Source organism: Anastrepha obliqua, chromosome 3 (genome assembly GCF_027943255.1).
Source record: "Anastrepha obliqua isolate idAnaObli1 chromosome 3, idAnaObli1_1.0, whole genome shotgun sequence".
Lineage (NCBI taxonomy): Eukaryota > Metazoa > Arthropoda > Insecta > Diptera > Tephritidae > Anastrepha > Anastrepha obliqua.
In genome coordinates this window covers 4233493-4365684 of record NC_072894.1, presented here as the reverse complement: position 1 = coordinate 4365684, position 132192 = coordinate 4233493, and the positions used below count along the sequence as shown (strand labels likewise).

At 38.0% G+C, this 132192-nt stretch overlaps 3 protein-coding genes across 3 annotated transcripts; 2 read left to right on the top strand and 1 right to left on the bottom strand.

Moving 5' to 3' along the window:
• The first annotated feature begins 26021 nt into the window (after nucleotides 1–26021).
• On the top strand, nucleotides 26022–38372 carry LOC129242370 (uncharacterized). The gene is made up of 2 exons (XM_054878974.1): nucleotides 26022–26392; nucleotides 38262–38372. The coding sequence occupies exon 1, from the start codon at nucleotides 26290–26292 to the stop codon at nucleotides 26377–26379; it is 90 nt and encodes a 29-aa protein (XP_054734949.1). The 5' UTR covers nucleotides 26022–26289; the 3' UTR covers nucleotides 26380–26392; nucleotides 38262–38372.
• A 102-nt stretch (nucleotides 38373–38474) lies between these two features.
• LOC129242369 (sodium-coupled monocarboxylate transporter 1) lies at nucleotides 38475–41393 on the top strand. The gene is made up of 6 exons (XM_054878973.1): nucleotides 38475–39091; nucleotides 39159–39307; nucleotides 39393–39554; nucleotides 39624–39739; nucleotides 39806–40618; nucleotides 40684–41393. Exons 1-6 carry the CDS (start codon nucleotides 38485–38487, stop codon nucleotides 40958–40960), a joined length of 2124 nt encoding a protein of 707 aa, XP_054734948.1. The 5' UTR covers nucleotides 38475–38484; the 3' UTR covers nucleotides 40961–41393.
• A 6448-nt stretch (nucleotides 41394–47841) lies between these two features.
• Nucleotides 47842–118374, bottom strand: LOC129240280 (uncharacterized). Its single transcript, XM_054875979.1, has 5 exons — nucleotides 117828–118374; nucleotides 98962–99618; nucleotides 98450–98554; nucleotides 98232–98335; nucleotides 47842–48977 (listed from the first exon to the last, which is right to left on the bottom strand). The coding sequence occupies exons 1-5, from the start codon at nucleotides 118372–118374 to the stop codon at nucleotides 47982–47984; spliced, it is 2409 nt and encodes an 802-aa protein (XP_054731954.1). The 3' UTR covers nucleotides 47842–47981.
• Nucleotides 118375–132192: the final 13818 nt, after the last annotated feature.

The following is a 132192-nucleotide window of genomic DNA, read 5'->3' as shown; positions in this document are numbered from 1 at the left end:
TATTTCTAAATTTCACACTTTCAATGTTGAAAGTCGTACTTTTTTCATTATTTTCAAATTAAATGAAACTTTTGACGTGATAACGTCTTATAATTCGATTTAGCCGGCTGCACGCACGAAAAAATGTGTCGTTACCGTGCTCATTAGTGTTACCTTGCTCATTTGTCGTTACCTTGCTTATTTGCCGTTACCTTGCTCATTGTCGTTACCTTGAATGAACTGCAAGCGAATGCGCGGAGCGAACGACAAAGCAAACGAACGGCAACGTTCGACATCTTGCTCTCCCCTACTTAAGTGAGCGTATATATGTATGTATATGCGCATATGTACATATATAAATTCACGTATTTGTATTTGCATATGCCTTCTTATTGATTATTATTAATTTGATTTAGTTGAAGAATTTAAAATAAAACCAAGTTTGTTAATAATACCTGTTGTTTTAATGTTATTATTATTAATTTTTTTATTATATATGAAGGAAAAAATGTATGGTAATATTTACCACATACCTTATAAGATATCTTGTATACTAATATATGTATATAAACATGCATATACATATACAATTTCGCGCAATTTTCAAAAAGAACAAATCTATATGTAAAGATGCATACAAGTCATATGGACATATCAAATATACGAATCTATTCCGTATGCAAGCAAATGTAAGCTAATGTGCTTGAACTGCAAGCGAGAGCGCGGAACGAACGACAAAGAGCACAATCGGCCCCCGCGTTCGGCAACGTTCGACATCTAGCTCTGTCCTACTTGAGTGAGCATATATATGTATGTATATGCGCATTTGTATATAAATTCACATATTTGTATTTGCATATGCCTTCTTCCTGTGTGCATGGTAATGAACCATTTCTCTGTTGAGAATAGGACGATGATAGAAAAAGAAGGAAATGAAAGGGAGCGTTTCGAGTGTAAAGTGTCTTGAAAAAGGCAAATCGATGATGGTGCCTCTTAGTGTTGTTGACTTATTAACGTCTGATGCACAATCGAAATGGAAGATATCTTTCATGAATTTGATAAATGTTTCGTCATTTTTCACGTTTGTGTAAATGTAACTTGACCTAACAAACAAATAAAATTAAAATTTTGTTTTGAAAATTGTAACCATTCCATCAATATTTTCTTATGACGTTGTCACGTTAAATTATCGTCAGTAAACCGACTTTACAGACAACCTCTTTTTTTTCAAATTGAATGGAGCAAAATAATTTTAAAGCCCATAGCCTACTTAAATAAAAAGTTTTTGTATCATGGTGGACAGTAAAGGGGCCCATATACGACACAAGCAGACTGGCGGCATCAAGTGAATGTGGCATCAGACTCGACTCACATACCGCACCAGCTGGCTTGTACAACATTCATTTCTTTATAAAAAGTGCGAGTTGAAAATAGTCATGAATGAAGACAAAATTTGAGAAGGCAATTCTTATTGTCCTTACCTTGAAAAGAAAACAAAAAAGGGAGGCGTTTTCGGATACAGTGTCATGATTACTACTTGAAATTTTCTTTTGCTAAGAGCGAAATTTGAACCAGTATGCAAACCAGTAATACAATCATAACAATGTCAAACTTATACAATTACACATGCACGATCCATCGGCGGGCACAAGGATGATAGATTACCAGGATAGGCCACCTGAAGCAAAATTGTAAGAGTAACTTCGGCTGCCACGTCACCAGGTACTCGGCAGCAAATTTCTGCACTCTCAATTCACACACATTCACACACTCGTCCAGACAGTCATTCAGGCAGCAACGAAGTAAAATGGGGACTGGCTGTATTGATTGTTTTCGTACATCACCCATACACTCTTAGATTTTTCGTAAGCAAACAACTGTTACAAAAAATATAATAGTTTGCGTTGAGTTTATTTCAGCTCGATGTAAAGTAATTAAAATTAATTCAAATGTTGATTTGTGTTAATAAAAAAGTTTGTTTACATCCTTTTACAGTTTGCTTGAAATTGGTACTCTTTTCTAAATGGGGTACCCCGTTTTGTAAACATCAGATTTTCAATTGAGTACGTCATAATATCAAGGTTTTGTGGGAAGCGCTTTGCGAGGGATGTATTTCCAATTATAAATTGGGATCACTAAATGATTTTTGTGAATTTTACCAAAATAATCAAATCAACTCTAAACTTGAGCATCTCATCCAAGGGCAAAACACCCATATGGAAAGCGAACTAAAGGCGGACCAAAGAAAAGATGGGTAGATGCAGTTATCGACGATCTCAAAGAGATGCAAGTGAAAAAATGGTGGGGCTTAGTAGCAAATCGAGAAATCTGGAGGAAGATAGTTGCGGAAGCAGTGGTCCATCCAGGGTTGTCATGCTAAGGAAGAAGAAGAATCTAAACAAGTGCAGGAAGTGCTATATTTAGTCCGGACTGAACTTTATGTATTTACCTGCGCATATTTTAGGAAAATTTATATTTTGGAATCAAACAAACTCATCGGCAATGAGAGTTATAGCTTGAAGCATCAAACGGATGGCCGAAAATTCGGTCTTAACATATAATAAGGGGGCATGGTTTTTATTCGATCCCAATAATTATTACCATATGTCGGATTTCAATGAGAGGAGGGGGCAGTACGTATACTAAGTTTTGGCGGGTTTATTTTGCTGTTATCGAGATGCGCGCAGTTATGCAAAGCGGGTGTGACACCGCTTTTATTGACGTGATAACGTCTTATAATTCGATTTAACAGGCTGCACGCACGAAAAAATGTGTCGTTACCTTGCTCATTAGTGTTACCTTGTTCATTTGTCGTTACCTTGCTCATTGCCGTTACCTTGCTCATTTGTCGTTACCTTGAATGAACTGCAAGCGAAAGCGCGGAGCGAACGACAAAGCAAACAAAGCAAACGAACGGCAACGTTCGACATCTTGCTCTCTCCTACTTAAGTGAGCGTATATGTGTATGTATATGCGCATATGTGCATATATAAATTCACGTATTTGTATTTGCATATGCCTTCTTATTGATTATTATTAATTTGATTTACTTGAAGAATTTAAAATAAAACCAAGTTTGTTAATAATACCTGTTGTTTTAATGTTATTATTATTTTTTGACGTTATAACGTCTTATAATTCTATATAGCCGGCTGCACGCACCAAAAAATGCGTCGTTATCTTGCTCATGCGTCGTTACCTTGCTTGAACAGCATGTTATGTTATGTTATGTTATGTTATGTTATGTTATGTTATGTTATGTTATGTTATGTTATGTTATGTTATGTTATGTTAACTCATTCTCTATATCCATACAAAATATCTATCAAACAAATAAAATTAAAATTTTCTTTTGAAAAATGCAACCATTCAATTAGTATTTTCTTATGACGTTATCACGTTAAACTATCGTCAGTAAACCGACTTTACAGACAACCTCTTACTTCATATGGTATTCTGCATAAGCATAGAGATCGATGAATTAAAACTGGGATGTCGTTCATATTTTTAATATATTTGCTGCTGATTTATCTAAACTTAAAGTAACTCATTCATGCGTTATACTTCTAGTGTACATACGTAAGTTTGCATGTCTTGTAACACATTACTTGAGTTCCATTAATAAAAAAACGGCAGGGCTTTGAAAACACGCAATGCAAAAAATAACTTGGGCATGAATAAGTGAACTGAAGAAAGGAAGATTTAGCCGGTCTAAACCAGCCGGATCGATTTATGTTTATTATTAAGATCAGTGGCGGTTAAAGCGTGGGCCTGTGCATGTACGAGTGTATGTGTGCATACGAGTATTTACATATAGGCCTATGAAGTACATCAACAAAAAATATCTTCATTAATTGAGGAGAAAAAAAAAACAAGCAATTGGGGATCATAAATATGTATTCTTATATATTTACGATAATTTTATGTACCATAACTTCTTTTTATTTATGTCGCACACTATCCTTCCTATAACATAGGCTCAGTACATACATAGGTACATACAGATGTATAAGTGATCTGTACGAAATTGAGTAAAAGTGTTCACGCCTGTACTGTTTTCACATATCTTCCATTAATTTATTATCAATTAATTGGTGATACATTTATTGTTTCTACTATTTGTCATTAACTCAATAGATTTCCTTATTTGGGTAAATCGTTAAATTTACTACACCCGTTTGATTCATGAAATCAGCTAAGCTGTGCGAGATACCCATCTATTCCAGCCTCTTAATAATTTGTATACCCATATTTATAGCGATTCTCGTTTTTGCAATTTAGTAATTAAGTACTTTACGATCTGTAACGGCTTATCTTAATCATGTAACTGTAGTGTGTACAATTAATTTATATTACACTTTCTTTATTGACAAAAGTAGCGAGGGAATGTGTTCAGATATCTGGGAAAAATTGCGCTGTAAAATAATAATCTACAGAAAAAGTGTGTTCCTGTGTGTGTATGCAAGCTCTCTAAAACTGTATGTAAAAGTTTATATGTGAAAGTTTTTCTTTAAAAAGATCCGGAGGTAATTAAAATCATCCCTTTCAGAAAAATTTTTATATGCAAAGGGTCTTTCAATAGTTCCTAGACGGTACCTTTTCCCAATTTTATACAACAGAAAAATTGATTGATTTATCGATTTTTAACAACGCCATATCGCAAAATTCGTGATTGAAAGAAATAATCGTCCGTATAGTCGACAATTCAAAGTTGGTGAAAAACTTTCAAGAAACAGGTTCTGTCGAGGATAGAAAAAGGATTGGCAGACCAAAAACTTGACGTACTGTTGAGAATATCGCTGCTTTAGCGCAAAGTGTTTGCTGAACCACCTTCAGCATCGATAACTCGACGTTCTCAACAATTAGGCATTCACGAGTCGACTGTTTGCCAGATTTTACCTGTAGACGTTCTTCTGGTGGTCATTTAAACATTTCATAAATCATTTCACATATAATTCTTTGCTTCCAAAAAATAGTATACCTGTCTATATGTATTAACAATAATTAATTTGTTTTAAAGATGTTTGGATAGTTAAGTGATGCTGTAAGGCCATTGCACTTCAGGATCATTTAGGAATATGTAATTCATGTTTAAAATATTTACTATAAAAATTTAGACAATTATTATATTACAAAAGGTCTGTTGGGGTTTTTCTTTTAAGTCTCTTTTTATTGAATTTTTCTCCAGTAGGAAGCTTCCTTATCGTCGGGTTTGTGTGCGTCAGAAGTCTGCTTATGCGCTTTCTGCTCGCAGTTTGTATTGCTTCGTCAACTGTGTTGATGTTTAAGGGCCTGTAAACGGTCATATTTTCCGTGATTTTCATTAAAATTATTTAAAATGAAGAAGCCAATACATTTTTTTCAAAATCGGCATACAGTTTATTTATACATTAAAGTAATATAATTTTTTTTTTATTTTAATCATTTTAAATCAATTCTTCCAGGAAGGTGGCAGCGGGGCTTCTCAATCGGCGGAATACAAAAAACCAAAAATTGTTTTTTTATTAATGTAATAATTTCTATATAAATTAACAATAAATGAAAAAACAAAAAAAGTTCGAGGAATAAATTGCTTAAAAAAAATGAATTTTGGGGCGAATTTTCCTACAATTTTTGCTTCGAAAAAATTATTTTTTCGCAAAATTTTCGAATTGTAAATTCACATAGAAAGTAATATCATAAAAAAGATGTGTGCAAAATTTCAGGGAGATCGGTCAATAACTTTTCGAGTTATCATGTACGCCAATTCGAAAAATATAGTTTTGAGAAAAACGCCTCTTAAGTTTGAATACAACGTAACTATACCTCTCCCAGCGCTCGAACGCAAAGAATAGAGTAGTCACGGTTGACGATCTGTAAAATAAGAAATACTTAAATTTACGTACTAAAATTTTTTGGACATATGCTTAATGGATTATATTAACATTTTATGAAAAAAAATTGGTTTTTTTTCGAAATTTTACAGGTATCTGTCCCCTGAAGTCGCGGTGAATGTCAGCGTTTGGTATATATCATAGGTACCATGGTGTATTTGCTATTGTTCTAAGTATCTTCGACTGGGCTCGTTGCAGTATTGTCAAATTGGATCTAATTGAACTAAACTTCTATACCATACTTCCAAATTCATGCAATTGTCGTTTTGTAGATTAAGATTTTGTTTTGCACCGAGAGCTTTGACTGAGGCCCTAGCAGCCAGTACAGTTGCCGAAGGCGATTTTTAACTTAATTTCTTTTTTTTAATATATGGTCCTTCTAGTTTAGTTTAGAGTTAATTGTAATGCCCAAGTACTTAGCCTTCGTATCAGTATTCGCGTCAGAGTTTCCAGTCTTTAATGAGTCTATGGTTACCTTTCTGTTCGTGTAATGGACTTCAATTGTTTTATAGCCATTAATTTCTATATTCCATTTTTTGAACTAATCCAAAGTTTTGTTTAGGTCGTTTTGAAAGGTCTTTTATAAGCTTCTCTGCATATTTACATTGCCAATTCGTTTGAAACACTAAATTATAGATAGACAACAGAAGTTTAATTCGGGTCTTGAAGCTTTCCCTATTTTTATATGTTTAGTAACATCTGCACTAATTACCTCATTATTTGTAAAAACCAAGCATTTTTTAGGCTTTTCCAGTGTCGCTAGCCTGTATTTTTAAGAGTTTTAACCCTTGGTTGTTGTCGCACTATCACTCGAATAGGTATTCGCTAACATTCGGGAAAATGGGAAAGGTTCAAAGCCATTGAAGCATCGGCGAAGGTAACCATAAAAATAAAAATTGAGTTTTCTGTTGTCTGCCTGTAATTTCTTGTCTTAAAAGAGAAACTTTGTTTGTAGTTAATAGTAAATATTAATCACTTGATGTATTCCTGGAAATATCCAGCTTGTTTGTATCTACGCACTGTTGCTGCTTCCTCAATATTTAAATAAACAAATGTTGAAATAAAACACTGAAGCAGAAATATTCCTTTGTTAGCTGCTATGGGTAATTTCGGAACGAACGCTCCGGCCGATTCCAAGTTCTTTGCTACTACTTCAACTACAGGGAGCACTTAAATTTTTCCTTGACTACTGCTCTGAGCTACTAGCAGTAACGAAACGTAGCTTGGAGCGAAGCAAATCAGTTGAACCCGCGTTTTGCGCTCCCTGCTGCGCTACTCATCTCTTCAAGTTCAGAGCAGTAGTGAGAGCAGAGCAATGTTTTCGTTGATATTGCTGCTACGAAGTAGTTAGTGCAAATACTGCCAATAAACTTTTTTTTTGTGAAGCACTGTTAAGGGTAAATGTTACACCAATCATCCAGAGACTATACAGGAGTTGAAAAATGAGTGGAATCTCGTAAAAATGTACAAAAAGTACTGAGTTGACTAAACGAGCGGCCGCCGAATCGGTTGGTGCATGACTACATGGGTGCATGGATTAGATTACGTTTTTTCTAATAGTGGTCGCTCCTTGGTTCCCAATTTGCAAATTGAAGTCAAATCGCAAAGTTTTGTTTAACATAATCGCACTTTTTAAAAAAAATCAAAAATTGCGAACTCTCTTAACCGTTTTCTGTTGTCTCTGTCGCCTTCTCTCTCTAATGCATACTTATGTAAAGATGCAATATTTTACTTATTGGAAATACGCATATTTCGTCGAAGATTCTCGAAATCAAACAAACGCGACATTGTGAAACGAAAATTTCTTTTAAGTAATCTTCTTTTTACTTTTAATATTTCGCTCACATGAACTAGGAAATTAGATCATTTGTAAAAATTACATCACCGCAATACAAGGCATCGGTAGAGCCTCCAATATTTGTGGTATTTATTATTAGTTTACCAATATTACATAAAATAAAATAAATTTAAATAAAAATTAAATTCAAAATTGGCACGTAAGTTCTTATTACATAACGACTTTTTAAAAATCGAGCGCCTTTGCCGCCGTCTTCGTGTTTTTACACGCCTTCTTGCATCGTCGTTCTAGTCGTTGCGAGCTTTCTTCACTTCTTAGGGTTTAGAGTTAGGATCTCTATCCCACATATATATTAAGTCACCAATCGGAGGTTCTTGGCATGCCGCCACAAATTTGAAGATTTTAAACAAAAGTTTAGTTCGTCAGCGGCAGTTGCTTCACAGAATAGCAGGCGGAGGCTGACGAAAATCACATCAATCGTAGATTTCTTTCTAGCACAGCTGTTGCTGTTCCGGATGAAGGCGACTTCATCCTGCAATCGAATCGATGTCAAAAGCAATGAATTTTACAATATTTTTCCGGTCTTTCTTGTTTCGGGAAGATTTTGTAATTATGATACCTGTGACTAGTTCCATTACTTACACTTTTCAGAAAGAAAATGCCGTACGCAGGTTCTGATGATGCCAGGCTGTAACGCTTGCGAAACGTCTGCATAAGACGACGGTTTCGGTGGCAGAGAATTTTACTCGCGCGAATTCGCTCACATCGCTAAATTTTAACATTATAAAGTCAAATTATGACATGGGCCCCGCAACACTAATTTTATCTTAAACATTTAAGGTTATAAATAATATACACCTAATTCTGTTTTTACACGGTAAATTGGTTCCAGATCGTATGCAAAAATAGGTGATTGGTTACTAATCTCTAAAACCTATTAAAAGTAGTGAAAGTCATCAGTTACTCGCATTCGCTTGCTTCGAACTCATATACAATCACTATTATCGCTGGAATAAACTGAACTGGACTTTCTCTTGCTCGTTCAGCATCTACATTTTTAACAATGAACTCTGTTATGAGCCGTTGTTCGCAAATTCTTGCTACCTCTTTGTATAATTCTTTATAACGAGCCCTACAGCTCATGTTGGAATTGTGCAGCTCTTTAGACATTGGGATCATTTGTGATGAAATGGTGTCCTAATTTATTTGCAAGTTGAAGTCCTTCTTGAAGTTAATGCAGTTAATTTTACAGAATCTTCACTATCACTGTCATCATCAATGTCATCGAACACCAAGTCATCAAAACCCTCCGCATCAACTGCGTGTGCCAAATCAATTATGTGGATCGACAGGATTTTTACTTTTTACACATTCTGGCCAAATTGTTCTCCAACATTCGTTTAAGCTTGATGGTCGTAAATCTGCTAAATGCTTAAATGCTAAAGCAGCATGCTTAACGCAATCTTTAATATAAGCATCAATTACTGTAAGAGTTGTATCCTTATCCAAAGTGTCCAAAATGTACTGGAATATTCTTTTGATGTAGTAAGTTTTAAATGTTGCGATAATTCCTTGGTCCAGTGGTTGGATTAGGGATGTGGTATTCGGTGGCAGGAACAAAACTTGTACATTTTCGTGTTCCAACTGAGGATGCCCGGGTGCATTGTCTACCAACAGAAGAACTTTAAATTCTAAGCCTTTTTTATTCATATATTTTCTAGTTTCTGGTACAAAATATTTAATGAACCATTCTGTGAAAACTGTAGTTGCTTTTTATTGGCTATCCAATTAACCGGCAACGTACCAAAATCGACACCTTTCATTCCTAGAGGCTTAAGTGCACGATTGATAAGCAGGGGCTTTAATATCCGATATCCAGAAGCGTTACTGCAAAATAAAAATGTGACTCGATCTTTTTCACTTTAAAACCACCAGCGCTTTTTTGCGATTTGGCCTTATATGCTCTTCTCGGCATTTTTTCCAAAAAAGACCAGTTTCGTCGGCATTAAAAACCTGATCTGGACGGTATGCACCATCGGCTATTATTAGTTTAAGTTTTAGTGGAAATACGTTGGCGCCTTTCTGATCTCCAGAAGCAATCTCGCTCTTGATGTGATTTTATAAAACCTTAATGCTTGCTGTTTGATATTGTTTCCGTCTACGGGAATTTGTTTTTGTGCATTGTCCTCAAGCCATATTATGAGTGCTTTTTCCATTTTTTCTTTAGTAACATCTCTAGTGTATGATGAAGACTCAACAGATAGTTTCATTCCAGAAATCACCGATTGCCTAATTGAGATTTCATTTTTTCATAATCTTATTGTGGCTGCATTTAAGCCGAACATTTTGCCAAGAAATGTTGTCAATTTTGGCTTCCAAAGAAATTGCTTTACGTTTTAGTTTTGTATTTGACATTTTCTTTTAGGCATGCATAAAATATATAACAAAATTAAAAAATATAAATAACTGAATAAATATAAAATATTTTTGGCTTACCTTTTATCTTAATGCATTAAATTTAATGTAACGTTGGAAAGACAAGCAAAATAAAAAATTTCTTTACCAAACACGTCTGATTGCATTGATAATTCACAAAATATTAGTACATTTCAATTGCTCTGAGCAGTAAATTTGCTTGTATGCACACAAAGAGAATTTCTCTAAATTTGTGATATGAACATGTATCTCAAAAATTAAATTTAATAAAAAAAAAAAAAAATTAAGCACAAAAAATTTTAAATCGTGTTAAATGGAAAAAAATCGTGTAAAAAGATTAAAAATATTTTTTTTTCAAACAGTGTTATATCAAAAGTGTGTAAAAAAAAGTGTGTAAAAAATTACCGTGTAACAATCCATATAGATTATTCTTGAATGATTTCAGTCAAAGACTTCTGAGCCACCTGCAACACGTTAGCATTTTTTACATTTCTATTCGCTATACTACCTTCTTTGGGTTTTTTGTATGTCTGTTCCCAATCTTGTTCGCATTCACATTTGGGTTTTTATGTGAAATATTACGAAAAATATATGCAAACACTTGCAGGGTTCATGATTTTTTTCAAACATACGGCCGCTTATGCCGCAAAATATAAATTAGAAAAAAAGTTGTGGACACCAAATATTTAAATAATATTATATTTATATGTATGTGTGTACTAAGCAGCATCACTCGCATTTTTTAGAGTTTCACGTGCCATCATAATAACTAAGCCGTGACCAGATCTCTTTCTTTTGCATACCTAATTATCGTCTCGTGCCTGAGTTCATACGATTAATATTAATTTGATTGGTGTTATTTTCAAAACACTACTGAAACCGGTGTACAGAGTAGTGTGAGGGAAAGCAAAACAAAAAATCAGATTCCGAGGGCTTAGTTTAGTGAGTGTTGATTGGTGTAGTAAGTAAAATGTAAATTCCCTAAGCTACAAATAAATCCAGTTGCCGGTTCGGTTTGCGCTCCACGGTGCGTCACATCAGCTGGGTTGAGAATAATAGTAGAGAATGAAGCAGGTAGACGGTTAACTAGGCGAAAACAAAATTAACTAATGACGTCGATAAATTAGGGGAGCAGGTTATGAGTATAATACCAGTCAATGATTTGCATGTAATACTTAAGGTGGCGTTAGACGTGGCAATAAATGTGTTTTCAGCAAGCTTGGGAAACTGATGAATTTCGAAAAGTTATTGGCAGGTCCATTTGGCGACCGCCATAGGCGAATGGATTGGTAGGTGACTACCATTCGGGAGTACGTAGGCTCGAATCTCCGTACATGAAAGAGCAAAATGATGAACAAGTATTTTCTAATAGCGATTGCCCCTCGGCAGGCAATGACCAACTTTCGAGTGTATTTCTGTCACGTAAAAGCTCCTCACAAACTCATCTGCCGTTTGGAGTCGTAGATCATTTGTGGAACAATCTAAAGACGCACACCACAAATAGGAGGAGGAGCTCGGACAAGCATTTGAAATTAATATGCGAACGTTTGATTACCAGTTTATTATTCTTCATCAACGAAAGTTGTAAAGGGTGTTTTTTTAGAGGTTAGGTTTTCAAGTTGGCACTACTTTTTTCGTAGATGGTCTTTTTGACAGCTGTCACTTGATTTGTGCTCAGTTTGGTTTGCCATTTCATAATGAATAGACTTACACCTGAACAACGTTTGCGTGCAACATCGTGCAAATTTGGGCCCAAAACGAGATGGCCACCGATCCCGATTTTCACAAGAAAATTTTGTTCAGCGATGAAGCTCACTTTTGGTTGAATGGGTATGTCAATAAGCAAAATTGTCGCATTTGGAGTGAACATAATCCACAAGCCATTGCTGAGATGCCGTTACATCCTCAAAAAGTCACTGTTTGGTGTGCTCTATGGGCAGAGGGAATCATTGGTCCATATTTCTTTAAAAATGAAGCCGGCCATAATGTTACAGTCAATGGAGAGCGCTATAGTGCCATGATTAATGACTTTTTCGTGCCTGAATTGGACGATGTTGATGTGGACGACCTTTGGTTCCAACAAGACGGCGCTACATGCCATACAGCCAACGCAACAATCGATTTATTGAAGGAAACTTTTGGTGAGCGCATTATCTCGCGCCGTGGACCTGTGGCGTGGCCTCCAAGATCGTGCGATATAACACCGCTGGACTATTTCTTGTGGGGCTATGTGAAGTCGCTTGTCTACGCAGATAAGTCCGAGACGATTGACGTCTTGGAAGAGAATATTCGGCGCGTTATTGCTGACATACGGCCCCAATTGGTGCAAAAAGTGGTCGAAAATTGGGCCTCTCGGCTGGAATTTATTCGAGCCAGCCGCGGCGGCCACTTGCCCGAAATCATTTTTAAAACATAATGGCAAACCCTCATCTTTATAATAAAGCTAAATTCTTGGCCATAACATTAAATTATATACGTTTTATTTCATCTTGATAACCTAACCTCTAAAAAAAACACCCTTTATTAAGGAGCTGGGAATACATATACAATACAATATTCTACAATATATTTGATATTTTCCAGAAAAATGAAATTGCACGGTAAAATGATTCAACTTTCCTTGCAGCGTGCGATCTCACCTTTAGAAGCTGCTTTGAACCGCTTTGAGGCGGCTTGGAACCAGTATGGATTGCGAGTTCGTAGTAAAAGTGCTGTAACTGAATATTTATTTACACATTATCGTACTTTACTACGTTTACTTACATTTTTATATACGTACATATATATGCATAAGATATCACACTTAAGTGTGTTGAGTTAATTAATAAGTCAAAAGTTATGAGTGACCTTGAGTTTGAAGTCCCAAGCATAAATGAAAGACAACAATGGTAATTTGGGCGAGTGGATCCCCTTAGATAGTAAAAGAAATTGTTCACCTTATGTTTTTAGAAAAATATGCCGAAAATCTTGAAATACATAACACATGGGCTGAAAAGTCCCTGGCCTAAACTAGGCGCATCCAGTTATTCACCTCTTTTTGATATTCTATTCATTAGTTGGTGAGTTATTGTGCCCAGAGTGACGCTACTTCCTTTATTTTCAAAACAATGGATTAAAAAGAATGTCACGTTTTAATTTTATTTATTTTTTTCTGAAATCAATAAACAATTGTTCTTACTGACTGCTTCTAACAAAAGTATATTTAACAATAAGAAAAAAATATATTAAGCTATAATTATTCTTACTCACTACATATTACAAAAAATCGTTTTCGAAAAGTTAAATTACAATAAACGGTTTAATTAAGCAGAAAGTCATAGCTTAGATAAAGCAAAATCAAATTCAATAGCATTCGAGATCTCATTGAGTTCACGAAGAGAGTGAGCATTGCACGCATAATTTGTTCTGCACATATTCAAATGGAACGGATATTTAATACTTAAAGACCTGGTAGGTACCGAGAAGTTAATCCTTTTTGGAAGAGAAGAACAAGCAATCTTCCCCTGATAATATTAAATAGAAAAGACATCGACAAAATCAATCTTCTACTTTGTAGTTGTTTGATATTAATCAGAAGTAGGCGAGATTTACATAGGTACCTATATGACGGGACAGGATCACAGAGGGCTTACTTAAGAAAAACTTTTTGAAGTCGTTCAATTCTGTCGATAGAGAATCGGTGGTAAGTCCAAGTACGAGGTATGTTCAAAAAGTATCGCGAATTTTGAATTTTCGCAGGTTACGTATATTCGAATTTCGATTTTTTGGTGGCGATATGTTGGTACTCATGTCTCTCACTCATGCCGACGAGTGCGGTCATTTTGAATGTTCAGTTAATTTTTGACAGCTGCTTTGCTTGCACGTCTTTCGGCTCGTCTTCGATTTTTACCTATTCAAAAAGATAGATCAAAGAATCTGTATCAAATTTCGTGTGAAAAACGAAATTAAGTGCGCGGATGTATTCCGAATATTGACTGTGTCATACGGAGAAGTTACTTTGAACCAAAGCAACGTTTATCGGTGGTACGAAATGTTCTCAGAAGGCCGAGAAGATGTGAACGACGAAAAGCGTGCCGGACGCCCGATCACTTCAACAACAGACGAAAAAATTGATGAAGTGAAGAAAATGGTATTGGCCAATCGTCGAATCACCGTTAGAGAAGTTGCTGAGGACCTAGACATATTGATTGGCTTGTGCCATTTGATTTTTTTTCAAAACCAAAACTGCTCAAATTCGACCAAAAGCAGCATCGCATGAACATTGCTAATGAGATGTTGGACTCTGTTCGCGACGACCCAAATTTGCTCCAGAAGGTCATAACTGGTGACGAATCGTGGGTTTATGGTTATGAGTTGGAAACCAAAGCTCAATCATCTCAATGGAAGCTGATGCACGAACCAAGACCGAAAACAGCACGCCAAGTTCGGTCGAATGTAAAAGTTTTGTTTACCGTTTTCTTCGATTGCAGGGACGTTGTGCATTAAGAGTTCTTGCCACAGGGTAAAACAGTCAATAAGGAATATAACCTGCGAGTTATGCGTAATTTGCGTGAAGAAATCCGCCAGAAACGACCGGATTTGTGGAAGAACAAAAATTGGCTCACGGGCACGATAACGCCCCTGCTCACACATCGTTGCTTGTGCGCGTATTTTTGGCCAAAAACAACACACTAATGATCCCACAGCCACCGTATTCCCCAGATCTGGCCCCCTGTAACTTTTTCTTGTTCCCGATACTGAAGAGGCCCATGAAAGGACGACGCAACGCTACGATTGACAAGACAAAGACGGCATCGAAGGAGGAGCTGAACAAGATAAGTTTATGTACATCTGCCGAGTTTGAAATAATATTTTTAAATCATCCGCATACAGAAGGAAGGTGGCAAAATAAAAACAACTACTCACTTCATTGAAAAATAAAACAAAGAGCAAAGGTCCCAATATACTTCCTTGAGGTACACCAGAAAATGCAGAGAAATGTGCAGATGAAGCTCCATCAACGGAAACTATATAATGATGGGTCAAAATCTCGTTCAAGCGAAGCAATGGCTTGAAAAGCATTATGGGGACTCCGCTCCGCTCCATTAGAAACAACAACAAGACGATGGTTTGCTGACTTCAAACGTGGTCGTAGAGACACCGATGATGCACAACGCAGTAAACGTCCAAATGAGGCGGTAACACCAGAAAAACATAAAAGAAATACCCAAAATAGTTTTGAATGTTTGAAAAGTGAAGTTGCGTGAGTTAGCTGACATCGTACCAGATATCAAAAGACGTGTTGGACTTATATTGCATGATCATTACCATGGAAAAACTTTGTCCAAACTGGGTGCCGCGTTTGCTCACTGTTAAACAAACACAAGAACGTGTTGATGATGGCAAAACAATGGCAAAACTACATGAATTGAACTTCGAATTGCTCCCACATCGCCGGTAAGAAATTTCGCTCGAATGAAGAGTTTATCGCTGAAACAGAGGCCCAATTTGAGACAAAATATAAATCGTTCCACAAAAGTGGTATTGAAATGTTAAAGCGGTGTTGGAATGGTGCGTTGTTCTTGATGGAAATAACATTGGTGAGTAAAGCTAATTTTGAACAAAACAAAAACGTGTTTTCTTTGTTAGGCCCGGGACTTTCCAGTCCATGTGTTACTTAATACGGGCTTGTTTTTATTTATATCTTATTTTTACAGTAACAGCGATTTGCCGCTGAAAATCCTGAAAGTCAATTCATATCTCCGTGAAATGAAATTAAATGCTTAACGCTTGAACAACGTTGGGAAATATGATTTGGAAATTTATTCTAGACAGTAAAATAATTATCTAATAAATATTTATCTCCTATGTTTTCCTTTTTAGTTTATGATCTTATTACATTTTATAATTTTTTTTTTTTTCTTTTTCAAAATTACGTACGAACATATATCCTGTAACATTCACCGATACCATTATATAAATCAGATGTAGCCTTCTGCTTTCGCCAATGACTTAGCTATTAAGTACAACCATTCTTTAATAATTATTTTACTTCTAAATAAATAAGTACATAAATAAATGTATATACTTGGAAATAATGGAAAAATAAACAGGTAAGCAACACAGTTTTACAGGAAGCCCTGTGCAACTGATACAATTTGTTTTCTAATGGAAGCATTTCCTTCTACGCTCAGTTTGTCCAGCTATGCATTTGCATTTCTAACTACGCATTTCTTTCAATAAAGTTTCATGGTCGCAAACAGGCCGTCACAAAACAATTGAATATTTGGCTCTCTGCGAATGACAGTTTCTTTACATCAAATTAATTATGTCTCCTGTTGTTGAAGTTACTCGCATTTTAGGAAAAATGAATACAGATTTGCAAGAATTTCTTTTGAGAAAGTGCATTAAAAGTTTCTCAGCGAAAGGATATAACAGACGAAAAACGCATAATTATTGTCATTGATTTTGTAAAAAATTCCTATTGCTTTTAAGGGGTTATATACCTTGTGTTTTTCAAAAAAATCAAAATAAATTTTATTTCTTTATCGCAAAGTACAATCCCTTGAGAACATTTTCCAAAAATTTCATAGAGATCTGAGCAATAGATCGAAAGTTACAGCGTTTTAAATTGTGCGTCGTCACAACGTAACGTAACTAAACTTGAAACTTTAAACGCGATTATCTCAAAAACGTGTTTTTCCAAAAATGCTTTTGCGGTGGACGCGATTGCAAAAAAAGTATTCAACCGATTTTTATAATTTTTTTTTTAAATTGTTCGTAATTGATGTCGCCTCTTAGTGAACGATCAACTTTTTATGTATAAATTTTTATTTTGCAGATATGAATTTTTTAATGCCAATTTTAGGACTGTAGAAGTGGAGTTTTTTAAAAACATGTTCCTATTTTCACAAAAATCAAAATATTTAATATATTGATCGTTCACTAAGAAGATATAATCCTATACTAATGAAATCTTTTCGATTTTTTGATTTCAGTTGACTTGGTGGACTTGAATCGCGTCCACCGCAAGCCTCTTCCAAAAAAAGGGTCTTGGGGGAAAACGCCATAACTCCGCCATTTTTAAATATTTTTACACAAACAAAGCCTTTTTTTTCTTTAAACATTGTAATATCCAATAATAAAAACTTTTATACAATAAAATTATTGCTACATATCTTTAAAAAAACCCAACTTTCGCTAATTTCACCGGACCACAAGGTATATAACCCCTTAATATAGCTTTGCATCTTTTCTACGCAAGGGTTAAATATAGTTCTAAATAAGAATTAAAGTTTTTAAAAAGCAATTAATCAAAAATATTAAATTATATTATTATTAAATTTAAGTCCTGAAAGAAAAAGTCTGGTCATTAGTTTTTAGTTTAGAGGACCGAAGAAGGTCAAAAAAGTCATTACCCAATGTTTTTTGGTTTTTGTATGCCTATAATTGAAAAAAAATTCAAGCTCGCCTCAGAGAAGCCTTGTCGGTTTAGATCAATAAAAACAAACCAAAAAATAGCCATATGCACCCCTAAAACTGAAAAAAAGTACAGTGATTTCAAACAAATGCTTTTTTATTCCCATTGGTGGTAATTAAAAAAAAAAACAGTTTTTTTTTAAGAACAGCTTCTCCGATGCTAAACTAAAAGGTTTCCAATAAGAGGAGTTATTCCCGTAAAAGATCAATAGTTTCGTTGCGTGTGTGGCACCTAGCGCCGTCTTGTTGAAAATAAACGTTGCCCAGATCAATACCATCCAATTCCGGCCATAAAGAATCGTTATTCATCTCTCGATAGCGCAATCCATTCACCGTAACTGTTGCTCCAGCTTCATTTTCGAAAAAGTAAAGTCAAATGACTCCGCCCGACCATAAGTCGCACCAAACAATACGCTTGGATTTTCTGAGCCCCAGATCCGACGAAGTCATCGAGGTGGATGACGAAGCCACTCAACATGATTTTTCGAAGGAATTTCGGATCATTTTCATGCATTTCATCGACCCAACCAGCAAAGACACGACGTTATTGTGTTAATTGGACTTTATAAGCCTTAAGACCCAAATCTTTATGCAAAATACGGTGTAATGACGTTTGTGGAATGCCTAATTCCAAAGAAAGACGAGGCGAACGAGGCAAATCTAGGTTTTCTTCAACACTTTCGGCTACAACAGCAATATTTTCAGCAAGAACAGCAGTTCTTGAGCGACGTGCACGGGTTTTATTCTTCACATCGCTAACTTGTCACAACAGCTCGAATTTTTTCATCAATTTCTGTATTGTGGTCCGACAAGGTGACCCAAAAATGTTCGAGTTTAACGTACCGTCTCTGCCAAATTTTCACCATTTTTATAGTGAATTTTAATAATTTCAATGCGTTGTTTAAGCGGGTATCAAATATTAAAAAATTACAGCTTCAAAAGTAACATCTACCAAAATAGTGGGCTATTCAAAATAACAACTGCTATTGGAAAACCTTTAGATTGCACTTTTTTTGTCTTTTTTGCAGACAGGAAAATGGTCGTGCGAATTTCGAAAGGTACATCTGCAACTGGATGCTCAGCATTTTCCCCTCACTTAGGTGTTTTTCCATATGTGCTGATCATGGACAACCAGCTGGACGATCATTAGCAGAGGCCACAAATTAGCAGACCAGAACTCAGACAACTTCAATAATTTCTCTTCTCTCTCTTTTCCGAATGCAGTCCCCGATAGAAAATGTATGCATTTGCCGCAGCCATGTCAACAAAATGGTAAAGAGTCGTCTCATTCGGTTTGGAGTTTTAGCCTGAATATGTAAACACTTCATAAGACCATTCAATAAGTCCACTCCTCCGATATTACTGTAGTATTTCCGTACGATTCTTGGACAATCGACGTCTCTTTTACTTTTCGATCGTGGCGGCTTATTTAATAAAGTTGCTTGTTTTCGTTTGTTCTCTTAAATGCATGAACTGCAACATAAATGAATGGCAAACGATTGGTTTTACTGCTCTTCCACAACACAATGCTCACACTGCTCCTGTAAATCCACCAAAAGGAGGAACATCAGATGGACCAGCATTGAGAGAAAGACCCTTTGTTGGCTTTACTGCTGTGGAAGTAGATAGATGCTAGCACTAAATTAAATTAATATCTATGGACAAATCATTAATTTCTCTCAAGCATGCTGAGATTCTTTTTTCGTTGTCCAGAGAGATTTCTTCTGTGTAAAAACTTTTTTATCTTCATCTAAGTCAACTGATACCATTACGCGGATAGTAGTTCTACGAAAAAATACTGTGGATGGCGTAGCTGGAGTTGGACTGATGAGGGTTATTTTTTTGAAAGGTGGCCGTCCACGCGAAAAGGAGTTCTATGCAAAAACACCACGAGGACCCCTTTGTAAAGCCGCTTTTTTGTTTTTAAGTAGTTTACTATTTTTTCTGATACCTTTTATATTATTCTTTTTTAAGTTTTTATGAGTTATATATGTGTAAAGCATAATCCAGACAAACGCGCAGTTTTTATTCCGAATTTCTTAGTGCGACGCTTTTTCCCATAAAAAACAAAATTTATATTTTCAAAAATGTTTCGCTCTAAAGCAAAAAATACACAAAACAGATTTACAAATATCCTTCCAGTGAATGTGTCTGCAGACGAACTTCGTTCTTATGTAAGATTTCTGGCAACACCAACTTTTTGCTAAATTAGACAGCTTTAATAATAAATTTCTTAAAACTATAATGCGGGTGTGGGTTTCAGTTTTACGATGGGGATACATCCCTCTATCACCCCTTAAATTTTTTTTTTCAAGCTAAATATTTCCCATTCTCACTCTTAAAAAATGAAATGGCAATAAAAACAAAACGAAACGGGGCGGAACACTTGTTGCTTGTGCCGAAATGAATATGGATATATTTTCCAAAGTATCATTAAAAAATTTTGAAGGATTTGAAACTTTATTTTTCTTTGAAAGTATAGTCGAATATGTAAAGGCAGCCTCAGGACGGACTTGTCTGTTTGAGGGTTAATGTACACCGTTGGCTCGCAAATTGACCACCTTCGCTGGAATATAAAACACAACTCTACTCTGCTTGCGCTCGAAATCAGACTTTCATCTGATGGGCGATGTTACCATCCATGATTGCCAGGGCTGCGGGAGTGTGATTAGGGATTATACCAATCCCACATGAATTAGAATATTTTATTAATAAGAAAAGCTATTCCTGTCGGCCCAAAGTGAGTACAGATTCTCAAACCTCTCAAACCAATACCGATTGAAAATAAATGACAAAAGTTATGAATTAATATTTTTTGGTGGGTTTGGGAAATTCAAATAGAAGATACTTACCAGCGAGTAGTAGGAGTCAATATTTGATCAGTCTTACAATTTTGCAACAAAGTATTAATTAACACATCGATTATGCGGCATAATATGCGTAAATACGTATGTATGTACATAGTCGTATTATGCGTGCATTGCCTGTTTGCTTTGAGTTACATTAGATGGATATTTGTATGTTGTTCAAAATTGGAGGTTAAGAGCATCACGAACTGATGAAAAGGTGTTTCGTCAATTATTTAATGAAAATATTAATAAACCAAAAATAAAACATATATTAGCATTAGTGTAACAAAATCGAGATAAACTATAATCAAATTGTCATAGAATAAAGCAGATAATGAGGAAAACTAAAATGAACACAAATGTTGAAGAGCAAAAATTTTAAAAACTAATACAAGACGCATTATCAAGTAAATATGACTTTTCAAAAGAGGTCTTCTAATAAGACCAACTGTTGGCAAACATTTGCCCGCCAGAGGTTATGATAGTATTATATTTTTACTTAGACGAATAGAAGCGAAGTTGTTACCTTTCAAGTGACAGTTTGATTGAAACACAAAGCACAGTTGAACAGAAAGCTAATTTTAAAATTTATTTTTAACTTAATAAAAAATAATAAATTTTAATAAAAGCTTCATCGTAGCGTTTGAGTTGTGTAATCAACTCTATGGCAACCTCGTAATGGTAATCTGCTAATGATGTCGTGCGCCGGACCACATAGCGTATACGCTACTAAAAAAGGACATATAAATTACCAGCAACATGCTTGCCAATCAACATCCATCATTGCCATATAGCCCATCTAAACTATGGTGATTATAAAAGTTGACTGCGTTCGTCAAAGCTCACACAAAACCTTCATTGAATTTATCGCATTTTGATCCAACATTTGGATTATCGAAAATTGTGTGTCCGTGAAAGTTTGGTGTAAATCAGAGTTCAACATTTGAGTGGCACATTAAAGAGATCAAAAAACAATATTCTCTCAATCACCGCTGAAATACTGAGTGCAAGGCGCCAGACATACCGAAATTCAAATATTTTCGTTTGGTGATGTCGAAAAGAAAACCAGATTGATTTGTTTTTGCAATTAGAAGGGCACTGAAAACTTATAATTCTTTCCACCGGAACCAATCATTAATGAGAAATGCTATTTCGATATTTTGAAGCATTTGGGCACAGTATTCGTCGGACTCGACCGGAGTTAACCGCAGAAGAAAGTTTTGGGTATGTTGCACGAAATTATGTTGAGATTTTAGGCCAAACGTTGTTTTGAACTGTGTTTGTATTGAATTTCCACCGTGTGAAGGATGTAATGGTCGGGGATTTAAGCAACTAATTGGTTTGGTTTTAATTTGCAATATTTATTTATTGATGTCTCTTGGACACCTTTTAGAATGCGGAATTTAGATGTACCTATTAACCCACTTACGTATACGAGGTCTGTTAAAAAAATAAGTTAAATTTTCAAATTTCTTGGGCTACGCACATTTGACTTTCGGTTGCTATTATTTTTTATATTGGTACACTCATCTCGTGCATATGTTTGTGATAGGCATAAATAATCATAAGTGTTTTGCGCTTTCGGCGACTTTCTGCTATCGAAAAAAATGGATCAAAATTTTGTGTAAAAATGAAACTAAGTGCTCAAAAACACTTGAAATGTTGACAGTGGCATGAGGTGTGAGCCAAAAAAATGTTTACAAGTGGTACAAACTTTTCACAGAAGGTCGAGAAGATGTGAATGACGACTCCCGCTCTGAGCGCCCCAGCACATCAACAACCCATGACGTCAATGATGACCCAGATTTGCTTAAAAGGGTCATAACTAGTAACGAATCATGGGTATATGATTATGACAGCGAAACCAAAGCCCAACCGTCCCCAATGGAAGAGCCCAGGAGAGCCAAGAGTCGATAGCAGAAAATTGCCGAACACTCAAAACGCTTGTCACTGGAATACTATTTGAAGACTGATTTTCCGCAAGGTAAAAATAACTAAATTCCAGTAATAAACAAAGTTGGAACCAATAAAATTTTACTAAAAACACTAGACAATGTCAGTGCATGCTGTCAGGCTTCCGGAACTAGGCAAATAAGAATGAAGGTTCGTGGTAAAATTGTGGGCGCCTTCAATTCGCCACTTCTCTACTCGCATGTAAAAGCAAAAACAAAGTTTTCAAGCCCCTTTAGCCGCTAGCGAGCATATAAAGGGTGTTTTTTTTAAAGCTTCAGAATTTAAAATGATAATAAAATTAAATAAATAAATAATTGGCGCGTACACTTCTGTTAGATGTTTGGCCGAGCTCCTCCTCGTATTTGTGGTGTGCGTCTTGATGTTGTTCTACAAATGGAGAGACTTACAGTTTCAAGCCGACTCCGAATGGCTTTTTCGTGGCAGAAATACACTCGGAGGTTTGCCATCGCCCGATAAATCATAGTAAAAAACAGAAATTTTATTGGAATGAATGTTTAGAAATTATAATTTGGTAGATAATTTCATGGCATTTATTTTTTGAACATGCTATACGGCATGTGTCCATCGTGGCTACGAATTACATGGCCCATTCGATCAGTCCAATATTTTACTACTTTTCCAAATAAATCTCAATAACAAATCTAAATGCGCCCAATTAGTAAAAATGCGAAGCAAGCGATGGTCATTTGGCCTCAATTCTTGCAAGAACTGCATTTTATAGCCAAGATCATTACGCAAAATTTTCCACGTACTAGAATGGCAAAGATCATCAAGTTGAGGACGACGAATGATCGAGCTTTCAGTATTTTCTTCCACACTTCGCTCTATGAACTTCATAGAGATTCGAGTGTTGTTCTGGCGTTAAGCGGTTTATGATGGTTTGCCAAACCTTACTGAACAGAAATGCCAACACAATTTGCCATTCTCAATTGTCAAGCCATAGTTATCGATATCGATAGTTCTCATGCAGCCAGGCAAGTTCGAACTCTTGGCGAATCGAAGACGCCTTATTTCTCTTTAATACACTAGTAAAAGATGCAGCACAGCTTTTATATACGATTCGGAATTGAGTTCTAGAGAGCCTTCGCGATTCTTTTTTCATCGAGATCTGATCCTCTTATACATTGATGATTCCAAGATGGAGAAAGTTGAAACGAAAGTTTTCTCCTATTCTCTATAAAGTAAAATTATCCTTTCCGATTCTGCGAGTATTTTATAAACAGAAGAATTAATAGTTGTCAATGTAGCAAGTTACGGCACTTTCAAATTTAGGGCATGACTATTTTCTCAGCTAGTTTTGCTGCTATTTTGGCTCTGGGTTTTCACAACAAAACCAAGGATTTTTAAGCCAGCACTTAATAGACTTAATTAAAGTTCGGGGTTAACGAAATAATACCGGCAAGGGGACTGCCGATGAGTAAGTTCAGAGGGGTCCCTTAATGACCTCAAGCAAGAAAAGCATCCCAGCCCCACTATGCTACGAGCATCACAAGTAATGAGTTGAAACAGCAAAAGTTTTAGCAACGCAGTCTTACTAATACTCGTTAAACGCTTTCAAACAAATGTAATTTTTCGCAGTTCTTTTCCAATTCCACCAACATACGCTTAAGTATGCCAGTTGCTTCTTCTATTCGTCACTTGCTAACTCTTGGCGAATCGAAGGCGCCTTATTTCTCAAGCAGTCGGACCTTATCTAGCATATAACGTCAGGCCGCAGAGTTTCCAAGTAAATATGACATGAATATAGTCTAAAAAGCACATTTACCAGACGTTACACGGCTTCTTGTCGTCCTTACACATTTTCTTATTGGTGCGGCAAGAAGACTGAGAGTAGTGTACAACGTTCTAAATTATGTAATTATGATATATATAAACTATCATACATGAGCTGGTTCTAATACAGAGGGTTTTGTCGCCAACGTAATCTATCCTAAAAAAACTTTTATTGTTTGAGGTTGAAAGTAAATTTTCGCATTAGAAAGCACATTTGGATATCAGTATGAAAGCATCTCGTTGTTTTTGAAGATCTTGATGTCATGCAAATGGAAATTTGACCTTTCCCATGCAGCTTTAGCAGCTATGAATGAGGCTTGCACCTAAGCAAAATGGTTGCTTTATCTATCAAATTTGGTGTTTCCACATAGCTACTTGGTCGACTTTCTCCATTCAGTGAGTGTGCGTGCGTTCTACCATAAGATTTTCTTTTATATTAGTTGAGTTTCTAAGAATTTATAAACTATATGATTTCCTTTAATTGCACATTTCATACTGGCAACTCTTAATAATCAGCAAGCAGTTTCTCTTAATATCCCTAGGATTCAACCGGAATTTAGTTAATACAAGCACACTAAAGTAGCTCAGGTTGACTATTTATTACTTAACCCTCCTTTCCCGAGTTTATGGAGACGGCAAACTTTCTCTACCTCGATCGCAGTCACGAGTAGATAAAAATCGAAAACTTTCCTCAGTTATACATAATACACACGTGCCTATATATGTATGTGCATACTTGCATGTAAATCATAAAAGAGGCTACTTGAAAATATTTTTTATTGGGAGGAATAAACGGCATGTTTTTAATTGATTGCTCATTATTTCCCGTTCTCTTCATGCGTACGTGCACTGGACTTGTTTATGATCGTCGGTAGTGACTAAGGCCTTTCGAGACACTCACGCAAAATAATTGTAGATACTTCTGCAACCGTCTAGCTGCCGGATAATTTGTATCCACACAATTTATTCACACTCATGGATGGTATAAGTATGTAAATATCGCAAATTAATTGAAAAACGAAGGAGATGAGAAACTTTTAGCATAGCCCATAGAGTTTATTTATCATTCCGAGCCAGCGCTTAACGAAAGTGTGTATAACAAATTGATTAATTCATTTACTGATATTGTTTCTTTTTTGAGTATAAGGAGATGCAATACCCTTACAAAGGCGGATTTTTCTCTCAAAGTTATACAGTTTTCATGAAGACAGATTGAATAAAAATGTGTACTTTCATTAACATTTGCTCGATGAAAATGCCCGGTGCCAATGCGTATAAAATATGCTTACACATACATATATACAAATTTGCATATTTATTATTTGTACAATTAAGATAATCGGTCCTTTGCTTAAAGTTGCGTAAACCAAACTTGATTACTACAGAGGGAAAACCCCTCAAGCAACAAAAGCACACATATCAAATTATTCGTTCCTCCATTTTCACTTTTGACTAATATTCCGTGTTTTTGTTCGTTTGTATTCTAGCAAAAACTCTAATAGATTTAGAGCAACACAATCAAGCTTTAACAGCCTTCAGAGGTTTTATGGTCTTGGCCGTTTCAAACTCATACGCCGCACTGAGCCCGGCTTCAGCTGGAGCTACAAGTCTGATCAAACTCGTGAACGCGCGTGATATTTGCCTGTGTGCGTGCACAGACCCATACTCGTATGTAGTAGTTGAGAAAAGCTGTGTTGCCCTTCGTGGGCATTCTTCGCCAACAACAATGTGATTACATAGCAACACAACATTTCTATCGATCAAATTTGTTGTAACTGATCGATATATTGCGCAAAGCAGAAAGTAACTGTTGCTCTCAGCAGCCCAATAAAAAGCGAGCGGGCTTACAGGAAAATCTTCAATAGTTGTTCGTCAGTCTGTCGAAGCAATACGCTTTTAAATATCGCAGAAGTGTTAGTGTGTGCTAGAATTAAAATAAAATATAAGGCTATTGGCGGTGCAAGCGCAGAGTCCATCAAAGGATAGCAAATAAATACAAAGTGAATTCGCAAAGTTGATAATGTTGAAAAGTGAATGAATTTGTATTTAAAAACATATATTTGTGTGAATAACACCCACACATAAGAACAAATACATTTCGTAGTCGGAAGGACATTCTTGCTTGTGAAGTGCGGAAGGTGCTACGTTAATGAAATATAAAAATAATCGCGGCACAATACTACAGTTACAGTTTAGAACTTTTCTTATACGAAAAATTCTCAAGTCCTGCGGTGTATGAAAACTTCATAAAGGTATTTCTATAGACATTTGTTTCAGCGAACTTTTCCATTGATTTAGAATGCATCTGCTGTGAGATCCCGTAAAAAATGTAACGCAAGCGCTGGATATTAACACCGAATTCGAGTTGCCATTTGGGTGTTTTGGCTTTTGTAAATTTTACTTACGATCTGTTCTATCTAGAACTGGGCCAAATTATAAGTGCACTTTGCCGTTACTCGCTTTACCTTGCGCACATTTATTATGTAATCTCTCAGTTTCATATAGAAATATTTTCGAATATTTTTTTAGCTAAATTCCTTGTGAAACAGTTTGTGCAAATTGAAAATATACAAAAGTGCACACGCAGATATGTCTTGAACAATTAAAAGGGCGCCTATCGTTCGTAAAAATGATTTCAAGAAAGTGCCTCTAATTATCAGGGTTTGGGTCGAATTGGATGTCAGTTTCTCAGAATTCATGATGGTGGATGTAATTTTGCGTTAAAATTTCGAAAAAATATATCAAACTCGGCCGAAACTTGGTACTCGGCGGTTTTTGGAGACGTTGATTACGAGTCTGATGACTCCTGTTTTTAAATTCAAAAGAGCAAATCTAATGGCTGACAAACAAAATAGTTGAAAAATTTGTATTACATAATATTAAAATTGGTATCCTTAAATTGGACTACCATTCGGAAGAGCGCAGGCTCGAGTCGCCGTGCATGAAACACCAAAGGATAGAAAAAGCTTTTTTTCCAGCAGCGGTCGCTTCTCGGCAGGCAATGGCCAACCTTCGAGCGTATTTATGCCATGAAAAAACTCCTCATAAAAAATATCTGACTTTCGGAGTCGGCTTAAAACTCTAGGTCCCTCCATTTGTGGGACAACATTGAATTTGAATTATTTCAGGATTTCTTTAAGTTACTAATTTTAGACATCGTCTCGACTGATTTGTGTCAGTCATGTAAAAGAAGTGCGTATAAATTTATTCTGCAATCATTGATTCAAGTACAAATTTTAATTTCAAGTAGTTAAGAAATTAGAACTAGTGATACATTTTCAAATATTCGTCCGCCATTTTTAAATTATTATAGAAAATCTGACGCCAAATTCGTAATCAGTGACCACGAAAACCAGCTGAAATATATTTAAGAGAATTTGATCAGTTTTTGCACTTTTCTCTTGCATTAATTTTATTAAATTTTTTTTAAGCTAATTCTCACTTACTTTGAAATGCGATTGCAAGTAAAAAGAAAAAAAAAAATATGAAGCTAGAAATTTGCAATTCATTTCACTGAATATCAAATATGGTCTTTTTTCGGCCGATTGACCTCCTTGAACTATCCGAGGCACTTAGCCAAAAGCTCAATCAAATCACCAGAGAAAGGATAAAAGTGTTAAAGAAGGTTGCGGCAAGCTCTTTATGTGCCCCAAAATAGTTCACATTTGATAAAAATTGTATTCTATTTTTAATTTTGTACTAAAACAAAGCATAGGAAGGAAACGAAAATAATTATGATTACTTTGTTGCAAATAGAATAACAAAATATGTATGTATGTATCTGAAATAATGAAAACAATTCAAATGTATGTGCAGTACTGACACGCAATGTTATTGTTGTATACTTATTGCTCCACTGTGCATGCATATTAACAAATATGCATTTAAAATTTAAATGATTTGAATCTGCGATCTAAACCGCATTTGAATAAAAACAGTTTGTTTACTTGAAATAAATTTCAGGGTGCTGCTCTATTCCATTTCATTTACCTAATGAGCACTTGCACACACATACATACATTCACATCACGAACATTTGGCAGTATGACGAAATATTTTTATAGCTACTTAACTGAAAACATTTCTAGGGAATTTCAATTTTTTTTTCTATTTTCGAATAAGGAATAATTTTTACTCTTTTACTTCTGTGTGTGAGTTATAGTTTAAAAATAGTTTGGTAGAATGGATGGAAACCAAAAATCAAACACCTAAGCATTAGAGCCAAGGTATGTACTTACCATATAGGTAGATAGGTGGGTGGAAGTGACAATAATTCTTTAAAGCTTAAAGTTTCGTTGAGATACCGTAGTAACAGTTTACCTGCTAGTCCTCATTAAACCATTTTGTTTTAAGTGAAAATCCTTATACCACCAAGGTCGTCAGTATCATTGAAGAACGATGGGCCAAAGTGTTTAAATTTAATGGCGTCCCATTGAGGACAGTGACAGAGGAGATGTTTGATAGAATATTCCGCCTCCTCATTCTTGAAGCTTCTGCAATAGTCGAAATGAGGTACATGCACTCTTTTTTTGTTTTTTTTGGTGGGTGAAGTAGGGTTCAAAATGCCTTCGCACTTACAGCGACCGTCGTCTACTGCGTCGTGTGGTGTGGCCACTAAAACGATCCCTCCTCTCCTTCTGGGGAAATGCTTTCCATATTACTTCAGGAGGGCCCAGAACGGCATACATAAAGGACCAATCCTATTCACCCACGTCTGGGTCCACCATATTTGTAACACTCTTTGAGCATGCCAATCCAGGAGACAGTGGTCTCTGATCAAAGAAACTAAGATAGAGACGTTTTTCCTTGACCGATTAAGTATCGCCTTACGCCCCATTCTGGGCATATTATTTTTGTAGCATTGTGGGTCAGACTATTAACCCATCTCGTGTTGGCTGAAATGGCAATGCTGCTTGTACCTACAATCTCCAAAGCAAGAGAGAGGTGAGGGGTAGTGCCCTCTCTTGCTAATTTGTCTGCATACAGCTCCCTTGTATGTCACTGTGCTCTGGCATCCATATTATGTGGATGTGGAAATATTCCGTTAAGAGATGCCCGGCAATTGCGAGCAATGATGGAATTAGTGCCTGCCCCACCAAGATTTAATTGCCGCTTAGCTATCAGAATAAATATATTTTTAAAGACAGTCACATTTTTGCCTAAACAAACAGCTGCCTCATTAGCTGCCTCGGCGAGAATTTTAGCCTGAAAGGAAGGAAGACGAGCCGAAACGCTTAATTTTGGCTTCTTACAGAATCGACTTTATAGTCTAACTTCGTGCCATCAGTCAAGAATCGTAAGCAGTTTTTCCGACCAGGTATATTGCGAACCCACACACGTCTAGCTAGAATTCTAGTACTAAAGAACATATTAAAATATGGTTCATCCAAACAATAGTGAACAGGATTAGTTGGACCCAGATCGAGTATTATGGCCGAGTGTTCAACATCTAAATCGCGCTATTGACTAGTTGTGGCAGGTAGAGCAACACTGTTCCCTGCTTTCTGTGTATCAGCCAAGTCTAGGAGAGGTGTTCGGGGCATCAGAGGATGTGGTTCGGAGAGCGCTACTGATATGTACTTATATAAGCGCCATACGTTGAACTATTAGAATTGTGTAGTAATGGAACTTCTTCGCATTTCGGGATTACGGATGAAAAGTAAAATGAAAATGCAATGAAAAATGAATGGAGAAAGGCGTAAAAATAATCAGACAAATTCAAAAATCGACCCAATTTTCTTTGCTTTTTGGGTTGAAAATTTCCTTACGATATGCCTTTAATTATTTTTTAATTAACTATATTATATTTTTATATCAACTGTAGCTGTGTTATAAAACATTCTTCGTTCGTTGGTTCAAAACACCTTTTCCTCTGTTTCCTCAATTTTATATTAAAAATTATGTTACAGTCCAAATAAAGAAGTGGCAACTTTTGTGGAGGTTCCGGGTGTGGCATCTACCTTGAACATGAAATTTTAGAGAAGGTTTTTCTAACTGCTTTCGCATTTTTACAGACAATGGCAAAACGCGGGGTATATCTCTGCCAAAATTTGTGGGCTTCTGCATTTGTAGATTAACTTCAAGGCGTACATTGCAAATAAAAGGAAAAGCTCGGCAAAATACCTCGTAAAGGATGCACTATAAAATAATTCAATACGATTTCCATTAGCTGCAATAACCTCCTTGATCCGGACAATTGACTATAACGGTATTAACCATTCGGAATTCACAGAGAGGTCGTTGGTTCGAATCTCGGTGAAAGCAAAATTAATAAAAACATTGTTCTAATAGCGGTCGCCCCTTGGCAGGCAATGGCAAACCTCCGAGTGTGTTTCTGCCATGAAAAAGCTCCTCATAAAAATATCTGCCGTTCGGAGTCGGCTTGAAACTGTAGGTCCCTCCATTTATGGAACAACATCAAGACGCACACCACAAAGGAGGAGGAGCTCGACCAAACACCTAACAGAAGTGTACGCGCCAACGGTCTGGGAGTTGGGCGGCCATAAGTTCGGTGTTATGTGGTCATGGAAATTTTCAGCCATGCAATCTTGTGTGAAGAACGGAGTCTTGTTGAAAGAAGTAGGGACTGTTACCGCATACACTATCGATCCAGGTTTCACTACTGTGTCTAGAGCCTCGATATATGTAACAGAATGCACTCGAAATTGAGTGAAGTTTGTTGCTCATAATACACAAACCATAACTGTGGCTGTTCATGTGCATGACAACAGGAACCTCTTTAGGATTGGAACATAGCCATCTGTCATTTGGTCAATATATTTTTCTTGGTCAATATATTTTTCGTCAGAAAAAAGCATACCATCTAAGGCGCTTTAGGATGTTTAATTTTGATTCTACTCGGTGTTCTCGTTCCTTCGATCTAAACTGTCCTCTGCGCATAACGTATGATTTATTTATGAACAACTCGACAGAAAAGACTCTCAGAAACATTAAGTTCTCTCGCACGAGCCCTCATTGATTTGAAGGGCCCAAAATGAACGATCTCTAGCACTTGTTGAATAAATTCTGCAGAGCATTCCTCGTATTTTTTGGGTTTCGCTACATTCACGGCGAATCTTATGAATGAATGAACGGAGGCACTTAAGAAAATTAGAGATTTATAAATCGGTGTGATTTGCGTATATAGCGACGATAACTGCATGTCTCTTCATTTTTTGAGTTAAGTTGGAGTCCTCCACGTTTTATCTGAAAGAGAACAAAAAGGAAAATAATGGTTTCGGGGAGTTGTAGCCTTATAAATCATGCTCTCAAACACCACTCGCAAATGTGCGCGGGTATAAAAAAAACATAGGTGTATAACTTTTTTGGGCCGTAGAATAAATTTAGGGGCAGCATCAAGAAAAAATTGTAATTTTTTTTGGGCCATCCATATAAGCGTATATTAATCCAAATTATCATTTAAAATTTTCTTTCGTTCATTTTGTCCGGTTTCTTTTGTTTTTCTCCCTAAAAAGTGTATATACATTTTTAAATAGGGTATTTGTATTGCAGATCTGAAGACTTAATTTTTTATATGTTTACCCATTATTAATAATTTTCTATCCAACAAGAACATGTAGCGTTTTATATTTATAGAATTCATAAATTAATAAAGTTATTAGCAGCCTCAAATATTTGCAAAATTATTTGCTAATTGCTTTCATTATCGGTCAATTAGCGCCTTGTTATTTTCGATGGATAAACGTGAAGTTGAAAATTGTTGATCGTCGAATAATATTTACAAATTTACAAATAACCAGATTTGGCAGGATGACCGTGGGAATTTAGATTTTTTTTTAGATTTTTTATTATCAATTATTAACGCGGCTTAAGGTTTCAACATTTAAAGGAATATTTTGATTCTAAGATTAGTAACTTTCTTTTATTAAAAGAAATTGTTGTTGTTATATAAAGATTCAAATTGAAATTATAGTCTTTATTAAAAAGCGTTTATTTCTGCTTAAAATTCTTTGCTTATATAAAATATTTGAATTAGATTTTATTGCGCTAGTCAAGTTTGATTCGCTTTTCTGCTTCAGCGAAAGTGTTAATTACTATTTCTTGAGAAAAAACTCATGGGAGAATTATAGATAAATTATTTCGTTATTAACTGAATAGAATTTTTTTATTGTATTACAAATAAAAATTAAAAATTCAATAAATTTTATTTTAAATAAATTATACAATACTTCTTACACACACATATTTATAAATTAGTATTGGTTAATATGCATCATTCAAAAATCTAGTATTCGCAATATTAAAAGGTATAGGGTGGGCCAAATAAAATTTGCTTTTTGAATCGGCTATAAAAAAAAATCAATATTTTTTCAAACTTTTTTTTTTATTTTGAAGATTGAACATTGTCATTTATGAATAAAAAATAATATCGTTCAAATGACTGCCACGACTGGCTTAACAGTAGGCCATTCGATCAACCCAATTTTTAAGCACATTTTCGATTTTTTGGGCTCCAATTTCATGAATGGCAACTTCGGTTTCGTGTTTTAAAGCATCAAACGTCTCTGGATGGTTCGCATAGCATTTGTCCTTAACGGCTCCCCACAAAATATAGTCCAACGGGCTTAAATCACGGCTCCGAGGCGGCCAATTGATATCGGAATTTCGGCTGATTATTCGGTTTTCAAAAACGGTAACCAAAAGTTCGAGTGTAACTTTGGCAGTGTGACAAGTTGCACCGTCCTGTTGAAACCAAATATCGTCCATGTCACCCTCTTCAATTTTTGGAAACAAAAACTCGTTGAGCATGTCACGGTAACGCTCGCCATTTACTGTAACCGCGCAAGAAGAAGAAGACTCGCCACTTTGGAAATAGGTTTTCAATATTTTCCAATTTTGTTCAAGCGCATAGCGTCCCATTTCGTAAATGTCAAACCTTTAAGTAAATTATGAACACATTTGACATGTCATTTGTGTTACCATTCTCAAAAAAATAGGTGGTTCAAAAAGCAAACGTTATATGGCCCACCCTGTAAATGTGTATACAGAAGGCATCTATTAAGTTTCTTCAGGATGTCAAGTTTCTTCAGTATATTCAGTAATGATAAGAATATGAAATATGGTTGGACTAGTGGAACGCTACATAGTAGAGAGCAGTGAAGCAGAGTATGACGAATTTTTAAATTTGACAACAAAAGAGTAAAGTTTTACCAGATTAGTTCAGAAGAATACAAGGTGACCGCAATTGATATAAATCCATTAAGCCATAGTATTATACGTGTACGAAGATTTAAAGGCAGGCCAGACTACGTCGTTGCTCAAGGCAAATATGTAGAAAAAGTGGCTACAAATGACAAAAGAACAAGATGAATAAAACAAAGGATTTCGGAATCCTACAACATCTTCACAAATGGGTCTAAAGTGACTGAAGGGGTGTTAGTCGCTGCAATTTACTTTAGTCACCAGGTGACACTCTAAGTCAACTGATTTAAGTGTTTTTTTGTAAGGTTGCCACATCTGTCATTAACATTCCTACTAAAATTATTATTATATTCGTCATTGCTTGACATTTGTAAAAACTACGCCATATTGAGTATACCAACCTCTGCACGTGTTGTCGATTGATTACAGTTTTAAAAATGGATTTGAATTTGCAAAAAGGTGTTTGTATTAAATTTTGCATTAAAAATGCACTCAATGTTGCGAAAACCTTAGAAATGTTGGGATACTGTAATGATAATCTAAAGAAAACAACCGTTTACGAGTGGGATGAACGCTTCAGAAAGAATCGTGAATTCATCGAGGATGATGAACGTAGTGGTTGGCAGCCGACAGCGAAAACTGATGTAAACGGCAATAAACTGAAAGAAAAGTTGATCAATAAACGCAAATTAAGCATCAGAGAGCTGGCAGAAGATTTGAAAATTGCATATGAATGCATCCAGGACATTGTAGTTGGTGATTTTAGTTCGGTTTTGGAAAAAGCTCGTCGTTTTCAGTCAAAAAAGAAAACGATGCTCACGGTTTTTATGGGTTATAATGGCATCCTGCACCACGAATTTATACCAGAAGATCAGACAGTTAATAAGGACTATTATTTTCGCATTATGAGACGTTTACGTGAGGCGATTCTATAAAAAAGAGAGGATTTGTGGGAAAACAATTCACGGATTTTGCACTATGATAAAGCACCGTCGCACAGTGCTATCAGCAAGAACGAATACCATCCAACAGCCATCTCATCAATTTTTTTCTGTTTGATCGCGTCAAAAAACCCCTACGGGCATTGTAGTTGGTGGGGAGTACTTTGAAGGCGATAACATCACTTTTTAGGAATGAACTTGTACTATAAATTTTCTGAATATATTTCGAAAACTTATCGATCAAGGTGGTATTGCAAGGGAGGTAATAAAGTTAAGGGTACTCTGGAACAACTTTTATGCCACGGCCCAGCATTTGTCGATTGCATCTTAGATGGCTTAATTCTACGTTCTTGCGACCAAAAGGATGTGCAATTTACTGAAATTATTAGAGAAAGACTATCTAATCTAAAAACTATCTAAAGTCTACGCCTTCATATAATTCCTGGGTCACTTCAGGAACTAGTTCTGTGAAATCTTATAAAATAACTGATTCATTACTGGGTACCATTTTCTGTATTATTTTCTTCCATGAAAAGTCTTAAATGTGTGCAGTGCATAAGTGTAAATAAAGCACTAAAATTATACAACTAGGTTTAGTATTCTTTATCTAATATCTCGAAAATTTACAAACAGTTTATTTTTATTTTAAGTTCCATAATGCTACCTTTTATGTACGTACATATTATATATGGGCTCAATTGGTTAAGAAACATAAGTCTTGCATGTCTGCCCTATCATTTTAATTGCGCTTACCCGTTAAGTGATTAGTTACAATACTGATTAATTGTTTGAGATGCAAATTAATAAATAAGAAATTGCATTTCTCTCTCTCTCTCATTTAAACGCGACTCAATTAATAAGCAGACGCGCAGACGCTTCTCACAGCTTTGCGCTTGAATTAATATTACAACAACATCTTCATATCGCGCGAGCATCTTCAATGATAACAGCACCCACAGCAATTAAAATGTGTGTTATGCTCTTCATTCAACAACTGTACAGTTCTCTCACTCTTGTGCGTCTGATCAACATATGTGTTTACATTCTCACTAGTCTCACGATTGCGCCCTTCGTCTTGTCTAATTGGATCGATTGAGGTTTGATCGAGCAGAAGTACTCGTAAGCTTGTTTGGTCAGTGTCTTGCCTTTGCGGGAATCAAATGTGGATGCTATTGATTTTGCTTCTGCTTTGGGGGTGTTGGAGGCTGATTTCTGTTTGTGTATGTGTGCGCACGTGGTCGATAGTATTTGTTGTAGTTTTTGTTGATTTCTTGTTTTAACCAGTTTCCGCCGGTATGTCTGCCGGTATCCAGACATTAACCAGATAAATCTCCATTTGAGCATTTATTTCTGCGCAAAAGCCAGCCAGCCACTTTGAACAAACTGAAACACTTACACAATTATAATAGATATAGTCATGGCATTTACTGATGTAACGGGTGTGCATGCTGCATATGTAAATACAAGTAAAAAAGCTGTAAGCAATCACTTGAGGACTGTGTACATATGTGTGTGTGAAATGTTAACGCTCATAAGACGCGTATCGGAAATGCAGTAGAAATCATCGCAGGTTTTTGATGGAAAGAAATTGTGAGAGCAGATTTGCACCTATGTTAGGTTAGGTTGCGTTAATTGTTATTCTCTGCAAGGGTGTAGAGGCGAGCCTACTTAGGTCTACTCCACTAGCTTGGACTTAAATGCGTCCTCTAATTCCCAATGTGATGAAATGACAAAATACTCAGGTAATGGATGGCTGCCGATTCCAAGTCCGCTTGACATTTAAAGAAATAAGAGTTTCGACAGCGTTACCGCATTCTGACAAGAGTGGGAGAGTGGTAGAGGAAGTGTTTAACGCTCCCCACCTCCTTCTTGTTCTCGCACCTGCGATTGAAGTCATTTGAGGGAAACCCCTTACCTTCCCTATATGCTTCCAAGTGCAAAAACCAACTTTCCACGTCGGCCGTCCGTCATCGATCGTGGAACAAATGACTAAATGTGCTAAAGATTTGATGAATAAAAGCAAATTTAAATTTCACTTCTCTGAACTTTTTTTGGAGTTTAAGCTCTTTTAGCGATTTTCATTCAGCATTTTGGGGCTTGCTTTCTGGTTCCCTCATAGAAATACTGCGGGTCATCATGGGTCACTACTGTGGGCAAAAAGTAAAGTGAATTTATTTGTCAAACTTCGCGGGATTAAAATTTCGCTCTAGTTATTTTTTTATGAGTTGGCAGCACTGTTAATAACATCTGGGCCAACTTTCATGTGAATGTCATTATCAGTAATATATTTACGCTTGTGTTTACCAAACGACCAAGAGTGCATTTTTCGATTTTTACAATATCTGATTTGATTGAGCAGAGAAGTGCCATCAAATTTTGTTTGCGGAATGAAATTTCGGCTGCGGAAACGTTTAGCATGCAGAAGGTATTTGGTGATTCGACCATGTCGCAGAAAAATGTTTATAAGTGGTACAAAGACTTCAAAGAGGGTCGAGAACGTGTTGATGACTTGGAGCGCTCCGGACGACCATCGACGTCAATAGATGACCAACACGTCAATAAAGATAAGGAGTTAGTGCTCAAAAATCGTCGGTTGACTGTTAAAAACCTTATTGATATGATTGGAATATCAGAAGGATCTGTGAAAACCATTTTGAAAGACCATTTGGGCCTACGAAAAGTCAAATCTCGTTTGGTACCGAAAACTCTCAATTTCTTGGAAAAAAGTCGTCGCGTTGATGTGTGTGAAACAATGCTTTCAGACTATCAGGACAAGCTCAAATGCATCATTAGGGGAGATGAGACTTGGATTTATGCTTACGACCCTGAAACAACTGAATATCGTGCTAAAGGCGAGGCCAGACCGAAAAGAGCACGTCAAAGTCGTTCAAAAATAAAGGTCATGATGACAGTTTTTTTCGATTTTCGTGGTGTGGTGCACTATGAATTCCTTCCACCTGGCCAAACTGTTAATAAGGAATATTATTTGAGCGTTATGCGTCGTTTACGTGTAGCAATTCGTCTAAAAAGACCAGAATTATGGGCCAAAAACTCTTTTTCTTTTTTTGCATCACGATAATCCACCGTCTCACACTGCACTCGTCCTTCGTGACCATTTCGCCAAAAATTCCTCGCATATCGTTCCGCAACCACCGTATTCGCCTGATTTGGCTCCGTGTGACTTCTGGCTATTCCCAAAACTCAAGAGACCACTCCGGGGAACGCGTTTCGAGTCGATTGAGGAGATAAAAGCTGAATCGGAGAAGGTGCTGATGGCTATACCGGAAATGGACTATTTGGCATGATTCGGGGATTGGAAAAATCGTTGGCATAAGTGTATTTCATCGAGAGGGTATTATTTTGAAGGGGATGAAATTGATTTACACGAATAAATAAAGATTTTTCATTTTACAACTAAATTCACCTTACTCTTTGCCCATAATTATATTCTAATCCTCTGCTGATGAACTGATGGACTGATGATTACAGATTTCGATTGGACTCACCAGAATTATCTGCAACATTTTTTATGAAGTACAGCTAACTTTGTTATCCACCTTGTATGCTTGTTGGAAAAAATAACTAATGATTTTTTATTTTTGCTAAATAACATTTAGGCCACCTGCCCCTGCTGCCCCCAATATAAGATTTTCAAATCTGGAAATGTCTTCTCTAAAATAACCTTAAACTTAAAAAATATGTAATAAAAGTAGTTATTAATCCCACTCACGCTTTTCATTTCATGGTTGCATATACATACATACATACATACATACATACATATATATTGCCCACATTGTAAACAAAATGTCGGCATTGAACTTGATTGTTCTAAAGCTCAATTCTAACCAATTTCAATTGAAAGAAATCGTAGTGGACAAATACGGGAGCACATACATACATACATATCCACATCTATTTATTCACTTGTGTTTGCGTAGGAAAGCGAGCTTCGCTTTCACACTTCTGGCAATCGAATGTCGCTTTATTGATCTCATTCAATAATTTTTAATTGCAGGTTGTTAACTAATTGTAAAGTCATTAACACACAACAACGGAGATGTAAATAACTCGCCCCCGCCAATAAGCGAAATTTATTGAAAACGAAAAGTTCCAAATTAAACGAGTTACATACACACATACATACGTATCTGCATTTGGTGTATCGATTGCATTCATTCTGCATCCAAACGAGTTCCTGATTCTCAACGCAAAAAAAGTTGTACACAAATTTCAGCCAAATGTCTCCGCCAATGGCTACGCTCCTCAAATTGCTATTCCTTTGTGCGTTGGCGCATAGCTCCAATGCGTTGGCTGTGCCAGATAACAATGCTCGCAAGCATCTTCAAGTAGCTTCAACAGCACCACCAACGACGCAGCAGCTCCTCAAACAATCGCCACCGTATTTGCTGGTGCGCGGCGATGCCACATTTGCGTCGACAGACTCCGCGCCCGATTTGCTGGATGCAATAGACTCAGCTGAAAAACGCAACTTCGATGTGGCCGCGCAAATGTTGATGAAAATTTATAACGAACATCTGAGTGCCACTCGTGGTGAGAGCGATGTGGTGAGTGAGAAAGAGGAATGCAGCAACCCATCGCATAAAGCCGCTTTCTCCGCTTATGATTACGCGATACTGCTCTCCATGCTAATCATATCGCTGGGCATTGGCGTATTTTATGGTTTCTTCCACAAATCGGGCAGCTCATCAGAAGATTTCCTACTTGGCTCGGGCATGTCCATTTTTCCGGTAACGCTAAGTTTGACAACGAGTTTTATTACGGCTATCGAATTGCTGGGAAATCCATCGGAGATGTACTTGCAGGGCACACAATTCGTGCTAATTGGTGTGTAATTTCGGTGACACTTGTGGAAGAAGAACTCTAATTTATTTTATTTTTCTTACTTTTGTAGTGATTCCAATGGTTATGGTTATACCGGTGGCCGTTAAAATATTCTACCCGATATACTTCAAAATGGAATTGACGAGTTGTTATGAATACCTTGGAATACGCTTCGGTAAGGAGATACGGATTCTAGGCGCGGTTTTGTATGTTATACAGGTGAGATTTCTCGTTTTGGTGACCCAACTACTCGAACTACTAATATTCAACAATCATTCAACGAAATCTGCTTTGCTCACCACAGATGTGCTTCTACACAGCAGTGGCTGTGCTGGCGCCAGCGATCGCTCTCTCTAAAGCCACGGGCTTGAATACAAAAGTTGCTGTGATTTTAATTTATTTAGTTTGCGTTTTCTACTCCTCTCAGGGCGGCATGAAAGCAGTGGTTATTGCGGACACCTTTCAGGTGAGTTGACTGTTGCATTTCACGTACGCCTTCCAAGATCCTAAATAAATTACCGCACGTCTCATTCAGGCTGCCGTTTTAGCTCTATCCTTGGTGCTAGTCATTGCGCTGGGCAGCTTCTATAGCGGCAATGCCGTAGAGATATTCAGCACGGCGGCCGATCGTCATCGGCTGGAGTTCTTCAAGTAAGTCGTTTACACTTCACGCTCAGCTCGTGTTAAAAACCTTAATTCACTTTCTTTTCCATGCAGTTTTGATTTAGATCCTACCACACGTCACACAGTATGGTCCGTGGTAATCGGTGGTTTCTTCTATTGGACCTCATTGTTCTGCACCAACCAGGCGTCGGTACAGAAGTGCATGTCGCTGAAATCACTGAAATTGGCCAAGGTTGCTTTGGGTTTCGCGATACTCGGATTGGTTATAGTGTTCCTAATGAACTTCTACACGGGTTTAATGATTTTCAATCACTACGCTGATTGTGACCCAATCACAGCCGGGCGCATCACCGCTTCCGATCAACTGCTGCCCTTCTACATCATTAGCACCTACGAACACGTCTACACGATCGCTGGCATTTTTGTGGCGGGTATTTTCGCTGCCAGTTTGGGAACTGTGGCATCTGCATTGAACTCCTTATCCGCTGTAACGTGCGAGGACTTGCTGGTGAATGGCATGAATATCAAAATAACACCGGACAAAGGTGCACTCTATGCCAAGTGGATGTCTTTGGGCTACGGCATAGCGTCCTTTGGTTTGGTGTTCATTGTGGAGAAGCTGGGTGGTGTGCTACAAGCGACATTGACCCTGAATGGTTTGATTGGCGGCGTGACTTTGGGTCTGTTCGTGCTGGGTATAGCCTTTAAGCGCGCCAATACCAAAGGTGCCTTCTACGGTGGCTTACTATCACTAGCCATTGTGATATTTATCGGCGTTATGGCGCAAATTGTCAAGGTGGACCCTGTAGAATTGCCACTATCGGTGGAAAATTGTGATTGCAAACACAACGTGACTATGGAAGTTTTACCCTCAACATTTGAGGCTGTAGCAGAAAGTGGCTTCAGGTAAATAAATATTTATTAATGTAGGCTATGAATTATTAAATGATTTGCATTCATTATTCCATTAGTTCGTGGCCGATATTCAAGCTGAGCTATATGTGGTACTCCACGATAGGCACGTTGCTCACAATATTTTTAGGGCTAGCCATATCGCTTATTGTGTCCGCCGTGCAACGGCATAATGTGCTCAAAATTAGTTCTACGCGGGAGGAGCAGGAACGCAGCAAGCCAGGGGCGTCACCGCAGTTTAGTACTGAGATCAAAGTGATGGCTACGTCGGAGCCAGCCTCTATGGAAAAGGCAGAAGGGCATGTGAATCAAGCCATACGATTGGACGACGAATAGAAGTGGGCTGTGGAGGCGTAGAATTTAACAAAAGCAAAATGGAGGCTTAACAAGTTGTGAAAAGTAAAAAAAAAACTAAATAATTATACAAAAGATTTTGCCAAGCGGCGTGTTTTTGCTAGAGCCTATTGCTGTTTTAAATAATGTACAAATTAATTACTTTAGACTTCGTCTATAGAAACTAAGTACTTGTTAATAATTAATAATACTTTTATCGTTTGAATGCTTTCAATGCAAATTGTATCAGTCACGTGCATGCATATGTAAATTATTCCAGTCATTAATTTAGTATTTAAGCCTAATATATATGTATATATACTTTCTTATATTCGTAAGCAAATTTTGTAATCCAGTTTTAAATGCGGATGTAACTTAGAGAAAAGTGATAAGCTCAAATGTAAGATGCACAAAAGGAAATACATACTTATATTTATATACGTACATATTAAACATTTATTTCGATCTATGATACATAAGTGGACACCAAAGGTCTTTTAGGGCGAAGTGTCGGCCATTGGGCACACGACAAAAACTTAATTCTGATCCATAAGCACATACAGGGTCCGGCACTCGCAGTTTAATCAACTTCAGACAGCTTGCGCAGCTGATGCAGGGACATCAGCTGTCTGTTAGTTGACTAAATGACAGTCCAGATTGTTTACAAGCACGCGGAAGCATTTTGCCGTGAGTAAGCTCGAAAAAAGAAAATCAGTAATGGATTTCAAACAAAAAATGGTTACAAATTTAATCTTCAAAATAATAGCCATCGCTAGCGACACATTTTTCCCATCTCTCAGGTAATTTGTGGATGCCGCGCCAAAAAAATTGGCCGTCTTTGGCTGCAAACCAATCATCAAGCCATTTTTTGGCTTCTTCGTGAGATTTGAAGCGCTGCTCGGAAAGTGCGTGCCCCATCGATTTAAACAAATGATAATCGGAAGGCGGCAAGTTGGGGAGTAAGCCGCATGAACCAGCGGTTCCCAATCGTACGTCTCCACCAATTCCCGGGTCGCTCTTGTTCGATGTGGCAGTGCATTGTCATCAAGTTAGTTCATGCGGCACCCATCTTCCGACCTTTAAAATCATGCCCATGTCTTTCAAACGTTTGGAAATGGTTTTTTGGGTCACTCCCAACTGCTCTGCGTTTCTTGCGTTTGACCATCATCTTCATCCAACAATGCTTGCAATTCGGCGTCCTCAAACTTTTTCGGTGGCCGGCCACGGTCCTCGTTCTCCACACTAAAATCACCACTTCGGAATTTTTCAAACTACCTGAAGCACTGTGCTCTACTTAGAGCATGTCCACGATAAGATTCTATAAGCATTTGATGAGCTTGAGAAGCGTTTTTTCCAGTTGATAACAGAAAATCAACGTTGTCCGCAAATCGTGGTTTGAAGGCACGAAATTCGATAGGTGAAAGTCTCATTTCATAGGTATGTACCTGGTAGTGCGATTGCATTATATTTGGATGTAAAATCACAACCAGCGATTGTTCGTAAGCTCGAGCACCTTAAAGTTAATAAAGTTTTTGCTTATCGCACCATTACTCGTTGCAATGATATTGGTTGGATTGCGGAACGTCATGGAGATGGTCATCAACAGACTGCAACGTCACGTGAAATGAAAGCGAAAAAGTGGAGAAGCGACTTGAGCGAAATCCCCGACAAAGTGACAAGCAAATGGCAAAAGAACTGAAAATATCTGACCGTAAACTTCCGCCGCATACTGAAAAATGCTCTCAAAGTCAAGCCTTATAAGATCCAGAAGGCACTTGATCTCACACCAAAGCAGCAACGAGTCAGACTTGAGAGAGCGAAAGCAGTCAATTTCAGAACATTGTGTTTTCTGACGAGACAATTTTTCAAATTGAGCAATTCGCAAACTTCGAAAACGATAGGGTTTATTTGACCGGCCGTTCATACCAGAATTTGAGTTAACGATTGGTCACCAGAAGGCAGCATCCGCCACAGGCAATGGTTTGCGCCGCTGTAATCGCTGTGTTATCGGGAACTTATTCTAGAGGTTGCTTTGAAGTCGTGGGTAGACAAACATTTCGGTGGCAGACCATGGACGTTTCAATAGGACTCCGATCGAGTGAACCAAGAATGGCTAAAAAACAACGTTCCGAATTTCATAACGTTCCCACAATGGCTCTCAAATTCACCAAAACGCGAATCCGATGAATTATTCTCTTTAGTCCGAACTAAAAGATTCACCAGTCTACTTCGAGTGCCGGACCCTGTATATTTGATTTGTTTTTTGCTCGAGGTGTTTTTCTTGTAAGCAGTTAATAGTAATTGTCGTGAATCCCCAAAACACGACCAGCGACAGAAACTTCCGGAAAGAGCGGATTGCCATTCCGAGTGACAATCAGGGACACTCAAGGCGTTGTCACTCTTTGAGGTTAAGTCCTTATTGGTCCTTGAATATATCGAGACATTAAACTTGTTAGGATTGCACAATCGCATTCAGCTCATATGGGTCCCAGGACACAGGAGTATTGCTGAGAATGAAGAAATGGATGCATTGACTAGGGAAGCTATGGCAACATATCATCAAGGAGAAGCTTAGAAGTGAAGAGCTAAGGCTAAGGGAGGCGAGCTGGCTACGTAGGATCTGTCTTTGGTTTATTAAGAGAACTGTTAGGCTTTGAGGTTTATTAAGGTTACGTCCGTTAATAAAAACCATCAATAAAATGTTAACCAATTCCATAGTTAAAAATTACTGGCTGATAAAATTTAAATTTATGTTGTTTCCTTCTCCATATCATTTTGAAATAAATGTTGTATGTAAACTATTCTCCAAAGTATTTTAAAAACAAAAGTTATGCTGTTTAAATTAAGAATTGACCCGTAGGCGGATTGCGAGCTCAACAAGTGGAGAGTAAATTTCAAACGTAGGAAAAATTGCAAAAATACGTGACTAAAAAAAAAAAAAAATACCAGTCTAACGGTTAGACGCGATAGAAGTGAAACCTTCCGTAAAACAAACTGAGAGAGAATGAGGCGAAAGCAGCAGATTAGAAAATATTAAAGTACTTACGATGATCGTTTTCACTATTTTGCACAGTGGATGCATTGTTATGCACAATAGAACCACTAGGTTGCGCATTTCGTAATGTTTTTCGGCGTGCACTAAATTCACGTACACGTTCTGTTGAAGTCTTTGCGGTTTTTTTAGTTTTATTTTCTTTTTTTTTTCTGTCGATATTCACGACACTTTTCTGCATTATTTTTCGACATAATTGCGGTAAATATTTAAAAATGAAAATATTTACGAATATAAAAATACGGACGCAATACAGCACACGCGGTTGCTATTATGAGCGTCGTAACGCGTATATTACACAGACGTACTAACATACACACAAACATTCGTAGGACGCTTGGTCTAAGCAAGTATTAGGTAGTGTAGTATAGGTATACATAATGCCTTCTCGCTCACTGTGGCTCCGTAATACGTAGGCGCGCACACATACGTACTAGCATACATACAAACATACATACGTATGACGCTTGAACTAAACACCAAAGCAAGTAATAGGCAGTGTAGTATATGGTATATACTACAATACTCACTATACTAGCGTGGCTCAGCAGTACGCAGACACACACAATACGTATATTATATCAATATATAACGCTTCGTAGTGTCGCTTTTTCGTTTCATCGAGTCTCAAATCACTTCCAACGATTCTAAAGAAGTTTTCACTTCAAAAACTCAAGAGTTTAAACTCGTTTACTTTTATTCTATAATTCGTTCTCGACATATACATATAATTCGTTCTCGACAGTACACATTCTCATTCTTTTCCTTAAATTACTTTTCGAGATGCTGCCTCAATTCGTATTGTGTAAGAGGCGTTTCAGAAACGACCGAAAGGACATTGTTACCTTCAGCATCTGTGCTGTATTTCCCAGTAACTCTTTGTGCCCTACCAATAGGAAAAGCGTTTGCCTATTTAAGAAGTTACCTCTGAGGCAGTTCTAAACGTTAGGTGAAAGATAATCCATATTTTATAAAAGCAACTTACAATAATACCGCGTACTTAGCTTCTTATCGAGCGTAAGTAAGACAATTTGTGGGAAACCTCTAGGAGTGGCTTTCGGTAGTATCACCTAGGGTCAGCGTGGACGTAAGGTTTTCAGTTTTTCATGAACGAAGATGGTAAGAAAGTCATTACTTCTGCGATCAACTTCTGCACAGTTTTTTTTGCCATTTCCGTGAAAATAAATGCCAGCAAGTAAGCCTGTGGAGGCGGATAGCATTGATCACTTTCTCTGTGAGTGTCCTCCCTTTACTAGAAAACGGTTACGAGTTTTGGGTTCCGATGTCGTGAGAATGAGTAATATTCATTCTCTAAAACTGGAGGATATTTACAGATTTGCCAAAGAATCTGGAAAATTCTCATAGGACTAACTATCTCTATCTCCGTCTCTATTCTTTCCTATCTCTTCCTCTGATACTTTTCTCCTTCCCTCCTTGACTATCTACCCTCTTTCCAGAGCTGTAAATACAATGGGATTTTTGGGCTGAGTGTTTTCGCAGCCACCAAATTTCCTGGTGCCTCTTGGGTCGAGCTTTTCAAATTTCAAGCCTGTGGTAAGCTTAACGAAGCACAAAAATAATCTCTGACTTCAGTTAGAAACCCCAAATGGATTTTTAAAGCTCAAAGATGGCCTCTCTCAATTTGCCTTCACAAAATCAAATACTCGCAATTCTACAGTTCACGAGTATAGATACACTTGCATCCAATTATTCTTATAATTAAGGCACCTTTCTGGTCCAGAATTTCGAAAAAAATTGTTTTTTTTATTTTGTAAATCTGCTATTCACAATAACGACATATCTCCTGATTAATAATCGACCGAATTTTTTTTTCAGACGTACCTGAGCAGCCCAATGAGTTACGCCAGGGGAAGCAATGTTTTTTAGTATTGTCATTGAAAAAAAAAATTTTGTTTTTGTAAATAAAGAATGGATCTAATAAATAAAAACGACTTTCTATTGATACGGAATGTTTTTTTCGATTTTCAAGCTTTGAATTTTCACGTCCCTAGACCAGAAAGGTGCCTTAAGAGGTATGGTTTAAAAATAGTGCTAATCTTCCGCGAAAACTCAAAGAACTACCTCATTCAATTTTTCATCCTTAAAGACCTCTACGACGAGTACTAGGTGGAAAGGTGTATTTGTTTATAAATTTTATAATCTTTATTCTACCAACTACTACGTTCCATTAAAATCAATTTTCCACCGACAAAATACATTTATATGTGACGGTTTTCGGTTGACGCAGTGAACTTGAAATTTTGTTCCCGGAGTTAATTGATAATTCTTCTACTTCAGCTATACTAACAGTCAGGTACTCCCCAAGTAGCACTAAAGCGCCGTTTTGAGACCATTACGAGACCTCTAACGGGCAGAAATCGCAGACTGTAGAAGAAGAGAATCACCCAGTGAACTTAATCGTCCAGCTGCCAAATCCGGACATACTTAATTCCAATTTGTAATTACTATTCGCATCGCAATACAGAGTAGACCCCCAGAAGTTACACGAAGCTAACTAATTTGTTCACTATGGTGAGAAAGTTTTCGTTTCTAGCTGGACTAGCTGCTACATTTTTTCAACAGGAAAGTTTTGAAAATGGCTTTGTTGTGAAAAAGAGAGATGTGACTACAACTCGGAAAATACTTATATCTATTCAAATTGATTCGATTGGTCTCCAAAAACTTGCGTTTTCACCCCGTCAGATTTTTATTGTGGAGCTTTTACAAGTCATAGGCCTAAGGTCGATGCCCTCAAAGTTATCACAACCAAGTCTACTGCCCAAATACAGCCAGATCGACACAAGACAGTCATTGAAAATTTGATCTCTCTTATCCCTGTAGTAGGACGGGTCGATTTAAAAATCGCTCATTGCTCTGTGAAAATCGTATTCTAGGGATCAAAATAAGAAACTTTGCCGAAGGAACCATACCTCTAAAACGAATTCTGATGTTACTGGGAACAAAAATTTCATAATATTTTGCATCAAATTAACTGCCAACGCTATCCGATTTAATGCCTTTGGACTATTTTATGTAGGGACAGCTCTAAGGTAGAGTTTATGTGTATAAATTTGAAACAATTGAGGCTTTAAAAATAACAGTCGGCAGTAAATTGAAGATGTTGTTGAAATGGCGGAAATTTTGCTCAAATAATCAATATCTGTGAGGGACATTTAAAAAATAACATTTACGATTCATACCTATACATATAATGAATTGATATTTTATTTATTTTTCCAAAAACCAAAAAAAAAAGCATCAGCCAGTCAGCCAGTTAGATATTTTTGCTTACGGAGATGTGTGAAACTTTAGTAATCATTAAATGCCAATGAATGGCTGTGCACTCATTGTGAATGAAGTAGGAGTGGGGCAAATAATATGAAAAAGGTGCAGAACTTTTTGCTACTGGGTTGGCATAATTGCTATTTAAGGTATGCTGCATACTTCTAGGCGCAAATTGAAAAATTTGGCTGTGCGAAGCCAACTTACAGACTTATGAAAAAGTAAGCAGCGCACTATCAGATAAATTCATTTCATTAATATTCTCTCAGCATTTATATATAGGTTATCTCTACCATGAGGACAAATACCGTTTTGAAACGCTACAGTTATTTCAAATTTATTAGTTGCAATTTTGAATGATTTTAATCCTAAAAGTGCGAGGTTCATTACTGTTTTAATAAATTTCTTGTCGAATGCTTACCTCCTTTTTCTTGCATTTTCAATTAATTGATTACGTTTTAAGATTACGTTTATTTGAAATTTAAATTCGAAAAAATACTTAATTACAAACACTTTGGACTCCATAAACTCACAGTTGATAATACAAACTAACATTTTTTTTTTATTATTTAGTCCAAGTCATACATCATTACAATTATGAATAATTTACAATTTAGCGAAAACTTAGCCTTTTCATATAAATATTTGTATGTACAAGCACATGCAGAACGCGTTTCTCGTTTAATGCGGTCACGTTACACTGATTTCCTCGTCACTATCTGAATTCGAGTCGTCGTAGTCGTCGTAGTACATCTTCATGAACTCAGAATTTTGGAATGCTGGTATTGTGTGTGGATTCACGTGGGAATGCGCTGACGTTGGCGCGGGCGATGCTGGTAAATGCACGCCATTGCCGGCATGCTGATGATGGTTATGGTTCACCTGTAATGCCTCACTTATGAAAATGCCGCCGGAATGTGTTGAGTGCAGCTGCAGCGAATGTTGTTCACCACCACCGCCGCCAACAGCGCCTGCCAAGTTCAGCATATTCATGCGCCGCTGCTTCGCTTCGTTGATGGTTGACTCCAATTTGAATTTGAGATCGGCAGCGGCCAGATGCTTTTGCATTTCCGCGTTGATTTTCGCCTGGAACTCTGCGCTCGATAAGGGCGGCATGCCAATATTTGCGCCAGAGCCACCACCAACGCAACCGCCGCCGATAACTATGCCACCACCAGTATGCGGTGGCGATGACGCCGTCGACGAGGAGGCGTTTGATGATTGATCATTTAGATTGGCATTCAATTTGGTGGCGACGGTCAACAGTGGTGGCGGTGAACTCATTTGCATGCTCGACGCCGAACTGAAGGCGACGGCAGCGGTGGCGGCAGCAACCGCTACACTGTTGGGCATGTGTTGCATGAGAGGTGGCGATTGAAGGGTGGCCGATGCAGAGGGCGTTGATGCCGGCGATTGCACGGAATTTGGTGTGATGGCGCCGTTGTTGGTTGGTGTGTCGGCATTGGCACGCTCCTCTTTGGGGTGTGGCGAGAGGCTGTGTGAGGGTGGTGATGGAGGTGTTGGCGACAGTGGTGAGACGGGACGATCACATTTAGCGTCGGACAAATCGGGATTGGGATTGTTTTTGTTCGGCAATGTCTGATCACGTGAGCCACCGCTAGCCAGGAGTTCACGCTCTTTGGAGTTGCGCCATTTCATGCGGCGATTTTGAAACCAAATTTTCACCTGAAAAACAAAACAGGAAATACGAAAATTGTTAATTAACTGTTTAGTGAAAATAATGAAAGCGAAAGGTGAGCAAGAATTAACTCAATGAAAGTAGGAATGTGCTAGTAAAAGGGCAAAGGAGGCTTTATATGTATACAGGGTGAAGTGTTACCTATTCAAAACACCATGACCTTTTTTGTGTGAAATTAGTTTTTATTGATTTCAAAGACAAAATAGTTCAAAAATGATTACAATTTTAACATACATATAGGGTGGGCCATGTAAAATTTGCTTTTTGAATCGGCTATAAAAAAAACGAATCAATATTTTTTCAAATTTTTTTTTTTTTTTTAAGATTAAACATTGTCATTTATGAATGAAAAATAATATCGGCCAAATGACTGCCACGACTGGTTTTACAGTAGGCCATTCGATCAACCCAATTTTTAAGCACATTTTCGATTGTTTGGGCTCCAATTTCATGAATGGCAACTTCGATTTCGTGTTTTAAGGCATCAATCGTCTCTGGATGGTTCGCATAGCATTTGTCCTTAACGGCTCCCTGCAAAAAATAGTCCAACGGGCTTAAACCACAGCTCCGAGGCGGCCAATTGATATCGGAATTTTGGCTGATTATTCGGTTTTCAAAAACGGTAGCCGAGTGTTGAAACCAAATGTCGTCCATGTCATCCTCTTCAATTTTTGGAAACAACTCGTTGAGCATGTCACGGTAACGCTCGCCATTTACTGTAACCGCGGAAGAAGAAGAATACTCACCACTTTGGAAATAGGTTTTCAATATTTCGCAATTTTGTTCAAGCGTATAGCGTCCCATTTCGTAAATGTGTAAACCTTTAAGTAAATTATGAACACATTTGACATGTCATTTGTGTTACCATTCTCAAAAAAATGGGTGGTTCAAAAAGCAAACGCTATATGGCCCACCCTGTATATTCACTTTAGCTCGATATGACCACCTTTTACCTTGACTATAGCCTTCAAACGGTTAAAAAATGAGTTGCACGCTGCACGAATATGAGCTTGAGGTATTTTGGCCCATTCTCGTATAATCGCTTTTTTCAGCGCATCCATACTGGCATATTTTTTAGTCCTCACCTTGCTCTCCAATATGGACCAGATACAATAGTCCATCGGATTTGCGTCTGGCGAATTCGAAAGCCATTGTGTGGACGAAATGAAGTGTGGAACATGATTTTTTAACCATTCTTGGTTCACACGAGCTTTATGAGACGGTGCCGAGTCCTGTTGGAACGTCCATGGTCTACAACGGAAATGCTTGCGTGTCCACGGTTCTAAAGCAGCTTCTAAAACATTTTCCCCGATAATAAGTCGCATTCACTTTGACACCAGGCTCGATAAAAACGATTGGAGAGCGTCCATCAGCGGTCACTGCGGCCCAAATCATTACTTGTGATGGGAAATTTTTTCGAGTGGCCATACGTAGGCTCAAATTCCCGTATGAGCGTTCGGTCAAGTAAACACGATCGTTTTGAGTGTTTATGAACTGCTCAAATGGGAAATTTTTTTCATCAGAAAACACAATGTTAAGAAATTCGCCACGTTCGTGCAAGCGCAACAACTCCTTTGCTCTTTCGCACCGAACTTTTTTTTGTTGGGGTGAAAGGTCGTGTGCTTTTTGGAACTTGTAAGCCTTGACCTTGAGCTCATTTTTCAATATGCGTCGAATACTGTCTTGCGATATTTTCAGTTCTTTGGCCATTTTTCTTCCACTTCGACGTGGATTTCGCTCAAGTCGAGCCTTCACTTTCCGAACCATTTCTGGCGTTGTTGCGGTTTTTTTTGGTCCACCTCCATAGCGTTTTGCAATGCTACCAGTATCATTGTAACGTTTTATAGTGCGATACACAAACATTTTATTCACTTTGAGGGGACTGAGCTCACGAACAATGGCTGGTTGTGATCTTCCAGCCAAATATAACGCAATCACACTATTACGTTTGAATTCCATCACAGAAAAAAAATTCAACAAAACTGACACGCAAATGCTTTTGATGGCATATAAACAATATATTGAACTGTCATTAGAACAATTTTGACGTTGATGTCATGAGCTGTGTTACAGATACAAGCAGTGTGAAGTTGGTAACACTTCATATCGTTCACCCTGTAGTTCCATTCATATGAAGACATCAAAAAATGGTTTGATCCGTGGATAGCCTCAAAAGATGAGCAGTTTTACCGCGACGGTATACGAGATCTACCAAGAAGATGGGAAAAAGTAATAGCCAACGATGGGCAATACTTTTAATGATTCAATTTCATCATTTTTTCAGAATAAAGTTGTATTTTAATAAAAAACTTAGTTGCGCACCTAATATATAAATAAATTTTACTAAAATGTGTACGGGTATAAAAAATTGGCGTGCACCGCATTTAGCACTTTTTTACTTGGAAGATTTGTTGTTGTCAGCAACCAAAGTGAGAAGGAGGGCGATTTGAAAAGTTGTAGGCTATCGAAAGGGGACAAGAAATTGCCGATTTGAAAAGGGACGAGAAGCTGTCCGAAACAGTAAGAATCTCGAAATGAAACTTTAAGGAAAAGATGGGTTGGTGCCGGGGAAATTTTAGATATGCAACAATGTGTATTTAGAAGATTTCATGCGGAAAGAAAATTACACAGTAAAGTATTATATAAATCTTATTACCTGACAGAATAAAAGTGAAAATGGTTAATTTAAATTAAAAATAACTTTTTTTTTTAAGGTTTTTTGGTAAGGTAAATAACTAATAGCTATGCCGCCGCCCTAGCCGAATGGGTTGGTGCGTGACTATCACTTGGAAGTGAACATGTTCGAAGCTCCGGGCACGAAACATCAATTGATAGAGAAAGTTTTTTCTAAAGTGATCGGTTCTCGGCAGGCACTGACAAACCACTCATGAAAAGGTTCCTTATGAAAAAAGGCGTCTGCGGTGCGGAGGCGGGGTAAAAGTGTAGATCTCGTGGAACAACATCAAGACGCACAGCACAAATCGGGAGGAGAGTTCGGCCAAATATCCAAAAAGGGTGGAGGCGGCGTTTAAAAAAATGATATAACCCACAATAATATTAGTTCTACCATAGTAATAGTAGCTCAGCCTTTTAGGGTTTTTTTCTAGTTATTTCATTCAGCCAGCACACCAGACTTTAATTCTCAACTAGCTTGTGCAATAATTTATTGAAAGCGAACGCTGCTTGCATTTTATAATAAGGGTTTTACGGATTGTACTGTACTAAAGCTGCTCTTTGGCCATTAGCAGCTAGAGTCCGGAAGCTCAAAAGTTTCGACTCAACAAATGGTAAGTGAACGTGCCATGGGCTATCGACTAATTCCACTCCCAATTCCATAATATGAACTAAGTGGATGAAATTAGCGATAACTGCTTAACACTCCGAATAGGTTCGTAAACCACCGAGCCATAATAATCGAATTAATTCGTTCAGGCGGCTGGCAGGTTCCACATTACTAGAACGGCCACGATTTATATCTGGCCAAGGAGCGTCACTGCACTCAAATCACTTTACCAAAAGCTTGTGGGGAAAGTTTAATACTGTTAAAACAACAAACAAAATTGTGTAAAAGGAGGACAAGGATACTTTTAAAAATCCTCAAAATAAAATAAAATATACAGCACTTTAGAGTCCAATTCGGGTCCAGAAGCTGACCATGTAATAAATCTGTAGGTACTAAGCAAGCATCACATTCGATCGCATCCGAATTCTTTGATATAAGGCTCAGCTGGATACCTCAGCGAGTCCTGGGAAAGTACACAAACTTGTAAGGCCGCGGAACTCTTCTGGCCGGGGAAGCGTTCGAGGGATCTTCTGAGGTTGACAAAATCTCAGCTCTTCTTTACAATGGTATCACAAAGGATGATTTTGATTTCTTCGCCCAAATGTGCCCACTCTTTGGGCAACCATTTTAACCTAACCTGGCATGGAAAAATATGGATGAAAGTAACCAAAATGTTTTAAAATTGTGTGTAGATTGAAGACCATCTTACTGAGGAAGACGAAATATGAGCTGGGATCTTGTTCACCGCTGACGCATAACATATCGATGGTTTTCGAGAAAAGTGACACAATTCAAAAATACAAAATACTGGGGTGGGTCAATTTCTAGATAATTGACGCGCCAATTCGATCACCTGACAAAACGACACTAACGCCATCTCTCAGAATTGCTTCAAGATTCGCTTATGACGCTTTTCCAGATAAAAATATATAAACTCTGTAGTTGATTTTTGCTTTTAACGGCAAAACTCCGAATTTGAGTTAATTTTGAGTTGTGTCGCTTTTCTCGAAAACCATCGATATGCAGAAATAGAACAAATACTACATTCTGAGGAACTCCCTTAAATCTAACAAGGAGCACAAATACCTTTCAGATCGCATTGCTAAATCGTCTCTTAATAATAATAACATTTCAATTAATTTACTTTTTTGACGTGATAACGTCTTATAATTCGATTTAACAGGCTGCACGCACGAAAAAATGTGTCGTTACCTTGCTCATTAGTGTTACCTTGCTCATTGCCGTTACCTTGCATGAACTGCAAGCGAAAGCGCGGAACGAACGACAAAGCAAACGAACGGCAACGTTCGATATCTTGCTCTCTCCTACTTAAGTGAGCGTATATGTGTATGTATATGCGTATATGTACATATATAAATTCACGTATTTGTATTTGCATATGCCTTCTTATTGATTATTATTAATTTGATTTACTTGAAGAATTTAAAATAAAACCAAGTTTGTTATGTTATGTTATGTTATGTTATGTTATGTTATATTATGTTATGTTATGTTATGTTATGTTATGTTATGTTATGTTATGTTATGTTATGTTATGTTATGTTATGTAGCCTTCAAATAAGTCTTAATTACAAAGATGATATGACTTTTTCCAGTGTACCTCGGCGTATGCCAGTAAGTTTTTGATTTGCTACCAAACTCAAAAGTTTCCATTGCCGTCGGACATGCCAGCGTTTATCCATTTGGCTTGGCCAAAAGAGTTAAGCACAAGTTGAGTCGAACACTGGCGAGCAGTCTGGTTTACTTGTATCGTCGGACATGGGCCACCAACAAAGTGCTTTAAGTTTCATGTAAACCCAAACTAAACTGAAATTCCCGCCTTTCCGCCTTGGCCAAATTGCTCAGGCAAAATTTTATTGCCGCCTGCCACACACAGACAAAATACTCGCTCACAAAAAATGCAAATAGAGGGAATTTTATAAAGCCAACAAGAATTTATTACAGACATACCATAGGTTAGTTGTTGCAACAATAGCAACAACAACAGCACTACTTTAAAACAGTAATTTAATGCGTATTTAGAGGGCAACGGGTGGTTGTTTGTAGCCGGCTGACTCAAGTGTTGCACGCGGCGGAGCGGCAGTGGCAGCGGCCATGCTAAACTTTTTCGGCAAACTTGGCTCGACCGAAGTGTCGCTGCTTTCCCCGGCTTCATTGGGCGTTAAATTGTGTACTTAATGCATGAGTTTCGAGTAGGATTTGTTGTTTTGCCTAATCCATGTTGTTGGTGTATTTGTTTCTGCTATTGTTGTTCTGTTGTACTTAGTGCAGAATCTTAATCGCCTGCATGTGACAAGCGACGAGAGAAAAGGCGGCAACCGTGCTGCCGTATAACTGTTTTTGAATTATTGCCAACGGTAAACTGGTCGAGTCGACACTCGCCATTCCCACCCCCGTCGCACACTTGTGCGTGCGGGTGTGTCGACCAGCCGTGAAATTATGGAAGAGTGACTGACAGTTTGGGTTTCAAGTCGTGGCAGTAAGGAAGTTGAGTGGCTCAGAATACGTTTTTATTTGATAGTATTTAGTTAGAAGCTTGCGCTGGGGCCTGCAATAATTTGACAAAACCTTCAATTATCCTGCGAAATTGTCGTAGACTGAATAAGATCGCTTATGATATTTTTTTACTTGAGTTTAACAAAAGACGATGTTCAGTTTGAAATTAAATTAAACGAAAAATGTGGCAGCAGATATGGTAGCAGAGAAAGAAGCTGCGGAAAGCGCACTGAATAAGTTGCGAAGAAGCAGCATCGGTAGAAATTAAGAAGCGACGTACTCAGAAATAGGAAAAATGAGAGAGTTACATTAAAATCTATTTTATTGAACAAAGGAAAAGAGCGGAAGCCTCGGACTTTATCAGTGCGATTTCAGGCCAACCAAGAGACCTAGAGAAGTAGGAAAAGTAGCTTGGTGTGGCCCTTTGCTTGGCGAATGACTCAAACCGGACCGGATCCAGTTCTCGCTTAAATCTTTCAGCCATCGGCGCAATTAATAATACTATCCTTTTTCAATAATGGGCCGCCTACCACTCAGAAATCATATGGCAATCCTTGTATCGAATTCTCAAGCCGAAGTAATATCATATACGTCATTGCCTAAGTAAACTTTGATTCCATTGAGCCATATTTTCTTTATTTCAGCCAAGATCGCCATGTGTACTTATATATATATATGTATAATTGGCGCGTACACCCTTTTTGGGTGTTTGGCCGAGCTCTTCCTCCTATTTGTGGTGTGCGTCTTGATGTTGTTCCACAAATGGAGGGACCTACAGTTTCAAGCCGACTCCGAACGGCAGATTTTTTTATGAGGAGCTTTTTCATGGCAGAAATACACTCGGAGGTTTACCATTGGGTGCCGAGGGGCGACCGCTATTAGAAAAATGTTTTTTTTTTTTAATTTTGGTGTTTCACCGAGATTCGAACCAACGTTCTCTCTGTGAATTCCGAATGATAATTACGCACAAACGCATTCGGCTATGGCGGTGTACTTAGTTGGCTTAAATAATCTTAATCTAAGCGGCCATTTTGAGGCTATAGCATTTGTGAAGACTTACAGACGTTGATGGTCAGAGATTTTGTTCACATCTTTCTGGGATGCGCTATTCAAGGCACGCGATGTACCCAGACAAATGAGTCTTTCTGTGTGATTGAGCAGTTATTTCCATCCAGGCTGGTTTTTTTGTTGTAGCAGTTCATCAATACCTGCAAATACGGTGTAAACACCGATCGCCACTGTTTATCTCATCTGATCGTAGGCATAGGAAACATGCCATTTCGACGCATTAGGATCAAAATGGAGGGGTGTTAGGTAAGTGGGTGTAAGAGGGTTTGTGAATAGATGGTTTGTAACGTGCGGGACATCTTCACATGCCGGACATACATTGGGTATGTCGGGGTTGGTTCTGGACAAGTAGGAGCCTTACCTGCTACAATATCCATAATGTAATAGAGCCAAAGTCACGCGGATCTCACGAGGCAGCTGAAGCTCTTCGTCTGCAATAGGTGGTAGTTGGACTCCGATGATGGTATTCAGAGGTCGTGAGTTTAGGAAAGTCTAAGAGATGCATCCTGACTCGCCCGGCGAGTGGCACACTCCCTGCAGGGGTGATTTCTACAGTAACAACCCGGCAGAAATTGCTTGCTGAACATATTTCGGTGCTCCTTAACCAGGAGCATGGAAGATGCGTTGTGAAGGTGTTGATGAGGAGGTCTGAAGCCTACTGCGAATCACTAGTACCAGGCGACCAGATGGGCGCAGCTAATTTCAGAATTGGCCTATCAGTTGTTTTAAATGTCACTAGCAACGTTTCTTTGGCTAAGCTCTATCGGCTAGCGATTTGAGGATCTTGTTATGCTTTGGACCTTAGTGGCAATTACGGTTGTGCGCGTCGGAAGGGAGAGTAAACAGTAAAAGGTGAGCCCAAAATGTATGGGTTGTTTACGGTAGGTATTAGTGTATCATCCATTTTCACCTTTAAGTGCAATTTGAACTCCTTCGTCCAGGTGGTGAAGAGGGACGCCGTGTGCTTAGTGGGAGTGAGCTGAAGATTGATCGCAGTGAAAAAGTGAGAGAGGCTGCCGAGATAATATCTCACTTTGGAACACAAGTCATCTATGTCACTGTCCGACGCCATAATCGAACAATCGTCAGCATAGAACATCAATGAAACTCCCTCTGGTGGTGGGGGAAGCTTCGAAAAGTAAAAGTTGAAAAGCAAGGGTGAAACGACACTACAGAGAAAGACAGTAAGCTCGATTTTCCTGCTGCTCAAATTCACTCTTACTATACGGGTAATACCTAAGATGTTGCCTCAGAAGAGTTATACAGAGCTCTTCCTTCCAAGTTTGATAAGGAGAATTAAAATATTTCGGCTTTCCTTGTGACCACCTTCGGCTTAAAATTGTAGAAAACATAACAACTATTCGTTCTTGACCAAAACTGTCGCCCAATGTGGCTTCCATTAACTCGTTATTACTCGTGTTTGGCCGAGCTCCTCCTCCAATTTATGGTGTGCGTCTTGATTTTTTTTATCAAAAGTAGGGCCCTGAAACTGTATTATGCCGCCTCCGAACGCCAGATGGTTTTTTATGGTTAAACATCTTTTTTAACTTTGAGGAGGCAAATTTACCATTTTTTACGAGTACAAATTTCAAAGAATATTTTCAAATGTTTCAAAAAGATTTCTTGATATTATGTTATGTTACATATTTTTATTAACTAATAATTATATGGCTATGTACAGTTATTGTCAAAGCAATTATGACCTGCGGAGTTCTGGTCTGGTGGCCAACCCTTGAGAAAAAAACGTCAATCAGTAGACTCGATTCGAAATGTTTTGCTGCATTTATTGCCAATTGACATTTATTGTAGACAACTAGCAGCCAAGGCAGAGCTAAGATTGTGGGAATCACCGACAAACAACCAGGGAACCTTGAACATACTTGGATATTTCCTGATATTCCTAACACCACTGAATTTTGAGACTCGGTGGATATATACCTAAACAGGCCTTATACAATATAACTTCAATCCAGAGAGGGCTGGGAAAATGGGGTCATAAACAATGAAAACGGGGCCAGTATATACCCTGATGGCTCAAAACTCAATGATCAAGTGGGAGGAGGTGTATACTCCGAAACTATAGGCACCAATATATCCTCTCGCTTACCTGATCATTGCACAGGTAAGTGAGACTGTTGACGTCGATCATGGTATATCTCTCACTATCAGTTTTGAAGGCGGAACTAGACGAGGAACCAACTCTGGAAGCACAGTCTATATGGGGAGCCTCGATCACCCAAAGGATTGTCAAAATAATGCTACGCAATTGCAATACGAAAACAACCAACTTTATTTATTTTACCTGCTCTAAGCAGGAGAACTGTCCGGGATCCGTATATTTTTCATCTCTGAAGGATATAGGAAAAAGTTTAAACTGCTTTTTAAAACTCGCCAAAAATGTTTCACGAATTATGTTTAACACGACTCCAACAACACTGATAACACCACGGACCCTTGTTCTAACGTATGGCGCAGAAGCGTGGACAATGACAACATCCGATGAGGCGTGTCTTGGAGTATTTGAGAGAAATATCCTGCAGAAGATTTTTGACCCTCTGCACGTTGATGACGATGAGTAACGCATGCGATGGAACAATAAGGTGTATGAGCTTCCCGACGACATAGATATAGCGCAGCGAATAAAGATCTAGCGGCTACGTTGGTTGGTCCCTGTCGTCCGAATGGCAACAAACGCTCCGGCTCTGAAACTAGGAAGGCTCCCTCTATCTTGGAAAGATTTGGTGGAGAAGATCGTGGCTTCACGTCAAAATGGCGTAAGCGGTTATCGCGTCAATCAAGAAGAAGAAGAAGTAAGGCAGATAAGTTAGCTTTATTGTGCTCCTCGCCCTTGGCAACACGTTAACACTTAATAAACAGACCCATCATTACTGTTGCAAATTCTAACTGAAAACAGTTAAACACCTGCGCTAAGAGTTTACTTCAATTAAAGGGAAGGATTTAAGAATCGTAGCAGTGTCCTATCTGAGCATTTTGTAATAGGAAGGCACGTCTGCAGATTAGGTGCACAATCCAGTGACTATTGTAGAAGCTATCAGTATACAGGGTTTGATTGAAAAATAGTGAGCCTTCCCGCGCGAAGCATCTGCCAAGCGATCAACCGAATCGGCTGGTGGGGGAAAATGATCATTGGACCTTCCCCTTCCACTAGAAACCGGTCCCAGTTCGCTGGCAACAGCGGTGCAGTCAACATCGCCCCGCGCGTGAAAGCTGTTTTAAAAGTGTGTTAGGATTTTGCAGTGGCGAAAATGCAGCGATCGTTGGAGCAACGTTACTCGATCAAATTTTGCGTAAAGCTAAACAGTTTGTACCTCCAGGAAGCACTGTTAACGCGGCATTTTACAAAGAAGTGCTTCTTCGGCTGAAAACCCGCGTCGCCCGGGTTCGGCCGACCTCGTCAACAATTGGACCCTTCATCACGACAATGCGCCGGCGCACACCGCCTTCCTCTGCACCTCTGCATTGGCCAAGATGGGGGTTCCGGTGCTTCCCCACCCTCCCTACAGCCCAGACCTGTCCCCTCCGGGCTTCTTCTTGTTCCCGCGCCTGAAAAGAAAGCTGAAGGGGAGGCGTTTCGACTTCATCGAGGCGATCCAAGAAACTATGACAGCCGAATTGAACGCGATTCCGGCTGATGAGTTTAAAAAATGTTTCCTGCAGTGGAAGGACCGCTACCAGCGGTGTATTGACGCTCAAGGGTCCTTTTTGAAAAAGAATATTAGCCAAAAGGTTTAATAAAACTGCTTAAAAAAATAAGGCTCATTACTTTTCAATCAAACCCTGTATATGTAGATGATGACAGTCGAACACCTTCTATGCGTATGCATGGATCTGTGTGGAAAACGGTTGAGATTGCTTGGGCTCGCTTTCTTGGACAACATTGCGAATGTTGCGAATCTTAAACAAGCTGGTATATCCAGATTTTGAAAAGCCACACAATGGTTTAGAGGGGACCAAGTATAGTAAGGATAGGATAGTTCCGATGGTATCACAAACGGCCTCTAACTGGCCTAGGTGCGTCGAAGGACAGCCAATTTCATCCCAAGTAAAATTTTGAAGCTCTTAAAAATACTTAAAAATACCTAAACAATGCAAATTTACCACGCTTGAGTTCTAGCATTGCATATCCTCGTCCATTGATTTTCCCATGGATGTTAAAAAGTTGAATTTTGTGCACTATGCCGAATAGCTTAATAGGCGATAGCTTCCGTCTAGGTATTGTTATTGCTGGGAGATTATATTACTCACGTTTGAGTAATTTCTTAATGATACTGACCGCTAGGTTTTGGTTGCTTTTTAGCTTCAGAGAAAGTTATTTACGGCATTCCTAAATTTTCTTTACCAAATACCTTAAGGCTCAAAATTTCCATTTCAATACCTTTTGCTTAAATAAAATAAAATAAATCTAACGTTTTTTTTACCCAAAATTCCGAAATCATAGAAACTCATTGAAAAAACATTCTGTTGGCGGTGAGTGTGCGTCAATGTACTCGTATACAGTTAGGAATAAAATTTAACAAAATATCTATCCATGAAAAGTTGCCAAGGATATGCCGCTCCGAACTGGCTACAACAAACAAAAATGAATAAGAGCTGCAAGAAGAAAAACAAAACCAAAGTTCATTGTATAGTTGCTGTGCTCTTAAATTGTATGCTTTATAATTAATTCCCATCAAAAACAGACTTTCACAGCGTCAAAGCTGTAGGCGAATGAGTAGCGGCGGGCGGTGGGGCAACTTGCAAGCGACTGAGCCCATAATCATTAATCTTATCGCCGCCTTGGCTTATTATTTCAATTTGCTCAGCATTCTGCCGCCCGCTGCCTGTCGTCTGCCACAAAGTGTGAGCGTGTGTGTGCGTGGGTGCTGTGGTAATTTTATTTACGTGTGTGTGTGTGTGTGTGACTTGCGGCTCCTGCTTCTTTGGTGCGGCCAATGCGGAAAGAAACTCAATGACCGGAAGCGTACAAACAAAACTTCTGAGGCTGAATGCAGCCTGTGTGTGCGGCGCGTGGCACGTGCACCAATTCTTATGGTGTTCCATCACTCCAGCTACACAGCTATTCTGCTTTGAATGCGTGACTGTTGCCGCTACTGCGGTTAATCGACGCATTTAACTGGAGTTTATGAAGTCTGTTTGCTGATTGTTAATACGTAGGCACGTACGTATGTATGTGTGTGTGTGTATAAATGTGTTTTGTTGTTGTTGTGCTTAGAGGGAAGTGGCAAAAATCACAATCACATTGGAATTGACGGTGAAAAGTTGTGTGCCTGTGCGTTTTGGGTGGGCAGAGAGGGGGAAGGTGCTTGTGTGGTATTTATTTATATAACTGTTTAAACGATTACGTGAAAATCCAATTACATGCCTTTTTGATCAATGTTAGATCGGAATTATTAATTCATTTCATTGTTAAGGACGCGCATTAAACGCAAATTTGTGTGCGGATTATAAGTGAGCTTTTAATTGTTTGTTTGTTGTAGGTAAACAATGAAAATACCGTTGTTCTCAAATTTAAATATCTGTTTTTTTATAGACTTTTTTTTCAAATTGAGTGAATAATCACTTTCTTATTTAGCAAGAAACAATTTTTATGACTAAATTTGAGGTTAAGGCCAGAAGTCAATGCAGTCCAAATTTGCTAACAGAAATACAGATTTGGAGATTGATTTCAAAAGTTCTTAAAATGTCATTGATACACATATTTTCCAGCAAAGTAAGATTTTGCTCCTCATTTAAGGCATCTTAAACAGCCTATGTGAGTGTGTGTATGTGTAGGTTTCCATCAGCTGTTTAGCTGCCTTTGAAGTTGGTAGGAATCTGTTTGTGATGTGCCTTATGAAAAGGGGGGAAAACTACGCCAGTGCTGCCAGCGCTAAAGCGCTAATACTCCACTTAATTCGATTTCTCCAAATGATTCGCTGCGATTCTCCTTTTAAGTGTCAGCAGCGCAAAATCATATCGAGCCTGCGAGCGGAAATATATCGCATCTCAAGGCGGAATTACCAGTTTATTTGCATACACAAGTAAATCGTGCCAACAAAAATAAATAAATATAATCATAGCATAAAGGAGCTCTAGTTAGAACGGAATAAAATGGAAGTGCAAAGCACAGAAATGGGGTAAAACGCTTTATGTGAGCGGAAATCGGTTTTGTGTTCAAAGCAAAATGCGCATAGCAGCCACGGGTGATATAAATTGAATTGGTATGTATGTGCATTAGGGTGGCTCATTTTGTACCGGATTGAGAATTTTAGAATCCAACCAAAGGTTTAGTGACATAAAGAGTCTATAGTAGAGTGATTATAATCTGTAGGAAAAAAAACAATGTTAATTTTTTACGGGACCAACACGAGAGATGTAAGATAAACAAAAAAAAAAAAAAAAAAAAAATACAAAAAACTCCTAAATATGAACTTTTTTGAGAAAGGCGTAAACTAGCGTCTCGAAATAGAGTCTCAAATTTGGAAAATGCTTTCTGAGAAAAAATTGTTTGCTTTAATTTTTTAAAACACTCCAATCAGACATTTTTTTACTTGTTTTAATAGCAGCTTAGACTATACCAAATAGTCCCTCCAAGTTTCATAATAAAATTCTCATACATTTTAGAGTTTATTAATGTATAGTGGATCAGTGTCAAATACCGGTCTTACGAAGCGCTAGTACTCGTATATAACTGCATGTATAGGATGTTTCAGAGGCAGATTTTCTTTTATAAATAAAACCCTATAACATTTTACGATATATATATATATATATTATGCTTTTGAGACTATGTCATTTAAAGATATATGAATACAAAAATCCGTTAAATGCCCACCACGAACACTATGCGACACAGGATGCGCGTATCAGAATTTTCCATGACCTTTTGGCAAAGTTCGGGTTGCATATCATTTGTTTTCTTTTCGCTCTTCAGTTCTGAAATTGTCTTTGGCTTGTTGGCACATATCCGCTAGCTATTCACCCAGCTTCAGAGAAAGCAATCCAGAAATACAAAAATCCGTGAATTTTTGGCAAAGCTTACACAGCTCCAGAGAAAGCAATTAAACGTTGTTAAATCACAAGTTGTAGGTTGCCCTTTCACCTTTATCGTGAGATTAAGCGTCCACGGTTGTGTTTTGCCACAGCACAAAGTGGTACTGCCTTGTTGAATGTCCATGTTAATTAACTCAGGCATTTAAAAGTTTGTTATCATGTAACTATAACGTTCAAAGTGCTTCGTATCAGCATTATCGTCATCATTTCTAAAGAAATACGGTCTGCTGGCTTCAGCGCCCCAAAAACCACGGCAAACAGTGACTCGTTGACATGTGGATTTGCAGTACCCCAAAAGAGGTAATTTTGCTTGCCAACGTTTCCGCATAGGTGAAAATGCGCTTCATCGTTCATGACACACAATGAGCGAAATGCACTTCACAGAACAATCGTTTGAACCTAATCGTTTGAGCCTATAACATGTTTGGACCACGTGAGTATCGCACTATTATCATATTTGCCAACACGTCTGGAATACCAATTGTCTGAAAAAAGTAAGAATAACTGCTGCAAAAGATCTGCATCACTCTTGAATCACCATATATGCATTTGTTATGAGGCTAGATTGTTCCATTTCATTGAGTACCCGAGTCTCTTCGACTTTTAAAACACTTAAACCCTTTATTTGTCTCACGATTCTGACCATGAATCGAGTTTTGAAAACGTAAAGACCTAACGCATTCACTGCAATGCTGTTTGAAAAATAAAGAAGAACCATAACTAATTTGTTTTCATTACATGATCTTACCTCAGAAAAGTGCAAATTCTTCGAACTACTGACTCAAGTATATATCACATTCAATAGGCTTAATATTTGAAGGTGGCCCGAACAATATCGGCAATTATAGAAAATAGCGCCCAAACTACTTCTACAGTTATATTGCAAATCCATTTATGTAATGACACACCTTTCACTGGTATTTAAAGAGTACTATGAAACATTGTTTTTTACACTAAGAAGACGTTAGCTGGTTAGCCAAACTAGTAGTCATCATTATTACTTCCCCGTTTTTGTTGAACTTCGTGAAAGAATAAGAAAAAAAGGGTTAAAAATTTGAAATGGCAGGCCTTTGCTTATCGACAGGTTCCTAGCCAAGTAAGGCATCTCTCCACCTTACACGCCGAATCTGTCGTCGGTTGGTTATTGTCTGCCCTTTCAGTTTGCTGAGTCCATTGAAATTATAAGAAAGTGGTACATGTGCTAAAGGAGCTGTTTCTACAGCTGATTCAGATGAACCGCCCGACTCGTAAATATTGAAAAACATCTGCCTTGGTACTCTCATAATCTGTTATATTGGTTTTCTGAAGTTCTTTCACAATACATACTTTCGCAATTTTTTTTCTCCGTTGCACTTTTACAATTAATATTAATTATATAATTTCTAAATCTTCTATTATGCTTGCATTTCAAAGGCGCAGTAGTAATGTGAATGGAACTGGAATGTGCCTATTCTATTTGGAAATCTTATCATGCATTCTATATTAATTTAATTGTTCTACGCTTCTTTCATTAGCATAACCCCATTCCCTCATACTGCTCCAAAGGTCCTCTTTTTAAATAAAAACTACTGCAAACTAGAATACCACCTTGATCGAAAAGTTCTTGGAATAACTGTCAGGAGACGCTCTAAGTCAACTGATTTCAGTTCCATTTTTTTAGGTTGCCAACAAAATTTTACTGACATTGCTTGATATTTGTAAAAGTTGAACGACGTCGAACTTTTATTTTGAATTTTCTGAACATATTCCGGAAAATTTTTGATCAAGGTGGTATCTTTTTTGTCTTTACACTTCTTGTGCCTTTCCTGCTAGAACCTTTGGGTTCATAAGAACTCTTTATGAATCAGATGCGCCCTATAGGAGAGCTTCGACGGAGTTTACGAAAATCTAAACATTTTATGGGATTGGGTTTCTTTCTGAGTTTTTCTTCTTCATAAACTTTGATACTAGAACTGAAAATTAATATGTTAACCTTTATGGTAGATTCGATTAGAATGAATGGCTGCCAAAACGAGGGCTCACTTGGACAATGAATTAAATTCGCCCATTGTGATGCCATACAAAGGAAAAAACAGAGGAAAAAAAAACAAAAACTGAAGAGGAGGGAAGAAGCAGGATGACTATTTACGTTAAATACTTCATTCTGCTGACAAAATTCATCAGGTGCGTAATGTATAAATAAGGTATATCCGCAGGTGTAGCAAAAAAGTGAGAGCGTAGAGCAGGACAGCTGAGGGGAAGGTGCTGAGATGATCCAAACAGCATCTGCAGAAAGGACTTGAGACAATCCCAAGTCTCACTGCATGGACACCTAACGGACAATGCCCTGAGGGGACACCCACTAAATTCAAGACCTGCGGATTTCTTAACCGCAGAAGTTCCCTCGACCATCCCGATCTACCCGTGGCTAGAAGAATCTCACGAGATTGCATGTTTGCGCTTAGTCTGCAGTGATATCTGAGTTGATGTCAGATACATCTTGAGGGTGCCCTGTCTGGCCAGCTCATCAGCCCAGCAGTTTCCCGCTTTGCCACTATGACTCATACTCGGATGCAGTTAAGAGAGAAGTAAGGCATTCCTAACTAATTTCGAACGCACAAACAATGAGCCCAAAGCCCTAATCGCCACCTGGCTGTTGGAGTAGATATTTTTATTTATTTACCTCCCGTAACGTTTTTTGAAAGTCTCTAAAGATACTAAGAAATTATGTTTTTAGCAATAAATCTATAGTTAAAAAAAACACACCCGCGTCATCGTTCTCTATAAAGAAAGTTGGCGAACTTTGCTTTTCAAAATTGAGAGGCTAGTGGTCTCCCGCCCTGATGTCTCTACTCTACTCTACCCATATGTGTTCGTAAATATGTGCAGCAATTTGAATACTCATACTACCCCCTGAAGGCACATACTGATCTTTTTTTTTAATTTTATGGGCATATGAGCACACTTTTCAGCTCCTCTTAAGCGAATGACATGTCCAAAACAAATTCGTCTGTTTTTGATTTGCTAGAAATACAACATAAAGAATATATAAAAAACCAAATGATAACTAGACATACATATGTGCATATGTATGTGTGCCATGTGCGCTTACACCACCGCACGGTAATGAAACGATGCTTTAGCTGTGGGCCACCCTTTCCTTGAATGCAGATTTTTATTTGCTTGACTAAGTGCTGAGATCTGCGATATAAATTCAATGTTGGAAAACCGACATAAAAAACGACAAATGCCGAAAAAAGATGCAAAAATGGTGTGGTGAGTAGCGGCCGAAATGGGGAAGAGATGGTTGGAATGGAGAAGGCAGGGTGTTGGAAGCGACGATTCGATTATCATTTCACTCCTTTGCCGACGGCAGCTGCTGTTCCATATCTGTTTGCCAACTGCATTAGACGAGTTTGTTATCTTTTTATTGCTTTTATGCGAATTTGTTTTGTGTGTATGTGTGCTTGTGTGCAGCGAATTGTGGTTTTAGCGAAATTGTTTGGCAAACTTGTTTATTATATTGTGGATTTGCATTTGACTGACTGCCGTTGTGGCAAAGTGATTTGGCCCATGTAGCCAAAGCGGGCGTTTATGCGTACGTACACAAGTAAATGTATGTATGCACGCACACATGTACATATTTAAATGGATTCGTTTTTTTGTTGTTGTTTGTTTGTTAACGATTTGCGTTGACTTTTTATGGGTCTGCAATTGATTTACGCTTAGAACTGTCATTAGTCTCGATTATTTGCTTACGATTAAGTGGCTTACATCAGCGCGTTCATCCATGTGTATAGTTTGGTGAGTGTGTGTGTGTGTGTAGCGAGCATGTTTTTAATGTTTTATTATATTTATTTGACATATGCGGATATGCATGCATTACAGGGTATCTTTTTAGGGTGTTTCACTAATAAATTACGCAATTTTAAGACCTTCACCAAAAATATTTCGGAAAAATATTAAAAATTTTGCAGGCTACCCCAATTTGAAAATAACTCCAAAAAACTAGTTTTTATAAATATATTTAATTTTTAAAAATATTCTTCTGAAAGAATGAGCTCAGATGAAGGAAGAGTTTATGCTTAAAAGTCCTGCATACAATATTTCAAACATTTTACCATTAAATGGATTGAAAATAATCCGATTTTTGGAATTTATCGACCTCAAGCAAATCTTAATATTTTGCCGAAATGTTTATTTATTTATTTCAATTAAGTCTATGGATTCGCAACATTGCAGATTAAGGAGAGTATTCACGTAACTTAGAACTATTAAAAATTTATAATACCATAAAACTAAAAATAAAAATTTCAAAAATTTAAGAAAACTTCCTTTCGCAGAGAGAAATCAAGTGGGAAAGGCATTACTTGAGTCATTAAATTTTTGAATGGGTCGAGAAATGTGAGCATTCACACTCAGACCTGTCGTAGGCCCGTTGGATACATTGCTGGCGTTTCGTCTTATCGCAAAACTACAACAGAACGGAGAAATGTTCAAAGAGATCGAATGACTTAGTGCCATCTTTGGGGCCAGATGAAATTTTCAAAACGTTTTATGAAATAAAACAAAAATTAAAAAATCTTTCCGATATAAACATCGAATTAAAACTCATCACACGCAGTATTGCAAAGGTGTAAAATATAAAGGGCACTCCTCGTATAACTTTTAAATCATCTGCATAAAGCAGACATTTTGCAAACGAAAAGCAGCATCATAAATGAGAAGTAGACCTCAGACACTACCTCGCGGTACTCCTGAAGATGGAACAAACAAACAATTGAAGCAACACAACTTCTTTACGTAAGTAAGAATTTAACCAACGTCTGAAAACAGAGTGAAATTAAGGACATTTCGATTAATAATCTACGGGCTATCCCCAAAAGATATACTAAGGAATCTCAAACGCCTAGCCGCCAAACCCGGACATTTGCAAAGAAAGTGTGCGCTAATCTCTTCCTCTCCCCCCACAGCTTCTACAATGGGGTAGTACGGAAGTCCAAGCTTCTCCGCATGAGATCTCCCAGTGCTCGGTAAACACCGCTATGAGTTTGAAAATTGAATGGTAGGGTACTCCCAGCACTTTAAACGTCCTGCTGCTGTCGCATTGAGGCCAAAGTGGTTTTGAGGTAGTACACGATAAGATTGAACTCCATCTGTCTTGCGATTTTTTAAGGAAGTAATTGTGTACTTTCTCTTTGACAATGTTCAAGGGGACCCCGATGTCTGAGATGGGGACAACTGACTGTCCCACTTTCTGTTGACTCTTTCCTAGTAAACTCATCGGCAATTTCATGTCCCTCTACGTTCCTATGTCCTGGACCCTAGATAAGAAAAATGCTTCCTGCAAGTTCGAGACGTTTGATCCCCTCCGTATAGGAATTCACCAGAAGAAAGCTGCAACTTGGCGACGGCAGAGCCTTAATCGCAGCTTGAGTATCGGAAAAGATATTTATGCCTTTCTTCCAACAGCGACCACTAAGCATTTCGCATGCCTGCGATTTGATGTTTAATGAAATAGTGGCTAACTTAGAGAAAACGCCCACTCCAATTCCAGATTCCATCTTGGAGTCATCGGTGAAAACAGAGCTACCTATCAGACTATCCCTTCCTTCCAAACCCGGCTGCTTTATTCATGGAAGCGTTATGGTGGGGTTAAACGTTTCATGATGATTTGCCAACCCTTACTAAACAGAAATGGCAACACAATTTGCCATTCTCAGCTGTCAAACCATAGTTATCGATATCGATAGTTTTCATGCAGCTAAAAAAACAACCGATACATAAATACAGTCCACTTGGAAGCCAGAGGCAAAATACACAAAACAATACTCGCTGAAAATAGCGAGATTGGAGATGGTAGATCTCCCTGCACCCAACTATGCTGAAGCGGAGAAAAAGAGATTTTACTGCAAAACTTAGTTTTGTGTTGATTGTGAGCCAAAAGTTTTAGGAATATCAGAAAGCTTAGAGATAATCTAAAATTACGTACGTTGTTTTTATGGTCACTTTTAAAAACAAGGTGTCACTGTTGCAAGCTCCTAATCATCAATAAAACCTGGCGGAAGTCTTTAAATATCATACCAGGTGTATAAGCTTAAATCCGCTGTTTTGTAGTAAAAAAAACCCTTTTTTTTTATAGAAAGCAAAAAAATAATTTATTCAAAGTATTTGCCCTCGCTAGCTATACATTTTTCCCATCTCTCGGGCAGTTTGTGTATACCACGCCAAAAGAATTCTTCATCTTTCGAGGCGAGCCACTCGTCAAGCCATTTCCGGACGTCTTCGTACGAATCGAAGTGCTGTTCGGCGAGCGCGTGACCCATCGATAAAAACAGATGATAGTCCGAAGGGGCCAGGTCTGGGGAATAAGCGGGATGAGGTAGCACCTCCCAATTGATTGTCTCCAAGTAGTTTTGGACCATTCTTGACGTGTGCGATGGGGCGTTGTCGTGGAGGAAAATCAGCTTCTCATGTCTTTGTTCATAACGAGGCCTTTTTTCACGCAAAGCACGGCGCAATTTGATGAGTTGTTGGTGGTAGCGATGAGAATTAACAGTTTCACCAGGTTTCAACAGCTCATAGTAAACGACACCCTGCTGATCCCACCAAACGCACAGCATCGTCTTGCGTCCAAAGCGATTAGGTCTTGATGAAGAAGTTGATGGTTGGCCGGGATCGACCCATGATTTTTTTCGTTTAGGATTCTCAAAGTATATCCACTTTTCATCGCTAGTCACCACAAGATGCAGGAACGACTTTCTTTTATACCTAGCCAGCAAGATTTCGCATGTGTTTTGGTGTCGCTCCATCTGTCTATCGTTCAATTCATGGGGTACCCATTTTCCGACTTTTTGGACCTTTCCCATGGCACGTAAACGCATGGAAATGGCTGCTTGAGTGACACCTAACTGCTCGGCAAGCATTTTTTGCGATTGGGTATCGTCCTCATCCAAAAGAGCCTGCAATTCATGGTCCTCAACTTTTCTGGGCCGATTTTCACGCTTCTTGTCACTCAAGTCAAAATGGCCGTCTTTGAACCGACGAAACCAGTCTCTGCAAGTTGTTTCCGATAATGCACTGTCACCATAGGCCTCCACAAGTATTCGATGCGATTCGGCAGCCGCTTTCTTCAAATTAAAGCAAAAAAGTAGAGCTTCCCGCATATGCTCTTTTTTTGGCACAAAATTAGACATGATTACGCAAGGAAAAAAGTGTGTTCCTGTATGAAATCACTGATGATGTGCAGTGATTGATGTAAACAGGTGTCGAACCCATGCAAAAAAAAATATGGCATTTCTATGGTAACGAGCAATCAGCGGATTTAAGCTTATACACCTGGTAAATTTTTTAGTGCCGATAGAAAACAGTACCCATTTTCTTTTGTATCGAGAATGATGTACTGTAATACGCATATGAATGTGTAGATATGTGCACAAACCACATATTTTAATTTTATTTCTGATGAAACTTTATCGAACCCCTCGACCAACCATTTTAAAACTGAAATCCGAGATTTTCCGCCGTTATTTGTACATTTCTAGTGCAAATTCACAAATTGCTGGACTAAGTAATTTGTAAATAATCACACTGAAATAACAGAACTCGTATTTATGGAGAGCGCAAAAGTCATGCAAATAGTGCAAGTGCAGGGAGAAAGGCTACCATCGCAAGCCACAAACTGTAAACCGCAGAGGGTCCAAATGGTCCAGCACTTGCAGCATTTGCACTTGGCGCAAACAATCAATGTAGCCGAATATCGAATCTCAGTCCACACACCAACCCCCCGCTCACCGCTATTGCCGTCGAATCACACTTAATACACCATTAAGCGCACATATCGAATGTCATTCAACACATCCTTAGTGCTATTTGTGCCAAGCTGCTATGCGATGCTTCAGCTCGTTCTGAGCAAAGCGAGGGTGAATCTCGAATCTCATAGCGCAGTGGTATTGGTAACTGTTAAACCTTGACAATCGTAGTGGAAGCAATGCATCGGCTGTGCGTCTGTGCGTGAGTGCGTCTGTGCAGCACATGGTAAGATGAAAAAGACGTCTCATTAGGAAACATATGTTTCGATTAGAGTATTTAGCGACGAGCGAACTCAAGCGAAGAATCCACTACTGACTATGCAAGTGAAGTGAGTCGATGAAAGTGGTGGTAGTATGTGAAAAAGTGCTCTCGACGGCTTGAGCAGCTGATGGCTGTTAGCTGTTTAGCTATCGTTTGTTTTATCCCCTAAATTGCATGTGCGCCTGGAAGCAGGCAACACAGCCTGTAATGCCCTTTCGCAATGGCTACAACAAAACAATTTAGCAACTCAATGCTCAGCTGAGAAGTCAATTTTTGGGAAAAAGGATACTTTGCAAGCAATTTGTATGCGCACAGCATTTTAGCAAAGCAAAAACCAAAAAAAAAAAACGAAAAAAAGAGAAAGTGAAACTTTTGCGTTGCCCAAAAGTGGGGAGTGTCAGAAAAATGTGTTACATGTTGAAGGATATTATTTGATTGCCTCGCTGCTCCTGTGCTCGCATTGTTACAGCAGCAATTTGGGAGTAGTTAAAGCGTAACTGTTGCCTGCTGCTGCTCATTGGGCGACTTTAATGTGTCGAATGATGAATATTTTATGGACAATTGCAGTAATCGAGCTCCCATCTTATGACTTTTTTGATGTCGTAGTAGAGAGTTTCGAAAGAAATTTAGCTTATCGGTTAGTTAGTTTTCCAATGCAAAATAGTTAATAGCATAATTTGTATCATATGTGAGTGCTTGAATAATTATTTGTGCCATTATCAGGTTATTAAGAAAAATATTTTGTAATAATATTTTCGATACGAGTAGAAAGATTAATTAATGCCTATTTTTTTTAAATTTAATTAATGATATCGTGCATGTTGCATTGCAAGTGACGCCCCGCTATGTAGGTCATCGCAAATTGACTTTTAATTGGCAGTTAACGTTTTCTTAGTCCATTGCAGTTATGCAAATCACATTTTTGCAAATTTCCAACGAAAACAAATTGAATTTGATTCAGTGAATTGGCGTTTATTTATGACTTAATTAAAATGTAAAAATTGCATTGATTAATGATTCTGAGAGGTGATAAAATGTTGACACAAGTAAACTTAATTGAGCAGCAAATACTTCCGTTTGGTAATGAGACAAAAAAACCTTTAAAATATTATAATAAACTTGTTGTAAATACGTTGATTTGAAGAAACTTGATTTGTGCAAGTGGAAATCGATTTTATATGCATTTAAAAAAAAAGATATAAACAGACTGAAATCAAATAAAAATAATTATAATAAGCAGGGTTTACACCATGGGGGGGAATTATAAGCGCAAAATATTTGGACAAGTGTTTTAAACAAGAAACAAGTTCACATTACAAGTAGCAAAAACAGCACCATTTTTATTAGGCAAGAAGATAGTAGACAAATTTAACTGTTGGAAAATTATAAATGCACTTTGGAGATTCTTTTAAGATATTTTGTATTTGCTCTTCCTAGTAATGTGTGACATTTCTATTATTTTCAATAGCTTCAAAGTTCCTGCTCATATAACGTTATGATCAAATAACGTTAGCAAATAAAATAAAATAAAATGAAAAAAAAAAATAAAAAAAATAAATGAAAATTAAAAAAAATAAAATAAAATAAAATAAAATAAAATAAAATAAAATAAAATAAAATAAAATAAAATAAAATAAAATAAAATAAAATAAAATAAAATAAAATAAGAATAAAATAAAATTAAAAATAAAAAAATAAAATAAAATAAAAATAAAATAAAATAAAATAAAATAAAATAAAATAAAATAAAATAAAATAAAATAAAATAAAATAAAATAAAATAAAATAAAATAAAATAAAATAAAATAAAATAAAATAAAATAAAATAAAATAAAATAAAATAAAATAAAATAAAATAAAATAAATAAATATAAATTAAAAAAAATTATAAAAACGATTTAATTAACTAGAACGAGCATTGACTTTTTATTTTAGAGATGTGTTTTAAAATAAGTTTCATATTTTTTTTTTACTACGAAAAAATTGTGTATTGAATACTTGAGGATCGGCAATTTGTATAGCTGATTGAGTCACATCACGGAGTATACGAATCTGACCTGCTGTGGTGCTGCTGATATATGCGGCACTTATCAGATCAATCTTCACTTATGCCTCTGTGGTGTTGTGGCGACGGTCCATGGATAAGTCCACAGGTGAGGAACTATACAGACTGCAAAGAAGTGCATGCTTATGCTAAGCTTTATTTAATCCCTTTGGATCTTAAGATACAGCAGGAAGCAATAAAAACGATGTGTAGGCTCCATAAATATGTTTTCTGGCACGAAGAAGGAACTTCGGGACACAGAGAAATCTTTAAGATGACATCTGAGCAGTTTGAACTGTTTTTGGCACCTAAGGACGATGTTATGCCCATATTTTCATTTCAAAGGAAATTTGATGTCAAATTGCGTGAGTAATGGAATAATCCAGAGTGTATTCAAACAAATTTTCGAACCAAATTTTTATTACAGATTGGGGGCTTTAGTGACAGTCGGGCTACACTGAATGCCCTGGAGAATGCAGAGCAAATTCCAAAGGATGTTCAAGACTGTAAAAAGGAGCTTAATTCTGTTGGAAGACGGAATGAGACTGTACTTATATGGGTTCTAGGAGCCCGCAGTGTTCAAGGAAATGAAAGTGCCGATGAATTGGCCAACTGCGGATCAGCGGATACCCCGCAGGAACTAGAGCCAATAATCGGAATCAGCTCTACAAAAATCACGAATTGAATGAGCGATTAAGCAATTTACAGAAAGAGCGCCATTTGTCTGTCTTGCTTAGAGGAGGTGGATAGCACTGAGTATTTTCTCTGTGAGTGTCCTGCCTTTGCTAGAGCAAGACTACGAATTTTGGGTTCCAATGACACGAAAATTAGTAAAATTCTCAAAATGGAAGATATTTTCAGATTTACCAAAGAATGTGGAAAATTCTCAAGGACTAGCTATCTCTGTCTCTATTCTATCCCATCCCTTTCCCTCTGTCACTTCTCTCCTTTCCTTTTTGACTATTTTCCCTTCTGTTTTCCAGAGCTTCGAATACAATGGGCTTTTTAACCTTAGTGTTTTAGGAGTTACCATTCTTTCAGTGCTTCTTGGCTTGCCTTTTTTAAATATCAAAATTTCAATAGTGCTTCTCAAGCAGAGGTCTGCGCGATTGTGCAGGCATGCAATACAATATCTTTTCCGATAGTCAACAAGCGATCAAGACTCTGTCGTCGCCATGTTGCAGCTTTCTTCTGGTCAACTCCTGTAAGGAGGGGATCAAACGTCTCGAACAGGCAGAAAACATTCCTCTTATGTGGATTCCAGGGCATAGGAACGTAGAGGGACATGAAATTGCCGATGAGTTTACTAGGAAAGGATCGACAGAATTGGCCTCAGTTATCCCCATCTCAGACATCGGTGTCCCCTTGATTATTGTCAAAGAGAAACTACACAATTTTTTTCTTAAAAAATCAAAAGACAGATGGAGTTCTATCTAATGCCTGGGCTTGGCGGCTAAGCGCTTGAGGGACGCAGCATAACTCGGTTTAGAGAAAGAGATGAAGATAGCGAAGATGTGAGAATGAGGGTATAGGGTCTGAATAAAGTTTAGAGGTACTAAAATGAATGTAGGAAACAAAAGAAAAGCTATAGATTTGGTGTGCAGAATATCAGCCATCTTGTAGTCAAATGTAGGTATCTATGAATAGATGTCTTTTTAAAAATTCGCATGTTTACTTTTTTCATGCACGGCACTCAAATACTTTCACAAAAATCCAATGCAATTTATATATAAAAACATATACGAGTATGCACAAAAATATAACGAACGAAAGTGTCAGAAAAATACGGTCTTGCCCAGCAGGCCATCAGCCATGCGACAGTGTCTGCTTTGTATTGTTACGCCCTTTTTTCGAAATATCAAAGACTGACCGAAAGCGTCAACTTTGCAGTACTGCTTTCCTGGCTTCATACTCCTCAGAGCTGCATTGGAGAGTGGACGCCTGCTGTGATGATGAGGGTGGTGGTGTTGATGGCGCTAGAGTGGTAGGTGTTTGAACAAGTGTGGCAATTCACACTCAGCCGCTTCGGTCAAGTGACACTGCCGCTGTCGCACTGTCACACGGTTTGTGCCCCAAACTCCCAGACGGTTTCGAATACAACACTTGAAGTCGAGCCACAACATTTGACGCCTAGATTGGACTTTTTCACAGTGGAGTTCTACGCAAGGGTTGACGCAGTGTAAAAGTGCTCGAGGCATTTGAAAAACCACCCAAAAAAACATCGAAAAATGAGTGAAAAATTGCGCGGTTGGAGGTTATCAACGTACACATTGTGGTTGTTGTATGGCTGACCGTGTGCTTATCACCAAACGATGCAATTTCGCTTTTGTTGCGCATTTCGCAGACAACATGCATTGACAGAAAAAATACGAGCACCAACAATGTGGAGCGGCGGACAAGAACCCATAAATACTTGAGGCCAAGCATCAGCGGAGGTTGGAGGACTTGAACAAAAAACAAAAAACAAATGAATGTCCTGCCAAACATCGTGAAAGAACATGGACAAAGCACGGCGCGCCAATCGGTTTGGCTGCATGCATTGTGGTCACTGCAATTGCCGGGCCGTTGCATGGTGGCCGCAGATTTTGACAAACGGTGCAGCACTCAGGTGATTCATCATTTCGAGAGTATTATTGCAACGTTTATTGTGGCGTTAAATGGAATTTTTACAAACGCACTCAAAGTAAAGTGGACCTAAATGACACGCACCACTGACGCTCTATCGTGGAAAGCTGCATGCGGGCTATTAGAAGAGTGGAATGGCTGGTGCGACGCCCTGCGCTGGCTTTTAATGGTTGAATGTGCAAAGTTGAACTGCTGCATTATAAAATTGCAACAAATTAGTTGGTGATTTGCTGTTTTTCACACTCACTTACGTTAGAGAAGAAATTTCCACTGGTTTGTTTGTTTTTATACTTCGTCATCGTCCTCCTTTGCACCCCGCCAGCAGTCGCATTAACCCGCCGGCCACCTCCTAACGCGCGTATTGCGCGTAGATAACAACTACCTGATAATTACAACAATTTGCATTTGTTTTGCATTTGTTGGGGCGGTGAGAGTCACCTAGAATTACGATTACTTGAATACTTCGGGCGAGTATCGACAATGTACGTATGTATGCAGGTGTGTAGAAACGCAAGCACGCGCACAGGTGTGTTTGGATGTGTGCTTTATGTGCATGCAATTAAACAAAGCTTGTTTACTTCGAGTACAATTTTTCATTTGTTGCAGCGCTCGCAGTTATGTGGTAATAGCCGCGGCAGAGGTGAGCCACTCGACCCTAACAAGCATTAACTGCTACTTACAAATTGGCGAATTGCGGTGAGTAGAATTTGCACTTGGTGCTATTGACGTTGTTTGTTTCTATTGCCACGCATCATGCACCATTATTGAAGTTAATAAATATTTTAATATTAGTGCCGATTAATAGCGGCTAACACAGGCTTGGGTTCAAGGATCCAAAAAGCTTCGTAAGCCGTAGCTGCAAACGAGTGGCGGCGACCCGTTGGGTTAGTGAATGGACACTAAATGACACAAAATGGCTCAATTGCGCATGGACGCCGCGTGTTATGAGAATTTGCGCAAATAATTAGCAGGAAGCATACGCTGGATTAGTATATTTTAATTTTAATAACGAATGTTTTTATTCATAATTATTTTTATGCTTCAATTTACGGCATTCCAATTACATTTCATTACGAATGCTAAACAGTTTCTTAGAAAACATTTAAAAACAATACATCCCTATTTACATATAAAAAAGCATATAATCTTAGGTGATAAAATGTCTGTTTTTATGGAGGAAATTAAATGTTTAATAGATCTGCATAAATACATATAGACAAATGCCAGCTTTGAAGTGAAATGCAATTTTGGGCTCGGTCGGCGGCTGAATAGCAAAACCTGCGCGCCATTTACAGGTTGGTCGAAAAGTATTGAAAGCGGCACATATTAAACCGTAGGTGAATCAAAACTTATACGCCATTTTAATTAAAGGCTTTCAAGTGACGTCTAGCTGTCAGTAGTGATTAATTCCTAGACAGCACCTTTTTTACCATATATCATCTTTGAAGTTTGTCAAGCAGACAGATGAACAATTTTGCACGACTGAACTACGGACTTTGACAAGACTCTTCCATCATACACGGTTCAGGGCTATTGTTTTTGCGCCGTCCCATGTGATATAGGCATCTGCTAGCTCGCGCAACATCGACTTTCTTCAAGTGATCTTTGGCTGACCGCAACACCAGCTCCCTTGCGGGTTCCAGTATAGCGCCATTCTCGTGATGCTATCTGGTGGTTTTCTAAGCGTTTGTCCTATCCATCGCCACTCTCTGCACTTGGTTTACCATAGGATGGGCTTCTCATTCATTGCGTCGTTGCCAGAATATCCTACAGTTGATGCGGAGGCATTTGTTAACAAAAGATTGCAGCCTCTGTGTGATAATGTTGGCGACCAGTAATATGTCACTTTCGTACAATAAAACAGAAGTCATACATGAGCTGAATATTCGCAGTTTAGTGCGCCTGGAGATTTGCGAACTCCGCCATAGAGCGCGTTTTCTCGAACGCCGCCCTTGCTGTTTTTAGCCTGCAGTTGAAATCTTCATCTGCTCCACCGTCTGTCGTGATAGTGCAGTTGAGGTAGCAGAAGCTTTCGACAAATTCGACCGGTCATCCGTCAACCATTATACATAGGTTGCCTGGTTGACTCTCATAGCCTTGGTCTTGGCGATGTTGACCTTTAGTCAGACAGTGCGTGCCAGCTTGACTAGCCGACCCGCTTTCGCTTGCATACCAGTGAGCTTGTGAGAGAGGAGGCAGATGTCCCTTAATACTCTGTTAAACGAGGAAAATTACCATAAACCTTTTGAATTATGTAGGCCAGTCTTAGGGTCAATCGGGGAAATTGAAGGAGTGGAAGTAGCGCCAGGCATCACCAAAATGAAAAAGAACGAAAGCTGTGCACCCGACCAGATACCGGCAGAAGTGTGGAAGCAATGTGGTATGTAAAGAGTAAAATGGCTATGGGATCTATTGACCAAAATATACGAAAAGGCCATATTCCGAATGCCTGAATGTACAAAAATATGAAAACTGTTGATGAGTCAAACTTACATCGCATGCCCTTAAGATGTGGAAAAGGGTGGTAAAAAATCGCATTGAAAATATATCAGAAATAACACGAAACCAATGCGGCTCCGTAGCTGGAAAGTCAACAACAGTTACGATAGTTACAAAGAAAGGAAGAAAGATCTGTATATGGCTTTTGTAGATCTAGAGAAGGCCTTCGATAGGGTACCTAGACAATTAGTATGTCTGTCCTTAGGAGCCAAAGAAACAATATGCCAACCTGATTCAAGACATGTACCCTGAAACAACCGTCGGTGTTCACCAAATTTCAGCACTCAGCCTTTTGATTTTTAACATTGTTCTGGAACATCTGACAGCTAAAGTTCTAGGCGAACTGCGATGGAAAACCCTTTAAGCGGGCGATGTTGCCTTAATTAATGAGAACTTCGCTTACCTGGAGAGAATACTGAGTGCTTGGGGTGAAATATTGACAAACAACGGAATGCATATAAATGTGAAGAAAACCGAATACCGGTACCTACCGTTTGGCGAAGAGAAAATAGACCAACGAGAGGCCCCCTTGCAAGACGTTTCATATACCTAGGATCGATCCTGAGCGAAAAAGGAAACATAGACGAAGATGTGACACACAGAGTTAATGCAGCGGGGGTAAAGTGGCGGGCATCTAAATTGACTGGAAAATGCCACTAGCGATTAAGGGAAAGGTGTACAAAACCTCCGTGAGTCCAGTAATGCCGTACGGGTTGGAATGTTGGGCAGCGCAAGCTAAGCACAACCAGAAAATGTACAAGGAGGAAGTGCTTCGCTGGGCAACAGGAATAATACGCGTGGACAAAGTGGAAAACTTTAAGGTATAAGAAGATATGAAAATTGCACTAATCTCGGAGCAAATGAGAGAAGACAGGCTAAGATTGTACGGCCACGTAAAGCGTTGAGACGAATACAACATTGTCAACCCCGCCATGAACATAACTGAGCCAACAAGAATTAGAGGAATACCATAATTGACCTGGCTAAATACGATAGAAAGTGACATAAGAGAGCAGCTCTTTGATGATATGATATTTTTACGCAAAAAACTTGAGGAAAATGGTGTTGCCAGAATTTCGAAATGTTAAAAAAATTGTAGTTTAACGAGCCGTATTTTATTAAGCGTATTTTTTAAGAATTTATTAAAATATGTACTTCTTAAAAAATATTTCAAAAAATGTGAATGGGGTTGCCACCTATAAAAATTGCAAAGAAATATATAAATATGTATACTCATCCCATCAAATGGAACGTATTTGAAAAAAAAAAATTGCATTATGTTATATATTCCATACTGTTAACCATTTTTTTTTCAGAACAACGCCTACTGCATCTTCTAGTTACTGATAATGTTTAAAATTAAACTTATGGCCTAAAACTACTTTTTAATTTCAGAACCAGAAACGGAAAGGGAAAATTCGGCCCCCTGGAAACGAATCCGTTGTCCAAACGTCTCTACCGCGACAGGATTTGCAAACACATTATATTAACTAGGAATGGTCGTATTGACCATGTTTGAAGAATTTTGACGGGATGTAACATTGACGTTTTAATCCAATAGTGAACATTTTTCTAGCGCAAAATATGATACATTTATCGCTCTAGAATTTAGAAAATAATCTAAATATTAGAAAAGCTCTCTGAAGGAGGATAGAAGAATAATTAGAATTTGTAAATGAAATTATTGAGGTAACAGTCTGTGACAATACATAAAGTTACATTGAGGCAACCGGTATGGAACCTTTTTCTCACAGCAAATAAATTGCGCTCAGTACGAAGTTTTTGCCAAAAAGTTTAAACAGCTCTTAGCCCCACGCTTTATTATTATTATTTTAATGACATTAATGTTGGCTTTTTAAGAATGCTGTTCAAGAAGCGATGAACTTTGTTGTGGAAAACAGATCGAGAGGCAGATCTATGTGTGTCTGTAGCAGCAGCCAAGCTGCGCTCATGTCCATAGACAGCCCCCAACCACTTCAAGCGAAGTCGAGTCCTGTAAACCCAGGCTGAACTATGTCGGTAGACCCAATAGCCTGATGCCAACATGGATCCTGGGGCACGTGGGTATCGCGTGTATGAGATCTCTGACTTTTTAGCCAGAATGGGCTCTGAGGCCAACTTTCTTGGTCCGGAGCCCGTTCTGCCACTTCCTTCTCTTCAAAGCCTCGGTTAGCAAACGGGTTACTCTAACCCACAAGCAAGCTTGGCAGGCTGAGAGAGGCTGAAAATGAACAAAACTGATGTTACCTGTCATTACCCGACCGACTGTCGCACTTCCTCCTGTCACAAAGCAGAGGGGACTGCAGGAGGCTGGTTGAACTGATGACGGGCAACTTTCTATGGGTAAAGTACATGGAAAAGGTGGGCATATCAGACAGTGCACTCTACCCAGCATGTGGAGAGAAGGTTGAGGTGGCGGACCACTTTCTGTGCGTCTGGCCCGCCTTCGCTCGAATCAGGCTTGAGGTATTTGGCCCTGATGTGTTAACAACCCACCACCTTGGCTGCTTGGCACCACAAGATCCACTAAGATTTCTTTGAAGGTCGAGTCGATTTAAAGAAAATAAAAAAGGGGAATCCGAGTGCAGTACAATGGATTTATTTGGGTTGCCCGTCAATGTAATAAAGTCTTCATAAGTTGTAAAACCCACTTATCTGTTATTGTTGGGACAGCTGCTTATTTTCCTTTGTTTTTGGAATATTTCCAAGATCTTAAATGTCAATACCTATGGATTGCTGAGTAACAACCAATTAATGAATAAATTCTCGTTGCCTCCAAAATGGGGCTTCATTCAGTGATGTTACTGATTTTGCGTTTCAAAGTTCACATCAAATTCACCGTTTTTGTATGAGTGAAATCGTTCGCCACACACGCAGATTTTATTCGCAGGCAAAACTTTTCTCAAGCGATCCTTATTTGTCTTCTGATCTGCCATTTCCGCCAAATATTTAGGCCGGAACCCATATTACCATTGGGCAGTCTTAATTTGGCTTTTTCTAAGAGCCAATGCCATCCCTTTCAATATATAAGAAAAACTTCGAGAATCAAAATTTCGAACTGTATATGAAATTCGCAACAAGTTAACAAATTTTCAAATTTTTAATTCGAGTTTTTAGAATACCTCTAATAAAGGGTGATTTTTTAGCTATTATCTTTTTAAACAGTTGGTTTAAACAGCTGACGTACGTTTCGTGTTTTGTTTCACTGTCAAACGTCTTCAGTTTGGTTTATAATTTAACTATGAATGGTCTTACAAACGAACAACGCTTGCAAATCATTTAATTTTATTATAAGGAAATGTACAGTATATGCCAATTTGTTGTATATTTTTTTGACAGGCGACTAAAGGGTCATTGTCGTAAGCTCTTGATTCCTTTCTTGCGAACTTTCGAAATTTTTCAACGGCAACACTGATTGGAGCCACTTAGTGTATGCCAATAAAAATAATCTCTTGATTTAAAGTGATCATATCGATGTTTTCTTTCTCTTAAAAGCCCATGCTTACATGTTTGTGTTTTCTCTTGAAATTCCATGTGGATACCCGTATATGCGTAATAATATGCTATCTGAAATTGAATATATCTAACGGATATTCGTACACACATTACAGCTGGGCTTCCATTTGAATGAACTCACCGGCAGATTGGCTCATCATTTCGCCACATTATAACATCATTAAGTAGAAAGTTGATGGATCGATGACAATTGGACACGCTTAGACGATCATACGAGTATGAAATTTTGATGAATCTTTTCTGTGTAAATGACATAATTGTGGTGTTAAATTGGCGTGAAGTCGACAACTAGAATATGAACGGCGTGCATTGCTAGCAAAATGCAAAAGGCTGTTGTTTGGTGGACGAATTTCCTGCACACGCATGCACGCCCTGAGAACTCGCTAATCATGTGACATTTACTGTGGGAAGCGAAATCAATTGAGTTGTGATCGATTACATTTTGACAGTTGTCAACTGTCTACTGGCAACACAGGATTGCTCTCTGAAATTGTTACGCAAATTAAGCAATGCCACGCCCAAATTTTCTACATACAAATAACAGAAGTAGCAGAGAAAGAAAGGAAACTAGGTTGGATGGCAAAATACGCCAGGCCAGTGATTAGCAAAAGGGAAAAGAAAAAGTGAAAACTCATTTAAAGCATCGATTCAAAGAGAATGGCACGAAAACGAGAAGAAAAGAAATAAAATCAGCGAAAATTTGGCACCTCAAACAAATTTCATTAATTTTACGACTTGATGACTTTCATCTGACTGTAATGATATGCGCTGGCAGACATTTTATGAATTCCTTGACAATGGAATTAAGTCGTTGTGAAAATGGAAAAAGTTTTACTCACACCAAGGAATACTTTTTTCTATGTATAGTTGCTAGTGTTGGCAGGAGATGTGCTGTGACGACTGGAGTTCATCGATTTTTCGCCGCTGGCATTTTTTGTTATTCTTAACTTACATCTATACACACTTAATTTTCGTATTTTTTGTTGTGTGAGTTGGCACTGTTTCTTTCCATTTGCATGTCTAGGTAAACCAAATGCATGCCTGTCCACTAGGGTAATATAACTGCGCACGATAGATATAATATAAAGATATTTATTTCAAAACCTTCAGAATGATGAGAAAATTAATTAAGCTACGACGCATGTTTGACTTTTCTTCCTCTCGACTGCGTAAAGGGTGTTTTTTTTAGAGGTTAGGTTTTCAAGATGAAATAAAACGTATATAATTTAATGTTATGGCCAAGAATTTAGCTTTATTATAAAGATAAGGGTTTGCCATTATGTTTTAAAAATGATTTCGGGCAAGTGGCCGCCGCGGCTGGCTCGAATAAATTCCAGCCGAGATGCCCAATTTTCAACCACTTTTTGCAGCAATTGGGGCCGTATGTCAGCAATAACGCGCCGAATATTCTCTTCCAAGACGTCAATCGTCTCGGGCTTATCTGCGTAGACAAGTGACTTCACATAGCCCCACAAGAAATAGTCCAGCGGTGTTATATCGCACGATCTTGGAAGCCACGCCACAGGTCCACGGCGCGAGATAATGCGCTCACCAAAAGTTTCCTTCAATAAATCGATTGTTGCGTTGGCTGTATGGCATGTAGCGCCGTCTTGTTGGAACCAAAGGTCGTCCACATCAACATCGTCCAATTCAGGCACGAAAAAGTCATTAATCATGGCTCTATAGCGCTCTCCATTGACTGTAACATTATGGCCGGCTTCATTTTTAAAGAAATATGGACCAATGATTCCCTCTGCCCATAGAGCACACCAAACAGTGACTTTTTGAGGATGTAACGGCGTCTCAGCAATGGCTTGTGGATTATGTTCACTCCAAATGCGACAATTTTGCTTATTGACATACCCATTCAACCAAAAGTGAGCTTCATCGCTGAACAAAAACCATTATTTTCGAACCGCGCGAACCGAACCATTATTTTCGTAATAAATTTGCACGATTTGCAAACGTTGTTCAGGTGTAAGTCTATTCATTATGAAATGGCAAACCAAACTGAGCATAAATCAAGTGACAGCTGTCAAAAAGACCATCTACGAAAAAAGTAGTGCCAACTTGAAAACCTAACCTCTAAAAAAACACCCTTTATATCATAACTTGCGTAAAAATCAGAAAATTATGATAATTAAAAAAAAAAATTACAAAATGCGGTATTTCAGTAGCCAATAAAGAAAACTTGGTTAAATTCACTGCAAGGAAGGCATTTAGGAAAATTGGCTTAGCACCGTCCATTTTTAAGTTAATCTCTAAAACTACTTCATCCAAATCTATCAACTCAGTGCTGTGTATTCTCACACGCATGAAAGTAAAAGCTCCCAATCACATCCTCCTGTTTAGGTTAGGTTCGGTTGTGGTGGTTGTCGGTCAGCGCGACCAACTCACTTAGACCTTACAGGTTCGTTGTAATGCCACTGTGCGACAAAGGAAACTCATCTGTTTTTCTTCGTGAAATCATTTTGTGAAGTGCGGAATTGGCCCAATCCCTCCACAGTACAGTTCCGTGAGAGAATTGAAAAAGTATCTACCTAAAAACCTGCTCTGATTTTAACTAAGGCTGGACAATTCTAAAGGAAGTGCGGAATTCTTTCTTCCTCTTTCTCATTTCTAGAACTTCTACAATATTCAAGCCAAAACCGGTTGTACAAACCTCGACCTTCGAGATATCCTCTATTGAGATAATGAGCAGTTCCTTTGTCCTTTCATTACTTATTTGTGGCCACGTTGCTTATATCTTGCCTTAATCTCTCCATAACCTATTGACCTCTTGTTAATGTTGTTCTTACTTATTATTTTGGTCGTGACCATAGGTATCCCATTGGTACTTCTATCACTAAGAAATTGAAGAGTAGTACCTTTCCTGGCTTTTCTAATGTCTCTCAATGTCTCTCTCTGTGCCGCAGAACTCAATTAAGGCTGCCCTTGAATACGACGCTAATACCATTTAGGCCTGCCCGGCATTCCTGTGCAACCTTCGATCGTAACATGGCTCTGATTATCCGAGAATATATTTATTGTAGTTTTGCTCCATGACCTTGGAGTTTTCCTCTCTCTTCTTTACGGTGTGCTCGTCTTGAAGAGTCTGCCGAGGATGAGTCTAGGAGTAGAGTAGTCCATTTCTTGTTTGTGATTATACAGAGTATGCAAAATAGAGGCGTGACCAAACCGCCGGACCTTCTATAGCCCATACTTTTACTTTTAAGTCTAAGCACCGAGGCCGCGGCCACGTGTTTCCCTACAAGATTTAGTGGAGGCAAGTTTATTATATTAGTACTTCTAGCGCGTTGTTTCGGGTAGCTCTTAAAGCATAAGATATGCATAAAAACCTGTTCTTTGGACCTTACTCATGACTTTAGAGTAACTCTCCTTTTGAGCCGGTGGCCAAAAAACAAGTATTCCATATAGTAAGATTGTGCTAACTAGGGAACTATAGAGCCAGCGCATAACACGAGGTGTTAGCCTCCATTTAACACCGACCGCTTTTTTGCAAGTATATAATGCAACCTTGGCTTTCTTTATTTTTTCCTCAATATTAAGCTTCCACGTGAGTTTCATAAATACTTGATTTTCTCCCTCAAAAGAATCTCCACTGTCATAGAAACTAGCGGAGAGCTTAAAGGAAGCGCAATGTCTCCTGTCTAAGCAATCTCCTTTTCGAACCTTCTAATAATAAAGTACGGTTTTTTATGTAGTAATTTTTACAAACGTCAAAGAAAAGAAAAAATATATGAAAAAACGGGAGAGATATATTTCATCGAGTGTTGACGATGGCGAGACGCTTCATAACCAAAAGAAGGTTCCATAGCCACCTAATATATAATCCTGATACGTCTTTTAAGCTTGTGTAAAAAGTGAGAGTCCCGAATTCTGAATCTGAGTTTCACAAAAGCAAGGCAACTCCACACAGCCGTCTCAGAAGTAACTTGAAATTGAGTACAGCTGCACTGTACGGATTTCCATTCGAAAGTATTCATTTAAGGCCCGGGCCACAAACGTGAGTTGTGACTTTATTTGCCTTAGAAGCTTCCTCAAACAGCTCTGATCGACCCTTGGCAAGAAGGTTAGCTTCGTAGCAATATTGGCCACTTTCAAAGCATTACGGTATTCTTTAAGTCAAAATTCGAATTGCTTGGAGATCTCTTTGTAAAAGACTAGTTCACTAATCTCTCCATTAAACTTCGAACCGTCCGTGAAGAGGTTTAGTGAGTCTTGTATTCAATTGCTTCCACTCCTCTCTTCAGCGAATGTGTGCGGAGTATGGCCGGATCGGACGCAACGTGGGCATACATATCTTAGCGGAATTTAATTATTTTATTTTTATTTTTATAAAGCATTTGTTTAATCTGCTCATGAATAATGACTCTTTACATAGTGAATTAATTTGATATTTCTATGTGCGCGTGTTACAAAATCAATTATAATCACAGTTCACCTAACAAAGAAATTTATAAGTGATTCTAACTACAACACAAATAAAAGCCTTAAAATATTCATCTTTATTTACTTTCTTGTGAAACTATTTGACTCCTTTTTGCATAATCGTAAACTCCTCTCATTATATTTAACCTACTCGTATGGCTGTACATGCAACGGCATGGGGCTTTGTGTGTATGTGTGAGTTATGTACTCGAAGTGATTTAAATAATGTCTTCATAGTCGTTGATTGCCCTTTTTGTGCTTTGCTCTCAATTTGGATTATATTTAGTTGACTGTTTGTATATTTGTGTGTGTGCGTGTAGTCGAAGGAAAAGCGACTGCGCATTTGAGAATTGGGTGGCGCCCAAAAAGCCATGAGAGTAAACAATACTCAACAACAACACGTATACAACCCCAAGAAGAGCAAATTTCTCAATACACACACCAGCCATTATGGTGGTATGACTTGAAGCGAAATGGCGTGCGGAACATAAAATCAAATAAAATTAAAATTAAAAATAAAATAACCCAACAAGAAAGTCATTGCCCTGTCAATTGCCATTCGCGATTCTACCAACTCGCACCTAGTTATTATTTTTTTATCAAAGGCAAATCGTTGGTTTTCGCCGAGAAAGCAGACTAAGTTCAAACCAATAAGTTTAGCTGCACGAAGATTTGTCCAAAATTGAACTTTTAGGTTAGCTTACATTGGGGCAAGCTACGTATCACAATGAAGTGCTCGAATTTATATTCAAATGTTAATTTTATAAGCACTTTATGATCTGACCATTACAATGAGCTCATGGTTTTTAATTTAAAAGATTCAAACTGGCATGTTTTTTAGCAAACTAAACACTTGCGTTAACAATGGCGTTAACACCTCAAACCCAGTATTTTGATTGTCAAGAATATTCTATCGAAGGAACGCATAATAATTCGGACCGATCTTTAATTTTGTGATGACATTTATTTAAAACAGATGCCTTTCTTTCAGCATTTTTTTTTAAATGGAAAAAATTTAAGTCGCTCATTAAACACTACTCCTTTGACGATCGAAAAGCTCTCCACGTTATGCAAACCGCAATAGTTTGAAAAGTTTTGCGAGGACTGTTGTTGTTGTAGCAGCATTAACATTCCTTGGTCGGATATAAATCCGGGTCGTTTCGGTAACGTATATGTCAATCTATCCGCTAATTCTTTACTCAATTTTCGAATGTTCGAATCGGCAGAAGTGAAGTAAAACATTATGGTGCCTCAAATGACGACGAAATCAACGATGAAATCAAGATATGGTATTGAAAGCGTCCCAGAGTCCACGGCATGGATCAGTGAGCTTAGTTTTTGAAAAGTATTTGGAAGTGAAGAACTATACGCAAGCTGTGCGCTCTCGTTGCTCACATTTGCCAACAAACTCAACCGCGTGACAACTGCAATAGAGTGTTCGGTGATGGACAATGAAAATCTCAGCGAATTTTTTCTCTATTTTATACATTTAGGCTAAACTTCTATACATTAATTTATCACAACATTCCAGTAGCCAACGAACAATCCAAACAGTTTCTCTACTAAAGGGTTTTTCAATAAGAGGTGTTATTTCCGTAAAAGATCAATGGTTTCGTTGCTTGTGTGGCACGTAGCGCCATCTTGTTGAAAATAAACGTTGTCCAGATCAATGCCATCCAATTCCGGTCATAAAAAAAAGAGGTTGTCTGTAAAGTCGGTTTACTGACGATAGTTTAACGTGATAACTTCATAAGAAAATACTAATTGAATGGTTGCATTTTTCAAAAGAAAATTTTAATTTTATTTGTTTGATAGTATGGATATAGAGAATGAGTTAACATTAACATAACATAACATAACATAACATAACATAACATAACATAACATAATATAACATAACATAACATAACATAACATAACATAACATAACATAACATAACATAACATAACATATCATAACATATCATAACATAACATAATCACGTCAAAAAATAATAATAACATTAAAACAACAGGTATTATTAACAAACTTGGTTTTATTTTAAATTCTTCAAGTAAATCAAATTAATAATAATCAATAAGAAGGCATATGCAAATGCAAATACGTGAATTTATATATGTGCATATGCGCATATACATACACATATACGCTCACTTGAGTAGGAGAGAGCAAGATGTCGAACGTTGCCGTTCGTTTGCTTTGTCGTTCGTTCCGCGCTTTCGCTTGCAGTTCATTCAAGGTAACGGCAATGAGCAAGGTAACGACATATGAGCAAGGTAACGGCAATGAGCAAGGTAACACTAATGAGCAAGGTAACGACACATTTTTTCGTGCGTGCAGCCTGTTAAATCGAATTATAAGACGTTATCACGTCAAAATCGTTAATCATCTCTCGATAGCGCAATCCATTCACCGTAACTGTTGCTCCAGCTTCATTTTCGAAAAAGTAAGGCCCAAAGACTACGCCGGACCATTAACCGCACCAAAGAGTCACACGTTGAGGATAGAGAGGCTTTTTAACAATAAGTCTTGGATTTTCTGAGCCCCAGATCCGACAATTTTGATTGTTGACGAAGCCACCGAGTTGGAAATGTGTCTCATCACTCAAGATGATTTTTCGATGGAATTCCGAATCATTTTCATGCATTTCAACGACCCAATCAGCAACGTTGTTGATGATCAGTCGGCTTGAGTTCTTATGTTAACTGGAGTTTAAAAGCCTTAAGACCCAAAAGACGTTCGTGCAATGCCTAATTCCAAAGAACGACGAGGCGAACGAGGGCAAACCTAGGTTTTCGTCAACACTTTCGGCTACAACAGCAATATTTTCGGCTGTTCTTGAGCGACGTGCACGGGTTTTATTCTTCACATCGCTAACTTGTCCCAACAGCTCGAATTTTTTCACCAATTTCTGTATTGCGGTCCGACAAGGTGCTTCACGATGACCCAAAAATGTTCGAGTTTTACGAACCGTCCCTGCCAAATTTTCACCATTTTTATAGTGAATTTTAATAATTTCAAAGCGTTGTTTAAGCGGGTATGGTTCCATTTTTATTAATGGCGTAGTTTCTACTTGTCAAATATCAAAAAAGGACAGCTTCAAAAGTGGCATCTACCGAAATAGCGAGCTATTCAAAATAACACCTGTTTTTGGAAAACCCTTTATTAAATAGAGCACAACCAAATTTCGGCTTTTGCTACAGCCATTTCCGGTCACAAAACTTCAGTTCGGTTTGTTCAAAATTCTATCAACTTTTAGTTTTTGTATATTAACATTTCTTTAATACTAATGTCAAAGCCCAATTTTTAAATGCTTTGAAATATCATCTATTTGCCTCTTCATCGAGTGTGGCTAAAGAGTAATTGCTGTAAGTCAGCTCTATACCGGTAGACGGTACCACAAGGAAGGTGAAAATGCCATTAAGCTAATGTTTTTGCATTACAATATAAAATTATTTCACAGTTCAATATCATCAAATAATTACTATATGTCTGCATGCAAAAATAATTTTTTGGAAACATAAGTATACGTTTTGAGCTGAAATTATTCTGATTGAAACTTATTTGTCTCCTTTTGCTTTTGTATTAATGAAAAAACTTGATTTATAAAAAAAATTAATTCTTTATTACTTGGACCCTTTAAAATGTTCGGTTCGGCTGCGGCTGGTATTGGCCAAAGTTTGCTTCGGTCCGGCTTCGGTTAGTATTGGCCGAATATCATTAAGTTCGGTTTGCCCTTAAAAATCGATGTTCGTTCGTTCTCTACTCTTAAGCAAAAAAAAAAAATACTTTTTTGAGAAATAAAATATTTCTTTGCCGAAAAGAGTGTTCTCCGTATCTATTCGCATTCACTTATTGACCAACCCTCTGGAGAATTCAGAATTGGCAAGAGATTATGCACTTTATTTTCATACAAATCAATTTGGTGAGCTAAACAAAAGAAATATAAATCATTAGCTCATAAGCACTTAAACTGCTTGCAAATCTCTAGGTCAAAGCCAGCTGCCTAAGAATGATAAAAAACACAGACTCTTAATAGTAATTGCTTCATCAAATTACGTGGAGAGAAGTTATTTTTAATGGCGGATATATTTAAATAGGGTTGCGAGTAGTATTAGGAGCCAAATCATGAGAATTGCTGACTTAAATTTAATTACTGTATTAACCTCCCAAACCCGTGCTCTGGACAAATTAACAAAACTTAGAAAAATAAATTGTAATTTTATCAAAGTTTAAGATTTTTGGATTTCCAGGTAGGGTAGAAGGGGGCACATTCGCCGCTGGGGTATATTCGCTACCCCCCGTTTTCTTTAAATTTATCAGTGATATCGAACATTCAGTTGACCACCTCTCGTTTAACGTACCTTGACATTTAAAGTTTGCAAGTGATCGTACACAGTCGCGTCTATTCAATTTCTTGCATTGCTGTAGAAACTTTTGGATGTAAGTACATATATTTTGCAATAACTTTGTTAATTTTGATAAATGGCAAAAACTTTTCATAAGTGTGATACCGGCTATATTTCCTTAAATAAAGTTTAAAACTAGTTTTGCAAAAGTGCTGTGGAGTGAAAAAAAAAATAACTTTTGTAAGAGTGGCTGCACCTGGGGCAGTTTCGCCGTCGGTTGTGCCCCATGGGGTCAATGCACCAGTGGCGTGTGTGGCCCATGGGGTAAATGCGCCACTGGAAAATGCAACCTACCCATGAGTTAGACTCAGATAAACTTATATAAAATTTTACGCTTAGGTTGTTAGTAGCAAGATGGTTCGGAACTATAAGAGAAAAACTAACCGTAGCAATTTGGATGAGGAAAAAATTAAACTTGCTATTAAGGATGTTCTTGCAAAAAAATTTAACGTAAGCGAATCCGCGCGAACATATCGTCCCCTTAGTATTAAAGTAGCCTATAAATTTTTTGATGCTTTGAGAAAATGAATTTCAAACTTTTTGTCGAAAGTAGCTCTCACTCAAATCTCGTTATGTCTGTAAATATTTATTATTTTTTGACTAACGTTTTGACCCACTTTGTGGAACTAGAATTTGACAAAATTTTGACTACATATAAAATCGACGATGGAGAATCCAAAAATTCAATAAAAAAGAGGTTGTCTGTAAAGTCGGTTTACTGACGATAGCTTAACGTGATAACGTCATAAGAAAATACTGATTGAATGGTTGCATTTTCAAAAGAAAATTTTAATTTTATTTGTTTGATAGATATTTTGTATGGATATAGAGAATGAGTTAACATTAACATAACATAATATACTTTAACATAACATAACATAACATAACATAACATAACACAACACAACATAACATAACATAACATAACATAACATAACATAACATAACATTACATAACATAACATAACATAACATAACATTACATAACATAACATAACATAACATAACATAACATAACATAACATAACATAACATAACATAACATAACATAACATAACATAACATAACATAACATAACATAACATAACATAACATAACATAACATAACATAACATAACATAACATAACATAACATAACATAACATAACATAACATAACATAACATAACATAACATAACATAACATAACATAACATAACATAACATAACATAACATAACATAACATAACATAACATAACATAACATAACATAACATAACATAACATAACATAACATAACATAACATAACATAACATAACATAACATAACATAACATAACATAACATAACATAACATAACATAACATAACATAACATAACATAACATAACATAACATAACATAACATAACATAACATAACATAACATAACATAACATAACATAACATAACATAACATAACATAACATAACATAACATAACATAACATAACATAACATAACATAACATAACATAACATAACATAACATAACATAACATAACATAACATAACATAACATAACATAACATAACATAACATAACATAACATAACATAACATAACATAACATAACATAACATAACATTACATTACATTACAAATTACCCCGTATTAAAGCACTTATCAACAGCTTTCATTTGATACCCATATTGTACATACACAACCAAAGGTTACCCGGGTCCACGTTTTGACCTATATCTCGAGACCCCAGTCACGGAGCGGCATGAAAAATACTCTGTACTAAAGCATTCACCAACAGCTTCAATTTGATATCCATATTATACAAACACATTCTAGGGTCCACGTTTTGGTCTCTATCTCGAGACCCTAGTCACGGAGCAGCATGAAACATACTCTGGACTAAAGCATTCACCAACAGCTTCCATTTGATACCCATATTGTACATACACATCCGAAGGTTACCCGGGTCCACGTTTTGACCTATATCTCGAGCCCTATTTCCAAAATAAAATATAATCCATGTTACTCGTGGATGATGTAGCTTTCGAATGGTGAAAGAATTTTTAAAATCGGTCCAGTAGTTTTGAGCCTATTCATTACAAACAAACAAAGTTTTCCTCTTTATAATATTAGTATAGACAACATATCTTATAAGGTATATGGTAAATATTACCATACATTTTTTCCTTCATATATAATAAAAAAATTAATAATTATAACATTAAAACAACAGGTATTATTAACAAACTTGGTTTTATTTTAAATTCTTCAAGTGAATTAATAATAATCAATAAGAAGGCATATGCAAATACAAATACGTGAATTTATATATGTACATTTGCGCATATACATACATACATATATACGCTCACTTAAGTAGGAGAGAGCAAGATGTCGAACGTTGCCGTTCGTTTGCTTTGTTTGCTTTGTCGTTCCTTCCGCTCTTTCGCTTGCAGTTCATTCAATGCAATGAGCAAGGTAACTACATATGAACAGTAATGAGCAAGGTAACACTAATATGAGCAAGGTAACTACATATGAACAGTAATGAGCAAGGTAACACTAATATGAGCAAGGTAACTACATATGAACAGTAATGAGCAAGGTAACACTAATATGAGCAAGGTAACTACATATGAACAGTAATGAGCAAGGTAACGACACATTTTTTCGTGCGTGCAGCCTGTTAAATCGAATTATAAGACGTTATCACGTCAAAATAATAGCCTATGAGCACATAGGCTATTGTTATACTAAGGGGACGATATGGCTTAAGTCGCAATAAATTAAGAGACAGAATAGCAAAAATGAACAAAGAAAAAACCCAAGCACTTGATGCTTCTGGAAATTCTTCAAACGACGAAACATTTCCATTCTCTTCAAAGTACAGCTCCAACCAAGTATTTACAAAGAAACAGGAAAATGAAATAGCAGAATACTTCAAGGTGTGTTCTAACCTTCAACATGGATTCACGTACAGCGCTGCGCGGAAGTTCGTTTACGACTATGCCGATGTGAACGACATAAAAGTTCCTGTGACTTGGATAAGTACCAAAACAGCAGGAATTGATTGGATGCAAGGATTCATGAAGCGAAACAAAGACTTAAGTTTGAGAAAACCTGAAAACACGAGCCTTGAGCGTTTTACGTCATTTACAAAAGCAGCTGTAATGGCATTTTTTGACAATGTACAAATTTTGTATAGTAAATATTCGTTCGATAATGGTGACTTATATAATCTTGATGAAACTGGTATAACCTGGCATTTGTATCTGAGAACATATGCAAGGGTTTTACAACAGCCGGGATAAACCCATTTAACAGACAAGTATTTCAAGACACAGACTTTGAAGACATAACTGTAGAACATGCCACTGCTGATGATGTTGAACCGGTCACTCCTTGTGAATGTTCACCTATACCAGCTCCTAAAAACACTCCAGAACAAGTTCGCCCTCTTCCTAAAATTGGCAAGTCTCGTAATTCTTCAAATCTAAGAAAAGGTTCATCTAAAATTCTTACATCTACGCCGTCCAAGGAAGAAAAAAAAAATACTGAATTGAAAAAAGTAACCAAAAGGAACTTGAATTCAAAAAAACGGATATCCTCGGCTGAAACATCACACGACTCATTACTTATAAGTTTTGCAGATACAGATAAATCAACTGGATCGTTCGTTGACACCGAGGGCTTGGACTTAAATGATTATGTTCTTGTGCGCTTTGAAGGTCAAATAGATCAATTTTATGTTGGTCAAATAATAGGCGAGTTTGAAGATTCATTCGAATTTCTACGGAAAAAGACGCAATCATGTGCCAAAAACAGATATTGTTCTGAAGCTTCCTGAACCCATTCATCCCCCTGGTACTTCTCGAGCTGCTGCAACGTATTTATTTGAATCAGATTTAACACAATTTAATGTGAAGTAAAGTATATATGTAGGTATACTTTATCCCAAACTTGGAATTCTATAAATTTAACAATTTCTCTTACTTCCCTCTTTCCCTTCCTCTCATTCTCTCTGTATTCTCTGCTCTCCACTCTTATCCTTCTTCCTCTGCCTCTCCCTCCCCTCTCCTCATCTTTCTCATTCTTGTTCTCATCCTTTGGTGTTTAAATAAAAAAAGCAGCTTCGCCAATTTGGGTAACTTCAAATAATCTTTAAAAAAATATATAGAAACATTAAAAAATTACAAAGGAGAAAAAAACAAAGAAGATAAGAAATGAAGGTTTCCAGGTAAGCAAATATCAAACCAAAAAAAAAATATTTTTTAGTTTCCCAGCAGTTAAAAAACAAAATGGCGTATGTGCCCCCTTCTACCCTAAGTCTTGATAAAACTGAAAGCTTTTGCATATTTTTTGTTTAGTTACATATTTATTTTTATGCCTTTAAAAATAACCAAATAAACATTTTTTCATTTGTAAAAACTGCTTCGAAATTAAAAAATTAGCCAATTATTTTTGACACGGAATACAGAGGCCTGATAAATATTTTATTTAAGAAAAAAACAAGAAATTATGAATTCTTCAAGTGCACAAAGTCGGGTTGTGAATTTGACTATAATTAGAGAATTTCTAAAGAGAACTTTTGCATTTTCTGCTTCCATAAGTTGAACTAAGTTGAATTGTTTATTTATTTTTTTGGACTTAATAAATAAGTATATCTAAGTGGTTCCTCAATCGCTTTGACAAATCATTAAATTCATTACAAGCGGATAACCAGTTAATATACACTTCTGATCTAGAAAATTATGGGATTTTACATGCAATTAAAAATAACTAAGTTATTAAGTTTTTACTTTTAACCTTTGTAATTGTATAATTTATTGGAGAAATGTTATTACATACCAAAACATGGTATATACAGGGTTTCGCAATAGGTACGCGCAAACTTTAGCCATATATACCATATATTTATGCAGTTCTAACATTTGAACACGCAACGGTACATGAATTAGTAACGCATTAAAATTATTAAAATTTATTATCTGCTCCGATCGCCAAATGTGCCGGACACTGCAGCTGCGCTCACTGCTAATGGTGCCGTTATCGGATATTTGTTATTCTCACAAATTTTTTTTTGCTTAGTGGCGTGGATCTCACGAGCCCGCTAGACTATTTGAAACTGAGACTATGTGAAATTTCAATTCTAGGCAGATAAATCGCAGACGGCTGCCGTCCAAAAGGCCAACTTAATACGAGTGCTTCGAGAAATTGATCAGCATATGTGCGAAGATGTCTTCTATTATACAAAAGGAGGTGTTGACTTAAATTAAACAAGCTACAGGGGGTTTATGCCAGTCCGCAGCTTTTATTATTATTATTTATTTACCTATTCATGTAGCACAAAGGAAGACTTGGACACAAAGGCCATGAGGTCGAAGTGCGAACCTCTTATAAAATCTATCTATCTAATAATAATAAAAAGAAGTAATAATAGAAAGATATAATGAGAGTGAGTACAGGAAGAAAGAGCAAAGTGCGACGCCTTGATATCCTATAATCAGATCCTATTATATTCCTATAATTGAGTTTGTATAGTCCAGCTTTTATCGACTCAGGGACTCCAGACTCTGACGGCGGTAATGAAAAATAGCCTAGAGGAGGTTAACAACTAATCTATGACGTCTCCGTAATCCTACTGATATCAGCCTCACAAATAAATGAGTACGTATCTTCCTTTTTAGGAGTTGATACATGCAAGTAAACATCCTGGCACAAAAATACTATACGATTCGACAGGTAAAACGCAACTTTATGGTTTGCAATACACTTTATTATTCAGTATAGTCTCCCTAAACATCAATAGACTTGTTCTAATGAGATTCCAATTTATGAATTCCATACCTGAAGTGGCCATCTGCAAGGGCTGCACACCTCGTCATTTGATGAAAAACATGCATGAATTTGTTTAGGTCTGGAAACAGATGGAAGTCGTTGGGGGTCAAATCTGGTGAATACTGTGAATGCTCAAACAATTCGAACTTTAATTCATGGATTTTAGCCATTATAAAAATGCTCTTGTGACACGGTGCGTTGTCCTGATAAAAAGGAATTTTTTTCTTTTGCAACCTGGACCTTCCGCTGGTCTAAAAGGTTACAATAATTTCAGAATTTATTGCTTTATCAATTGTTTTAGCAAGCAGCCCACACACAAAATTCCTTTCGCATCCCAAAAAACTGGTGCTAACACCAACCTGTCCGATTTCTGAACACGAACTCGTTTCGGAACCGAAGAACCAGGTTTATCCCACTCTGGAGCCTCCTGTTTTGATTGAAGATCATGATGATAGACCCAAGTCTCACCGAAAATGCTTTAAATGTTGCTGAGAGAGTCGCATTCGAATGTGTTTTTGTTACATTGTTAGCGAATGCGGCACTCATTGTGCATACATCTTGAGCTAAAATATTGCTTACATTGACCAATGAGACGCCTAGGGCTTCTACTAATCGTAAATCTCTTTCAGTCACTTGATGATTTTCCAATACGATTTCCTGTATTTTTTCTATGATTTCTGGTGTTGTTGCTGTTTTTGGACGCCTTGACGTCGATCGTCTTCAAGGTTTGTAAGGGCGCGTTTAAATCCGGCAACCCATTTTTCTACTGTGCTAATTGATGGCGAAAAGTCCTTATACACTTTCAACATTCGTTCACAAATTCTCTTTGTTTTTAAATCTTCCACAAATAAAAATTCAATCACTGTACGATACTTGATTTTTTTCCGTTGCAGATGCGTTGATAGTAAATGGGTTGTAAACAAAGAATGAATTGACAGTGTGAAATGAAATTTCAAATAGGTTCCTATGAAGAATAACACAACAATTTAGGTTTCTTGCAACGCTCTCCCTTATCGAACCACAGAACTTATTGAAAAACAAGTAAGAAAGTGTAACTTTCCGCTGAGAAGTCTTCGTTTCTTTCTAAGCAGGTAATGTTAGAACAAACTACTCTCGTGGTAAGCGTAAACAGATCTCAACTTCCTTCGAGCTAAATTTCTTCTCGCTTAAATCAATTTTTATTAAAAATCTTAATTCTACAACTGAGTTAAAATTCTCTATATTACAGTCTGTACGGTCCCTTTGAGTGTTTGAGAGAAGGATCCTGCGGAAGAGGGTTGGGCCTTTGCACGTAGGTAACGGCGAGTATCGTTGGCGATGGAACATGAGCTGTCATGAGGGTCATGTCGTCCGAATGGGTACAAACGCTCCGGCTCTGAAAGTATTCGATGCGGCACCAGCTGGTGGTAGCAGAGGACGAGGAAGGCCCCCTCTGCATGGGAAGAATCAGGTGGAGAAGGACTTGGCTTCACTTGGTGTGTCCAACTGACGCCGGTTGGCACGGAAAAGAAACGTCTGCCGCGCTTTGTTAAACTCGACCGAAAACGCGTTAGCTGTCGTCGCGCCAATCAAGAAGAAGAAGACTAATGGAATATATTCGTATACGCAAAACGAAAGAGAAAACCAATATCATTTATCCTGTGTGCCGTACTTAATTTCAGAATTTGTGCGCTCTTAATGAAAACCCCTATACACGCGTATGCAGTGCATTTTTATTTGTTATTACGATAGCAAAGTGCATAGACAGTTGCTGGCACGTGAAAAAATGGAATTTATGACATTTTAATTGCCCTAATATGATTCCTAGAATGGCAAATGTTGTAGCTGGAACAATTTGCATGCAACAAAAAACTGAATGCAACTACGTAAATGGTTTGTACGAATCATAAATTCACATACTACTCGTACTGCTCTGTTAATAGTACTAACCTGAGAGTCCTTCAATCCCAGTCTTTCGGCCAGTTTCTTGCGGTCCGGTTTGCTAATATATTTCTGCTGCTGAAATCGTTTCTCCAGACCCTTGCGCTGCGAATCTGAGCCACAACAAATAAATCAAAATGGCCACAAGCATTAAACCACAAATAATCGTATTTACATTTCAAATATCAAGCAATTAATGGCTCGCACCAAGCGCACTTTACACTTACCGGAAAATACGGCACGTCGCATCATGCCCCGACGCGGCTTGCCACGCGTTGAGTGCGCCCAAGGGAAACCCTGACCGGGTGGCAGGGGAAACACTTGCGCCCCAACTGCAAAGGAAGAGATGCGAGTGTGTGAGACGCTGAGTGTGAAGCGGAAACGGAAGTGCGTGGGAAATGCATTTACTTGTCGAGACACTGCAACAATAGTAGTGCACAGTGGGTGGCATTTGGAGTGGGCAGTGGCTGCATTAGAATACTGTTGCATTTAATTGTTGCATGCCACACGCAACCACGCATGCATAATTGCACAATCACCGCATGTATTGGTGTGTGCGTGCGTGTGACAATGTGTTGACAAGTGCAACAACACCAGTTGCAGACATTAGTCACATTCTATTACTGCCACGCCACAACTACGGCAAATGCCCGCAAATGCTTTCCCCAACTTGTCATCTAATGCTGGCATGTATTTTCACACATAGTTGGACTACAATAACAATAGCAATAATACTCACCACTCATGTAGGGATTTCGACAATGCGCCAGCAGAGAATGCAGATGCGGATGTTGTAGGCTGTGTGGCAGGAACGGTGTAGGGCGACTGGGCAATGGTTTCGCTATCACTTGATGGCCTGCCGCTTGGCCGGACAACGGCGAGTGGTGTGGCGCCATATGAGATTGCAATTGATGCTGTACCGAATGTGGTTGTAGGTGTGGTGACGCCTGCTGCTGTTGTTGCTTTTCCTGAGCCGTCGGCAAATTTAGTCTTCGATTATTATTATCCTCGATGGCATTACTACCGCCGTCATTGTGGCCGCTGCCAACACCTTCATATGGTCGGCCATCGATTGTATTGGTGATGTTGTTGCTGTTGCTGCCACTACCACTGCTACTGGCGCCGGTGCCGGTGGAGTGATTGTCGCTATCGCTGATTGTGCTGCCAGGTGATGACGACGACGCTGCGGTTTGTGGCTGACAACTATTGCCATTGGCGGCCCCGATGGGATTCAGCTGATGTGGCGGAAGGTGTGGATGGTGTGGGAGGGGGGGATGTGCATGCGATAGGGGGTGCGTGTGCAGATGGTGTGTCAGAAAAGCGGGATGTGGAAAGTGTGTGTGGTGAATGAAGTTTTGTTGTAGGTAAGGCCAGATATGTTGCGGCTGAATGAATTCTGCAAGTGGAAGAAAAATGTTTAAGTGTGAGTGGTTTTACGAAATAAAAATCATTTTATAAATATTCCTTAGGGACTTTGTAATAACTTCTAAATTCAGTTTTAATAATACAACAAAAGGAGTAGTAAATCGCTATTACGAAATGAATGATCTGGGTATTAGTTTTGACGCCAAGCTATGATTCACCAACTACATTGATTTCATTAGGAGAAAGTGGCTTCAAAGATGTTCACACATGGCGGTCGCTTTATATTACTTTGCTGCGAAGTCGTCTCGAGTATTGATCGTTAATATACATAGAACCCACAGTACTAAATTCAAAAGAGAAATTCGAAAGAGAAAAAAATATTTACGAAATTCTCTTTATATATGTATGATTGGGTGGCCAAATAGTCGTCTCGCTTATAACGGCAGACATAAATTGCTACGCCTGTAGTCATTAGGGTGGTCCAAAAATGCATGGGAAAAAATTTATATTAAAATTTTTATGCTGCCGCCCCCCATAATGGTAAAGAATGAAAAATAAAAAGACCCGTATTTTTTTTTTTTTTTTTAATCAGACCATATTTAATGGTGCCGCCGGGGCTTTGAAATATCCCATGTATTTTGCATGGGAAAAAAATACTTTTTCGTAGATTTCATGTAAAAACCTGGAAAATGAATATATTTTAACCGGATACCTCAGTTTCTCTTCATAATTGGTCAGGGAATAACAACCAATTATGAAATAATAATTTTTTTTTGTATTAACTATTTTCATAAAAGTAATATAAAATATTGTTTTTCGATTTTTTCTTAGATTTTCGTTTTATGGGGGCTTTTTGGGGTTCTATAAAAAATAGTTAATACAAAAAAATTAATTATTTCATAATTGTTTGTTATTCCCTGACCAATTATGAAGAGAAACTGAGGTATCCGGTTAAAATATATTCATTTTCCAGGTTTTTACATGAAATCTACGAAAAAGTATTTTTTTCCCATGCAAAATACATGGGATATTTCAAAGCCCCGGCGGCACCATTAAATATGGTCTGATTAATAAAAAAAAAATACGGGTCTTTTTATTTTTCATTCTTTACTATTTTGGGGGGCGGCAGCATACAAATTTTTTTTGGACCACCCTAGTAGTCATTGCCTGATAGAAGAATTCACTTTCCAAAATTTTTTTACCATATTAACTGCAATAAGCTAACCAAACCACATATATGTACGAGTATATATATATATAAATATAGATATATATTTATATACCATATATCTATAGCGGACTTAACTTGTAACAGAACTTATAGCAGGACTATATATATTGCCATAAGTTCTGTTACAAGTTAAGTCCATTATAGATAGAAATTATACTACTTTTTTAATGAAGTGAATTTTATTCCAACATGTAAATATTAAAAAAAATTAGTTTTCATTCGAAATAGTCACCCTTTGCGTTTACACAAGCCTTCAAACGATTAAGCCAGTCAGCTATTGCAGCACGCACGGTTTCCATGGCTATTGACGTTGCTGCTCGAATCAAAGATTGTTTGAGACTCTCGAAATTTCTGTGAGATCTTCGACAGGTCAAGTTCTCTAATTCTGACTACAGACTGTAGTCTAATAAATTTAAATCTTGACTTCCAGACGGTCAATCTTCTGTGGTTATGAACGCAGAAATATTGCTTTTTAGCCACTGCTGGGTGGTTTTTGCCTTATGGGCTGAAGCGCAAATCAAACGCTCTCCATTAGAGAGAGTACTGCTTCATCACGCCTTCTAAGACATCCTCCTGGTACACTTTTGCCTCGGTATTCACCTCTTTTCACAGATATGACGAGATGTAACGTCTTCACAAGACACTCCCCACCAAACCATTACGGAGGCTGGATGGTGGCCACGCTGAACCCTTGAAAAAATATTTTTTGCGTCTTTAGAAGTTTTAGCATAGGTTTTGTTGTTTTGCTTATTAAAAACTCTTTCGACAGTGAAGATTTTTTCCTCTGTGAAAAGAGTATTTTCATAGCCGTTTCTCGTGTGCCACCGGTTTCTTCTGTCTAATTTTCTTAAAGCGCGTTGCCAAAAGATGACCAGTTGGGCGACGGAAGCCTTTCATGTGGAGATCAACTCGAAATAGACTTAACATGGATTTAGATAAACGAAGTCTTTTGCAACTTCAAAACTATAACTGTCAACAGTGACGAGAGTGGTGATGCGCGAGTGCGACTGTTTGTTTATACGCAAGACAGGGGGTACTTCGTCTTGCCAGACCCATTCGCTTTGCTTCTTTATACAGCTCAGAAAGGGCAGAACTAACAGCGCAGTTGTTGATTCCGATGATGCCAATATCATCCATGGCATAGGCCAATAATTGTACGCTCTTAGAAAAAATTGTGGCTGAGCGATTAAGTTCTACGGGTCGCACGATATTTTCCAGTATTAGGTTAAACAACTCACGCAACAGCAAGTATTAAGCCGCGTTTGGCACCGACCGACTTGGAGATATCCGTCCCGATTCTGAAGCAGCTGTTGGTTCCTGATTAATCTGGCATAGCCGTATTAGTTTTGTGGGGCATATAGGCAACTTCTTCTGCGGCTTTAAAATCGACGAAAAGATGGTTGGTGTCGATTCTGCTTTCAAGGATATTTTCCATGGCTTGACGTTTTGTGTTATTCAAGTAGCAAAAGCAATTATTCAATGAACGAATCTCTCATACCCGATTGTGTAATAACTACAGCGAATCCAATATTCTATATTAGATTCCAACATTCCGTTTGTCCTCAACTCGTGGCCGGATGTGTCACTTCTTAATAGGATTGGGGAAAAATAAATATGGATCTAGTAAAGCTCTTATCCTTCCTTGTTTTGCATCGGAGCTTTTGTTAATCGATTAACCGACTTATTAGAACAGCAGCAAAGTTCAATGTAAGCTCAGTTAATGAAATATGAATTATAACAAAAATCGGCTAGTGGAAGTCAAGTGACTGCGAGGAGTGCTTTTTATATTTTCCGTGTGATGAGCTGTAATTTGATATTTACATACCTATATCGAAGAGTTTAATAATTTTAGCATAAATTTACATACAGCGTTTGCACTTAAAAAATATGTGTATGGATGCGTAAAATAGATAAAAACTCCATCCAGCAGTCGTTCTGGGATCCTCACAAGGGACTTTCTTCAATTATACATTAATTTGTTTAATGCTCTACGATTTTTATAACAATAATTTTATTGCAAACTTTCTGTGAAGAAATATCATAAATCATTTTTAGAACGTTTTTAAAAAAGTACCACTTTTTTGGCGTCACCCGTTAAAGTAAAGTTTAATTAGTTTAAACTTCTTGTGGCCCTACGCTCTCTCATACGACCTTAAGAGCCACTTGTCAACGCCGAAACACCAAATTCCGTGTTCCTCAAACTTTGAGCGCAATGTCGTCATACTATTCGATTGCGTTGGACAATATAAGACGCCTCGTTTTATTAGAAATACAGGCCCATGATATAATAATGCGCTTCCTGCGGTAACTTTGTGCACATGCAATGACTCAATAATCGCATGCGAGCCCCAATGATGATAGATTACCAGATTTGTTCATCCGCTATGGTGAAAAACAAAGTTGTGAGAGTAACTTCGACTGCCACGTCACATGGGACTCGGCAGCAGAATTCCAGTTGCATGAGAGAGATGTGAAAATGCGAATAATAATGCAAGATGAAGAAGAAAATTTACGCAAACAACACAAGAGTAAATTGCACAAATGTGTCGTTTGTTTGCGATTCTGTCATTTCGCTGAGAGCAAAGAATGGGTACAACGATAGGCGCCACCTTAATATTCTCTCCATAGTAACGGAATTCTCCAATCAGTTTTTGTCCAAATGGCAACGAAGTAACGTGAGCGTAGATTGTGTAGATTTTTTTCGTATATCACCAACGGTATCTCAGTTTTATCTTAGACAAACCACTCTCATGACTCCGGTTAGATCAGCCAATCAGCTTATTCTTTCAAATTTACTGAGAGTCGGTTAACGGCCTGAACTTGGACACTCTTTTCACAATGTGCGCGCCCCATATACGATATGACATTTTTGGGTGTTGACGTAGCTATCGAGCTTCCAAATGTGTTTTGGTTATGACGATCAAAATCACTCCTTAATATAACACAGTTATGAGGTTGAACGCCGTTGCCGATTGGGTTGGTGCGTGACTATTACTCGATAGTGTCCGGTCATAAAACAAGAAACAATAGAAAAAGTTTGTTTTATTAGCGGTCGCTCCTCGGCAAATGAAAAAACCTATGTTTTTCGCCATGAAAATCCTTCTCATAAAAGTCATTCACTGTTCTAAGGTGGTATAAGACTGCAGGTTCTTTCATTTGTGGAAAAACTTCAAGACATGCACCACAATTTAGACGCAGACCCAGAGCAAACAACCATTGACGGTTGTAAGAGAACAGTTGCTAGAGTAGTTAATAAATTATATATAGTCGTTTGAGCCTAGAAAACGGGGAGAGTATTAGATATGTTCGTTAGATGAAATTATGCGGCTGTCGGACGTTTCTTGCAATACATGGACCGCCTCTTACTGTACCGTATATGGTATAGTATCACCTTGCTGAAACGAAAACACCTCCTCATAAACACATCAGCTTAGAACAACTATTGACCGCCAATCCATCATCCCCTAAATCAAGTATTAAGGCGTCTCAATGAAGGCTAATGATTTTTTTTGCACTTCAAATTTTTCAATTTGCCATTGAGCTAAAAATGGTCCATTCAAGGTGAAATTAGAAAACGTATTGAGCTTCAACTAACTCTCCACTGTCAAATCGACTGTCATCAGCAATGGTGCTATCAAGACGAAAAGCACCCTTTAAAAACACCTAAATATAAAACAATATTTGGCATAGACATTTTCCTTAAAACTCCGTCTGTCACTCTCTGGAGGTGCGCAGTAAAGGAGTGGTATTTCAAGCAATTAATTTGCAGCATCCAACGAAAGTCCAGTTTCGTAACGATTTAACTTAAACTAAAAACTTATTAGCGTATAAATTTCGCGAATGCATTTGAAAACAAAATTAAACTACGAACACATAACTGCATACATACGCGCACATACAGTTATACGTTCGCTTATCCTCGCGAAAATGGCAAATGGCGGTTCACAAAAGATTAAACGTGGCGTAAAATAAGCTGCCAACTAAAATGGGAAATGTGGCATTTAAGGGGAACACATACACTCGTTCCAGCAACGAAATCTGTTATATGCATATGTACAGGTGTGTGTTTATGCGCCAGTAGCACTAAAGAGGCGTTAATACGTTAATTGTTTCTGTCTAATCGAATTAAAATCACAAGCAGTCTTCCCCCACTACTCCACTTTTCCACTTCTTCGCAAACGCACAACATAAATACAGGCAACATTAAGAATAACTGCACACAGCCATAGTATATACACCCAGTAGTGCATCGCACGCTTCCGCACTAGTTCGGATTGATTTTACAGCAACATCAGGCCACCGCTTTTAATTTATATACAACGCTTACAGCTGCCTACTTTTGAGTAGCGATGACTTTGGCTACCGTTTTTCGGTAATTGCAAGATAGTGCTTCTGTAGACTCAGAGTCTTTTAAACTCTTATTATACTTATATTGCTCGGTGCTACATTGGTGCTACACAGCAGTAGTCAGACCAATATTGCTGTACGGAACCTTAGTATGGTGGACTGCGACAAAAAAACTGACATACTTAATGCCGCTGGAAAGGATTCAACGACTCGCTGCTTTGTGCATAACAGGAGCGATGAAGACCACTCCAACGGCGGCGCTGGAAATGATACTCAGCATGCCACCTATTGACCTCATGGCGGAAAACCTGGCAGCGAAATCCGCGAGGAGGCTAATGGCTGCGGGGGTATTCACCTGCAGAACCTTCGGTCACAGCTCAATAGGAAAGTGGAGCTCAGGTGGCACAGACTACATGACTCCGTACTTTAATTGGGAGAAAAGGTTTCGCACTACAATTGAAGAGGAGGGATGGCACAAAGGCATGAAGCCTGGCCATAGAAACTTTCACATCTATACAGACGGCTCGAAAACTCCAGACGGAGTGGGAGCGGGTATTTACTGCTCAAAGCTAGGAATAAGGCAGTCTATCAAGCTGCCACACCACAGCAGTATTTTCCAAGCGGAAGTTTTTGCTGTGGAGAAGGCCGCGGAGCTAGCCTACACTAGAACAAGAAAGAACTCAACAATTAATATATACGTGGATAGTCAAGCAGCAATAAGAGCAATAAGCTCATATTGTATTAAGTACAAAAATGTTCGACGGAGCAGGGAGGCCATAGAAAGGCCAGCCGGAAACAGTAGGCTGCATATCTACTGGGTACCTGGTCACAAAGGCATTATAGGGAACGAAATAGTAGATGAGATAGCAAAAAGTGCTGTGAGACTACCATTTGAACAAGAGAACGACATACCGAGACCGCTAAACACAATATACAATGAAATGGACGACCACATGAAAAGGCAAGTGGAAGCTAGGTGGACTAACCTGACCACATGCAAAACAGCAAAAGTCATGTGTAGAACTAACGACAAAAAACTTACTCAATTCGTACTTACGTTCTCGTGAAAGGAATGCAGAACTATCATAGGTATGCTAACAGGTCACAATCTATTGGCTGCACATGCATACAAGATAGGGATTGCTAACACGGACAAATGCAGAAAATGCAGAGAGGATGTTGAGGAGACTTTAGAACACCTTCTGTGCGTTTGTCCGGCATTATCAAAAACACGACTAAGATGCCTGGGAGCCCCACTGTTTGAGGGTCTGGAAGACGTCTCAAAAGCGGAGCTCCCAGCCCTACTTAGATTAGCCAAAAGCGCTGACATCCTACATGATGTCTATTTTAGGTATTCATAGAGGTCGGTCTCCATCTGGTATCGCTAGGGACCAAAAGGTCTATGCGTGGCTTATTGCCAACCAGGCTAACCTAACCTAACCTATATTGCTTGGAATTCGAAAAAGCGGTATTTCAAAAGACGCGCCTATGTGTTGTTTTGAAATAAAACATGTAAAAAATTAGATTCTTGCAGGTTTAATATTAGTTAGGGGTTAAAGGAAGCCGTTATTTTAGCGGAAAATGCTTGCGCAAATCATAGTTTCAAGATTTTATAGACATTTTCAACATTGTCGACATTTTTTTTTAAATCAAAAATGCCTAAACGCAGTCGACGAAACCAATATTGTACGTAATGAGCTGTTACAGTATCGGCACCATAAACACCATTCACAATTTCAGCGGCCTGGTTTGCGTTTTCGTCTTTATCAAAGAAAAACTGTGAAATGTAACGAATATTCTCCTTTTTGACTTCCATTGTTAATACCCTGTGACTCACAACTGAATGGAATAAACCAAAAACAGCAAAATAATTTTTTTAGGGTGAAATGCCACCTTGACAACGAGCATAAGCCTTTAATTGTTTGGCCGATACTTTACGAGATATCCTTCACTGCAGCCATCTACCGAGAAAATAATTGATTAATTTTCCACAAACTAATATTTTTATTGAAAATATGGTCCTTAAAAATGATATGTGAGAAATGAAATCATTTAAATGTCTTCCTTGAGCACGTCTACAGGTAAAATCCGCCAGAGAGTCGATTCATGAATGTCTAATTGTTGAGAACTTCGAGGTATCGATGTTGAAGGTTGCTGAGCACCACTTTGCGCAACAGCAGCGATATTCTCAACAGAACCGGTTACTTGAAAATTTTCTACGAATCTTAGAATTGTCGTCTCATTCGAACGATTATTTCCATCAAAAAAATCACGAATTTCGCGATATGTTGTTCTTAAAGATCGATCATTTTCATAATAAGTTTCGTTAATTTTAAGGTGCCGTTCTATGGTGTAAATTGTACATCTGTCTACTTGACAATTGTGAAAGATGACAAAAAAATTGGCACCGTCTAGGAATTATTCACCACTGACATCTAGGCGACACTTTTGAAATTCGCTTTATAACTGCATGCGCTTTAGACCACTTTGAAAACAGTCCAGAAATGGTCGCAATATAACTACCCCTTAATGGCATTGCACTACATTTTACTATATGCATATTCATAAGCGTACATACTACTTATATACATATATCAAGAGAATTTAAATGCCACTTTCCATTCATACATCTGCACAAGCGTATATCAATGTGTGGTTTTCCTCACACTCACCTGCTCTCACACATTCACTTTGACGCTGTTGCCGCGCCTTTCTTGCTTTTATACATCCTTTACATACTCACACAAATGCACATTCTCGTAGTATGTCTGTGTTTGCTCGTTTGTTATTCGAAGCTGCTTTGTTTTCGGCTGTTTAATTAGAGAAAACTCTAAAGCCTTGAAAAGTTTTCACACAATGCCACATAATGGCGTCACTTGAGGTGATGCTTTTTGTCAGTGCGCTTGCACGAGTTGTGGCGGTGCTGCCGGAAGCCTTTCAGCCAGCAAAGTTGACTTCAAAGCGTCGGAATTTTAATGCCTCAACGTGTGAATCACATGTTTCACACACACATATGCGCACTCATATATTGAAATACTCAAAAATATGCACAAACGCTCAGATTGTTATGAACGCTTTATATCCTGTCAAGTGTTTTTGTTGGCTTTATAATTATTACGGTTTTGTGACTTGACACTTGAAAATTGTAAGGATGATGGTTAATTCGTATTTGAAGCTTTTGCCAACGGTTGTAAATTGAATTAACAATGGTGGCTTGTGGATTTTGAGAACAGTATTTGTAAATTTATATCTCGCATTAAAGTGGTAGCTCAGATCGCAAGGTAAAGGTATTTCTAGTAATGGCTGGTTGGGGGTTTGCTTCGACATGAATGAGGTTTTGTTGATTTAAGTTCGATGAGCTGGAAACCTATGCTATATATTTTAGTTGTTCAATTAAAATGATTAATTTTAACATTTTTTAATAGAACTAAATATCATGAAATTAATGGTTAATAATTTTCATTACTGGTTAAAAATAATGGCAATTAAAAAATAATTGCGTTTAATAAAGAACATTTGTTCAGTCAGTTCAGTTCAGTTTAGGATCGCCCCCAGCTAAATTAGTCCCAAATATTGACCTTCATCGGTCAATTGACTGTGTGAAAGGCGAGATACTTCGGCCACCGACCGATCGTCCAACTAAAGTTGTGCTGTCATGTTGGAACACCTTTTGGGCACTCAATCGGTATTGTCGTGGAGAACCAAAGTGACACAAATTATTCCCCAACCAGTTTTTTGTGTTTAGAATGCATACCCATTCATATCAGTAGTTGATGATTCACATTTGGCTTATTGTTGCCTCAAATATAAAAGTTTCTCTTAACCATTAACTGAATTGGAGTGAGTGTGCTTTAAGAGGTTAGTTCTTACGTGGCGCTACAACCGTGTGTCGGTTTGGGCTGAATCCAAAATAGCACGCCAGCTGTTTCTGTCCTGCGCCTGTTGGTGCCACTTGGAAATCTCGAGGGAAGACAGGTCCTACAGTTCTTAGTCCTTCAACGGAGATGTGGTCTTCCGCTTCCAAGCCTTCTTTTTTTGAAGTGCCATTTCGGAAATTCGCCTGGCGGGGGCATCTTTTTTCATACTGGTGATATGGTCAAGCCAGCGTCCGCTACATTTTTACACGCTTAAATATCTACATGTCCCTATATAGCTCATAACTTCTGCTCAAATATGAACGAGACGTTATCAATAAAACGGTCCGCGGATGATATATGGCAAAAATAAATTTTTTGTTTTTTGGTAGGACTGTTATAAGCTTACATGGTAAATTTCAGCGTGATATGTCACATAGTTTGTTTTCTGTGCTACTGTAAACAAGTCAAGCTCGAGTGTGTTCTTCGAATTCTCTTTTATGACTTCAATTGTCTCAAAATGTTTTCCACGGAGAGGCAACTTGAGCTTGGGAAACAGGAAAAAGTCACATGGAGCCATATCAGGCGAATACGGTGCTTGCGGAACGATATTAACATTATTTTTGTTCAAATAATCGCGAATAAGACGTGATGTGTGAGCTGGTGCATCATCGTGATGCAAGAACCATGACTTGTTGTCCCACAATTCCTTCCTTTTAAGACGAATGTTCTCGCGCAAACGCTTTAAAACGTCTAAATAATATTCAGCGTTAACCGATTTTGCGATTTGTGCGATTTTCAAGTATAATTTCCTTTACTTTTCCGATGTTTTCGTCGTTTACTGATGTTGCTGGACGACGTTAATGAGGCAAGTTTTCAACCGATGTACGGCCCTCTTTGAACTATTTGTACCACTGGAAAACACGTGCACGTGATAGAGCAGAGTCCCTATAGGTTGTCTGCAACATTTTTAAGGCGTCTGAAGCCGAAATTTTGTTGGAATAACTAAATTTCAAACAAATTCTTTGAATTTCCATCGTTAAATTCGAAGAACACACTCGAGCTTGACTTGTTTACAGTAGCACAGAAAACAAACTATGTGACATATCACGCTGAAATTTGCCATGTAAGCTTATAACAGTCCTACTAAAAAATAAAAAATGTATTTTTGCCATATGTCATTTGCGGACCGTTTTATTGATAACGTCTCGTTCATATTTGAGTAGAAGGTATAACCATCGTACGCGGTACTTCTGAAAAACGTTGTTGGTCAAAACATTATTTTGGTACAAAAGATCGAGTAGGTACAGTTCGAAAAACGCAAAATAAAAGCGAAAAGTTTACTCTTTACTAATATTTACTTTTTTTCTGTTTCAGACGCTCTCAAGATGTGATATCACATGAGCCGCGTAGTAACTTCAGCCAGCCAAACCAGCCGGTTAATACAAAATACATAGAAATATTATTGAAATGATTTTTTTATTATAATCTGGCAGACAATTTCATGACATTTATTTTTTCAATATGATAATTGGCATATGACCCCCATGGAGTTACGTGGTTCATTTGATCAGTCCAATTTTTGACTAATTTATAATAAATCTTGCCTTATGGAGTCAATCATCATCATTTTTTGGCTCTACAGCTCTTTGTGAGCTTTGGCCTGCTGCACGTGGGACCTCCATACGTGTCGAACGCTTGCGACTTCTTTCCAGTTCGTTATCCTAAGTTTCTTGATGTCGTCCTCTAGTTCGTCGGCCCATCTTTTATCGGCCTTCCTCTTGCTCTAGTGTTGAACGCTCTGGCTTCTACGATTTTCTTCTGCGCCCTCGTAGCGTCCATTCTTGTAATGTGGTGACCCAGCCATCTTAACCGCTGCGCTGTGATGAAACGTGTAACATTTTCGCCCTTCATCAGTTGATCTAGCTCGTCGTTCCATCTTGTCCGCCACTCGCCGTGATCTTTGATTGCTCCGAAAATTCTTCTGAGTACTTTTCGTTCGAAGTACTTTTCGTTCAAAGTCTTGCAGTATGGAGTCAATGGTGGCTTGAATATTTCAATAAAGCGATTTTTAAGCGCCTTGTGTGGCAAGTTGCGCCATCTTCTTGGGACCAAATGCCGTTGATGTTTAGCTAATAAATTTTTGGAAACAAAAATTCAGTCAGCATGGCTCGATAGCGCTCGCCATTCACCGTAACGGCAGCTTCTTCCTCATTTCGAACGAAATAAGGGCCGGTGATGTCGCCAGAGCGCTATGAACTACGCGAAGAGATTTTTTTTTTTTCAAAGTAAATTTATACAATTTCGAAGCGTTGATTTGGCGTTGAACGATTCCTGATGACTTGCCAAGCCTTACTGAACAGAAATGTCAACAGCTGCCAAACCATAGTTAGCGCTATCGATAATTCTCATGCCGCTAAAAAACACCCGATACTTACTTCATAAAATTCTAATCACAGGCATTCGGCACGTGTCCTCTGATTTTTATGGGGAGAATTTTAGCAAATTTACTAGAAAACCTTCCAAAGTAACTGCAAAAACTTATTGGGAAAATGTGAATGAAATACATTCAATACCAATTAATCTCAACTCGTCCAACCCACTGATTTGCTAGTCGTAGTACCGGTACAAGCAGAAAAAAAAAACAAAAACAGAAACAAAAACAAAAGTACCATATTTATATTATCCCCATATAATGACAACAATAAAAAAATAATGCCGACATAAAGGAAACAATAATTTTGGCATTTGAAATGCTGTAGGATAAAAAGACACAATGACTGATAGATAATTCGTTACGCCTCCTTTTGTTGAAGCCTTAAAAAAGCAATAACCGACGAACTGCAACAAGGCGAGAGCGGCGCCGCAGTAAGCGAATATCCCTAACCGATGGCCACAAACTTCGAATTAACCCTCAAATGCAGCGGCGTGCGACCACAATAGAGAAGGCAAATAGTGGAAGACGGAAGGCAAGGAAGGAAGTGGATAGGCATAGAACTGGTTATCCAAATTTGCTTTGGTTACTTTGGTTGTGTTTTCATTGGAGGATTTATGAGCAACGCAAAAACATACCGCACGCAATAATTTAAACATGATTAGGAGTGCGAGTGTTATTACAGCCTCCAGCCCAGAGGGCTTATAGCCCTAAAAATGAAAACAAAAGTACCACTAACAAACTTAGGTCGTAGTTTGAATAAAAATTGAAACAGTTAAGCTGACGACCAACTCTAAAACGGAATACTATTAAGTGCAACCAAAACAGTAGAGGAACCGTTTCTCTTCTCATTGCTCTTATAATTCAAGCGCCAATCTATTGAAAGGCCTCGCGCAAGGGGTGAAGCGATATTGGGAAGCTCATATGCGCGCGATTGTTTTTCCAATTCCATTTAGTTAGTGAAAAGGATTTGTTTATGTTTCGAATTAAATGCACACAAATTCACTTCAATGTGTTTTTATTGCGTATAATTGGCTGGAATTTAATTGGAATATGAAAAATTTTAAGGAAACTTTTCTATGTGGCTTAATGAGTGGCAATATGAGCGTCATACAATGAATTCAATTTTGAGTATAAAATTTAAAAGAGCAGGCAAATTTTGAAGAATTATTACCATACAACACATTCTGTCAAAAAAAATCGGGCATTGTTCATATGGAAAGCGCGCGTTACACATATATATGTATGAATGTCTAAATTTGTTTTGCTGGAATGTTGGTGCAACTGTCCTTTATAATGTCCTAGAGTTTGAGGGTGATCCGTCAATTAGCTTGTTTTTGGCATTTAATTATATTAGTCAACCGCAGGTGTGCTCTGCGATTCTCCCTATGGATAAAAATATCGAAAAAAGTATTTGTCTTAAATTTTGTGTTCTGAATGGGATTTCGTGTGCCGAATCGTTGAAAATGTTGCAGAAAGCCTATGGCGAGTGTGCTTTATTAAAAACACGGATATACGAGTGGTATACGGCTTTTGCAGAGGGCCGAGTAGTCGTGGAAGATTTGCCCCAATCTGGTTGGCCATAAACGTCTTCACTGCATGAAATCGTCGAAAAAGTCAAGAAAATGATGTTGGAAAGCCATTATTTAAATTTGATGGAGGTAGCTCGTACCTTAGCATGACTCACAAATCAATTCGCAACATTTTACCCCATCAATTGGGCATGAGACGCGTGGCTGCTCAACTCGTTTCAAGAGAGTTGAATTTCTTTCAAAAAATTAATCGGGAAAAGGTGGCTGCAGACATGCTTGAGCAAGTGAACTCGGACCCAAGTTTATCAAGCGCATCATAGCATAGATTAGATTAGATTTGTGTGGGGTTGGACAAGTCCAAGTACTCAGTCAGTAGACCATTGTACTACACCCGGATAGATTTCAGTAGAAATAATAGAGATAGGAAATAATATATAAAAGTGGGTGGTAAGACGCATAAATTAGTTTGAGGTCACTCTTCCACAAATCTCTTGGATTCATTGATGAATTTTAAAATATCCGGAAGAGGAAGAGTATGAACTTTATCCATACTTAGTATATCGCAACCCAATATCCTAAGTCTGATTCTGGAAAATGCAGGACAGCTGCAGAGAAAATGCTCTGCAGTGTCGTCATTCTCAAGACAGGTTAGGCATATCGGGCTGTCTACGACCCCAATGGTAGCCATATGCTGACCACAGACGTTGTGCCCTGTGATTACACCCACCAGTACTCTCAGGTCCTTTGTGCTGAGTTTTAAGAGAAAGGTCGCTATTTTCCTGTTTGTTTCTTTCACAAAGCACTTGGCTACTCTGCACGAGTTCAACCCAAACCAATGTCCTCATCATAACAGGTGATGAGACGTAGGTATACGAGTTTGACATGCAAATCAGTCAACAGGCGACTGAATGGCGCTATCCATATGAGCCGAAACCCAAAATACCACGTCAAAGTCGGTCAAAAGTGAAAGTATGCTACTCGTTTTCTTTGATTATCATCGTGTTGCGCACTCGGAATTCATTCCAAATGGTTCTACGGTAAATAAAGAATATTATTTGGATGTTATGCGATATTTGAGAGAGAATGTGCGTAGGAAATGGCCCAATTTGTGGAAAGAAAACTCATGGATCTTGCACCATGATAACGCACCGTCTCACAAGGCTCATATTATGAACACTTTTTTGACCAAAAACTGGACAACTAACATCAAACAACTACCGTATTCACCGGATTTTGCCCCCTGTGACTTAACTCTTTTCCCAAAACTTAAATTGACACTCCGTGGGCGTCGCTTTGAGTCGATAGAGGCTATCAAGAAGAATTCGCTGAAGGAGCTGAAGAAGATGTCCTCAAACGCATTTAAAAGGTGCTTAGATGAGTGGACTAATCGTAGGCATATGTGAATTGCTTCAAATGGAGCCTATTTTCAAGGCGATGATTAAACAATTATTTTGCGTTTTATTGAACAGTTCCTGGTACCTTTTTGACAGAATGTATTTTATTTACATATTAAAAAAAAATCTACGAGCACATAACCCAATTCCCTATTTCATCCATTTTATGAAGTGAAGGGGCTTTTAAAAGTGACGTCTAGATGTCAATAGTGAAACAAGTTTATGAAGTCTTTGACATTTGTAAAGTAGGTAAATCTAAAATTTTACACGATAGATCAACGGGTTACAATTATTTTAAATTAATATGAAAATGGTCGATCTTTAAGAATATCATATTGTGAAATTCGTAATTTTTTTGGTACAAATAACCGTGCGATTTGCAAAACCTCTGTTAAACCTAAACTCTTTGAAGAACTGGTTCATGATTTGATTCTCTTCCAAATTTCAGATCTCATATCGCCTCATCCGCATGGCGTCGTTAAGGATGGATCTACTGTTACGAATTTAGGTTTATTCACAAACTTCAAACAATTTGAAAAAGGCCAACGATGCGATGCCAAATTCACCGACAGCGTGTTAGCTGAAACCTCGAATATTGCAGCATTATCATCAGCATATGGGATCATCTTTAAGAATTGAGAAGGTTCAGAAACGTTTGCTGAATCTTCCCTTCGTTGGCCTGCACATAAAAGTAGATGCCTTCTGTTCGCATTGCCAGCATTAGAAGCCACGAATCACATCAAATATCACTTCTTACTGGATCAAATACTTTTTAATTGTCCTACTCGTTTCCTTCGACGCAGCAGTATGTTCCATGTACCTAAACATTTAGACATATTATCTAACTCACGAGAGACTTTCCAGCCAAAACTTAATTTGGAGATACACTTTTTGAATTGTTACTGATGTAATTCAACGTATTGCTTGCCGTATATTATATTTAGACTTTAATACTGGTAATCTCTTTGAATTGTACTTTAATTGATCAAATAATGAATAAATAAATAAATAAATTCAAAGGTAGGTGAAAAAACTGATCAAGAGACTGTTTTTGTCGAGAATAGAAAAAGGACTGGCACACTAAACAGGGGTTTTTTGAAAAGTAAAGTTTGTGTGAATAGTCCAACAACGATTGCCAGAGCTGAAACACAACATTCGGATCGAGACTGCTGAACTCAATGTGACAATATGTGAGCGCGTTCTTGAAAATTTTAATTCTCGTATGACAGCCTATAGAAGTGCTTATGGTGGACATTTAAATAATGTAATTTTTCAAATATAATTGTTAAGAGCCATATTTTAAATGAAAAAATTAAAAAAGAATCGAAATTTGTATATGTTTTATTTTAAAACAACATCTAGGCCCCTTGAAATACTCTTTGCATTACCACATTCTTTATGTTTGTTGCGTCCCAATCATTTTCACTTCTATATGCATTACGAGATTTGACTTCTCGAGTTCTATTTCATATGCAACTATGAGAAACTTAACTTTAAGGAATATATGTAGCTGCTTCTAAACGCGCATACCACTGAAATTCGCCTATTTACTGGCCAACAACTGACTGCCAAATAGCGCTATTATATCTCGTATTTGAAAAATGGCTACAGTGGATGTTAGTTTGGAGATAGAGTAATCCATTATTTTTGGGTAAAATTTTTACACAAATGGCTTAAAACTATTTTATGGCTGATCTTTAGATCCTGAGAAATGCTATGACTACTAACAAGCCGGTCAACTTCGATTATTTCTTTGATTTTATCGACATTTTCGATCTACATTTTCTTTAACATCAAAAATGCCTGAACGGAATCGATGAAACCAAAATTGCACGTAATTAGCTACTACAGTGCCGGCACCATAAACATCATTCACAATTTCAGCGGCCTGGATTGCATTTTCGCCTTTATCAAAGAAAAACTGTAAAATGTAACGAATTTTCTCCCTTTAAATTTCCATTGTTAGCAACCTATCACTAACAACTGAATGGAAAAAACGAAAAACAGCAGAAGAATTTTTGTAGTGTGAAATATCACCTTGACAGAGAATATAAACTTTAAATTGCTTGAGCGATACTTTAAGAGATATCGATCACTGCAGCCATCTACCGAGAAAATAATGGATTTATTAATATATTTTTCCCTAATATTACATTTGCTGAACCTGCTTCTGCAAAAAAAAAAAAAAGAATAGGACTCTTTGACGATTCGAAACATTTCGAGAAGAAAAGGCGTCCACATGATTTTAAAATAACAATCAGAACTTAATTTTATTTAACAGTACATGAAGATATTGTAATACAAATTTACTCCAAGTTCATCTATTAATTCCCCTTTCGAGTTCTGTTCATCAGGAGATTAACAACCGTACTCTCTCTACAAACTTTAAAAATTTAAGAGCAACAACTAAAATTACATGCAATGGCGGACAATACTGCAACACTTCTCATTTCAGCAAACGGTATTTTCTCCACGGCAGTCGGTTTAATATTACCCGACCAAGCACTGTCACTTTAGCAGCATTCCCCAAATATTTACGGGGAATGTTTATGCTGTTACATGAAAAACAACAACATCTCCAAATTCAAATGGTTACAAATTTCTATTGTATAATCATATTCGCACTCCTCTTTTATTTCTCTCAGAAAGGTTTGAAGTAAAAATAGCAATAGCAAATAATGTATGTGTGTATGTACGCACACATATCCAAGAATAGCCAAAAAAATGTTTGACACTCACTCTCGCTTCAATGTGCATTTTAGTGTTATTGCAAAGAAGAAGAAAAAAATGTAAATATGTAGCTGGAAAAGTGGTTAAGGTAAAAAAGAGTTGGCCATTTCAAATAAGTGATCGCAAAGCTCGCCATTTTCCACACTTCGTGTTTAGAAGTTACGCTGTTACTCCTACAGCAGCACTTAAATGATTGAACAGCAATATTAGCCAGGGGACAATCATGAGAGTCGTTTGTATCGTCAAAGGCCGGATGCAAGAGCGAAAAATTATTCTTATGAAGTGGCCTCTACAATCCCCGAGCGCGAATCCCATACAGAATTTGTGGAGCCGCGACAAATCACAGTTTGCTAAAAGTGTAAGTGTTTCCAATGGAGTGAATGGGTTATGGGAACGAAGTAAAGACTAAATCGCATGCCGTATGCATAACCAGACTCAGCAATTGGAAAACAAAAACAAAAGGAGACGCGATATAGTTTCTGTTATACTCGTAAAAATTGTTACAAAATTGAGAATTGATGACATTTGACTATTTTTTTGCTATTGTTGGATAGACTTTATAACGGTACGAATTTATACAATCAAAATATGTAATTCATTAAAAGTTGGAAAGCTAACGGTCGCTGTATTAATAAAAGTTGCACCATGCCACAATTTCGGAGGGCAACGTATATTTGTAATCTTAGTTCTTAGCTCTTTGCCATTTCTTATTCCTTACCATTTCTCACCCTCACTCCTTCTCGAGTATCACCCAAAATTGCTGAAACACTAAATTTCAATATTGGCTTTGTGTTGTTATCCTTCAAGATGGTCGTCTCTTTCTCCTCCACCTTAGGCAGTCTCAGTGCCTTGGCATTGTGCAGATCCATTTCATTATCCCGTTCCGGATCAAGTTCTGCATCATCCATGTCATCGTCGATGCCAATGTCCGGTTCTTCCTCGTCGTCCTCAACACTACCCACACTTTCACTGCCACCATTCACAACACTCAGATGACAACACTTATCACATTTGAAATTGTTTTCGCGACGTATCAACTCATCACCAGTGTAATTTTTTGTATTCATAATTTGTGCAAAATTGCCACACCGATTACAAAACAATTCTACACTTTCACCGATTCGACCGCCGTCGGTATTGTGACCATGGCTAGCGCCATCCGTGCCGTTCGTCAAGCGATCGTACGACTGATCAATTGAATTGGCAAGCGGTGCTGAGTCTTCTTCGTGTGCTGATGAAATCGACGAATTTCGGCTGAGCAACATTTCTTTGCAATTGGAGGTCGTTGCAGAGGGGAAAATGGCGACGGCACCGAACTCACCGCGCGATACCCCAACAAACGAATCGGACTCGGAGTTTGTCCGTAAATTGGCGTCCGCGATAACCGTTAAAGCGTAAGGCGTACGAGTAGCGGCGGGTTTCGAGGTATTAGTCAGCTGATTGGTATCGACCAGGAGCTCAGCTAACATGACCAACAAACGCGCGGACCAAACGGAAAAACTGAATACACGACCAAGCTATGTGTGGCGTTTAACTACTGGGTGGAAATTTGCGTGCGCCGTGCAAAGGCGACAGAGACTAAATTGATACTGAATCCATGTTGGATGCATGGACTTTGGGTTGCGCGTGAATGGTGTCTGATAAACTGGCTTTGGTTGACGACTCAATGGTTAGCTTACAGTGGCGTTGTTGGCAGGATGCGCAGTTAAGGGATGCTTAACGGTGGTTGGTCTATTTCTCCTGCCTGCTGTGTCGCATGTTTCTTAGTGTATATATGTGTGTGTGTGTGTGTGTGTGTGTGGATATGACTGTGGCTGCAGCAAGTGCCATATGCCATACGTGCAGCAATGCTCTTCTACAACACGGCGCCGCTTGTCCGTTATGTACTTGCGCACTTAATACATTTATGTAATTGTTTATGTATTTTATTTATTTGTGTGGTAGTTAAGGCAACCTCCATTGTGCGCTTTGTTTTCGCTCCTTTTATTATGTAATAGGTGTTGTTGTTGCTCCTGTTGCTTTTGGTATTGTTGCTGTTGCCAGTGTGCTTGTAGTTGTTGTTCTGTTTTGATTTGATTTTATTCGTGTGTTACAACAATAAAATATTAATTTTCTTGTAAAGTGGATATAACAATAAGTATTTGGATGTGCGCGTTTTTCCTCGGCTATGCGGCATCGGATGGGCGAAAGGAGGGGCTGCTAAAAAGCATGGATATTTCACTTAGCAGTTTATGGTTATTGCTACAAGTGCAGGTGCGGTAAATGCAACCTTCGAGTGAAAAGGTGGACACAAATATAACAGTAAGTCATATTATTTTTGTAATGCTTTCCCAAAATATTGTAAATCGAAGAAATATTTGTGTTTTTATGAAATATTTGTATTTAATTTTTTTTTTTACAAAAAAACTTAATATATATGAATTTTTTATAGTTTTTGGTTAGCAAAAAAATTAGTTTTGATACATGAAAAGTTTTATAAATTCGTTACTTCTTTGTTTAGGAGAGTTTTTTATTTGAATATAATCTTACAAGTACAGATTTATTTTTTTTAGATTTATTACTTTTATTAACATCATATAATTATCCAAAATGGTGTTTGGCCGAGCTTCTGTTCCTATTTGCAGTGTGAGGCTTTATGTTTTTTACAAATGGAGGGCCCTAGAGTATTATGCCGCGGCAAATGGTTTTTATGAGGAGTTTTTTTTTCTTGGCACAATACACTCCGAGGCTTGCCATTGCCTGCCGAGGAGCGACCACTATTAGGAAAAACCTTTTCCATCATTTGGAGTTTCGTGCCCGGGGTTTCGAACCTGTGCACTTCCGAATGGGGATCAAAAAGTATTAAAAAAGCCCAGGGAAGCTCAAGAAGTCCAAGAAGTTAAGAATTATTTCAAACTCATGTTCGATGTTAATGAAATTCGGAAACTTGCATCTTAAATTAAACAGAAGATGGTTTGGAGTAGGAAGCGGAACTGGAACTAATAACCTCATTCCGACTAGTACAGGTTTAGTCCGATTTTGATGATATTTTAAAACTTGATGTCTAATATCATAGAGCGGCGGAAGTATGCATTGGTTTTAATGCAAAGTGACTTAAGGCACTTACATGGGATTTTAATAAATATATAAATATAAGATAAAGAGATGGGTGCATATTGTTGTAGTAAACGAGAACGGGGTAAGCATTAGGGTTCACATCCCAAAATACTTTTAAGCTGATGTTGATATAATTTTCCACATTTCACAACTACGGGGAAAGTAGCTTAGGAGATAGTTTGAATATTTAAACACTCCTGTAATAGTTTGCTACTGGTGCTTAGGGGATTTTAAAGAACAATTAATTAATAATTAGTCCTATCAAAAACTTGTACACATCCGCTTTAATCCATATGATTCAAAGACGGTGATTTTAATGTTGCCGACCGCTCGGGTGAAGGAAGGGCAAAAACCTTCGAAGACGCTGCATTGGAGGCATTGCAAGTTGAGCTTGCTTCAGTGTTAGAAGTTACCCACCAATCCATTTCCAAGCGACTGCATGCTTTGGGAATGATTCAGAAACAAGGGACTTGCGTTTCTTATGAGTTAAAACCAAGGGATGTTGAACGTCGTTTTTTCACCTGTGAACAGCTGCTCCAGCGGCAAAAAAGGAATGGTTTTCGTCATCGCATCGTGATGGGTGATGAAAAATGGATTCATTACAGCAATCCAAAGAAAAGAAAGTCATGGGGGCTGCCCGGTCATTCTTTTACGTCATCACCTCGACCGAATATTCACGCTGCGAAGGTTATGCTATGTATTTGGTGGGGACAAGTTGGTGTTATTATGAACTGTTAAAACCACGCGAATTAACTGTCAACAACAAGCGAAACGATCACTGGGGATCGGTATCGACTTCAATTGATGCGATTGAGCCGAGTACTGCGCAAAAAGCCGCAACACGGCCGCAATACGCGGAGAGCCATGAAAAAGTGATTCTACAGCATGACAACGCTCGGCCTCACGTTGCCGAGCTCGTAAAAACCTACCTGGAAACACTGAAATGGGAAATTCTACCCCACCCGCCAGATATTGCGCCGTCCGATTATCACCTGTTCCGATCGATGGCATATGGTCTAACTGACCAGCAGTTCCATTCATATGGAGACATCAAAAATGGCTTGATCCGTGGATAGCCTCAAAAGATGAACAGTTTTACCGCGATTGTATACGAGATCTACCAGAAAGATGGGAAAAAGTAGTAAGCAGCGATGGGCAATACTTTCAATCATTCACTTGTAACCATTTTTTCAGAATAAAGTTGAATTTTCATCAAAAAAACAGCGAGAACTTAGTTACGCACCTAGTATTATATGTTTTTGAACTGGTGATCACTGTAACTTAAAAACCGCTTGGTAGATTTCAATATAATGTCCACTGATTTTGAAAAATATAAAAAACTCTTGCCTGATAGAAGGATTGTTTTTTTAATCTACATTTTTTTTATATCAATTAACTGTCGGTTTTTTCCCGAAAATCTGAAAAATAATTCCTAAGGCCGGCATATTGATAATTTTGAAAAAAAACTTCGATCAGGCACAAGATTATCTATTAATAAAACTGTTTTCTCTTGCCCGATTGATTTTAGATGACTCCCCAAGGACTTGTGATGATCACTGCAAGGGACTTCTGGAGAAACGGGCTCCACACAAACAATATCGCTGTTTACGCTTTTACAATTATTAATTTTTATTTTTTTTTTTTAATTTTGCTAAAGCCAAGTCGAATCATGATGAATTAATACATGTTATGTTTTTATTATTGTAAAATATAGCAATTGACTAGCAAAAAAACAATTATTGAAAATCATAATTTTTCGGATCTTTGACTATCCCTAACCCTTTAAGGATATAAGTATTTGTAAGGGTAGAAATGGGTCATGGCTGGGTCATGTCTTCCAAATGAATACAAAGTATTCGTTGCGAAACCAACTGGTGGTAGCAAAGGAAGAGAGGGGCCTCTTTTGCATTGGTAAGATCAGGTGAAAAAGGACTTTGCTTCATTTGGCGTGTCCAATTGGCGTCGGTTAGCACGAGAATGAAACGACTGGCGCACTTGCTAAGCTGGCCAAAATCGCTTATGCGGTTATAGCGTCAAAAAAGAGGAAGGAGAATGGTAGAAATTTTCTTATTCAGCACCTCTTTTGTCATCGATTGACATATTTTTAAAGCCAACACATGTATTCTGAACTTACCTAACTCCAAGGCAGTGGTTGAGTATTTAATTGTTTTACGTAAAATATATCGATAATATGATATCCATAACATCACCAGAAAAAGCTGAAAAAATAGAGTCGGTTTCTCTTTTTCTTATGTTTCTAATATCAGGCATCCAATCAACATGAGACAAAATTTGGCTTCAGCTCAGTGCCAATAGAGATGGATTATTATCCAATAGAGATGTTGATGATGATAATAACTAATTGGTATCGAGCCGGAACAAATAATTTTTATTGAATTCGGTTTTCAGCTTTTTCCTTAACCTGAGCCCATGTCAGGTTTTAGTCTATAAAATCAATGTCATGTCTCTTGCCTAAAGCTGCTCTGCTGACTTCGTGCGAGTATGCCCTAAACAGTACCATTTTCTTTCCCGAATCTCAATACGAGTATATTCGTATTTGCGATCAAGTTTTCGGCCCCCAGATACGGATAATAGAACAGCCTAAATTAAATTGCATTTATTTTAAGGGGGGAAGCTGGTCTAGAGCGCAAAAAATGGGCATATTTTATGAATTTATTTTGACTCAACAAAGGAATCAATCGAAAATCTGTGAAATAGGTTTAATAATATAGCTTTCATGGTACAAATACAAAATTTTTCGTCTGAATTAATTTCAAAATGGCCGCTGTCCAGCAGTTCTCCTAAGGCGCCTTTTTTTTTAGTGGGTCCATTGCCGAAGACGTAAACTCCTTAATTTTTGTCCTGGATCAAAAAATAAAATTTTTTTAGTTTCTATATAACAACAGAAAGAGACGTACGTAAGATTTTTTCGATATTTTGTTTTTTCGCGAAATGGTGCACGTTTGAACAAAAAGTTACAATTTTCACTATAAAGAACGACATAAAATTGTTGATTAAAAAAAAAAAACTATGTAATATAAATAAAAAATCCTACGTACGTCTCCGGTATTTCGAATGTATTGTCAAAATTTCGTAAGAATCTGTAAAGATTTGTTCGAGTTATGTCTTCGGCCAGTTTAAAAAAAGTGATTTCGAGAAAAACGTGTTTAAAGTTGTAAGTAGCGTTCGGGGCATACCTGCGAGGCACTGCCGTCGAATGAAAAACTTGGGCATTTAGACATTTTTGCTGGCATCCCTCATTTGGTATATTATTTCTAAGACCCTAAAGCACCTTTTAAGACAAAAAAAAATTTTTCGATTTTTTCAAAATTCTAGACCAGCTTCCCCCCTTAAGGCCGGAAACTTTTGCTGTTAGAACCTTTTTTTAGGCTTGTGCTAAGTTCTCACGATACGTAAGAAATTCGCGAATTACCCTGTTTCCACAGCGCAGTCTTAATTCACTTTGACAGCTCTTTTTCTAATTCTTGTTTCGGTCCTTATTATTAAATGCTGGGAATATCGGTGATGGAGAAAAAAGGTAAGCTAAAACTAATTCCGTCGCCCAAGCCTACAAAGTGAATACAAAAGAGAGAGCAAATTGCTAATGAGAGAGCGAAATACGTACCGTGAGAACGTAGCATTATCAGTAAAATTTATGCTTAGAAATAAACTGTATATAACAATAACAATAAAAATAATAATATGTTTATTATATTTATAAATGCAAAGCTTAATTTTAAAAGCAATTTAAACTGGAGGGACAATATTTACTAATTTAATTTTATTTTCTATGTGATTGCTCTGCCATTTGATAGTTAAAGTTCGAACGAAATACTGTTTATCCGTCATGTACTTATAGAAATAAAACTTTTTTTTAAATATAATATAATGGGTTTTTTTTTTGCCCCGCTTAATCCATTTGCCCCTGGGTTTCAAGTAACACAAGTCGTCATCGTCATATTTAACAAAGCGTTTCAACATTATGAACTTTTATTATCACCACAAATTAGTTGTAGCATGTCTTATTTACTCAGAGTTCAGCTCAAGTATGGCATATTCTGAGTACTCACAGTGACCTCTCACTTCCTTCCTTCAGCGCTCACTCTTATAGAAAGCATTTGACGCACACACGCACACTCCCAAACACCAGTGTATTACTCGCACATACATAAAAAACGAGCAGTTGGTAGTTGTTGCAGGAAGTCACCGAAGTAAGTCATAAGCCAACAACAGACACTTGTCCTTAGCATGAGAGAAAATACAAATAAAAGTGTGCGTGTGTGTGTGTGTGTATGTATGACTACTTGAAATTTATTTAAAACGAATGTCCATTTTGCTGTTTATTTTTATTTCGCTCTAGTATTGTTCTAGCTAAAGGAATAGGCACACACACACTCACACACTTGCACAGATGCTTAAACCTTCTGCGAGAGTCCACTCGCACACCATCGCAGCTCTGCAAGTGCATGCGTGTGGGGTTTGGTTGGCAAGCGACGACAATCAACCCTCACATCTTTGCAACTACCAGCGCACGAATACGAGTACTAAGTGTGTCGGTTTGTGTCTGTGTGTTAATGCCGAAGGGGCGTGGTTTCGTAGCGATGCTGATTCCACAGCGCACATAATAATAAGAATAAGGATAACACAAACAATGGCCATACTCTTTAGTTTGTTTTATTGCTGCTCACTGACTGCTCTGACTGTTTGCTGAAGCAGCCAAGCTAACGCAGTGGAGCAAATGCTTCGTTTCCTCTTTTGTATGTTTGTTTTGTTATTATACTGACTTTTCGATTTTTGATTTTTTTCAGGATGTTTGTTTTTTTTGCACCACAATAGATTTTATTTTCGTTTTGTCGATTTCGCTGCCATTTGTGGCTTTCGCCTTGGCCGCCCGTACTCCTTACGTGGCACTGCTGCTCGACTCGCCTAGCCTAGCCTGGTGTCGTTTTGTATTGGCGAGAGCAGCATCCGCATATACTTTGGCTGTGCTGATATGTTTGAAGAGGTCGCATTATACGGGTACTTGACAATTCACATTCAAAGGATTGCTGCACCGCGCTGAGGAGGAGATAGATGGATAGGATAGATGGCAGCTGGGCTGGAACACTTCTATTTGGTCGCGGTCGTTGTTGCCGCTTTTCAAGTGGGTTTGTACGGGCGGGATGGGGAATGTGAATGTGAATTCAGAATTGTGAATTGTGTGCGAGTATATAAAACATGCTCATATAAGCGTATAAATATGTGATAATAATGATTAAAACTCCTTGTCAGCGTCATTTATGCAAAGGATTTTTTCAGATTTTTATTTCGCTCCTCGTTATTTAACCTTTCTCTCATGTTTTGATGAGTCTGCTCAATTCTGTGGAATGCTGGTTGTAAGTCATATACTCGGGTGGTTTCATTTGGGGTTAACTTTTTGTCCATTAGAACATTTTTACTGGCGCACACGCATACAAACATGACTGTGCTGGTAATACCGGCTCGCATTTGTGCAAATGTATGCGCTGATAATGGAACGTGGACAATTATTTGATAAGTTTATGCAGTCGCAAAGAGTCAAAGCAAATTTAGTACTGAGTGGTGAGTGGTTTGTGAAAATATATTCAATATAAAAATTAAATGTCTTAGGATAACGCAAATAACTAAGTTGACTGGGGACTGAAAATTTAGGTACAAAGTACAATGAGCTGAATCTCTCTAAACGAAGACTGCACGAATTACGGCTTGATCGAAAGCTAAGAACTCGCTGAAGTTGGCTCTCATAACTATTGGTTAGCCAAATCAACGAAGCCATCGCTTGATTTTCGTTGCCTCATCGAAAGAGATGTTCCGGTGCTCGATTAGCTAGAATAGCATCAAATCTAGACTTTCGCATAAATTTTCTAAGACTTAGACGGGGAAATTTCAAAATTTGTAGCATACGTTTTTTTCTAGAGAGAGTTTTTTAGGAACGAACTCAGAAAAAACTTTCATAAGAAAAATCTGAAATCAAAGAAGGATTTCAAGCCTGGTATCAGGTAAAAATAAGGCTAACGAAAAATTGTTGAGTTCTCGAAGGGAAGGCCCTACTTCGGAGTAATGAATATAAATTTATATTCCCTAATGAAGGCTGAACTCCGATTATTGAATACACTTCAAATGTTTCAGTATTGTAATAAAAATAAGAATCGACTTACTTACTAAGAATTCAATCCTCTTCACGGTTTCGGTTCTACGTTTATAGCTAAATAAAAAGCTGAAAATTGTTGCCCAGCATTCACCCGTTACTTACTTGTATGATACATCTTGATCTCCTCAAGAGCCTGCTTTTTCTCCCAGTAGAGATACCCAGCCCTTGCATATGCTGATGACATTGACATCATAGGGCACTGCGAGCGAGATGTTACCGCAGCATTTTCCGCTATCTAAAGAGAGTCAACTAGTCAGCGGTTAATGAGATATACCGAAACCGATGAATCACGCTTGCGAATAGGTGTTACTATGGACTCAGTAAGCAAATGTGTAGCAGAGACCTCTTTCGCCCACTATGCGAGCGGCTCATTTTAAATGTGCTGCCTTATGGCGCTGAAGCATGGGTTGTGTCCCAGACTAATGCAGCCGCTCTTAGGGTATTCGAGAGAAAGATACTTCGGAAAATCGTTAGCGATAACTACTACCGCCGAATGATCCACGAGCTGTGTGAGCTCTATGATGATGTGGTCAAAGTTAAGCGCATCAATATTTAGCGCTTGCGCTGGCTAGGCAGCGTTGAGCGTATGGATACAGACGCTACTGCAAAGAAGGGGTTCAGATGGCAAGTTAGAAGACAAGGCCGTGGTGGAAGACCATTCCGCCGATGGAAGGACCAAGTCGAGGGAACCCTATCATCGCTAGGTGTAACAAATTGGAGGAGGCGCGCGCAAAGCAGAGACACCCGGCGAGACTTGGTCATATATGTAAGCAAAGATAGGTAATTGACCTAGTAACAGGTGGCACAAAATTAATCACCCAATTTTGATTTTGCATACATTTTTTTTAAATATAAAAGGGAGTCATCGAAACATGGAGCAGAGCAGGAGTGACCTTACCATCATGAGCGAAAGTCATAACGTTACCTTAATCTGGGTCCCGGGACATCAGAGCAATAATGGAAATGAAAAAGTAGACGAATTGGCAAGAGGTGGATCTGCCATGAGCAACAGTCTTGTAGAATCGGTATTCACACCACTGGGTGTAATCAACAATGAAATCTCCTAAAAAAAATACCTACAAAACGCGGATTGTAGAAGGAGAGACCAGACGAGACACAAGCAAAAGTCAATATTGATAAATATGAGACGAAGGATTGCTTGCAGAGTCACGGCAGTGGTAACTGACTTTTGGCCTATAGGCAAGCAGCCAAAATGGATAGCCTTCTCAGTTTATACTGTCATAGTTGTAATCAAGCGGAAAAAAATAAATTAAACGTTATTTTTCCCTCCCTCTGTGAATGACCTGTACTATCGAAGGTGAGGCAACCCGCTTTTTGAGAACCTCGAAGAGCTGGCTGCTACAGACGTAAACAACCTCAAAGGTTTATCAGTCACACAGACTGGATATAGTCGTGTAGAAATAACTCGTATAACTTGTGCTAATTGGATTCTTGCTGAATCACCACTTAAACCAATCAACCATGGAACTCTTTATTGTGATTTTTACGCCCTCCAATGCTTGTAACGGGTGATCAATTAAGAGGAGTTTTTTTCATTTGCGTTTTTTTTACAGATCGCGCGCGAGTTGTGGCAAACTGTCATCGTGGATTTGTTGAACAGCGTTTGGCATTTCATCATGGAAAGACTCACACCGCAACAACGTCTACAAATTGTTCAACTGTATTATGAAAATCAGCGTTCTGTGACAAATGTTTTTCGTGCGCTTAGACCGCATTATGGTCAACATAATCGGCCTGCCTTAAACACTATTCGACATACCATCAACAAATTTGAATCCGAATATTCATTGGTGGATAATTCTCGACCGAATAGACCACGTCCAGCAAGAAGCATTGAGAATATAGCGGCAGTAGCAGAGAGTGTACGTGAAAACCGCGATGAATCGATTCGGCACCGGTCTCAGCAACTTGGACTGTCGTATGGAACAACTTGGTCAATTTTACGGAAGGATCTTCATTTAAAAGCATACAAAATACAGCTCGTACAAGAACTAAAGCCAAATGACCTTCCTGCACGTCACCGTTTTGCTGATTGGGCTCTTGAAAAGATTGAAGAAGATCCGCTGTTTTCGAGCAAAATTTTGTTCAGCGATGAGGCGCATTTTTGGCTCAATGGTTACGTCAATAAGCAAAATTGCCGTATTTGGGATTAAGAGCAACCAGAACAGGTTCAAGAGCTACCTTTACACCCAGAGAAATCAACGGTCTGGTGTGGTTTATGGGCTGGTGGAATCATCGGTCCATATTTTTTCAAAAATGATGATGGCCGCAACGTAACTGTGAATGGTGCTCGCTACCGTACCATGATATCGGACTTTTTGCTACCTGAAATTGAATCTAATGATCTCTACGACATTTGGTTTCAACAAGACGGAGCCCCTTGCCATACAGCTCGTTAAACAATGACTTTATTGAGAAGTCATTTCGGAGAGCAGCTGATTTCACGTTTAGGACCTGTGAGTTGGTCACCAAGATCTTGTGATATCACACCTTTGAACTTTTTTCTTTGGGGATTCGTGAAGTCCAAGGTCTATGCTGATAAACCAGCTACGATTGAAGCTCTAGAAGACATTACGCGTGTTATTCACGACATACCAGTCGAAATGCTCGAACGAGTGATTGAAAATTGGACCTTCAGAATGGACCACCTTAAGCGTAGTTGCGGCCAACATTTGAATGAAGTCATATTCAAAAAGTAAATGTCAAAGAATGTCCTTTCAAATGATAAATAAAGGTTTTGAACATAATTTACATTTTTTTTTTTTTTTAACTATTGAAAAAAGCACCTCATGATTGATCACCCGTTATGTCTGTTTAATGCAACTGTCTGGTGTCAAATATGATTGACGTGCGACGCCATTGACAAAAATTATAAATTTTCCCGAAGGGCTATGAATTTTGCGCCACCTTGTAGTTCCGGGTATTGGCCTTCTCGTACAATTTCGATATTCCAACTATTTGTGTATATATCTGGATACAAGAATTCGAGTTCCATTTATAGCCGCCATTCTCCATCAGTAAATTGCAAACCTTTGTGCGATTTGTTTCCACGAAAAGAGTTTCATAGCAAAGCCATTCGGGGGCTGAATTAAATTATAGGCTCCCACATCTGGAGGAAATACATCTATTTATTGAAAGAGTCCAACTATTGAAAGAGTCCAACCTATTTATTGCGTGCGCCTTGATGTTGTTCCACAAATGGAGGGACCTACAGTTTTAAGCCGACTGGGAACGACAAATGGTTTTAATGAGGTGCTTTTTCGTGGTAGAAATACACTCGGAGGTTTGCCATTGCCTGACGAGGTGCGGCCGCCATTAGAAAAAGAGAGAGATTCGAATTTACGGAGATTCGAACTTACGCACTTCCGAATGGTAGTCACCTTACAACTCATTCGGCTACGGCGGCTGCCTTTTATTATTTGTTTTTTTACATAGTTGGCATATATTTTATGAAGTATGTACTTGGCCCACAAATTGCGAATACCAAAAATGGGATAAAGTTACTAAATATGTGCCAGAAGTATTTCGTAAACTCCCATGGTCCATACGATTTGGTTTAGGGTTCTGTGAAGAGCGGCAGTCCATGTAGAAGCCTCAAAATCGGTCATTTTTTAAACATATTTTTAAAGGTGATAAAATAATTATTATATTTTGAATCTTCAACACAACTTGTTTTAACCTTTCGAGAGTACAAAACAATTTTTTTTTCATTTTTTTTTTTCTAAAATGGCAGCTCAGGATCATTTCTATGTCGGCTGCCTACGGCGCGAGGGCCCAAACTGCTCTATTTATTATTCTTAATCTATCGATGTGAAACAAAAAAATTAAATTGGTTTTTTTTTTCTAGCATTTTAACGGAAAGGATGAACCTATAAAATTAAAAAACCAATATAAAATTAATTATAAAATAAGCATTTGAAATAGAATTCAGAAGGGCTTTTTTATTGACCCCCAAAAAGTAATTTATCAACGCGAAATATCTGAAATTTTAGGTATATCCTTCCGATAGTAATGTAGAGAAAGGCCTCACCAAACTTCAAACAAATCGGTCGATAACTTTTTGTGTTACAACACGAGCAGTTTTTAAAAATACAGTTTCGAGATAAGTGAGTTTAAAGTTTGAGGTAGAGGAGCGCGCGGACCGCTCTACATAGTTAATGGGTTGTAGAAGCTATAATATTGGGAATTTCCGCATGAAAATTTCACAGTACATTCTTAAGATACTATACCTTCGAAATATCGAAAAAAAAATTAAATTTTTTGAAAATTTTACAATGACTTCCCCCCTTAAATGTGAGTTCTAACTGTACTTAACCACATCAGCATATCCAGACACTGTTCAACAGCTGACAATCTAATCAAGTCTCGCTTTATATTAATCTCTGAACCATACAGAACATATCTAAACGTTTTTCCATTCACCTGAAGGCAAAGACCGCAGCAGATGGTATCATTTAAGGTGTTTGTATTTGCTATTGTCTTTGTAACGGGTGATCAATTAAGAGGAGTTTTTTTCATTTGCGTTTTTTTACAGATCGCGCGCGAGTTGTGGCAAACTGTCATCGTGGATTTGTTAAACAGCGTTTGGCATTTCATCATGGAAAGACTCACACCGCAACAACGTCTACAAATTGTTCAACTGTATTATGAAAATCAGCGTTCTGTGACAAATGTTTTTCGTGCGCTTAGACCGCATTATGGTCAACATAATCGGCCTGCCTTAAACACTATTCGACATACCATCAACAAATTTGAGTCCGAATATTCATTGGTGGATAATTCTCGACCGAATAGACCACGTCCAGCAAGAAGCATTGAGAATATAGCGGCAGTAGCAGAGAGTGTACGTGAAAACCGCGATGAATCGATTCGGCACCGGTCTCAGCAACTTGGACTGTCGTATGGAACAACTTGGTCAATTTTACGGAAGGATCTTCATTTAAAAGCATACAAAATACAGCTCGTACAAGAACTAAAGCCAAATGACCTTCCTGCACGTCACCGTTTTGCTAATTGGGCTCTTGAAAAGATTGAAGAAGATCCGCTGTTCTCGAGCAAAATTTTGTTCAGCGATGAGGCGCATTTCTGGCTCAATGGTTACGTCAATAAGCAAAATTGCCGTATTTGGGATGAAGAGCAACCAGAACAGGTTCAAGAGCTACCTTTACACCCAGAGAAAACAACGGTGGTTTATGGGCTGGTGGAATCATCGGTCCATATTTTTTCAAAAATGATGATGGCCGCAACGTAACTGTGAATGGTGCTCGCTACCGTACCATGATATCGGACTTTTTGCTACCTGAAAATGAATCTAATGATCTCTACGACATTTGGTTTCAACAAGACGGAGCCACTTGCCATACAGCTCGTGAAACAATGACTTTATTGAGAAGTCATTTCGGAGAGCAGCTGATTTCACGGTTAGGACCTGTGAGTTGGCCACCAAGATCTTGTGATATCACACCTTTGGACTTTTTTCTTTGGGGATTCGTGAAGTCCAAGGTCTATGCTGATAAACCAGCTACGATTGAAGCTCTGGAAGCCAACATTACGCGTGTTATTCACGACATACCAGTCGAAATGCTCGAACGAGTGATTGAAAATTGGACTTTCAGAATGGACCACCTTAAGAGTAGTTGCGGCCAACATTTGAATGAAGTCATATTCAAAAAGTAAATGTCAAAGAATGTCCTTTCAAATGATAAATAAAGGTTTTGAACATAATTTACATTTTTGTTTTTTTTTTTAACTATTGAAAAAAGCACCTCATGATTGATCATCCGTTGCTATATTTGTT

Excerpts from the sequence above, each read along its gene's own strand:
- LOC129242370 (XM_054878974.1), top strand. The coding sequence starts at position 26,290 with ATGAAATATAAAAATAATCGCGGCACAATACTACAGTTACAGTTTAGA.
- LOC129242369 (XM_054878973.1), top strand. The coding sequence starts at position 38,485 with ATGTCTCCGCCAATGGCTACGCTCCTCAAATTGCTATTCCTTTGTGCG. Across the intron at positions 39,308-39,392 it reads CGGTTTTGTATGTTATACAG|ATGTGCTTCTACACAGCAGT; the intron begins GTGAGATTTCTC and ends TGCTCACCACAG. Across the intron at positions 39,555-39,623 it reads TTATTGCGGACACCTTTCAG|GCTGCCGTTTTAGCTCTATC; the intron begins GTGAGTTGACTG and ends CGTCTCATTCAG.
- LOC129240280 (XM_054875979.1), bottom strand. The coding sequence starts at position 118,374 with ATGTTGCTCAGCCGAAATTCGTCGATTTCATCAGCACACGAAGAAGAC. Across the intron at positions 98,555-98,961 it reads TCGAAATCCCTACATGAGTG|TTGGGGCGCAAGTGTTTCCC; the intron begins GTGAGTATTATT and ends CTTCCTTTGCAG. Across the intron at positions 98,336-98,449 it reads GCGACGTGCCGTATTTTCCG|ATTCGCAGCGCAAGGGTCTG; the intron begins GTAAGTGTAAAG and ends GTTGTGGCTCAG.